This window comes from Aythya marila (assembly GCF_965140915.1).
Source record: "Aythya marila genome assembly, chromosome: 4".
Classification (NCBI taxonomy): domain Eukaryota; kingdom Metazoa; phylum Chordata; class Aves; order Anseriformes; family Anatidae; genus Aythya; species Aythya marila.
Window position 1 is genome coordinate 64937156 of NC_139045.1, and position 144179 is coordinate 65081334.

At 40.4% G+C, this 144179-nt stretch overlaps 2 protein-coding genes across 10 annotated transcripts in view; both read left to right on the top strand.

Moving 5' to 3' along the window:
* The first annotated feature begins 22436 nt into the window (after positions 1–22436).
* KIAA0232 lies at positions 22437–90141 on the top strand. Of its 7 annotated transcripts, none has more exons than XR_014317492.1 (10): positions 22437–22573; positions 39270–39773; positions 54281–54418; positions 67156–67222; positions 68556–68637; positions 69969–73266; positions 84402–84483; positions 86421–86518; positions 87509–87751; positions 87842–90141. XR_014317492.1 is itself a non-coding variant. In XM_082760371.1 (10 exons), exons 4-10 carry the CDS (start codon positions 62007–62009, stop codon positions 87686–87688), a joined length of 3828 nt encoding a protein of 1275 aa, XP_082616497.1. In that variant the 5' UTR covers positions 22437–22573; positions 39270–39311; positions 54281–54418; positions 61815–62006; the 3' UTR covers positions 87689–90141. The 7 variants fall into 7 exon arrangements, 6 of the variants coding, with proteins under 6 accessions (XP_082616497.1, XP_082616493.1, XP_082616494.1 ...); XM_082760371.1 differs by adding an exon at positions 61815–62027 and having other exon boundaries at positions 39270–39311; positions 87509–90141; XM_082760367.1 differs by having other exon boundaries at positions 87509–90141.
* Positions 90142–97531: 7390 nt separating this feature from the next.
* TBC1D14 (TBC1 domain family member 14) overlaps positions 97532–144179 on the top strand; it is a 64930-nt gene continuing 18282 nt past the window's right edge. The window contains exons 1-10 of one of the 3 annotated variants that reach the window (XM_082760373.1): positions 97532–97834; positions 102845–103580; positions 118583–118703; positions 134271–134389; positions 136403–136485; positions 138182–138299; positions 139867–139973; positions 140897–140977; positions 142238–142332; positions 143356–143427. In XM_082760373.1, coding sequence (XP_082616499.1) covers positions 97792–97834; positions 102845–103580; positions 118583–118703; positions 134271–134389; positions 136403–136485; positions 138182–138299; positions 139867–139973; positions 140897–140977; positions 142238–142332; positions 143356–143427 — 1575 coding nt within the window. In that variant the 5' untranslated portion in view covers positions 97532–97791. Of the gene's footprint in view, positions 97835–102844; positions 103581–112610; positions 112927–118582; positions 118704–130535; positions 130637–134270; positions 134390–136402; positions 136486–138181; positions 138300–139866; positions 139974–140896; positions 140978–142237; positions 142333–143355; positions 143428–144179 lie in introns of those variants that run through there. The other 2 variants (XM_082760374.1, XM_082760375.1) reach the window with 2 other exon arrangements.

A 144179-nucleotide genomic window follows, 5' to 3' on the forward strand; every position in this document is an offset into this window, starting at 1 on the left:
GTTTGGTTTCATATAGATTCGTGCCCTACATCTTTACATGTCTTTCCCTCTTTTCCCCTCTATCAGACCTCCTCATGTCTTCTCTGAGATCCCTCACATCACCTAGCCTTACTCTGTGGTGCACACACCTTCATCCCATGTGTGGTAACTCCCAGCTTGAGCAAGAGGTGGTATAGCCGTGTCTGGTTCTGAAATATATGTATTTAAATATACATCTGGTTTGTGTACACGTACTGGGTTGGCTGCCCACAGCACATGTAACAATTTGCTAGCAGCAGATCAGATACTGCTGAGCATACAGTCAAAGCTTTCTCCTAGTGGATGCCCTTCTCCCACAAGCCTTACAGGAATTTGTTGTGAGACTTTCACCTACCTGGCTAATTTCAATCAAATCTGATAAACAGAAAATTACTGGTGTGAGTGACAAGAGAGGTGAACAAGCAGACAGAAGGATTCTTACAAAACCAGAACAAAAATAAATGTATCCAGGGACTGTTCAGCTTAAAAAACATATACCCACTCATACACAAATTTGGAAAATGAAATTTTCAAAAAAGTGCAGGGACATCAGATGCCTGAGGCTTGGCTCTGGACACTTCACTGCTTTGAGATCCCCATGAAAATGCCTGATTGTACTGGAGGACAGTCAGAGAAAACTGCATGGGATGTGCTACAGATGGTTTTTATGGCTCACTTAGAGAGTGTGAATTATATAAAGAAAACAGTTATTCTGTTTACTAATTGTAAAAGGGGAGCATTAAAGACAAACAAAATACTGAGAATCAAGTAGTATTATTATATTGAACAGTCTTTTACAGTGCCTAAATCTGTCCTACACTCTCTTTTGCATCAAGACCAGTCTAGCAGTGTAAGGCCCAAAATGCATTTCCCATGAAGTCCAGAGGAAAATCCTTATGTCACACCTAATGCAAATGTGAACACTGGGGTAATGTGTTGTGCTAGATATTTTCAGGCACAATGTCTCATTTACTCTAAGTTACCACTTCATGTCTCGAGGCTGAACCATGAGTAGTGGCATATCCACTGGAGTTGATTTAGTATAATTTTCTAAAGTATGATATAAATTTTACCCTGATATCATGAATAAAAGGCTATTAATAAGTTCAAAAGTTCCCTATTAAGAACTACAAAGTTCTCATAGTTCCCAATCTACTACACGTTAATAGTATTTGGATGGTTCCTATGTGCTTCTACAAGATAAAATGATGTAGAAAACTTTCCAGCACTATTCATTGATGTATTAGAATGTTTTTAGATGGAATAATTTGTTATAAAAAGCATACCATGGAGAGACAAGGCTGCAAGGAAAGGTGTCAGAAAGCCCTGTGTGACACTTTCTTTGGGTACCCCACCAGCATCACCTTGAGATTACAGCCTTTCTTCCCAGATTAAAGATGGACTGATGGGCTGTCGGATTAGCCCTCCCCCTGAGCAGATTTGCCTTTCCCTTTTATCTCCCAGCTTTCACTGCCTGCTGCCCTTCTCCACCTGTTTACATGAACTATCAAAGCATACTTCTGGGATGAGCAGAGAACCCCATCCCAGTGCAGCAGGGATGGATTTGCAGAACCTAATCTTGGTTTTAGTCAGCCTTTTGATGAACCAAGGAGACAAAGCCTATTAGTGCATGCAGCAAGTCCAGCAGCTCTGCTGGGTGTCTCCTGCAGCCAGGGCTGGAGCCAAGCCAAGCAACCTCGGTGGAGTTTATCAGCTTGGGATCTGCTAGCGACAGGTCCTGGCCCCCACCTCTGCTGCGCGAGGCATTGCAGAACCTCAATGTCACCCAAAGGCACCAGGGACCTGCAGCACAGTTCCCTTCTGCTGCACACCACCGCGACAGGAGCCTCCAAACAAATTACTATGTCTACATATCACCACAATCAAAAATAGTAGCTTCAGTCTGGAAGCTGGTATGAGCATGGTGCTGCACCCAGATTAATGACCGCATGCACTCTTGGCAGGGTCAGTGAGCTGGGGCAGGCTGCTAGGTCAATTCAGTTCCAGAGCTGGCCTGTTTCCTAGTTCCAGAGCAACCTTGTTTGCCTCTCACTGGGGTCTCTTCACATGTTGCCACACTGCATCTTGAGACCTCACAGCATCTGTGCCGCTTCTGAAATGCAACGTAGCCATTTCATTCCCATAAGCCCTGTCAGGCTCAGCAGAGCTGTACATAAATCTGTTTTAGGTATCTGAGCACTAGTGGGCTTCTCAAGTGGATCGGGAACCCTGCCTACACAGCACTTCAATGCCAACTTGAGAGTGGCTGATTGCTATTTATTTCACGCAAAACCTGGCCTGATGCATTATTTGATATATTCATCACAAAAGTAAATCAAATTGCAATATATAACACAGAAGTTAAATGAAAATACTAGTGATCTCCCATTCTACTGTTTTGCAGGAATAAGAGACAAGCAGGATGGATACCTAAACATCTGGAAATCCACTGGAAAATATAAATTCAGTGGCAAGCCTTGAGAACGGCTTGCATTTATTTAAAGAAAAAAAAAATAGCCAGGAGAAAACACACCTTACCCATTACCCACTGTACCTGCAACAATCTGAATTACTGTACCATAGCCATACTTCAGTATTACCCAGTCATCAAGGTTGAAATACCCTGTTATTGCTATAATTCTCCAAGAAGCAATTGTACTACTACAGATATTATGAAAAAAAGAGGACATTTTCTGATTAGTATGAATGATGCAGCAGGGCAAAGCTTATATCATTTTATTCAGTATCTTTGAGGAACAGACAGAACCAAATTTCTGAAAAATAGCCTATTTCATCCCTCAGAAAATTGAGTCTGTAATTATATTCTAGATCTTGATACAGACAGTATTTATATCATTGCTATGCACTTGTTCTTTATAGGTATGTTAACATGCCATTTTTTAAGTTTACCTAATTTTTATGTATAGATGATTCATTTTTTAGCAGAAGTAAAGGAACTTTGAAAACTTTAATCTTTTTTCCACACATTTTTTTGCAAAAATCCAGGCACAGTTTCCCATAGAGGAGCTCATAACGGAGCATTTGCAGCCTCTATATTTACAGAAGGCCATCTGACATGATACAAAGCAGCCAGAGAAAGCTGAATTCTTCCTCAGGGGAGCAAAGGGGTGAGGAAATACTAAAAACACAATCCCATGAGGGATAACCTCGCCAGGCTGCACATGCAGCAGCTCCCAGCGGTGCGAGCAGGGCTTGGTAGGGCGCATGGGGGAGGCAGGCAGGTGGGGAGCTGCGATTAGCTGGGGCCTCAGCGGGGACGGACGGGGTTATCGGCAGTGGGATGCCTGCCAGGTCACGTGCAGATATTTCTCTGAAGCGGACGATCGGCAGGAGTTTAGCAATAATAAAATGGGATAAAGCGTGTTTGCGTAAACACAGAGAGGAGGCAGGCTCACGCCGTGAAAACAGCTGCAAAAACTGATGGTGTTTTGGGGTCGGCTGCTTTCAGGTTTAACTGTAAAGATATTTAATTCTTTGTAGAGTATTTAAACTGGAAACAGTGTTTGTAAATAGAAATTAAAAGTGAGGAAACAAACAAACAAACAAAAAAAGGTATTTTCAAGGGCATACAGTGTTTGGGGATTTGCTTTTACAAAGTAAGGTAAAAACAGGGAATTGGGGAGGGGGAGAAGGAAGTGATCTTTTTTTATCTGCCTGCCTTGTTTTCCCACAGAGTGATCGGTGAGACCAAAAGTTGTACAAATCTCCGGTTTAGGGAAGTACGTGAATATCACAGTGGAAGTTTCAGAATTAAAAGCTGGTCTCTTTCAGCCCCAGCTGCTGCACAGAGAAGCCAGAACAGAAATCTTGAGCTGGGCTGGCAGCTCCAAGATTGTCTCCGTAGCTGCAGAGCCCCGCTCACCTTACACTCATCGTGGGGTGGTTATTTTCCTCCGCAGCTGTAATGCTGCTGCATGGCGATAACTCAGGATGAAAGTGCGTGGGGCTCCTCTGGGTGCTTTCATCTCCGCTCCCATGCTGGGCTGATCTTTCAGACCGAGCCACACCAGCTGCACTGCTGAGGCTCTGGTATATGGGGCTCTCTCCCCATGCTATATGGCATGTATTTTATTTATTTTTTTTTTTAGAAACAAGAGTTTTCTCTCTGTCTGCATTACAATATCTCTCTATTTCACGCTATGTTGATGCCTTCTTTTTTGCTTATAAAAAGGTTTCCCTTTTTAATGCCTTAATTCCTGTTTGAGTTGTAGGGATTTGCCAAAAGATATTAAAAAAAAAAAAAAGTGCGTAGGCACCTAAATATTCAACATAACTCCGTGTCTATTATGAGATGCCTTCGGCCTCCCTCATGTACCCTTGCAGGGATCAGGGATCAGGAAGCTCGTACTCACAGATCCCTCACAGGACTAGGACCACACATCATGAGCTAAGAGCAGCTCTCCACGCTCAGCCGTCTTTGGCTTTGGCATGTTGCATATGACAAGGCCAGCTGTACTTGTAGGGCTCTGGACGTCTAATCGACTAGAAAGAGCAAGCAGCTATCTCTGGTGTCCTCCCCCGTCCCCCAGCAGAGCACATTTTTCTAGGGTCACTGATACCCTCGCAGCCGGCAGCTGATTTATGACCGGTGCCTTTCAGAGCCACTGCGCTGCACATCATTAATGTGGTAGCAACAGCAGCACGGGCTGAGAACATTTGCAGGGGATCTTTCTGCAAATGCCATCGGACAAAAAGTTGAGTTACTAATTTCCACCTGTTCAAGTACATTAAGCAATTAACAGCACTGTCTTGGGAATTAACTTCTGTATACCCTGCTGGAGGGGTCGGTGTCCTCACTTTGCTAGAGGTGCTCACTGCCGAGCTGCTGCAGGGGCTGAACCTGCAGACCCCTGCCATTTGCTGCAAAACGGTCTGCACGCAGCAGCAGGGTCTCTCCTAGTAATGGAAATATTTGCAGATGAGTGTTTTTAAGCTCTGGACACGATTTGTTTGATGCAAGGCAATATACCAAGGGGAAAAGCCGGTGTGCAGGGCCATCCCCGTGACCATAGCGCCGTGCCCCGCAGCAGCACGCAGCGGCCGCGTGGGCTTTTTGTGCCCAGGATTAGCGGGGATTGGGAATGATGCAGAAGCAGCGTGCTGAGTCCAGAGGGGGAAATTGCTTTGCAGGGCAATTTCTCTGGGAAGATTCAAAACTGGTGATGATTTCCAAGTAGAAACAAACATGTTAATATCCTATATTCACAATTTGTTTAATCTCCTGCTTATTTTTTTTACTGCAAGTGGTGCAACTCAGAGTTTGTAGTTCTGATGAGTTGGCTGCTGCATTTCGTGTCAGAAAGGTTTGCCTCCAAGTGACACAACTATCAGAAATCTTGCGAGAAGTGAATGCAAATAAGTTTGTTAAACTTTGACAGCAAATGAGAAAAAAAAAAGAGAACTTGTTTTCAGTCAGAGACATCTGTGTCATGCCCTGCTTCCCGTATCAGGAAAGGCAATGAAGCGTTTCTGCTTATGCCAGACTTACTCTTGTAGCTGTGGACATAATTAGTTTCAAATATGCATTATCTTTAAAAATCTTTACCTCCTAACTCCATACTGAACTGTGATAAAAAAAAAAAAAAAAAAAAAAAAAAAGATTCTCTGGGTCCATGCTCAGTTAGATGTTCCTCTATGTTCATTCACACTTATTTTTTTTCTCCCCTAATGTTTGTTGGAGCCTTTTTAAGGATACTGTGCCAAGGAAAGTGAAACTTTTTTTTTTTTTTTTTTTTTTTTGCAAATGCTTTCCCATGTGAAAGCAGCATGCTTCTTTTCCTAATCATCTTTGATCCTCTGTCCCTTCAGTCCATTTCTTCTCCATAGTCTTCATGCATCATAAAAGCCAAGCTCTCTTTTCCATAGGTTTCTAATAATAACCTCTTGTTTCTACAGCCTTGTTCCTATTCCCTTTAAGAAAATTGCCAGCCCCCTACAAACTGCATAATGAATAATAATGAATTATTTTATTGCACACTTAGCTGTAAGCACACTTGTTAATTATCCATGTTGCATTGTGAATGAAGATTTACACTTAACCTTGCTCCAGAAATGTAGGTGCATTAAGAATATTCGTAATATCTGTGGCAGACAGAAATGTCTCCAAGTTTCTGTAACAACGGAGACAATCATGTCTTTATTTGCTTTTCAGCAGTCTCAATAATATGTCTGTGGAATAAAAGTATTTTTTCTCTTAGCTGAAAGACAGAGCTACATAGGTCACTGTGGCAAGCTAATATATTTATGGTCCAAAGGGCTCTCCTCACCCCCAGACTTGAGGCTTACAGAGGAATCCAAGGTATGTAATGATGATGTGAACACGATACGCTTTACTGTAACCTGTGCTGCAGGCAGCTGTTAATGCCAGTCTAACTTCTGCAGTATGCAGCCAAAGGAAAGCTGTCTGCAGCATATGTATAGCTTCAGTCTGCAGCATACTTACTGTGAAGTCAATGGCATGAAGTGGATGCCGCAGAAGCAGAGAGACATTTGCTAAAATTCAAGTCTCAGATGTTAATATATATTTGGGATAATTTCTCTGCCTGTGAAAGAAATTCATTTCCTCCCTGCTAAATTACTACTGCAGTAGCTTCTACGGTGTCGTACAAGGATCCAGAGACGCATTGTGCTAAACACTGGGGAAACACAGTGAAAGATCGGCAGGCTCCAAAGAGATAAAAGTCAAAGGTGGCAAAAAGGTCAAAATACATAAAGGAGAAAACAAGAAGTACAGTGGGAAGGGAAAGAGAGAGAAACACTGACCTTAACACTACTGCTGAGTGGGTCAATAACAGAAGGATTTGCATTCAGTCTCTTGGCTCCTTGTCTAATCTCCTATTGTACGCTGTTGCCTCTGACAATCTTGGCCAGGAGAGAGATGCCTCGTTACTTCAGCATTGCCCCAATATAATCTCTTTCTAAGTTGCTCTTGCTATGGAGACCCTTAAATTTTCAGCCCCAGTTTATGCAAGGTCCGTGCTGCTTTGTGAACAGGGCAGTCATTGTATTTTTCACAAAGTGTAAATACTTTCGGTGGCATGTAAGTCAATAATATCTCACTCTCTGCTTACTTTATGACATCCAACACTTACACATATCATCTAGATCCAAAAATGTGCACAGTAAATTTCTCTGCAACATCTCAGTTTGTGGTTCTGGTCCTGATGATCAAGGGAAGGCAATGAGTCCCGTTGCTCTTCCTTGGATTCTTGGTCTCATTGAACTACAAAACCAGACACAATTAATTTTTAAGTTCAGACCTCTAACATGGTGAGTAGTGTGGAAGGATTGTTTGGTTTTACTTAAATGAAACACTCATCTAAATATCACCTCATAGGATATTTGCTTTTGTGCAGCAATATGTTGTTGACTCATCTGTGCCTTTTTTCTTCTATAATCTTCAAATACTTTTTTACCAAAGTGCTGCTAGTAAGCAGTTCCCATTTTTAAATTATTAATGTTACTTTATTAACATTAAATGATGTTTATTGGTAGTATATCTCAGCAGTGAAAACACCAAGTACTAACCTCATCATATATACATACAGTTTCTCCCTGTACTCTTATTTATGTGCATACATTAGTGAGAGCAAAGGCAACATGTATTGATTGTACTGTGGATTTAGATTTTCATTATTACAGTTTGTAAATAAAGACATAATTAGGTTCATGTAATTTACAGGTGCTGTAGGATAACTCTACCTTCTTCACAACATTTTCTAGAAAGCTGTTACTCTGTTTTTAATCACACTGCCAAAATGTAAAATTGTGTTCATAACCCAGGTGCTACACACCAAGTACATCTTCAGCGTGGAGGTCTCAGCATGTTTTTGGAGTGCATGGGCATCACCCATGCTTACGGAGAGGTGGAGCTCAGGTATGGGCCCAGCTATCACATGTGTCTGAATATCTCACCTACACAGCCAGCCATCAGGTGCCTGACTGAATTTACAGGTGCACACTGAGAGACAGGCTTAGTGGATGACAGAAGGTAAGAAGGAGATGCAAGATTTGCAGCAGATCAATTTGGACAGCACAGACATACCACTTGTCTTCCTGGAGCTCCTTGGAAAGGGCTTGAGATATCTTCAAGGGCACTCCCTCTTACAAGGAGGAAGCTGAGCACCTTTGTGGCTAAATTTTGTAGTGATCTATTACAGTTTAAGCATTAGGGGGAAACATCAAGAGCCAAAATCCTGACACTGATTTTTGGCAGAGGGGAGCACTCAACAAACCACACAGATTTTGTAGTAACAGGCAAAACTGAATCTTCGGATTTAGCACTGTACAGATGTGTTAAAAGGGTATAGAGACAGGAAAAAATGACAGCAAGACAACAGGGCAAAAACAGAGTAGGAACAGGCCACATGTTAAGAGGAGAGGAGTAAAACAGTCAAAAAAATATTTGTGTCAATTTTCTTTCCATAAAACCCTTATTTTCTACTTATTTTTTTTTCCATTTTACCTTAGCATTTGACGTCAGTGAATGGTATCTGTTCATTCTAGCAATCAATCCAACCTCCAGTTTCCAGATCCCACTATTCAACAAGATTTTGGAACAATGTAATTTATTATTTGCACTTTTATATCTGATTATTTGCACATTCCTATTGACGCATTTGCCTGTGCGATATACTGACTACTATATCCATCACAAAACACCGTGATACACCTTGGAGTAAGTGCAACAGTGGGTTTTGCTTGCCTGAGCTTTTTAAAAATTGAAATGCAATGCACTTCCAAAAGAGGAGCTAACCTGCATGTGGAGAATCATGAGACTAGCTTAGCATCCTGCAAACATGTTTGGAGAGGACAAAATTAAACATTTAAGCATGCTGATTAAGGCATTGATTCTGCAAATACTTACTACCAGGCATAATCCCTTTGAAATCAGGGGGACTATTCATGGTCATAAAAGCTGTGCCTGTGAGTAAACATTTGCCTGGTTGAGCCCTTGAAAGCAATTGCAGACAATACATTTCTTCTAGATGGACAGTGCTTACTTGCCGGCAGCCCATAGCTCTGAAATTACGTATATTGTAATTGTGGCTGTGTGGTGAGGTGAGGAGCGCCTCATCACCCTGCGAGAGGCCTACAGGAAATGCCTAGATGGGCTGTTGTAATTAGACACATATCATTATTATTTATTAAAACACAACTAGTTACACTGGTTGTGCATATTCTGTAGGCAGACCTTTTGAAAAAGTGAGCAATCTAGCCTTGGCTGTGCAATATAGGCCTTGTTTACGATAGAAAGTCGTGCTGACCTGATTATTTCTACAGCTAAAGCTGTACTTCTCCAGTTTAGGTGGCACTGTGTCATTACGTATTCTCCTATGAAGAAAGGTTGAGAGAGTTGGGGCTATTCACCCTGAGGAAGAGAAGGCTCTGGGGTGACCTTTTTGCAGCTTTTCAGTACTTAAAGAGGGCTTATAAAAAAAGATGGAGAGCAACTTTTTGCTCAGACAGACAGTGACAGGACAAGGGGGAATGGTTTTAAACTAAGGGGGGAGATTTAGATTAGAATTTAGGAGGAAATTTTTCACTCAGAGGGTGGTGAGGCACTGTAACATGTTGCCCAGAGAAGCTGCAGATGCCCCGTCCCGGGAGGTATTCAAGGCCAGGCTGGATGAGGACCTGGGCAACCTGGTCTGGTGGGAGGTGTCCCTGCCCATGGCAGGGGGTTGGAGCTGGGTGGTCTTTAATGTCCTTTCCAACCCAAGCTGTTCTATGGTTCTATGATTCCATGACTGTAGCTAATATTTTCCTTAGCAGAAGGAAAAACAGTGACAGTGTAAAACACCTTCATACCAGTATAACCACACATCAATTTAAACAGTACAATTAAATGTGTTGTAAAAGCTTACTCAGCTCAGATAGTTAAATTGCTGCATGACTTATGAAGAGATCAGATTCCCTGTTCCACAAATAAATGATAATAAGTGAATCTTACCCCTCTCACACACAGGAAGGAGGAGGAGAAAAGAGAAGCGAACATGTCCCTTGTTTAAGATACAGCTTTTCATGTCTGAGCATCTTGTGACTTAACCAGCATTTGCAGCTCAGTGAAATGCAATGTATTCGTCTGGCTGCTGCCTGTGAAAGTGCTTGAATCAGTCTCAACTGATTCTTTGAACAGGCACAAAGAGGGAATCACAAAGACTGCAGGGAAAGAAGCTGCTCATTTAAAGAAAACAGGGAAAGGTCACAGAGGGATAAACGTTCCTGCCAGCACTAATTTTACTACAATGCTCCAGTTTCTCATCTTGAAAATTGAAGGGATTTTTTTTTTTCCTTGTTCTTCCAGTCTGAGAAAGCAAGGGAATACACATGTATACGAAGGAGAAACACACTGCGTGACAGCGGTAGGTGATGCACACTGTCTAGAGAAGGATTTTATCTGCTTATGGTGACCAGCAGGCACCAGGGTACCAGCAGACAAGGCCACAGGACTAGGCTGAGAAAGCATGGGCGCTGCCTCCAGCCTGCTCCGAGGCCTCCAGGAAACCACCTTATCTCTCTGCGCCTCTTTCTTCCTCCATAAAACGAGAGAAGGCCAATTTGTAGAGCACTCTGGGGAGTAACATGACAAACAAGTGTTACATATTAGCTGGGGAATTGCTATTAGCTCCAATACCTTTTTCTTTGCTTGTGCAATAGCCACCATTAAAGGTAGAAGTTGCAGCTCTGATTGTTAGGTAATTTCCTAATTTTGGCTCCAAATCAGAATCCAGAATTCTGATGAAATTCAAAGCTCCAAATTCTTGAATGCAATTTTTCAGTTTGAGGTATTAATTTCTGTTAAAATTTCCTGTTAAAGAAAACACAAATTTTCATACAGATTACCTCAATAAAACAACTTTTTTTTTTTTTTCTTTTCTTTTTTTTTACTCTCTCAAATACCCAAATGGACACAACTGATCTGCTCGGCAGAATTACCTCTTTTTGAAGTTTCCCCTCATTATGTATTTATAGAGAGATGGCAGCGAGTAACTCCATTACCAGTTGCGACCAGTAATTCTATTAGGCTGAATCACTGAGTAACCTTGTTTCTGACACTGTAACCAGGTGTGTCGTGTGAAGCAGTGAACTGAATGCATCACGCACTGACTGGCAGCTGGGATGGACATACAGCACATTTGGAAATGAGAAAACAGTACACAGATGTGGGATCTAACAAACTGAGCCAGCATTTGGAGCCCATTGTTTCTTGCTGTCCTGTAATAATAATTTTAATACAATTAAGCTGGGGGGAAAAAAAAAAAAAAAAAAGTTTTTATTTAGATAATTATCTGGCATGTGGCACATCTTTTACGTAAATTCTCAAATACAGAAAAAAAAAAAATCATATGGGAAAATATTTTCAGGATTGGAATTGTCAAGTGTTCCCATATGTAAGTTCCAGGCAGCCTGTTGTGCCACTGCAAGGTCACATTTTGCCTCAGTTGTACTGCTTTTGTTCTGTAAGGGATCAAATGTAAGCAGCACTAAAGTGGAATAAAGGAAACGAAAGCTAGTCCTAGATTTTTGCATGGTATTTGTGGGCGACTAGCTACACTTGCTTACTTGAAATTGCTTCTATTTCTCTTTTACAATTGCTTCTGTTTTATATATACTGGCTAAAGTTGCACATATTAGTAATACTTTTCAAATATTTGAAATGTTTATATGCTATTTTTATTGGAATAGCACAGAAAAGAATCTAAAGGATGCATGTGTTTTTGTTTTCAAGTTTTTTAAAGTGTTTCATAATGGACTGCTCCTTTCCCTGTTTGTATTTTCCATACTCTTGGTATATGTAAGAAATTCTCTTAAATGGCACCGAATCTTTGAATTGTAATAACACATTATTTTCTATAAAATAGAAACTTACTTAGGTATGGAAAATGTTTATTCTGCAAGTCCAGGTAAATCCTTCCAATATTTAAGGTATAGTCTTGAATACTGATAACCATGCTCCATTGGCTTTATCGGTATCAATTCTACTAAGCTGTTTGCCAGGATGCATGTCATTAAATACATGAATAGCTTTTGTTTTATTAATTGGCTTTTGGATATCATCCCAGCGTCTTCTGGCCATTACAAATCATGTTTGCTGTAGAGATAGGTTTGAATTAATTCTCCAAATTCAATGACTTCTAAGTTCAGATGCAGGCTCTGATGTACTCCTTTCTCTCTTTTACAGATTTCTTGCCTGTATCCCTTAATCATGTCCTGTGCTATTATCTGAAAACCCTATGCAAATTATGAATTCCTTTTAAACAGCTCTAATTTTGCCCAGATTTACATGAAAACTATATTTTCAACATGTATATATGGATGACAAGAGCAGCCTAAGACCTTAACTGTCTCTGTTCCTCCTTCTCAATTAGTTATAAATTGTTTATTTTTTCCAGCCCATATTCAAGAAACTGCTTTAACCTGTGATTAAGTCCCAGAGAAATCAAGGACACCTCAGCACATATTTAAGTCTCAGTATACACTTCAGTTTTCAAAAGAGCAGCTTAACAACATGTACTCCTGAAGGAGTATTTATCATTGTAAACCGGTATTTCACTATGACTGGGCACAGTCTTCAGACAATCCACCAAAAGAGATCTAAGAGATCATGAGATGCTGAAAAATGTATTAAATGACACAGAGACAACTTAAATATTCAACTGCTGTGAGGTCTGACATATTAAATTTAGTAGCTCCACCCTTTTCATACCCTGCAGGTGACTCTCTGCATTATCTTAGTGCTCCACAACCCGCACTCCCTTATCATTCACCTTCAAGAATTCAGTCAATCTCTTGAAACACGCATGGAAATGATGTACGTGTATACTGAGAAATGCCCAGACATACCATTCAACATATCTGAAAATACCAGCATAATTTCTAGACATGTATGTATACTAACATATTAATGTACATTTATGTATATATGCTTTTATTTTTATGGACTTTGCAACAAACTTTGCAACCAGTATTTTCTTCTTCCCAGGGGAGTAATAGATTTTTTTTTTATTAACCATAGATTCACCTCATTATAACTTCATCTCTAACATTTTGCTGCATTGAAAATGTGGCTGTATCACTGTTATTCTGTGCTTTCTAGAAGCCCACAACCTAAATGGCAGAATTGTGGAGGTGGGAAACATATATATGCTATAGGCTCAGAAAGAGCTCGTATGGTCCTTCCCTCAGAGCCCTTCCAGGCATTGAGACTTACAGTGTATGTTCTCTTCTGCAAAACTAAATGCAGACCATATTTTTCACTTATCTTCAGAGCAGGTTTTTCAGTGCAAATTTTTCAATACAATATAAGCATTCTGTTATGATTTCTTGTGGACTCCCTCACATTGTAGCATACACATTGGTTTTTTCATTATATGTTGGAAAAAAGGACTGAAAGCAAAACAACCCTTAGGCAGGAAGAAAACAGCATTTATAGCAGTATGTGGTAAAACTTTCCCAACGAGATAACTTAAATTATGAAGCTTACTTCTTTTGTTGGCATTATGTTCATCTCTTCCTGAGACATTTAGCCACTGCAAACAGTAACTGATACTGTCTGCAAATATGATACACTACCGTGGGTGTTGTGCAAGCCAAATACAGCCCACAGGACAATTCCTCTCGTACCATCATTACCATCTTGTACAAGCTTGGAGTGGAGATGAAAGGAAATGACTAATTCAGAAGGTGCATGAATCTTAGCAGAAGTTGCTGCTTCCACATGAAGGAGTGGTTTGCCATCACTTGGCAAGCAGAGACTGGTGTATGTATTTGTCCTCCAGCATTAAAAAAGTGGAGAATGCAGGTGCATGAACCTCCGATGAACCCGCCCAGCTCCTTCTGAGGACAGGTTGCTGCTGCAATAGTATTAGCACAAGAGCTTGTCTGTAGAGAGTTCTGCTTCTGTCGTGAGTGCAGAAACTTGTTGGTACAGCCCTCTCTATTCAGCCCTGAGGAACTGAGAGCCTGGTGAGACCGTCGGAGACACAGAGCCTCTACTTAGTGGAGCAGTCCCATACTGCCCACTGTGCCTATGATGAAGCACACTTGGCAGGTGATGAATCACGGTAACCTCCCTAGCTGCTGTAATGTTTCCATTGCAGTTGTATCTACATCTCTATTTATTGTGATGTTTTATCTTGCAGATTTTAAATATGATGTATTAAAACACAGTGCCGTGTAATCCAAATGCAATGAGGCAAGTAACTGTAAAAGCCAAAATTAGGATACAGAGAACAATGTATTTCAAATTAAGTGGGAACAAGATTACTTGTTAGCTGAAAATAATGAGCACCTTCAGTGCCTTATGTGCATGCAAATGATAGGTGTGCCAAAGGAATATAATATCAGCTGACATTACAAAACCTACCACCACAGAAAATAAGAGAAGTGCATTGGAGAACATAATCATTACAGAATTAAAACGAAATTCCTCCAAAATCAACATGACAAGCAAAGAAGTACACTGATTTAACCTGCCACTGCATGAACTGAAAACCCGGCTACCCTCTATGAGACGTGTGTCAAGTGAACACCTGAAATGGGATGGTGAGCCAGAAAAAAGTGTGCAGATAAAATGTTCTCTGCATCTATGGGTAAAAATATAAATAAATAAAATAAATGTAACAAATCATGGAGGTTTGTTATCATCTCATGTAACAAGAGCAAGTAGAACAGTTGACAAAAAATCATGCACTCAAAATTTGAGAACAATCTAAGCACTGATCTTGACTTTGGATGAGACTGCTAACGCCAGTGAAATCAGGTAGTTGTTAAATTTCAGCTTAGCTATTGCTAATTTAATTAGCTATATATATTAGGTTTTCTTTGTAAAACAAATGGGACAGTTCTTTCTGTTACTAGCTCATGTAAGTTTTCAAAACTCCCTTGTCACAAGTAATGACAAGCAGTGACTGTCTAGAAAAGTCAGTTAATGAGTATGCTGAAAAGAAATCAGAGCTGAATGTCTTATTTTCACTGCACATGACATTATTAGTGCTAAATCTAACAAACAAGGAACATGAAGCCTACTATACTATATATGGTTAACCTCATTCACAGAAGAAATAGTGCGTGTAGGCACAGCAAATCTATCAAATATCTTAAAAGATGTGAATCTGAACTATAGGAATTTACCCCCTCACTCAAACAGTTGAGTAACAGTGTTGCCTTCCACACTTTCCCAAATGTGCATGTCTTTATAAAGAGAGGGCAAATAACATGTTTCATTTATAAAATCCTATCTCTGCTCAGTGGTCTTCCTAATAGCTCTTTCCTACTAGCTCTGGTCTGCATGGTGCCTAAATCCAAGAGAGCTAGTCAGGTCACCTATTACCCAAGGAAGAGCTTGAAACTTACTAGAATTTCCACATTGGACTAGAAAATCTATAGCGACTCTCACACTTAGATACTTACATGTATCCCAAAATGAACTCTTAAAGATGTAATTGGGAAAGAAGTGTCTAAACTCATCCCCGGAGAGCCCATTCCCATGAATAGCGCTGAATTTAGCTCAAAATCCATTTAGTGCTCCCACTTGACATTAGTAGTCTTATCCTGCCTGTGGAGAGAGCTCTTCCAGAAGACTGCTCTAACCAGCAGCTGCGAGAACAGCTTAGGATGAAGTCCACATCTGCCCTCCTGGTAACTCACAGTAACTTCTGAGATAGGGATAATATTTACATTTTCCATTATGGAGTTGAATAAACTGCAATATATAAAACTGGCAATAGAGTCTGCTTTCCAAAATGTCTCATTTCAAAGGAGTATTTTCAGCAGCATGAGATAGGGAGTTTGGGCCTGTTTTGATATTCTTTGACATTCTACTTACTCCTAAAAACTTCTTAGTGGTCAAAGACACTTCTGGCAAGGCCAAATCTGCTGACTCTTCAGATGATTTCAGTGCCATTTTCCATTGATGAGCTCCAAGTTGATCTTCACTTTAGCATAGGAGACTCCTGAATCAGCTGGTGGTCCAATGCACTTGGGGCAGAGATGCCAGTGCCTCATACAGGTGCACTGAATTCCTTTTAACAAGGGCCTACATTTTTTCATTGAGTGTGAAAGAAATCTTTTCATAGTATTTTTGGCACTGCGGTGTTTCATGACCAGATACAGAAATAACTTTTATGCACAACAGTGATGCATGGGCTTTTCAGCTTGTTTCTTAAGGAAGGATTTCATTTCCTCCCTGAAAAAAACATTGCGGTGAAATGCCATTCACTGTGCAGAAGTACATGCCTCTGTGAAAGTATGCTCCCAGGAAGAAAAATCTCAAAAATCGAAGTATTGCAACAAGCCAAACAATACTCTTGACTGCCAATTCATATTCACCCCTCTGAATATTGACATTAACATTTAGGGAGAAAATACTTGTTGTAAGAAAGAAGCCGTTCTCTTACTTAATGATACTGTGTTCACTATACCCCTTTGATAAATAAAATCTAAGCAATCATTCTTGTAGGAGTATATTCCTATCTGTGATTTGTAGTTCTGGCCCAAATCAGGCATCTAATATTCTCCTCTGGTACACCTCCACTGTGTTAGCTTAGACTATAGTGCCTCCTCCTTGTGCTACCTGATCAGTCAGCCTCAAAGGAAAAATTAAAAATAAAATGTTCCTATGTTAGGTGAAAAGACTGCCATCTTCCCTATGCCTGGGGAGGCTGGCTGGGTCTAGACATTTAACCATTCCTTTATTTCACAACCTCTTCAACTGCCAAAATGTGTGTTGTTGTTTTTTTTCACATCAAGACAGAATTTTCAATCAGCCAGTTAAAGCTATTCCTGTTTTTTCTCCCTCGAGAGTGGATATTAAAATAGTATCAAACTCAAAAGACACACCAATTTCAACATCAAATCCAGAAAACAGCAGTTTTCGTCTCAACAGAGAGAGCTTTCTTGGGAGAAAACACTTTTATAATGTAAATACCAAATCCAAAATAGCCTTGGAAAGTCAGATAGTTTTGCTCCTTTTGACAAGTGCCATCAACTAAACCTTCAAATGAGCCTCTAAATATAATTCAGTTAGAATTACAAAGCAAATTATCACAAAAGAAATTTTAGAGGGGTATCAATATAGTTGAAAAGTATCAAAACATGTTACTTCTTGACAGAAAAACATCCTTTCCTTCTCTCCTGCTGCTCAGTTCTTTCTGTTTCAGCCTGACAGCGCTGCAGTCAATCACACGAGCTAGAAAACTCCCCTTGGTGTAGTTACAGTATTGGAAATTCAGGTATTACATCTCAGCATGTATTTTGAAATGTTTTTTTTTTCCAAGATTAAAATAGTAAATGATTTTTGGTTGGGATTCACTACCCCTTTTTAAAACACTGCTTTTGTCAAAGTTGACTTTTTTTTTTTCCCTGTTCTATATGAAATCTTTATAATGGTTGCTGGCATCGATCAGCCACTCTTAATGCTTCTCCAACATATGTGAAATTAGTTATTTTAATGGCAGCACTTTTCAGATTATCAGTCAAATCTATGACCATTCTCCCTCCTGCTTCTGCACTGATAAAACAGTTAGCTCAAACAAAGAAATACACAGAATAAGAGTAAGTTTATTACAGCCTATAAATCATGCATACAGATTCACTTACCTGCCACAGATTTCAAAATATGGATTTCATTTTTGCAAGTATCTGAAAACAAGCAGTATTTTTGTTTTGCAGTTTTTTACCATAGAATAAGAATGCTTTTTTTGATCAGCTGAAACATAATGTCAAAGTACCACAAGAATAAGCCTTTAACAAAGGATCTTTGCTTTTACCAGGGTATGTGACAGAATACCATGTTAAAAAAATACCAATGTTTTGTATACAAATAATATCTTCAGTGCTTTAAGAACTTGATATATTTTCATGTGTTTATTTCACTTTTCATTTTATGTAAATCATTAATAGAGACTGAATAACTCTCTTAGTATAGTCCTCTTTTTAAAGTCTTTGTTCGAAAATGTATGGCCAGATCGGCAACTAGTATCATGCAACCAACTCTGTTCTCAGCATTTTCTCTGGCTGAAAATATGGCCAATATCTGAAAAAAAATGCTCGGTGGAATTACTGTGGAACAATAATTATACTTCTGACGAGTAAAGCAAGGATTGGATGCTGATGCTGCAGGCTACTCAAGGATGGTTAATTGTATTCATGAACTATTTGTAAGACAGCAAGCTGCCAAAACCTCAGACATTTCCAACATGGTAATTCTGGAATGCTGTAGTAAATAGGAAAAAACAGATGTCATAATGTGTTTCATCTAGTTTAAAACTTAACATGTAATTAACTTAATGGCTTGACAATAGCTGATGTAGCAACAAATATAATGCAATTGAATTAGTACCTCATTACGACTTCAAGTTTTTCTACATATGCATTACAGAAAAAAGATCAGATTTTGAGACATTGGTTTATTTTATAGTGAATGTCCTTGAATTGTAATCACATGTAATACTTGCTTTGTATTTCACCACTCGTGGAAATTGTTTCACTTTTATAACACTGTACTTTCTGTACCATGTTCATTACATCACTAGCAAAAGCTGATCCTTGCTTTAATTGTTTCAAATACTTATACCTAGGCACTTGGACTTTTACCCTCATTATGTGGTATAAAGGTTTCATTTTCTTTATCTTTTGTACTGCTTGGCTGTTTGTCCAAAGTGTAGGCGATTATCACAGTGCTTTCACATCTGTTCTTATGGTAGACTTCAGGTGGTCTGTTTTAGACGCAAAGCAGCATGTTGTGACAGAGGCCTGTGCACGTATTATTTTGGACTTCCCAAAGGCTTCTCAAGGTATTATTAGGGTTTCCCACCTGCTAGTGCTGCAGGATGAAAAACGGCAAGAGTACACCAAAGCAGGATGTTTAAAAAAAAATAAAGAAAGAAAGAAATACCAACACCAAACCCAGGCTTTCTTTTTCATTACAGAACCCAACCTAATTGCCTACCCTGCAATTCCTGAGGCTGTTTCCTACGGGCAGTTTTTGTTCAGAAAAAGTAAAAGTACATTTTGAGGTTAGAGCAATGTAGTCGAATTAAATAGGAAAAAAATATCAACTTTGAATTAGGAAACTGATTTTTCAAGTGACTCACCTGAAACCTGTTACAGCAAAGTGTAGAAGGAAAAAGGCCTAACTGGCCTAATGCAGATCCTACTGAAATTTAGCACTACTTTCCATTCATGTGTATGAGCTCCTTAATGCTAGCAAGAAAGCGAGCTTGGTTCCAGTGGCCCTCTGCTGCTGCGGGTATCAACAGCTTGCTTTTCCACCGTGCAGTGAAAGAGGTAAAAAGGAATCTGAAACCTGATCTAGTGCCGAGGAATGCCTTTTGAATGTGTCATTTGTACCTAGTAATTACTTCTGGGAGGTGTGAACGTTTTGCATGAGTCTTCACTCAAAACCTGAAACTGACCGTGAAGAGTAGTAAAAAAGTTATGCAAGCCTTCATGCAATTAAGCAAAGTAATTTCAAAAGGATAATTATATACTTCTTAAGCTGTGTATCATGATATCCAATAAAACGCCTCGCATATCTGTTGGCCAAACCTTGGACCTTACATTAAGGTCTGTCCATTTTCTGGATTTTAAAGTTATCTACAAATTTCTGTATATATTTGGATTTAGATCTTGCAAACTTGGGTGATCTTTTTTGTTCTTGGACTACATTTATTCCCTTATGGATGTTGCTCTGTCTTCATTTCTAAAATGCTGAATGGGCAGACTGTTTCTATCAAGCATTTTATACGAACAGTTTATGAAGTGTGAACAATAGGGTACTGACTGGTTTTCATGAATTTCAAAGTTAACAGATACAGAACCCCTGCTCAGGGAAAATCAGCTTTTTATTGCACCTAGCAGGAAATTTCAGAGAATATTATAAACTGACCATTTTCAAGGAAGTAAGATATATGTCTGATGGTAAAACGCTTACAAGCCACGATTATTGTAATGCTGAATTGATGTGAACTCCTCCTTTAGTACACTCCTGAATATGAAAAAAATACTTCATGGTGAACCTTATATACATTTAAAAATATATATAAAATTCATTGGAGACCCTTTCCAGCAGGGGTCAGAATGAAAAAGGGAAACAGTGGCACTTGCTGAGGCTGACGACTAAAGGCAAAAATCTGTCAGTCATTCAGCCTGTTCAACATTCTTTTCAACACAAATCATTTCGTCTTGATTTTCCAAACACATGTTGTTACCTACAGTACACACCCAACTAGTTAGTTTAGATTGTCACAGAGGGGCAACACAAAACATTCCCTTAGAGAACTTCCACCTTTGATAGCAGTTCTGAATGGAAAGGCCACTGACTGGAGTTAGCATACTCTATCCTTACAGCTTTTCAGAGAAAAAGTTCATTAGCTGCTTCACATGCCAAGGGACCATCTGTCCTTGGAGCAGGTCTGATTGACCAGGAGGACAAGTGGGAAATAAGCTCACAGCAGTGCCAGCATGGCATATGGTCATGTACCAGCTGTTTCTGAAATGCTTGCCAAAGGGAGACCAGAATCTGGTTGGCTGTTAGGAAAATAAAAACCCACAAAACCCAACAAGCAAACAAACAAACAAACAAAAAATCCACTATCAGTATTCCTTAGATCTGACCACAAAGCCAGGACTTGATTTGAAATGTCACACAGCAATTACGTGAATATTCAGAATAACCTGTCATGTGTTTGCATGCGCTGACTTCCCCCATTAGGAGGACCCTGATATTCGGAGCATCTGGCCCTTCCACAGAGTTTTTCGCAGAAGAAAACTACAGAAATTGTTAAATAAGGGAAGTGAATTTGTACTGGTGATATACATCACTAATACACTGACAATACATCCAGGAGACCACGTGGAAATTGATTTAAACTGGAGCCAATTTTTACTATAGACAAATCCCAGGTGTCCCACATTTTACTATTTTATTTCTACCTTCAAAAGGGGAATTCAGATTCTCAGCTCACAAACAAAAGCTTTGATTTGGATTGGCGCGAGTCGTATTACATTGTTGGTGAAATGCTTTTGATAAACCAGTGGAGTGACTCAGCAGAAAACACCCAGCAGGATTTTTCCCCCAAGCTTTTCCGTTTTCAGTTTCAGCTTTTCTTAACAAGAAAATAACTTAAACAGTAACTAAATAGCTCAGAGAATGACTCTGCCCTTCTAGCACGGGGTTTAAAGTACTGCTTTCTCTTTTGAGCTTTCCCTGAATACTCGCACAAGGTTCGGAGGGAACTGCGCTGATCAGCTCCACGTTCATATGACATCAATTACTGCCTCGGCAGCCCTTAGGAGAACGTCAGTAGCTGATGTAGCCACATAATCCTGCCTATTTAACTTTAAAAAACTTAGGCTAGCCAAATTTACAACTAAATTAGGTGCTTGGTAAGGGACGTTTATAAAAAGATGAAGCCTAGCTAAAAAAAAAAAAAAAAAAAAAAAGGAAAACTACTAAGAGTAATGCTGCTCTTGTGTCACGAACAGAGGCTGGGAGGCAGTGGCTACTACCTTGGCTTGCATGCATGGTTAATGAGACATAGTTTTATGTACAGGCTTAACCCATTGAAAGGCCTGCATCCGGGGCGCGGGCACCAATCTTCCAAAGTGAGCTTGGCTCCAGCGGCTGAAGGAAGGCTCTGCTCACACAAAAGGCACGGTGTTGGCCAGTTTCGATGACATACCTCGCTGGGGATCTCTGAGAACCACACGTTCAGCCGCGAATAAAAGGAAAGCAAGCCCCGGGATTACACACGGACAGAGGCCTTACTTTGACATCTTACGTAATGTTGACTTTCCTCTGACCTGGACGTGCTCATACACCCCAGAAACGCACAGACCTACCGCACACCCTAAAAGGGCGTTATTATTTTCCCAACTAACCCACGTTAACTAGCACTTGGGTGCGCCTTTTGTCGTATTTTCGGTCCTACGGTGGCCCACTTCTGCCACCATACCATACTAAAACCCTCCTCACTCCCCGGCGGCGCCTACAGCCCCGACCCGGGCGGCATTTTATCGCAGGGAACCAAAGTTTCACGGCTCCCTCACGAAACCCAGCCCACAGCAGCACCCTCCCTCCCCGGGCGGGCTTCCCTTCAGCCCCACCCTCCCCCGCCAACCCCTCCCAGCAAGCCGTGTCACGACAAACTATCGCAATCCCCCGATTCCCTCCGTGCCCCCACACAGCACACCCCCTCTCCCTTTCCCCTCCATCCCTCCTCTACACCAGCCCGCCGGCGGCGGGATCCGCGCCGCCCCGCGGGCGGAAGGATACAGGGAGGAGCCCGCGGCGCGGTCCGCCGGGGCGCTGCGGCTTGTTGCCTAGCGACGGAGCGGCCGCCCCCCCTCCTCCCCCCTCCCCGCCCGTACCGCCTCACGGGGCAGGGCCCGGCCCCGGCCCGCCCGCCTCGCTCGGGGACGGCAGCAGCGGGACGGAGCCCGCCGCCGCCTCCTCCTCCTCCCTCTCCTCCTCCTCCTTCTTCTCCGCCTGCCACAGGCCCCGGGGCCCCGCTCTGCGCCGCCACGGCAGGTAACGAGCCGCTGAGGAGGGCAGGAGGGAGCGCCGGGGCCCGGCCCCGGTGTGGGGAGGGGGGGGGGAGGAGGAGCTGTGGGGCCGGGGAGGGGAACGGGGGGGGGGGGGGAAGAGGGGGGAAAGGGGAGCAAAAAAGGGGCCGGGGAGCGGCGGCGAGGCGGGGCCGGGGGTGCCCCGCTGCGAGCGGAGCCCTGAGGGCGGCCGGCGGCAGGGGCAGGTGAGCGTGGGCCAGGAGCGGGAGGAGGAGGATGAGGAGGATGAGGATGAGGAGAGGCAGAGGAAGGCGGCTCCGGAGCCCGCCGGGGGGACACGGGGGTGGCCGGGTTTGGGGGGGAGCCCCGCGGCCGTGCCCTGCCCGGGGGCCGCTCCCCGCCGGGTGACCGCTCCCCCCCTGCCCCCCCCCTCCCCTCACCCGGTCCCTTTCCCACCCCCCCCAGCATTGTCCTTTAGGGGCCTACGGAAGGCAAAAGGCGGCCAGAAAGGCTCGGGCTGCCTCCGGAGGAGGAGGAGGAGGAGGAGGAGCCGCGCTGACGGGCGACTGATGGCAGCCGCATCCTATGGCCGCGCCGAGCTGCGCAGCCGGGGCGGGCCCGGCGGGGCCGCAGCCGCTCAGCGGCAGCGGGCGGGGCGGGGGGGGCCAAGGTTTGGCGAAGGTTACAGCTCCTCGCAGGGCTGCCACGGCCCCGAGACCCCTGCCCGCAGCCCCCCGGCCGCCTCCTCCTCCTGGGGATGGCTATTAAAGGGGTGGCGGACGGCCCGGGCGTCCTCGGAAAGTTTGGGAGAAGTGGGAGCCCGCCGCCGCTCTGCCTTTGTGTTAATTGCGCGCTGCAGTACCCGGGGCTCAGCTGAAGGGTGACAGCGGTACGGGTTGCTTGTCCTTTTAGGAGAAGACATTGCCGTGGTTCCAGTGTTTTCTGTCCGGGCGTAATTTCGGGTGTAGCTAGGAGGTCCAGGACCTGAGGACACTGTGTCACGGGCGGTTGATTTTTTTCCCCGTGTAAACCATCTAAACGTTTGGCTTTCTGCCCTTCCGTCGCACGCCGTCTATTACTTCTCTGTCCCTGCGATGAAGTGGAGATTGCCGATCAAATTTGGTGTCTTGGCTGTCAAAAGTGAGCTCGCGATGATTCAGTAGATAATTGTGTAAAACAAACTACTCCACTGCAGTGCTTAACACCCAAGTATTGCAGGCTGCTCGCAATCCGTGGCGGTCTGAAACGGCCTTCTTAAAAAATTTATTGTTCGGGACCAAAATATTCCCTATAAAAGTAAATGACATGTAACTTGATTGTTACTTGACATGTAACTCTACAGATTTTATTTTGTACTAATCCTCCATCTGCTGTTTCTTGTCAGTATGGATATGCTAAAATGGTAGCGTGCAACCCCTCCCTTCCAATCAATACAGCACATTGTGCGTGTATCAGAACCCTCAGTCCCCAACACCGAGACGTAAGAGGGCACGTAGGTAACAGATAAGATGAGTAGCACGCTGGCTGTTTGTAGTGCTCTCTGTTCAAAGGCTAAGGATTTTAGGGGACATCCTGATTTGTACGCTCCATTGAAAGCATCTGCAGTTTACGTCCCCACCATGTTCTGCCTAGCAGGTATTCCCGTACACTCCTGGAACTTTATCTCGGATCATTTGTTTTGTGCTCCATTGGCAGCAGTGATCATTTCAGACCACAGATTCTGCACCTTTGCATTAGGTACCTGACCCTGTAGCCCTTCTGCTTATCAGTAGGTGAATCAGAAGGAGGGGAAGGGGCAAACAGATTTATATGTGACCCAAGAGGAAAAATAGGAGGCCATGAACATCTGCTACCTTAATTTGCTGATTTCACAGCCTGCACTCCCCATTGCTTTCCTTCTTGTTGCTATTCATTATTCTTCCAAGTAAGAGAAATTCCATAGGGGTAAAATGATGTCAGCATTTTGCTTTGCTAGCTTGCTGGGCGTTCTAGCAGGAACAGGGACAGAGGAAGATCTAGATACTGCTCATAACTTAGCATCAACTCCATTTGTCCTTCTTGAGCATCTTGTTCCTAGGTGAATAGGGGCAACGAAGGAAGCCAAGAGGTTGGTTTTATAATTAGCACAGGTGAATTTTCTGTGGAATTTTCCGAGTTTTTAGGAATAGTGCTGTAGAGTCAGAGTGGACTTTTTCTATCTATTTAGCTAATTCCCAGCAAAATCATCTGTTGGTTTAGACTCTGCTTAAAGAAGCATACAAAATGCATAATGGTGGATGTTGAAAGTGGTACGTGCTAAATATTTCCTTAAAATCCATCTAAATGTTAATATATTCAAAGAATGTATGCATAGATGTATTTAAATCCAGGGGTATCTGTGGATTGTGAGAGAAAAAGACCCTTATTTCCTCCTATCCTTTTCTCTCCCTTAAGACATGCATTGATAGTGTATGTTTCATACATGTCCGATGGAATGATTGTGTGGAGCCCCTAAAATTGGGTAATGGTAATGACAACTAATGGCTAGTAACTGCAGGTAATAACTTCCTACCGTAAGATGATGAGTAACAACGTCTGGTGAGGCAGAATGTGATGAGGGCAGCAAGACCTGGGATTCCTGTAGGCTAAGAGAAGTAGCAGGGACTGTTCTAGTTATCTGTGCTGCTTGTGGAGCCTGGAATGCAGATCTTCTTCTGGAAGCTCTTTAACGTGCCCTGTTTCTTGGGGTACTTTGTATTGGGGGACAGAGGTTGGAGTCCTTCGCTTCAGTCCAAGACCAACGACAGGCTGCGCAGGTCATTTGGAAATGTGATTACTGAAATGAGTTGTCTTCTGTTTGCCTTGCTCTGTGTGTTGTTTTTTTTTTTCCCAAGAAATTTTCTCAGTAAAGTTAATTTCGTGATGCAAAATAAAAATGTTCAAATGAATATTTGAATGCTCGGTTGCATTTGAGTAGATAGATAAAACGAAAATTGGCTGTTATGAGGGAAAAGCATGTTTTCTTTTTAATTTGGAAACCATTTACCAGATTCTTCTAGGCAGAAATATCAGCTAACTGCAGGACTTCTCAAATGCTTTAGTAGAAAGAGATCTATACCAGCCAGTTACAACATTTTTACTGTAAGGGATCTTGGACTTTCCCCAGCAGCTGCTTGGGTGCATTTATAATGGTTGTTGAGGGGTCCAATGTGCATTTTATTGGCCATGACGGTTTTTTGTTCTTTGAACATTCAGTAAAAAAGTTCTTTCTCTAGCTATATTGGAAGCTACTGAGAATTTTGAATTTTTAATGTGCTATTTCCTTTTTAATTTCACATGCAAGTATCTGGATTTACCCCCATCAAACTATTCCTTGGTTATTTAGATTCTGCTTATAACCTAGTATCTGTATTTCCACTTGGGCACCCGTCCTTCCAAGAGCTTTATTTCCAAGGAAGCAGCGTGGATGCTCAATTATAGATTTAATTTCATTTTTAACTTTTTTTTTTTTGTTGTTGAGTGTAAATTAATTTAAATTCATTTTACTGTTATGATATTATATACAGTAGATTTAATTATATCCTGCTGAGTTTATGCATAGTCTGTATGCAGGCTTGCTGTAAAAATTTTCATTTTTAATGTAATTTGGGAATGTTTAAATTTCTCATTTCAGTGATTTAGTGCATCAAGGAGGAGGTTTCAAACATACAGTCAACGCGAGCTTTACTCATGGCTGTAACTTTCTAGGTCTTACTCGAGAAAGGATTGCAGGTGAAAACTTATTCTCTGTGCCAAAGGAGAAAAAAAAAACACATTTAGAAATAAAATTAAATTGTAGTAGGGATAAAATCTGACCATTGTTTTTTGTACTTTCTGTAACTTAAAGAAAAATCTTCCCCATGCTGTTAGTAAGTTAATGTAAGAGTACCGAGGCAATAAGGCATGCTCGGTGGGCTGGGCTGGGCTGGGCTGGACGAGACCGGCATTTTCCTATCAGCTGTGTGACGGAGTGAATCGAAGCACGTTGTTGCATCTTAACGTGCCCGTGGTTGAGATGCTGGATGGAAAGGAGGAGCTGTTCAGCCATTCATATGTTATTAAATCGGGTGTGGGTTGGGTTTTCGCTGCTGTTTTGGGGACTCGGTTAGATGAGCTAACCGGGTTGTAGGAGAGCTGTGTAGTCGTGCTGCAGGAGGGGCTTTGCGTCCTGTTAAAGAAAGTGCAGAGATAAGAGAGTAAGAGATTAGGGGCTAGCTGAAGGCCGGAGAAAATAAAGCCGTTTTCATAAGATTGTGTAGTTTTCCCATCAGAACAGCGGGGCTGAGTTGCAAGGTATGCTCTGCAAGGTTATCCCAGGTAATGTTAGCTTAGTCAAGATTTGGATTGAGATAATCTTTAACAGTAAAGTGGCAAAACATGCTCAAACATACACAGAGTGATTAAAGAAATTATTTTGGTCATTTAGGATGTGTCATATATGCTTTTTAAGAAAATCCAGTGTTTTATTAGCCTAAAGGAAAAAGGCTGCTCAAAGCATCGCTAATGAAGAAATCAGGAATACATATTGCTGCCACTGAATGAGTAATTAATTCTCACTAAATCCTTGTGACACCGTAATCTGTTATTACAAACTTGAAACAAATTTGAAGACTGTGGCTGAGTGGGAGTGCAACCTTAAAACAGGACAGGGAATTTGGGGTGCTGGAGCGTCCTGAAAGGAACAGAGCTGGCTTCCAGCGGTTTGTTGGAGCGGTGACTTTCCTTAGGAAGTTGAAGAAATAGCTTCTGCTTTTTCATGGTGGTTTAATTCAGCTGGCTGAAGGTTTTGAGCTAATGATTGTTACTAATTAGCTACAGGTTGCTGTTGAGTGACTTTCATTCTGGTGCTGTCTTCTGGGGTAGAAGTTCACTCTGCTGCTTCCCTGGCCGCTGCACTCAGCGAGGGCACAGAACAACCCAGGGGGCTTCTTGCCTTAAGTCTCCTATTGAAGTCTTTGGAACTGCTTTGCTGGAGGTCACATTGAGTTGTGTGGGGTAACATGAGTTATAAAATGATTCTGGAGGCCCAGCTGTTAGTTTAATTTTCACATTTATGTAGATGTGCTTTTTTTCACCAGCTACTCTGAACAGGATATCTTATCGGCTTGAGAAAAACCTCAGAGTTCCAGTTTTTAGTAACTTTGAACTTGAGTTGTGAAAGAAATACCTTGGTTAACAGCACAGTAACTTCCTTGAAGAGAAGTAATATAATGCTGAGCTGGTGTTTTTGTAAGAGATTTTCTGCGGTGATGGTTAAATATTCTGTGTTTCAGTAAAAATACATTTTCCAGCTGTCCTTTGAAGTAGTAAATGCTTAGTTTTGTTTTAAAAGCAACGCTAACCTGTCCTACCTGCTTAGTCTGTAAACTTTTTTTGAATAATCAGTAATATTTTTAAGGAATGTATCTAATCATATAGGTGAGATAGAATATGACAACAAATGGCAGCACCATTTTTAAGGAAGAAGAAGAATTTTTTTTTTCCCCAAGGGTGTGACAGTATAAACTGAACAAAATACATATTAACATGCAGTTGAATGCCAAAATATATATTAATTCTTTCCTTAATTGTTACTCTGTTGAAAATTGTTGAGTCTCCTGCTTCTATACTCAATTTGATAAATATATGGCATTTTATTTACTAATACTTCAGATTAAAAATCAGAGGTGATAAGGGTGCAGGGGAAAAGCCAGTGCGACAATTCCCTTTGTAGCTCTGCCATATTTTCTTCACTGCAAAGTCAATATCTTCTCTGCTGGTTAATTCATAGAGCTCGGAAATTCAGCTTTTCAGAGCTCTTCATTAGCATCGAGCTTCTTGTGCCTGAGATATTAGACATTTTTGCACAACTATTAATGAAAACCTTCTCTATATGTAGCTCCCAACTGAATTTGTGATACCATTTTTTAATGGAAAGAGATACTGAAAATATTCAGGCAAGAATATTTGTTTTTAAAACCCTTAGTGGGGCTCTTTTTAAGCTTTTCAAAAAGACAGTAATGAGTGCTTTGAATCACAGACCAAGTACAGAAAGCCTCAACCAAATATAGAGGACTTCAATAGTAAGCATTCAGAGAAGAACCACATGCAAATTAATGAAATAAAGTAAAACGTATAGCGTGGTCATTGCTGGGTACGGCTGGGTTATTGACTCTGAAGGTATAAATAGCTGGAGAAATACCTCTGCCTTTAAATGGACAGGAGCTATTGCATGTCTGGAATTCATAATTCATTCTCCTTTTCCCTCCCCAGCTGAAAGATGCAAAGTATGCCTCAGACTAAATTTCATTTTAAGTGAATTAAATGCTATATAGTTGCATGAAAAGGGTGGCTACGGGGCAGTGAAGAGCACCTGATGCTTTATTGGGGTGGCACCACTGCCACTGGGGGGTGATGCCCCATGAGTCAGTGCCTGGCAGCCGGGTAGGGCACACGGGTGGCTGTGTCTGTGCTTGGAGAGGCTCTGAATCTGGAGGCAGGTCTGCTGCGATGGATGCCAGCAGGAGTTTGTTCTCCAGGCCATTACTGCCTGCCTGGGAATGGGGTTCAGGCTCCAGCAGAGAGCTGCTCACAGGAGGTGGCTCGAACCGCTCCAGGAGTTGGACAAGGCATCAAGAAGGCAGGAAGCAGAGGGGTCAAAACAGTAGAGAGCATTTGTCTGATCTTTCCATGATACGGCTGCATCCTTCTCGGTGGCGTTGGAAAGCCCCCATGTGTTGTACGTGGCAGAAAAATTAGTAGGTCTATTGAGATGGGAATGGTAGGAAGCTCACAGGTTTTACGTGCCAAAAGTCCTGAAGATAAGTGTCTCGGTGGGTTTAAAACGTGCCTCCTTGGTGATCTTAGTTATATATTTGGATTTGTTTTTTATTAGCTCTGTTTCTTTTCTTAAACCTGAGAGAATTATCAAAGAGTGATGATAGTAATCAGTAATGTGCAGTCTGCTGCTTTTGTACATGCACGTAGGAAAAGATAGAGCTTTTGATAAATATGTCCTTGTAAAAAATTCTCAGGGGTCTGAACAAAAAAGACTAGCTGTCTCCTCCTTGAAGTTACAGCTAGACAGGGACTTCTCTCCGGCCCTGCAGCAGTCCATCCAAGCCTTCCCTGGGTGTTACAGACGTGAGGTGTGCTGCTGAGACCTGCAGTTTGAAATTGAAACGCTTAAATCATGCTGATACCCTTCACTGGGAAAAAGAAACACAGCAGAACTGTCGGAAAGCTGGTGTTGGCGTGGCACTTTGGAGGTGCGTGTATGCCTTCCTCTGAACCAGCACCCAGTGTTCCTCTTGCATTCTCCACACCTTGGTGATCTGCAATATTGCAGGCTAGCTGCAGTGCTAGAGTTAACCTCTCTGTTACCAGAACCTGCAGCAGCAGTACTGTGACATCTCCAGCTGCTGTTGCAGAGGGATTCTGCTTGTTTGAAGGCTGAATCTGCTGAGTTACACAAAGGCGGCAGTGCCACTTCCTCTCTTACACCTGATGGAGAAATTCTGTGGCAACAAGAGTTGACCGCTTACTTCTGCTTGCCACCTGCCCACCAGAAATGATTTTTCTCCCATGTACAACAAACCGCTCTCATTCATCCGTGCAGCCACGCAGTGGATAGGTTTTGTACAGGGCCAAACTGCTGAGAATCTCCTTTCCCGTTCCTTCCAGGCAAATGCTGGGACATCCTCTCACGGTAGCAGTGCACAGCTGAGGTGCCGTTTACCCTGCCTGGCTTTTGTGTCAGCAGGTTTCCCCATGAAGGTGCTGCTGCTGGTGTCGTTCTTCTCTTGAAAGTGTGTTACCGCTAGGATAAAAGCCCTCGCTTCTAGTTTTCACAAACTGGCACTGGTGCTGGTAGTAATAGTAATTGCTTCCAACTTTGTCAGTTACCTGTAGTTTCCTAAGTTCACTTTTAAAGTAGAAAATGCTTAAATTCCTTGCCTATAGATTCCAATTTGTATTTTTAAGCTTATTAAAAATTCATATTTCTAAGTTAGGTGATGTGAGTACATGTTGCTTTTTACAGATAGGATTTTAAAAAGGCTGTAGTCTTGTTTAAACAAGTAAAACTTAATTCAAGCACCACTTCTAAATTTAGTTCAAAAGCTTTAACTTTAGTTCAAAATTCAGTTTTGGACAGTAATAAACTAAACTGGAAAAAAGGCTTTCTCGTGGCAGTATACCTACATTTTTATTTTTTTTGTGAAGAGAATTATTAGGATTGTATTGATAGATGGCTAACCTCGTTTGGACAAATTCTAATTGAAATGATGTAAATGGTGCCAATGTTAATGATGGCTGGCCAGTGAGGCAGTATTTCACTCCTGTAGTTTCATACATCTACAAACATCTTTTGGTTTATTAAAGCTGATCAATATTTGAAGGTGTTCTTAATAGTCAAAAGGCATTTTTATAACAAATACAGAAACTTTTGGAGATGTGGTAGTTTTGGCAGGGATGAGGGGAGCAGTTTACAAGTTAGCTGCCCTTAAACTTGTCTGGTACGGCCACACAACGGATGTGTGGTACCAGAAATTGCTTCATTTATCAGCTGTGTGAGCTCTGTCAGAACTGCTCCAGACTCCCTGAAGTTAATGGGAATGGATGTACTGGTTATGTGCTGTAAAATGAAGTTACTGCTTTTGGATTTTTTTTTAATACATCTTTGATAGTGAGCCTTGATCTCCTGAAAGTTTCCTGAGCAATGCTCTGAGACAACCATACTCTGTCTTGAAGATAGAATTTGCTCAGTAAAATATTAAGACACTGTTAAAAGAGGTTCTGCAAAACTTGCCGACTGATAGGGCTCATGAGTTGCATCCCTACGTCCTGTTAGTGGAGAGCCACTTCCTATGTATTCACCATGTAAAGGCGCTTCTAAGAAGTGTGCTGTACATAATAGGAACCCTTTCAAAAGAGTCAGCCTGTGAAGCCACTTCCAGATCTTGTCGTTCTGGAAAGTAAAGAAGTTTTGATATGCGATGGACATAGTGTGCTGTGACTGTTTGCAGCGTCCGTAGGTTTTGCTGCTCGGTTGTGCTTTTCCCTCTATCTTGCCTCTTTTAAACTAACAAATTGTACATCTCCCAGTTTATTTTACACATTTTAAGGAAGCAGACTACATCCAGCTCACCAAGAATATCGGCATCTCAGCTGTGCAGCTGAACCTTGTGCAGGCGCCTCACCGGCTGGCTCGGCAGGCCTCCGTGACTGTTCCCCCCAGCTCCGTTAGCGCTCTGCTCTCCGGCAGGATTGATGTTCTGACATCTTGTCACAAAGTTCGTGTGTGTTAATGCGCAGCTCTGCGAGTGGATCAGCTAATTGAACTCCTCCAGCTCCTTTTCTTTGGAGTGGTGTTCTTGTATTATGGTGAACATGAATGTTTTATGAGAACAACTGTACTGGTGCAGACAAAGGCTTTGTCAAATCCAGTACTTGTCTGCAGCAGCATCTGTAAGTGAGCTGTTGCAGAAGAAAAATGAACAGGGGGAATATTTGGGATACCTCTCCCGAACAGTACCTCTGCCCCGCACTGTTCTCAGTCTTAAAGGGATTTCCTGAGCCCGATGTGGTTTGCCTAGTTGGAAACTTTTGAGGGACCTCTCCTCAATTTTGTTTGGAGCTCATCTAAATATGTATGTTTTGTGTCCTCAAAATCTGACAAGGAATTCCTCATAGTTCTTGTGTGAAGTTTTGTATGTAGTTCTTGCAGTCAGTCCCTATCCAGGGAGGGCAAGGCTGTTTTGCTATCACAGAACCGAGGCTCTGTGAGCTGCTGTGGGTTAGCTGACACCGCACAGCCACTTGCTCGCTTTTTCCCAGCAGGATGGGGAAGAGGATCAGAAGGGTAAAAGGGAGAGAACTTGTGGGCTGAGATAAGGCAATTCAATGGGTAAAGCAAAAGAAAGAATGAACTCGCTGCTTCCCCCTGAAGGCAGATGTTTTGCCATTGCCAGGAAAGCAGGGTTCCTTCATGCGTAATGGGTACGTGGGAGCGTAGATGCCCCAACTCTCAACATCTTTGTGTTGTTCCCCCATCACCACGTCTTTTCCCCAGCTTTTACTGCTGAGTGCAACACCACACGGCATGGGACATCCCTTCGGCCACCTGGGTCGGCTGTCAAGGGTCTGCCCCCTCCCAGCCCAGCCTCCTTGCTGGCCAGGCAGCCTGAGAGCCAGAGAAGGCCTTGACACGGTGTGAGCACCGCCCTGAATAGCTCCAGCACCCCAGTTATCAAGGCTGGTTTGGTCACAAAGCCAAAACATAGCAGGATACGAGCTGCCGTGAAGAAAATTAATTCTAGCCCAGGCCAAGCCAGTGCAATCTCTACTTCATGCTCCTCACTGTTCATGTATGTGTGTGTTAAGCACGGGTTGGGATAATTTAAAGGTGCATCCATCGCAGCAGTGTACAGCGAGTGGGCAAAACCTGAATGTGGTGCCAGAGATGGCTTTGGTTTTGTAATGTGGTTTGGTCTTTTGACTGCTGCTGGCTCCTCGTTTCTGGTTTCATGAAGTTTCCAACATACTACTTAGGAGCTTGTTTCTGCGGTGAGCAGTGAGCTCAAAGCTCACTGTTTTGTATAAGGAGCTTATTAGTAGTAGCACGAGGGTTTTATTCCTGCCTGGTCTCCCTTCAAGTTTATCTACGTGGAATTTTGTTTGATTTTTATTGCCGAGTTGCTCAGTTTCATAAAGTCCTGCAGTTTTTCAGTTGCTCTGTGCTCACAGTCCCTGCTAGCTTGCTGTAACTTGCTAAATTCTTCTCTATGTCACTTACCCCATCTTCCAGGTCATTTATGAATTTATTAAGCAACAGAGGTCCCAGTGCAAAATCCTACAAAACTATGCTCATGCCTTCCTTTGTGTCATCTTGGTTATATCTGCGTTCTTTCTCTTCGCTAAGAAAATGAGGCTTATGTGGTAACTCATGAATTCTTTGAGTAATTCCATTAAGCATTTACACAGGATTAGTAGCTTCAGATTTTCATTTGGATAAGCGTTATGAAAATAGGTGAGCAGATTATTCAAGGAAAAAAAATCCTGCAGTGACAGCCACTCACTGGTTTCTGTCCCGTGTGCGCTTCTCTGATTTGACTGAGGTACTCTAGAACCTATATCTGTTGTGAAAACAAAATTGTACCACTCTTGCATTTCTCAGTAATACTTTATTTATTTATTTATTAAAAAAAAAAAAAAAAGGAATTCAGTGTATATAAAAAAGTTAATCCTAAATATCTGAAAGAGCTGTGTGTATGTCTGTGACTACTTTAGCACTCCTTGCTTTGATTCCACTTGGGTGTTTTAATCTGTGCTTGTTGTGACACAAGGCTACTGAAGCTTTGTGGCAGAAATTGTCTGAAATGGGATGGAGGGAGAGATTAGTTTCCAGCACAAGCATTATCAATTTTTTTGGTTTACGATAGTGTTTCAGAGCCTTAGTCATGAATCGAGTCCCTGCTCTATTTGTTGTACAATAACATCAACCGTCGCCAACACACAAAAAGGCTGTCCTTGCTCTGAAGACAACACAGCCAAATTTCTTAGATTCACAAAGAATGTGATTAAAAAATAACAGCTTCTTCTGGATTCACATGTCTTTTAAATGCCATGTGAAATTCATTAAGGACACAGATTCCATTGTTCACTGGATTTTTAAATAGGCTTTGTTTCTGGGCTTTGACAGTGCTTTCCCCTGTGTGTGACTGTTTGGTTTGCATATTAAGGATTTGTTGAGATTTTTCACTGAAAGAAACAAAACAAATGATGGTAAAATTGATGATTCCTCCATAATGCATCAGAGAAAATGTGGACTTCTGTTACCATCATATGATGGGACAGTACTTTTGATTATCAGTCTTTTAGAGGGGGACTGAAAGTTACTTAGGTGAATTCATAACTTTTAATGTGTTACTGACCACACATGATAAAATTTTCACTTTTGATTTATACTAATTAGGATTTGCAGATTTACCCATGTGTAGTTGTCGGGGAGAGGAAGGATTGTTTGCTGGCTTTTAATAAAACTATTCTGGGGAAAAGTACTGCTAAAATTTATGTTCAAGTTAACAAGAGTGGACTTTGATATTCACATTTAAAGAAAGAACTCTGTAATAGCTTTTTCATTCCTTGAAAAATTGTCATACGTTGTCAGAGATGGAAGCAAAGAAAACCCAACTTTCAAAAACGAGAGCTTTTAATTGTAAACTATGTCGTGTGCTGGCACATTTCACCAGTTATTAGAGGAAATTTTGTGTTAACAACCCTTAGGACAACTACTGTGTGACAAGGTTTAGTCTAATTGTGAACATCGAGAATGAAGCTCTGGAGGCCCAGGTGTGATGGTTATCCCTCCTGGGAATGGAGGGAGGGAGGAAGGTGGCATCTGTAGCTTTATCTAAGAGGCTGACTTCTCTGTAGAAGGTGCACAGCAGTGTGTAAGAAAGCTTTGTTGCCTGAGAGTCTTTATTTGCAGATTATGCAAAGAAATAGATCCTATTGTAGATCCTATTATTTTTTTCCAGTTGGGTATGGACCCTGGTATTATGAACTTAACTCTGCAAATGGTTTGCCTCATTTTAAGTTATATTTTTATGATCTACAAGAAGCAGTCTTGTCCTTTAGTTTACTGAAAGGACAGTAATAAGGCACTTTTTTTTTTTTTCTATTCCAATATTTTCTGCTCCTTTAAGTCTTGATATTAGGTATATCTTTAGGAAAGCTTGTTAAAGCATGAAGTCTATTTACTTTTTTCATTTAAAGGTGTTTGTTCAGAACCTTGCCATATAAATGTAATTTTCAGGGGCCTCTTGGTGCAGATAAAATACAGATGAGGCAACCTTAGATTAATTCAGTGGGTTTTGTGGTTTGGCTTTGTTCACTGTTTTCCAAGATTAGAAACGATTGGGGGGAAAAAAGAACCAACTTTCCCTCTTAAGTTCTGTAAAATAACTGCTTTTTGTACAAAAGGGAATGATGGAGAAAAAAGTTGGTGAAGGTGTGGAAATGTCTCACCTGGCGTGATTTTGTAGAGTTTGCTCTTTCTGTTGGGATGCTAGCACTTTCTGGGTGGGCCTGCGTCAGTTTAAATGAAGAGTGATTTAATTACATCTTTATTTTATTGTACTCTTTAGTAATCTTAGTGTAATTTTGCAGAATAAAACTTATCTGTAGACACAACTGTCACGAAGGTATTTTTGTGGCTCAAGATGCTCTGAATTATTTTTATGAATTTGTCACAACAATAGCTACATCCCATTTTGCTTACAAGGAAGACTAAGATTTTATCTTCAAAAAAGACTATTTACCATAAAAGACAGCATCATAGGGACTGGCGTGGAGCGTTCAGCTTCAATTTCCATACCATTGGTCCTCCTCCTGTGTTTTTTTTTTTTTTTTTTTTTTTTTTTTCCTACAGAACACTTAGAGCTGTTGCCTTTGCTGTAACTACGTGTAAGCATACTAAAACTGAGTGACTGTCTACAGCTGTTTGTTTTTTGGGTTCAAGGAACGTTTAGTGGTTATCACACTGAGTCAAGTTTTGAGGAAGAGAATCTATTCTAAAGTAGTCGAAGTGGTGAAGTCAGTGTTTATTTACACAATATTGCAGTCTCTTTCCTGCACAGGACACTTTATAGGCTGGCTGTCACTGACCTTGTGAAGGTCATTGGTAGGTGCTACAAAAACTGAAGGCTACTGAAAAAGAAGATGTGCTAGTTAGTGGGGTAAGGGGAAACTCTTTCGAAATAATTTCATCGTGTATTTTTGACTTTGGCATTCGTAAGTAATCAATACAGTTTTCACAAACTATTGGTAGATATGTGTAGACTTATATTTAGTAATTGTCATTACAAGGCATGTCCCTCCATCATATTTTACAGCTGGAAACAGGGAATTCTTTCCAAGCTGGTAGTTAATGTAACAAGCTCTGCACTAGTTCCTAAAGCTGCATTGTCGTGTCTGTGTTCAGGTTAGCTGTGACCATCATGAGGATGGAGGCTGTATTAACGAGACAGTGTGAAAGAGATCAGAAAGGGATGCTGACTTATTTCTCAGATAATGTTACCTGTGAAGTTGAGCTTCGCATCTGTTAGCAGAAATGTTTGCTATTTGATAGACATGTGTTGATTTGATATGAAAAACCTCTGTCTAGTGCTGAGTTGGGAAAATGTTTCCCAGTTTGCACAGAATTTTGTTCTGAAACATAATGGGAATAGGTGCTTAGCACTTCTTGTAAAGCAAAGTACTCGAGACAGTTGTAACATGAGAACTCTCAAAGACTATTTCAATTTTTTTTCAATTTCCAGTTTTTATATTAGTTTTTTTTTTTTTTGAAACATAATAAAATAATGTTAAAAAGAGGACTTGAAATGTGATATTCAAAAAAGCTTGACCAGTACTTGAACATCATAGAAATTTTATTGTCTGTTTCTCAACTCCAGCGATGATCTCTGTCTCTCTTGCTGCCTCTCCCCACCCATCTAAGAAAGCCAGGCGTACTGCAGCTGGTCAGCCAAAGCGATGCTTTGTCACAATAGATCTCAGCAGCTGAAGTCCTCAAATGCCTCATGTAAATACATGTCAAGATAGGAAAGAGAGGCTGTGTTTTCACCTTATTCAGGGAAAAGCTGAAGCATGAACTGAGTCCTTACAAGATGCTAAATATGTAGCAATGTGTCTGAGTAACTCTGGGTTGAAACGACTCATTTTCCAGAAGCCCTTTGCTATGCTGTGTGTCAGGTAGTCAAAGCATTCAGTGGAAAATGTCACCACCTTAAGCAAGCCCTTCCCATGTTCTCCCCTGGACTCGTTTTGATGGTGTCTTTGCAAACCACTGACAGCTTCAGATGTGTCTTCTGCCCCCCATCCACTCTCTGCGTGCTGTAAGAGAAAAGATGAGAGGTAGATGAGAGACCTACAGGATTAGAAGCAACACGTTTCTTGGTTACTATCTCCCCCTTGCCTTTTTTTTTTTTTTTCCTATTTGTTTCCCTCTTTTCATAATTGCACGCCCCAGTGGAACTTTCTACCAGCTCTGCCCAAACAGTGCTGATTTCCTGAACGTTCAGCTAGTGCTGCTCCCTGCCCCAAAAAAGACAGCGCAGGAGGGCAGTTTCCCCAGATCTTTAAAATGTAATGTCTGGGGAGCATTGAGCATGGCAGTGTTCATCGCATGAAGAGATCCACATCTCTTCTTGTGCCAATGGGAAAAGGAAAGAAAACAAACAAACAAACAACTTTGCAAGGTGTTTCACTGTACTGTTATTTATGCTTGCCTGTGAGAGTCTGACCAATACAGAGATGTTACTGACACAGCCTGAATACTGTTGTGTTACTTCCTTACTCAAACGGAGATCTCCATCGGAGCCATGAGGTGGCTTTAACTGTAGGGTAGGCTTTTGTCAGCTCTGTAGCAACTGATCATAGAGCTTTTTTTGCCTGTTTTTTTTTTTTTTTTTTTTTTTTTTTTTTTCCCCCTGATGCTGTCACAGTTGATTCAGTAAAGCTCTGGAATATGCAGCTGTACTGGGGCAGTGATGCAAAGAAAAACCTGTAACTCCTAAAAACTGTGATCTTTTGTTTTGTAGACATAGGTGTCAGCTGTAAAGGCACCTTTTAGTTTTTGTTTGGCCCCCAAACATGTGCTACCTGCACCCTATTGTTCAGTTACCTTAGGTGATGGCTGTTGTGAGCAAGTTGCTCCCAGCATCTTGCAGGGGGTTGAAGCAAAGCAGGAGGTACTGCTTAGATGCTTCAGGCTTCTTGTTTCCTTTCCTTCAGGCTTTGTTTCCTGCAGGACCTGCCTTCCTCAGGGTTAGAGGAGAGAACGCCTCCACATGTGGGGCTTGCACGTTCTGCCCCTCACTTGGCCAGAATTGATTTGGGGTTACAGGTGTTCTCACTCTTAGACTGGATTTTCTATCTTAAAATATGGGTTAGAGTGTAAGCGTGCTAAGGCAAGGCTGGGGTATTCAGTTACATACTGAAGGTTGAATGTTAATTCTTACATGCATCAATTCTGCTCAAATTTTTTGAAGTTATTTCAGAAATTCATATATTTATGTGGACAGGTTTTGCATGATGAAATGCTCTGTTGGCCTGAGGCAAAGAAAATACTGAAACTTTTTTTTAAAAAAAAAAAAAAAAAGAAAAAGAAAAACCCCAAACCCAACGATAGCAACTATTTAGTGATAGGGTGTGAGAAACAGTTCTGTTGGTCTGATGAAACTCCTGGCCAGATGAATTTCATAATTTCAGTGTTTTATAAGCATGATGCTTGTTTTTTGTTTGTTTCATAAGTGGTTATCACATCAAAACAGTAGGATTATATTGTTTTGTAGTGATGCAAAAGATGTAGTTTGATATCAACTGAAGTGAATTTCTTTGTTCAAAGCGTCTCTTTTCAGCTGATAAAGTAGTAAAACCTCAACTTGCTTGTAAAGCTGGGCCAAACATATTTCAATCAATGCATTAGTTGTGAAGCGTTTGATGAAGGAGCCTGTCTTTCTGCATTAGAAAGTGCCTTTTCTGAAGTCACCTTTAAACTTGGAATAATGCCTGTTACTCTTGGAAAGGATGCTGAGCAGCTGTACTGCATAGGTGGAGTCAGCAGTATCTAAATGACTACTTTTGACTTTGTTTTTCTCTGTTTAATATTATTCATGTATGGATATCTAATATCACAACTTCTCATTTTTTCCTCTTTATAGGTCCTGCTGGGGACTTGCATCTGGCCTCAATGTGAAATTAAGGTAGAAAAACACATCTACATATGTGTTTGCTATTAGGATTTAGTTTATTCACTGGTCATGCCTGAAGAGTGATGTTCGTCTCTAGACGGCTAACTGCCAGGAAATATAAATGATTGTCCTAGAAGTCAAGCCTCTCTCCTATTTACTGGAGTGAAAATCACCTCCAGATACCGACGGAATATCAACTACAGAAAATGCTTCACGTTATAAGGATGCCAACCACCTAGATTCATGCGCCCTATCTGTACAGTTGTTGTGGATGGTTTGCCATCTGAAAGCTCCTCAAGCTCTTATCCAGGCCCTGTATCTGTTTCTGAAATGTCTCTGCTACATGCTTTGGGTCCAGTGCAGACCTGGCTGGGACAAGAGCTAGAGAAGTGTGGCATTGATGCCATGATTTATACTCGGTATGTCCTCAGTCTTCTGCTGCATGATAGCTATGACTACGACCTGCAGGAACAGGTATTTACATATTTTAGATGTTGTCCAGTGAAAGTGAGTTTTTGTATCAGTTCTGTTTTGTGTATTGTACTTGGGCATGGCTCCCGTGGTGGGGGGTGGTTGTCTTTCAGTGTGTGGGTGGAAGGGGGGTATAAACCCACGGGGATCAAATTCAGTGGGTGAGCTGAGGTTGGTGTAGTGAGTTTGCTTTATCAGCAATCACACTGAACAAAATTTCAGCATTACTGCAATCAGTAGTAGAGTTATTAATACTGGAATGTCATGTGTCATAAACATAGACCTTCAGTACTCATGCCTTTAAGACATATTTAATATTGGAACATGAGTAAACTTGTGTAATTTTTGTAAGCTGTGTGTCAAATTAGGCTGCTTCACAGTAGCCTGTAGACTTCCCATCACTTCTCCTTACAGATTTAATCTCATGCAATTTTCAGTAAAGAATAAAAAGGAATACGTATTTTACTATCCAAGGATCTAAAATATTTTATTGCAAATAGAGTGTTTATCTTCTAAAAGAATGTTAATGCTGAGTTCTGACAAAAGGCATGCAAAAGAGTTGTGGAACAGCAAATTGCGATACATGGCCCTGATTCAAAACGGGTTGGGGAGCAAAAGTGAAGCCATACAACAAACAACTCAGTTACAGTTCCCATGTGCCTTTATTGCTAAAGATTTTGTGTGTCCCAAGAATATTCTCTTTGCTCCTAATTTCATCTCCTTTTTTATTATTTTTAGGTGTGTATGTGTTTGTTTTTTTCTTCATTTCTCTGTATCATGAATCTATATTAAAATACTGTTAATAGAGGATTTTTTTTTTTTTTTGGATGGAGAACTTGAAGTTCCAGCATTTTCAAGGAGTGAGGGTGCTGCCTGGACTTCATTATAACATGGTTGCAATTAATATGAAAGGGGGAAGGAAGGAAAGTGTATACCACTTATTTGGTGGCTTCATTATTAGTTCTTTTTTCTTGCTGTTGTTTTGGTGATACTTTGAATATTGCAACCTAAGTCCTTCAGATTTTTTTTTTTTGTCTACCTTTTTAAAAATTAAGTAAGAGCAATGCAGGATATTGTGGAACAGATGTGAAAATAGCTGAAACGAGGAAAAAAAGTCATGTACTGCTAGTTTCTGAACTCTTAGCAACTGTTACTGTGCATGAAAGCCCTCCATGTTTCTGTTGTGCAAAACAGAAAACTTCATGTGCAAAAGTAATTTATGTGCGAAAGGTCATCTGACGACAGTGGAAGCCACCAGGAACAACCTCATGATTTATAATAATAATAAAGATAAAACAAAAAACAAAAATGCTGTAAGCACTATTCAGAAGATCTCTAAACAGTGAACTTATTTAGGTCTTGGTCAGATGTGAATGGCTGCTTTTTGGAAAGTGGAGAGAATAAAGTTCTACAACCCATTAAAAAGGAGGGCTTAGGGGGAGGAGAGAAAAACGAATCAAGTGAAACCCACCAGAATTTTAGAAGGTTTAAAAATAACCCTGTGGCTAGACTTCTCAGTCCATTTTGGAGCATAGTCATAACTGTAAATCACTACTGTGATAAACTAATTTTGGCACTTCAGTCATTTTAAATTTCTTTTTATCACACCTTGCAAGAAGCCGAATAACTGCATTACGAAAACCTCATTCATTTTATTTCTCATCTCAACGTCTTAGCTGGGTGCTTTGTGTAGTGATAGCAGAGCTTTAAGGAATGTTCCTGTTCTTTTTCCAAGTTGATTATCTGAACTTAACGAGCCAAAGAGAAGAGTAGCACATGCTGACAGCATAGCCCAAATGTGTGTTGCTGCACTGGTGCTGTAAGACACATAGAGAATGTCTTTTGAATGGCATTTAGATATTAAGCTTGAAAGTTTTTCTACCTCCTCCAATTTGATCCTTGCTTATAACACACTTATCATATTTGTTCACGTTATTTCAATAACCATTCTCGAAGGTCTGAGGTCTAGTATCAATTGTATCAATTTGGTTTTGTGATGGCACTCTGTAAAAGTGATTGGATGCATATGTTACCAAACGTGCTATCTAATTTCTTTTTTTGAACAGCTTAAGTCTTTGAAAACTGAAAATATATAGGAAGAACTGAGGAAATTTAAAACATGCTCCTCTGTATTTTTTTTTTATTATGACCTTGCATTTTAAAAAGAATTTTGGTTTAGTTAAGTCATTCAGAAACAAGAGTCTAGTTCTGAAAAACAAGTTTGCATTGAAGCAGTTTCAGTTCAATTTTGATGATAAGTACAATATTAAGACAGACAGAGGAAGAGCAAATACCAGCACTGTTTACAGGTAGGCATCAGGGAAAAGTGCAGCAATTAAATATCTAAAGGAGAGAAATATTTTACGAGTAAAATATTGAGAGATGCTGAGCTTCTGATTAATTCCAGGGGAAGAATTGGTTCTTGGCATCTCAGGAATTTTTCCCCCATGCAATTCTTTTGATTCTTGAGAAATAAGACAATTTCCAGGGGAAGAAATATCCTCAATAGTGGATTTATTTAAATTATTTTTCTTTTCTTTCTGTGGGGGCATGATTAGCCATCATTTCTTTCCAAAAACACAGCAGTGATGTCTATTTTGAACAGGTTAAAGGGAATCTCTAAGCACTGCACAGAATAACAAATAATACTGGAATCCATTCTGATGCTTGGGGTAGGAGAGTGCCGCAGGGGACAAACTATTTAGGAAATACTAATCTTAAGGATAGTGTATAATCATCTTCATTAGAGATGTTGTAAACTGTAGTTTAGATAGTCATTAAGATCTTTCCTCCTCAGGATGTTGATGACATCATTAGCACTGTTTTAATTGCTTTAGGAAGCCTCCTTCCTTGCTTTTTTTACGGTGTTTTGGTGTCATCAACTGCAGCAGGGAAAATTGATGCATGAAGTCGTGGACTGAGTTTTCATCAGGTAAGTACAGAAAGATTTAAAATTAAAAAATGAAGCAAAAAGCATCCACAACCTTACTGTGTGAACCCAGCTATTTAAGATGTCAATGTTACTGTGTTAGCAGTTGCTTCTGTTTACAGTGACAAAATAACTATTTCAGGAGGATATGGGAGTCTTAATTGACTAGCTCTTCAGGGTTTAGTGTTGAGAATAAGCAAGATGTTCCCTTCTGTTTTGTTAGTAATACATGATACGTGGTTCCCATTCTTGATTATGCTGCTGACTTCTATGCCTCTTATCACTTGATCACTTTTCCTCCAATATTACCCAGTTCTGTACAATGAGGTAGTTTGATATATGGATAGAAGATACAATGTGGTTAAGGGTTTGGGATGTGTGTTTTTTTGGTTGGTTGTTTGCTTTTTCTTATTTTTTGTTTTGTTTTCACTGTTCATTCCATGGCTTGCCCAATTAGAGTGGTTTCTGTTGGGTGTAGTTATATTTTAGCAGGTTTAATATTGCTGAATGCTAGATAAGTAAGCAGTGAGTTCTTAGAGACTTAATATTGCCTTTTTTCAAGGCTTGTGTGTAGAAGACAGTGTTTTCTGTACAGAAATGGTAGATGAAAGTGAAACCCTAATACGCTGCAACCAAGTTTTGCTGGAATGTTTGCATTTTTTGTTCTGACTCACTGGCTTGAATCTAAAAATATTGGGAAAATGGATAAGAAGGTATGTTTTGCCCGGCTGTATTCCCAAATCCTAGAGAGCCTTTAAGGAGGGGATCTCATTCATGCTGAATTGCACAGTGCCCCCAGAGCTGTTACACATTGCATGCTGCAGTTACGCGTGTATTAGACATAGCTATCAAGTATTTCTGTAACACCTTCTAAACATACGCACTGTAAATGTTATAAAGAAAAATAAATACTGAAGTTAACTTGATTATCATTGATATTTATAACATAATTTTTATTCAGGCCAGTTGCATCTGTGAACACTTGCTGCCTTTAGAAATCCAAAAACTTGAGATTTGAAAGATCTTAAGCAGTCCTTAATTCTTAGTGCTTTTGGTCTGTAAAGGAAAACCTTAGAAAAATTGGTATGGATTTAAGCAATAGACTATGATGGAAACTTAAATGCAGAATGTTTATTTTAAGTGTATAAGCTTTACCATTTGTATTTTATTTTTGTTTGTTTAGAAATAAATGATAAATAAAAGTTAAAACCCCATGGAATTGCTGAGGAATCTTTAAGTTTGGGGGACCCAAGAAATGCTGCTGGGGGATAGCTGAAAATTCAGAGGCACCCTTTTGACTGCAAATTAGACTGTCTCAAACCAGAATGCCTTGATCTTAATGTTTCCTGATATTCAACTAACTAGGTGCTTTTAAGATTTCTGACTGTAGTTTAAATGCTAATTAAAAGTATATTTATAGATACATGTGCTCTCAAACCAGTTTGTGATACAGAAATACTGCACTAAGATAGCATAGTTTGTGCAGCACTAAGCATTGCCCTAAAATATATTGTGTGAAATTGTATTTCACTGGTCTTCATTTGCTCTGTATTAGAGTCAGTGTTCTCTGCTATCTTTTATATCCTAGTTGTCAGCACAGCTCTTTCAGAATATAACAGGTTCATCTTTTTTTTTTTTTTTGCCTGCGGACAGTTCTTCCTTTGGAAGGAAACAAAACAAACAAACCAACACCCCAACACAGAAGCAAACTAACCCCCAACAGCTAGACACTGCGAGATAAAGGCTTTGTTTGTAAGCCTCTGGTCATGCAGCAGGAAGGCCTAAATGCATTTGTTATGCATCCTTTCCATATCAAGTGCTGTCTGTTTTTTTTTTTTATCTCCTTCTTTTCACTTTTTTTTTTGAAGTTGACCTTTTTTCTGACCCTCAAAAGTAAAAATCCTAGAGAATTTTTTTTAGAAAGATAACGCTTTCAGAAATCTTGGAATTAAGTAGCTGTTGTACTGCAAACCGTGCTCTTCTGTGACTGCCATGAGATTACCTCTTGATTTTGAAGTTTGGGGGAGATGGCAGGAGGCCTTTCTTGAAGATTTATTATTTACAGACTCATTTGAAATAGTTTTGTTCAGGTGATCTTTTACATATGGGGATAGAAACAGTCTTCAGAGTAACAGCTACACTTCTGCTGGATCTGATCATAGCTTCTAGTCTTACTTTTCATCATTAGCATATACTCAGAGCCCCAAAATGCAATTTCCTCCTTTATATAAAGGGAAGAACAGGGTGGTGGAAAAGAGGCCTCAGCCCACACATGATAAACTTTAGCTCCGTGCCCTGTGGCTGGATCTCCACAGCTGCTTTTGGCCTAGCTTTGTGCAATGGGCTGGGGATGCTGCCGCCAGCCGCCCTGCACTTGGTGATGTGCTGGTGACAAGAGACACTTCTTGCTGGCAGCACTGGGCCACCAGCCTGGGTTATAGGATCCAGCCCAACGTGTGGCATTGCTCTGCCAGCCATCCCATGGGAACCCAGCAGAGGGACCCGATGAGTGGATTCGTGTCAGAGTAATGGCCATTTAGGGGTTAAGGATTTATTTTAGGGAGATAGAGGTTGTGTTTTGCTGTGGTTGTTTTGTTTTGAAGTGACAATCACATCTGCAACGTAAAGGTGTAAGGGGAAAGGAGGGTTTGGTCCTCTCTACTAACCTAAGTCCGTATTAAACATTAACTGGCTAGTGTGCCTTTCTAGCAGAACACGACAATGAGGATTGCAATTGCTCTTTTGTCATCCCTAAGAAACAACTGGGTCATTGAGAAATGATTTGTTAATGAATTAAAATATGCAGAGTACAGTTCCGTTACCGTAGGGCAGCGCCTGTGACTGTTATGTGTAAGTGTTACTAAGTTTCAGAGTTCACCAGCAATTTATAAATTTGAGGTCCTTAGAGTAATTCCGTGTGTGTGTTTGCAAGATTGGAAATAAAGCTTTTTCTCATACATAAACATAGAAAGTGAAGAAAGAGCAAATCCATCGGGTATGGCAAACAGTCCTCAAGTTAATATGCCAGTATGGCTTATTTATTAATAGGAAATCATTTAACTTTTATAAACTATCACATAAGTAATTTTAAGAGTTTGTAGAGGAAAACTTAGCTGTGCATTTTGTTCAAGGGAGACTAGCTGAGGACTATCAAAGTGTCAGTCTTACTTAATCTTTTGAAAATAAGTCCTTTGTATGTACAGAACTTGGTGAGAAGCTGCTGGCAGTTTGAGCACTGCAGCTCAGGTTCTTACGGGTGCAGTGCCTCTAAGGGATTCAGCCCCCCCCTCCCATTACTTGACACTTGTCCTGTTAATTCAGACATGATTGCTCTGTCCCATATTTCTGTCTTGGTGACTGCTAGACAAGGGCTAGAGCTGGTGCACCGTGGATGGTGCATTTGTGTTCTTACTGTTTTAAGGGCAGGAATTGTGATGGCAGGGACTGGAGCTCACCAGCACACTCCTCAGGTCAGTGTCTTGTGCAGACAAGGTGTCAGGGTGGTCTGCTTCTGCTGATACCTTAGTGCAAAAGGCTGTGGGAGCTACTGGAAAGCATTTGTTCTCAGCAAGTGTGGTTACCAGATATTTTTTATTCATACAGTCTCCTGTCTTTGTACTCGTGTGTGCAATCAAGTTTAAGTACTGATGCCTTTGCAAGCATGTCTGTTCCATGGTGCGAAACATCATTTCAGGACATCAGAGTTACCTGGGCTCTTTGGTGCCTCTTGGGTGTGCTAGCCTGCTGGAGTAAGTGCATCTGTCATCTAGTTAATGATATCATCAGCTTCTCTTCTGAGTAATCAAAGCAATCTTGGAAACATGTACCATGTTACCTTTTTGTGACTTTCTAAATAGCACCTAATGCTTACTTATCCTGTATCTCTCACTCAGTCACCTAAGAATAATGGAATCACTTCTGTGTTGTTACCACTGCTGATCTGTTCTTACAAAGGCTTACAGAAGGTAGAGCAGAGGTACAAAATTAACTGCCAGGCTAGTTATTCTTCCTGCGGGTCAGGATTTATGCGCAGCCATCTCTGCACTGATATAAGTGTCCTGGTTCTGACTGTGGGGTTGGCTGAGATACCTCGTTAGTGCTCTTCATACTGCAGATCAGCGTATGGCAGTCCACTCACCATGTCTCCAAGCACAGGTGTGCACTACCTAAATTCTGTGAAATCAGATGATTACAGTAGTCTATGATGCTTGCCACACAATTTAATTCCTAAGTTCAAGAGAGCAATGATAACATGCTAAATAAATAAATGATAAATAACTTCCCAAGTCATAACATGTCCCTGTCAGACATCTGGACCATGTAGCAGCAGTTTCTGTTGAATTTCTGTCTTTATCTGCCATGTAGGTAAGGCATGTAAGTAACGTGATTTCTTAGTAGCCCTGGCTATAGCGTTACTACGTTTTCTTTTCTACGTTTACTTTAATTGGAAAACTCAAGGCAGCCTGCTCTTCAAACAGGATTTCAACAGATGCAGCATTTGCATGTTCTCTAGCTCTTGGGAGTGGGTGTGATCAAATTTCTTTTGCTTGGTTTCAGCCGAGAGTGAACAACACGTAGACTGCTCTTTCAGGTTTGTAGGATTATAAGCAAGAGTTTGTAATTGACACACACTCAATTTACAGTATTTTATACCCAGTTTGATTGGCTTTGATATGTCCAGTTCTTCCCTGCCTGCAAATTGTGGACTCATCGGTTCTGAATGCCTTGAGGACCTTGAAGTCATAGCAGCGCATGCTGTGGTCTCATGTACTGTCAGTGCTTCTCTTACAATTCAGCCACGTAGGATTGTCGTGCTCCGCTTGGAGCAGCTGGGAACGAGGTGACTGCAGTGGCTTTGCAGGTACTTTGCTATACCCAGAGCTTATCACATGGTTCTCTGCTTCTTCACAAAAAGTCCAAGGTGAATTCTTCCACTGGTAAGAATTAGATTTGGAATAATGATCTAACAATAAAGAATGCTTTTTGGTCTCCTCCATTCTTTGGCCAGCATGGCTTCCGACACGGAGAAAGCTTGTGCTGCTCTTGCTGAGTGTCTTTTGGAGAATGTAAGCTGAGCTGGTGCCCCTGTTTTCATGTATGTCTTCTGAATTCTAGCATATGCATTAACTCATTATCTTTGTCGCAGTCTGAGGCAAGGCTCAGTCGGGAATGTCAGAGCCAGTCCTCATCCATTAGACCTTTAACTTTCATTGTAATGAGATGCAGTTCTCTTAAGCTTGTCACAAAAGCCATGATGAATAGATAGATATCTAAGCAAATTCTGAAAGTTTTGTCCTCACTATTTTTAGGGGAAGTATTTTATTTTTTTTCCAGGAAAGATCACTTAAGCTGTTCATGCAGTCTGCTTCTTGAATAATTTTAAAGATGCAGTTTTCCCTTTACTCTGCGCTATGAGATCTTCCTACAGGTAGTAAGGACCTAATCTATTTTTTATATAATTTGTGGCTATTTTCTTCCATTCCTTTGCCTATCCCAACATCTCGGAGTTGACTTAGAGTTTTTTGATGAAATTTTTGGAAAAGCTTTCTTGCAGTGCACAGTAGTTCATACCCAAATATCTGAATATTGTATTTGATTATTAACTGTGAAATTAACTTAACTTTGCTGCCAGAAGAAGCCAGGATGCTGTACCCCCTAGATTTTCATTAGGTCAGATTGCATAGCCTGGGCTTTTTTATGTTTATTCTTCCCTTACAAGTCTTGATAGCTGACACTGCCTTAAAATAAACTGTTGATAGACTTAAGCAGAGAAGTTTTTATGGACAACATGTTAATAATCAAATTATTTTGGGTGTGTTTGCAGAGAAGAAACATGAGTGCCTTTGGAGAACACTGCTGCCTTGAGTTTAGGCTATTCCATCTCATAGGCAGAGTAAAGATTTGCAAATTTGGGGTTTGTAATGCCATATACAATTCATGACCTCAATGTTGCAGTTGTTTTGGGTGCTCTGTCTTTTCCTGCTTTTGGGTTTCTTTCTAAGGAAGCAAGGCTCATGCATTCATCATTCTCCATATGAGCATCTACTGTAATTTTTTTCCCTTTGGCCTCTCCAGTAAATTGGTAATGTATTTTGTTTGCATTTGGACGTTTCAAGTTTTGTAAGAGAGGTTTCTCCTGCAGCTTGGTAGAGGCTAATGCCCTGCTTTGGAACAAGCAGACAAACCTTAATTGTTCTATATGGCACTTGATAGGAACTGGCCCTTCATTCATTCAGCAGGCATACAACTCCAAACTATTTATGGCAGAAATATCTGTCAGCTGTCCTATTGAATCTTCGGCAAATGTTTGTCACTCATTAAAACTGTGTGGTTATTTATTTTCCTTTAGTTGTCTCTTAATCTGTTTTCTGAGAGTTACAAGAAGGGAAAATTGTTCATAGGTGTTTTATGTAGTCTTGCAGGACTCTGCCTACCTTAAACGTCATGGGCATTTTTTTTCACATTAAAAATTAGATAAGCGACTTTGATATTCTTTGAGTTGGAATCTTAAAGGGAGAGACTCTATATTTATTTCATATATGAGAAATTATAGAATCATAGAATCTTTTAGGTTGGAAAAGACCTCTAAGATCATCACATCGAACCGTTACCCCAGCGCTGCCAGCTCTACCACTGAACCATGTCCCTGTGCACCGTACTTACATGGCTTTTGAAGCCGTGAACCACGCCGTGCCCATTAGCCAGAGAGCCACAAGGGATTGAATCCTTCTTATTTTTTGTATGAACTTATTACCTGAGCTTGCCTGTTGAAGCAATGCTATTTGACTGGCCAGCAGTGACATTTAGGAGAGCAAAAAAAATGCTAAACCCATAATATGCTCAAATCACAAGTGGTTGGTACTGAAATTAAAATGCTGCAAAAAGAGGAGTGTTTCAGAGTTCCCTGTGTCAGCATGTTTTAACTCGGTACATTCTTCTGTCCTCTAAGACAATTATGTTTATAGCCTTAAGATCTCTTTATTCATAATTCAAAATAGGAATGTTGACCAAGTAGGTAATTGCAGTTATTCAATTCATTATGTAAAAAGTAGAAAAAGTTTGCATTTGATCATCATCTTACAGTGTGTCTAATTTAATCTGTAGTATATGCAGAGAGAATCTTAGGGAACTGGGTTCTCTGAACTTCCTTTAAGAAGAAAATTCTGATTTCTTAAACGTGGTTTTCTGCTGATTTGATTTCCCCATTTTGGGAGTATGTCGATCAGCTTACTTGCTTGTGTGTTCTGCTGATAAGGCAAAATTGAAGCTTGTTTGCTTACCTGAGTATAAACTCAAGGTCCCAGTGTTTCTGCATCCCTGATCTTGACTCCAGCTTTTATGAGTAGTTTCAGCAGGATTCTTGAGATAAGTTTTAACACTGTTTTTCCCTGTTATGCAGACCATGACTTTCAAAACAATTTTCATTCAGACTAATCACAAGGTGTCACCTTTGTTCTCTTACTGGTAGTAGTATTTCTCTACTGTCTTCAAACCAAACGAGACCAAGTAGAATCACTGCTGAAGTTGCTTTTCTTTTGCTTCCCCAAATTTTTGGTGAGTATGAAGAGAAGTGGGGGAACCACTGCAGTTGCATAGTTGAGCAGGAGAAACAATTTAGAAAGCTATTTCTAAAATTTGCATCTGTATATTAATTTAGTATTGAGTTAAGCACCAGATTTCTTGAGGCAGCATTAGCAGAAAGAGTACAGGTACTTCACTAGCACTCCTTTAGCCATCTTTATGATTCTTAAATTATTCTCAAAGTAAGATTTTGCACATATTATGTCTTTGCAAATTAAAAATCTCTACTGCGAACTCACCTAGTTATGTGGTAGGTAAAGTAGGACTCTAAAGAATGGATAATTAAATAGCAGTTTTGATATTTTTCCAATATCCAGATGGCTTTCTACTTCTGTTGATATATATTTAATATTGGGCAGCTTAGCAATATTGGGCAGTTTGTTTTAAATGTTAGGATTTTATAAGCCAGACTTCTGTTTGGTTGTAGGTTTTTTGTTTTGTTTTGTTTTTTCTTTTGTGTGCACACACTTTTTGAACCCATCAGATCGGAGTGGAGTTGCTTTTATGAAATGTTCAGAAACCACTGAACAGAATTGTGAAAATGCAAAGTTACTGTAAAGTTCTTGCACTAAAATGAGCCTTATAATGAGACCTCTAGCTCTGTTAGGAAGCAAAGGTAACTGAAGGCATCCAGCTGCTGAAGAGAACAGAAGTCCCTAGTGATTCTTTCCACGTGAAGTAACTCGTTTATTCTGCTTCGTGCATACAGCATGTTTTGTTGAGCTGCTTTCTTTACCGTTTGTCACAGAGTTAACATTTCCCAGTCTAAAGAGTAAACCTACTAATGGGCTTCTCGCAATGGAAACTTGAAAAAAAAATGGAAAAGGTTAATTTAAAATATTTGAAACTTTTGGATTGCCTTTTTATCAGTTTGGTCAGCATGACAGCAGAATAGCACTTACTTTGCGTGGCACCTCAAGTTCTAAAACGTCACTGTAAGAGTACGTGATGTTTTCTAGTTCTTTTTCCTTTTCCTCCTCCTTCCTTTTAAATTATTTCGGAGAGGTTCCAGGGCATTATAAGACAAGAACGACATGTAAGGAATTTATTTCCTTCACTGTTTGGTAGTGTTTTATGGGTATTTGAATTCTGTGCAGTAAGTGTAAGGTACTTGATAAATACTGGCTGCATCTGCTGATAAATGGTGTAACTTATCTGAGGATTTGAAACTGTAATTTATGGTGTTTTGCTAATTTTGTAAAATGTGAGGCTTAAAAAAAGGGGGGGAAAATGACAGAAAAAAAAAAGTCAAAACCTCAGGTTTTCAGTATTTTTTTTCCTATAAAAATTAAAAGGCTGATGTGGAGCACTGAGAACCCTGTGTTAAGAAACAAAGTTTTCTGTGCATTGCCTAGAGAGGTAGAAAGGAAAGAAGATTCTGCCAGAGCGCTGTCCGCAGTCACTGCACCCTACAGGATGGGTCATGTTGGTCCCAGAGTGCCCGAACGAAGTGCTGGCTCCAAAAGGAAGGATGAGGTGGTGCAAGTCCAGCTCAGCGCTGGATGCTTAAGAGAAAATTCCACTCAGCCCCCCTCTCCCCATTAGAAAGGGATATTTTTATTGCTAAGAGTAAATATTTAAAATTGCAAAATATCAAAAGTAATAGAGATTTGTCAGGTGCCTTTCAAAATTACCTGTGTGGCGAACTGAATCGAATGCTTTATGGCAATTCTTAAGCCCTGCTGACAGACCCCTAGCACGTGCGGTGAGTAACACGGCCCTTCACAGAATTGTAGGGGTTGGGAGGGACCTCAAGATGTCATTGGGTCCAATCCCCCTGCCAAAGCAGGTTCCCTATAGCAGGCTGCCCAGGTAGGCATCCAGACGGGCCTTGAATATCTCCAGAGAAGGAGACTTCACAACCTTCCTTGGCAGCCTGTCCCAGTGCTCCATCACCCTCATCATGAAGAAGTTCTTTCACATGTTGGTGCGGATCTTCCTCTGTTCCATCTTGTGGCCATTGCCCCTTGTCCTGTCCCCACAAACCACTGAAAAGAGGTTGGCCAAATCCCTCTGTCTCCCACACTTAGGGTACTTATAAACATTAATAAGATCCTCTTTGTCTTATTTTCTCCAGGCTGACCAGACCCAGGTCTCTCAGCCTTTCCCTACAGGGCAGATGCTCCAAGCCCCATATCAGGCTCTTGCTGAGACCAGCGGGGCTGCGCTTGGACAAAGCTAAGCTGCAGTATAGATAGAGCAAAGCATGCTCGTGTAAGACATTGTCTTAATCACCTTTCCACCTAAAAGCAGAATAAATGAAGTCACCTAATGCACATTTGCTTGCATGCCTGGATTTTCATTTTAAAGAACCTTTTGCAAGTGGATATATGATTTTTTTAGTAATTGTGCCTGCATGTGGATGAGCAGGACAGGCTTTGGAATCTGGTGGGGGTAATTGGGTCTCCCCAGTGTGCGTGCTTCCATGTGAACGTTGAGTTAGTTAACCTCCTCATCGTGGATGAAGAAACATATCAATGCAATTCTGGAAAACATTTATTTATTTATTTTTAAGTTGAAGTGTAGAGGTGCATAGTCTATTGAACCTATTTTGTGATATTTTAAGTGAGGGTAGGCTTTAGGCTGGGTTTCATTAGGAGCAGATGAGAGGTATGTTGAGAAGCATTGGGTTTTTGTGAATCCCTCTGAAGATGGTGATTTTGACCAGCATGCATTGAAAGGCATAAAGATGATTTTCCTGGTAGTCAAAGTATTTCTTTGATCAGATGAACACGGGAAATCATATGTATAGATCTGAACGGACAGCGAGGAATAAGCAAGTCTAATATATTTCAGGAACGAGATGAGTGCCTGAATGTGGAAGAGAGAGTAGGGGAGACAGGCAGAAGGGTTGGAAGTGCACTGTGATTGCTGCTGGTATGATTTGGCTTTTGAAAAGTGATGTAAAACAGATGCTACGTATCTTGAGATGATTACATATGATACAATAGCATTTTTCTTTATTTTTCTTAATGCAAATTTTCCCTACCCACAAGTGCCTGATTTTCTTTAAAATTAGTTTAGGTTTAATGGAAGATAGACACTATTATCTTTAGTCAAGACTGAGTTGAAGGCTTTCAGATCTAACATTGCAATTTCTTCTTTTGGCTTATTTCACTTAAGTTTGATCCTAACTCTGAACATCTTGCTTTTCATCCTTATTTCAGAGATCAGTGCAACTCTAGCACATTTTGTGTAAATTACAGTGGTGCATTCAACTGTAAGTTGGCCCTAAAATGATCCTTATGGTTATCATAGAATCATAGAAAGACTTGGATTGGTAGGGACCTTAAAGATCATCCCATTCCATCCCCCTTGCCTTAGGTAGGGACACCTCCTACCAGTCCAGGCTGCCAAAAGCCCCATCCAACCTGATCTTGAACACCTCCAGGCATGGGGCATCCACAGCTTCTCTGGGCAACCTGTTCCAGTGCCTCACCACTCTCATAGTAAAGAATTTCATCCTAATATTTAACCAAAATCTCCCCTCTTTTAGTTTAAAACCACTTCCGTGTGTCCAGGTCCCTCTGGATGGCAGCCCTTCCTTCTGGTCTATCGACTACACCACTCAGCTTAGAGTCACCTGCAGACTTGCTGAGGGTGCACTCGATCCCATTGGCTATGTCATTCATAAAGATATTAAACAGCACCAGTCCCAAGAACCATTGTGGGACACCACTCATCACTGGCCTCCGCCTGGACACAGAGCCATTGACTGTAGCTCTCTGGCTGCCTTGCAATTGGAAAACAGCGGCATTAAAGTGTGAGTAGCCTCCATGTCCAGAGAGAGTACATGCACTTTTCCAAGTAGTAAGTGTCTTGTAAATACTAGGGTCTTCTGTAGCCATTGGTTTTAATCAAATTACGTTTTAATTTGTCAAACAGCAGTTTTTAGTGGATAGGGTGAGTTTGTTTTTCTTTTTGAACACTATGTTGTTTGTAGCCTTGTGGTCTGTTTACATATCTTAAATAACGTAATTTTCTTTATTTTGATTTTTAGGAGAATGACATCTTCCTGGGCTGGGAAAAGGGAGCTTACAAAAAATGGGGAAAGAGTAAGAAAAAGTGCTCCGATCTAACACTAGAGGAAATGAAAAAACAGGCTGCTGTCCAGTGTCTTCGCTCTGCTTCTGATGAAGTAAGTTGGGATTCTTTAACAGATTCTTAAGACTTTATGCCATTCTTTGAGTTAGATATATTTAACTTGTGATGGTTGATCATCTAGTCTGTGGCTTCTTAAAATACAGTATCCCCAAGAGTTCTCTCAAGTGTTCTTGTTTTTCTTTAGGAAATTATGAAACCTTTATGTGGCAGCAGGATTTCACAAAAGATTCTGTACCATGTAGTGTCATGCCTTCCTTTCTGCAAGCCCACACCTATTATTGTTGAGGACAGTTGCAATGCACCAGTTTGTGCTGAAATTACCACAAAGCTTTGCATAAGGGTAGTTGTTAAAACTCTGGATTTACTTTGTGTTGAACTCTGTCTGAGCAGCAAGGAGTAGAGTATTTGGGCGGAAAGTCATCTTGCTTTGTGCATGGTGTATGTGCAATCCAGAATTGCTAAATAAGATGCAGTGTAAGTACCAAACATTAATTTTCTACATTGCGTCATTAAGTGGAAGTGGAGTTGAAGCATGCTGACTGGAGAAGGTAAGGAGAGGTGAAGGCAGCAATGGGAAAGTGGTGAAAGGGAGGCTGTAGAAGGAATTGTTTTTAAAAAAAAGTCTGTGGCATAGATCAATGAAAGCTCTTCAGAGAGATTTTTCAGACAACAGAAATCAGAAAGTCTCTATCTTTTAGTTACAAAACTACAAATACTTTTATCTGTCACCACTGAGGTGAAACTCTGCCCCCGTCTATGCAGCTTGGTTGCGTTATTGCTCCATACAACTTCCTGGTCACGTCTGTGATTGCACAAGCATTTGTGTGGTTGTGTGGAGAGCAGGATTGGGAAAGAGAATCAGTATCCTGAGATTAACCTGGTTGGGGCGGAGGAAATGTTAACCTAGAGAAGTTTCCCGGTCAGATTTGTATAGAGACTTGCCCCAGCAAGAAAGAGGAAGGTATGCAACTAAGAATAGTGGAGGATGTCGTATTGATTTATGTGGTTATTTCCTGCACCACCATCTTCAACAGCATTCCTATCATATATTGGCTTACTTTTATGAAGCTACTTGGGCAGAGTTACTAAAGTGTTAACTGACTAATTGGGGAGTTTTCTGAACTCCCTTTTTCCCTTTACTTACAATCTGAGCAAAGTGATGCAAAATGTAATTTTGTTGGGAATTTACTGTGCTCTTGTAGTTGCAGAGTGTTGAGGTCAGCACTCTGACTACTGTAAAACTAAAAGTAAATATGAAGCAAGTATGAAGAAATAATTGCAAGAGGTAATGCCTTTCTGATGGTATGACTGTCTTTGTGTACTTGTTTTATAAACAGCAAAACAGTAGTCTCATACATAGACTACAGGAATATTGATTGATTTTTAGCTTTAGGAATGATGCATCATCACATAAATGACAATGAAGGAGCATCACTCAGAGCTAAATTTATGTTTAGAAAAACAGTTGAAAAGAAAAAAGGAAAGAGATTGATTTATTACCAATCCCTGCTCTGCTTCCCCTTGAATGTTTGTTTAATCTAAAACAGAGTAAGAAGGGAGGAAGCCCTTCAAGTAGGCTTTTAAAAGAATGAAAAGATGCATGATCTGAAACTCTGAACAAGTAACTTCCTCTGACTCCTGCCACATTGTCAGATTTTATTGTTCAATGGGAAACTATAATCTGTAACCTGTAGACTCCTGTTGTTATATCAGGGCTATTTTGACATCTGCTACGTGCCCAGATACTTAAGCTTGCACATTTGGTGTCTTTAACGAAACTGTAGGTTATGTTCTTTTTTTCTCCCATTTTCAAACACAGGGTTTGAACATTGTTGCTTAAAGCTTTTTTGTAGGTAATTTAATGTGTATTGTAGAAGAGACAAGCATTTGCTAAACTCTAGAGTTGAGGGAGGGAGGTGATCCTGCTTTGATATGAGAGATACCTTAAAATAACTTTTAGGGAATCTTTTCTTCCTGCTTCTTGAACACACTTCCTATGTTGGCTGGTGTCAGTATGTATTTTTGTGTGCTGATTCAACAGGAGTACTTGGTGGTTCTTGTACTTTCAAACAGTATTGTAATGCCATTCAGGCTGCTCTATGCAATGTTCATGACTTAATTGCAAGATAAAAATACTCCAAGTGGTGTGTGACAAGTGTTCTTATAAACTGCTAAAATACAAATAAACAACTCTTTCCAATACCACTTGAAATTTTAACTGTTTCCTGAATCGTCTGAAAATGTTTACCTTTTTGTCAAAGCAAAAGAAAAAGTATCTAAGAGGAAGAAGTTGCACGTTTTGTTACATCTTCATAAATACACTAAGTAGCAGCTTCTCAAATTTGGTCTTGGACTAGGCTAGGCTTGCTCCTCTCAATCAGGTAGGATGCCAATTAGTGTAAATCACCCTCCCTATACGTGCTAGTTTTCCTGTTTCTTTTAATCTCAGTTATGAGTCTTACTGTAATCTGAAAGAGTACTGAAAAACACTTTTTTTTTTTTTTTTTTTTTTCTTTCTCTGTGGTCCTTTTCCAAAGTAAGTGGATACAGAAATCAGTATCCTCACCCTGACATGTAACTCTTCCAGCCTAACCTCTTCTTTCAACCTTAGCACTGGAGCAGAGCAACCAAGGTTGGGGTAGTTCTGTTATTCAGAACAATATAAAGAAGTTTAAGTGCACTTAAACTGAAGTGTATTTAATTACTATTGTATTTAAGTGAAAATGCCTAGATTTGATCTGTGTGTGTCTGTAGAGAAAGTATACAGACGTGTACATGCACCCAAAGTTTTGTTTTGTTTTAAAAAAAGAAGACAAATGAAAACATGAGGATTCTGAAACTTGATTTTTTTTTTTTAGGGGTGCAAAAGCATGCAGAGAATGAAAGCATATTGAGGGTTACTAATAACTTTTCTAACTCTTATAAGCAATGCAAGAGATCCAAGTACCATGCTTTTGATCTTCATACTATATTATTTAAACTAATAATGCATTGAGAAATTGCCGAGTATTTGCCTCCTCCCATTCAACAGTAATCAAAAGCCTGAAAGTTGAGTGATTGCTACAAGAAGATCTTGTCTGATGTGTGGTAGGGAGAGGAAATCATAAAATAGATGAAAATTCCCTTGATAAGAGTAAATGCTGTTTTGTCAGTCTTTCGTGTAAAGGCTGAAATAAATGTTCTGAAAATTTCTGTGGATTTTCATTCTTAGGGAGCGTTTTGTTTGGTAGCTTAGTTGTGTTCCTTTTAAAATTCAGTACTGTGTCTCGTTAAAAAAAAACGAGACACAGTAACAACTAATGCTGTAAAACATTAGAGACAGAAATCCAAGATTCTGGTTATAAATTTTTTTATTAAATTTATAGTGCAGAAAACAAGCATTTGACTTCAAAAAGCCTAAGTTTCTTTCTGAACCATTTCCTAAGTTATGCAGTATAACAAGCGAGGGAGGCTGACCACTTAGCATCACTTATGTCTCACCATGGCTGAGTATGTTGTGCACTAAGTACTTTTGTGAGAGAAGACCTGGTTTTGACGAGTACTCTCTGGGACACGTAAGAATGTAAACAGTTTACATATGCATATTTTGAGGACAGTATTTTTTGTGTGACAAGCATTTTGATGTCTCAAGGTGTTGATTTTTCAAGTGCTGCAGACACTCTTGATGCAGTTAGAAGCAGAAAAGATGCAAATACGTTGCAACTTACCCAAAAATGAAGACAGAAGGACAATGAGAAGAACCTTCAAGACAAGTACTTCTGTGCGGTACTTGCAAACCAGTTGCTATTTTTACTGCCAGTTCTATTTTTTTTTTCCAAAACACTTGAATGGAATATAAAGAACACTTCAAAGAGATGTGCTGAAGAATTGTTCAAATTCTAAAATGCCCATTAATTATTGACTTTGCTTAGAAATCTTATTCTCTTATCCTTCTGAAATATAGAAGTAATTTAAAAGTGATGGTTTGTAATTAACTGGCAGAGTAAGGGTATCCATTCTAATGGAATGCTGGGTTGAAAAAACAACTGCTTAGGACTGAGGAATATTTATGTAAAATTCCTTATTTTTGTCAAAGGACTTTTATAATGAAAGTACTGCCTCAAAAATTGAGTAAAAACAGCAGTTGCTGTCATTAAATGACTTTCTGTTGTTGTTCTGTCTGGTACACCTGAAACTGAGAAGGTCAGTTTGTTCATATATAGTTTCTGAGATGCTTTTACTTTTTAAGCCTCTTAATTCTGAAAGTCAGTAAATTGCTTTGGATTTGAATAATGAAACTTGTTAGTAAGAGGACAGAACACAGGATCTCTGGTACCCTGAAGTTTAGCAAGGTGGGTACTGTCTGAGCAAGGCTGGAATTCTAGGTTACTTTTTGGAAACTGATACGTGTAAGGCTTTTCAGTAGGTGCATTTCCTACTCATAATGTTGAAAACTACTTACAGGTATGTTACATGTCCCTTGGTCACAAATCCAGGCCTGATTGCCTTTTAACTGACTGCTCAATAGAGTGAGCAGGTTAGTTATTGAAGTTCCTGTGTACTTCACTCACTGAACATGTGTACTGTGACATGTGAAAGTCTACCCCAAGATGGTGCTAGAGCTTTAATTAAAGTAATCAGTGTATCATTATTCTGCTGAACTGTGTGAGGACATCTTAAGGTGTGGGCATGCTGCAGTTTGGAGCGTTGGCTTTGCTTGCTCTCAACTATGAGGGAGGATCACCCTTCTGATGGCTGGTATCGTATGGGAGTGCTTAGGGGACCAAGTCCTTTCCTGGACAAGTTATACCTGGATTGCTGTTTCTTGATGTATCCCCTAGTTTGAATTTCTTAACTCTCAATTTTCTTTGGTTTTACATGCCGACATGCAAAATGTTTGTCCTTCTTCCTGCTGTATTCTAAATGGTTAAGTAGTAAACATTTCTGTGTGTCTGACAAGGATGATTGCTGGAATCTTTTTCCAGGAAATTCATAAACACTTCACAACATCAGAGCATGTAATCTTCCTTCTGGGTCATGTAGTTGGCCTTCTGGAAAGGCGTATACTATCTGTCTTTAGAACATGTAGCATTATTTAGGAAAGGATTTTAAAATTAGTCAAGGTGCTAAGAAGGATTTTTAATGAGATGTATGTTTTGAAATTTAAAACTGAGCTAGAACTGGTATCACTTTTTTTTTTTCCCCTGTGAGAAAGTGCCGTAGGGTTTTATTATATCCAACCAGTCATTGTTTCTGTACACTAATTTCATTTGTATTGGTTTAAGAGAATTTGCATTGGCTCTGTGTTAACCAAATCTGTTGGCTTACAAAATTTATCTAATCTGTGTTGCACTGAATTTGACAAACTGTTAAACTGTATTTTATAACTTCGGGTACTATATAGAAAACTGAAGTGAATTTGTCTTGACAAGGTAATCATCACAGAATAAAATAGTTGCAATAAATCAATTCCTTTCTCCTTATCACTTTTGCAGTCCAGTAACATTCATGGTAACGTGTATCTGCTTTGTCAGGTTACTGAAACTGCTACCCTGAGAATAATAGTAATTTTCAATGAAGTTGACAAAGTTTTAATTATTCCAATGTTTATACCAGTTTTCTTGATACAGAATAAGTATATATTGAACTGGAAAAGTTCTTCGCAGGAGCTAAGTCTATATGGAAGTTACATTTAAAAGTTACTTCATTTCACGTGTGCTCCCAACAATAACGGGAGCACAGAGGGGCAAGGGGATTCTTTTGCCAGCATCTTCTCTGAGAAATCTGGGACAGAAAGAAGTTTGTATATCCATGTGAAGAGAGAAGATGGTACGCTGTTTCAGACACACAGCCATGGCTGTGAGAATGGTAGAGAGGTCAGTTATGGAATATGAACTTGGGTTTCATCATAAAATCTACTAGACTAATTTTCCTTAGTGTAGGAAACCACCATTTTCCATAAATCCATAATTGGAGCCCATTATGAATTCTTATCTTAAGAAGAAGCAGACTTCAGTGTACCTAACAGGGAATTTCCAGGTGTCCCTTCTTTAGTTTGCCCTATGCAAAAAATCACTTTTGCATGACTGTTGAAAAACTTTTAAGAGTTTCTCCCATTTCATTGGGATACATACAGATAAGAATAGTTCAGCATCTTAGAGCTGAAGTAGTGTGATTAAACAGTAAGCACTGCTTACAAGGATACTAAATCTGTTCTGGCTTCGAAGTCAGCATGTTTCTTAACAAACGATTAATAATATTCAAGAGTATTTTTTATTATTTTTTTTTTTTTCAGAGAGAAGTTATCTTTTCTTTAAGAAAGAACTTGAATCTCAATGTAGCTCACTTTAGGATTAGGAATCTATAGCGGCTAGAATGAAGTCACTGTAGAATTAAGTTATTTAACTCCTGTTTAACAGTTCAGCTGATTTGGTAACCCACATTTAGGGATAGTGCGTTCATGTTAAGTCAGTTTGAGTTTAGAACATGGTGTGTAAAGTGGAGAGTAAAATCTCTGGAACCTGAGCCTGATTCTAGATACGTGATTTACCTTTCCTAATGCTGTCTTAGTAAAGAAGACAGGACTAAGAGAGTTGCAAGGAAGTATTTTTGTCTTCTTGTTGGAGAGCTGTTGCTTAAATATTGCTTGAAGTTGGATGTTTTTTTACATTGTCTGTTTGTCTGCTAAAAGAAATCAGACATTCCAAGATCGTACATCTGTTGAAGATTATTCAGAAATAATCACTTACTCATAGCCCTAATAGAGAAGTTAATAATTGTTTTTTTTTTTTTTTTTCTGATTGTACCAATATCTTTGGTGTAAATCATTGTGTATTCAAGTAAAAAGATAAAGATTTGCATTCTTGCTACTGAAGGGACCAACAGTGTTGTTCAAATACGTTCTCTGTCATCTATCTTACTATATTGGAAGAAAATAGCAAAATGCAAACTGGAGCATTCTTTTATTCCTTAGAGCTCTACATGGATTGATCCCTCCAGGAGGGATGTTGTTTTGGTGGATTTATTTATATATTTAGTGGTGATCTTGGGGGTGTGGATTTCTTTAGTCCTTTCTATCTGTTGAGTACCTCTTTTGAGACTATTGGCAGAGATTCTTGGATTTGATTAGAAATTAGATACCTTTTCCAACAAGATTAAGTATAACAGTTACCATTTTCTATGCAACTTCAAATAATAAATTTCCTGCTGAGCCTTAAAACCAGGTCCAGGAAACAGTGACAAGGCTGGCCAGCGATCAGCTTGCTTTTGCAAGACAGCACTAAATTGACCTGATCATCTAATCTTGATATTTATGAACATAAAGATAATGCTTTTTGCTTGTTTTTCACTTGTTTTGGTTTCAGACTTTGCAAAACTACTCACCACACTATATAGAACTCAGCTTATTTTGGGTGCCTGTATTTACAGGACTGTCCTGCTTCCCCACACAGGTGTGTTGTTCTGAAGATCGGTAAAAGCTGATGCAGGACATTAAGCACAAACAAAAGGAATACATGGCTGAATTTACCTGGGAATTGTTTCTTGAGCAATAGATTTACAGACACAGCTTAAAGTGGAAATAAATGGAGCATTCCTCATATAGATGAATAGCAGATCCAGGAATTTTAACTGGAAATTCCTCCATGCAGTTAGCAAGGGAAACAGTAAGTTATTTGTCATGTATGCTTAATAAAATTTGTAACCTCAAGAAAACTTACGTACTATGGCAGTAACTGCAGGAAACTGAAGAAAATTTCAGGAGTTTGGGAAGCAGTGAAGATGGTTGTTTTTTGTTAGCTTGTGTGCTCCTGCCCCCTTGACCATTGATTGGCAAGTTACAGTCTGCTCTCATCCTGGAAGCAGTCTGAGGTGCTTATTGCAGATTCTTAAATTGATGTTCAATAAAAAGTAAGATGACCTTGTGACTCTTCTTTTAGACTTCTACAGAAAATAAAATTGTGGTACTTATAACTAGATACACTGTACTGCATCAGAATTTTAGAAAATGAAACCTAGACTTCTATCTAGCTCTCTTTATCCTACAAAATATAGAAATAGATGTGTGGTTGCAATGAATCATGTCTTGTCTTATTCAGTTCACATGGCTAAACAGCTGATTCATATGGAATAGCTACCTAATCCTTCACTTGGTGACAGGCTGCATGCCAAGAAAACAGTCCTGATGCACTACAATCAAAGTACATCTTGGTCTGGAGAGCCTGATGTCCTGTTAAAAGAATGATTTGAAACTATGGATATATTGATTAACCTTAATTTCTAGATCATTTCAACTCTTTCTGTGAAAGAAGCATCAGAATTCTGCTCCAGATGACCCTGCATGAGCAGGGTTTTGGACCAGATGAACTCCGCAGGTACTTTCAAACCTACACAATCCAGTGAGTCTGTGAAATGTGATGAAAACAGGAAAGTGAAGTGAGGACTTATTTCTAGCTTATACTTTTGAAACAACTTTTTTTTTTTTTTTTTAAAAAAAAAAAAAAAGGAAAGAAAAAAAAAAAAGGAAAGAAAAAAAGAAAACTTTTTTTTGTTGTTATACTGAAGCGTAATGCTTCTCTTCAAAAATCTTAAAAAGGAACAAGGAACTTCCCTCATAACTTACAGACCTCAAGTAACAGGCCATGTTTAGTAAATAATCCAGGGTACACAGTTCAAAGCTTCTGAAGGAAGGTATTAATTTAGGTTAAGCTAGAAAGGGGGGGGAACAATGCCACAACCTTTGCCTCATGAGTTGTGTAACCTGATGGAATTTTTCTGTTTCTGCAGATAAGTTCTGGTACATCAGATTTGGAAAGCTCATTCAAAATGAACTCTTTTTTTTTTTTTTTTCCCCTTGCCATGTTTTCTCCTTTTTTGTCCAGAATTTTTGGCTATTCCTTGTTTACAAACAATGTATGTACATGTATTTGCCCAGCATTTTTTGGATGGAAGTGTGCAAGCCATAACTAGATGACATTACTTGGGCTGCGGAGCCAGTGGAAGAGCAAAATTCTGTTATCTATGCTATCCTCAGTTCTGTAGAATGACTACATGAAATAATAGTGGTGCTCGAACATTTCTGATCAAATTTGGGGGAAAATAAAGGCATTAAATCTTTTGGACAGTGACCGTGTGGTGCTTGTTTGCAGCCTTCAGAAGTAATCTGCTAGCGGAGATAAAGGTCAGCAAGAATTAAAGTGGTAGGGCCTAATGTTCGACTGCTTCATCCTAAAAACTCTCAGAGCATTAGAAGCCAGTGGCCACTGCTACGTAGGCAACAGTTCTTAGTGGACTCTCATATTGTGCACATAATTATAGTTTGTTTCCATGGTTCACAATTAATTAAATTGATTATTTTAAATTTATAAAAGGATTTCTGAAATAAATTTACAGATTTAGTACCTTCTGGGAACGTTTTCTGCAGTTTTACAGGGATGCAAACATGTTCAAATGCAATTTGATTGCTGGAAGCTTGTGGTCTCTGACTGCTCCACTTGAAAAGCAGAGCATGTTAAAAAGATCTTGAAGTTTTGTCATTACCTCTGCATACTTTTGGATGCGTGTGTCTATACATATGTTTGTATGCAATACTGTATTGCAGTGTTACATGCAGTATGTCTAAATACTTTTATATTTACTTCTAAACAGTGAGCTTTGCTTTTTTTTTTTTTTTTTTTTTTCCACTGCTCTCATTCCTCATTATGCAGAACTACATTAATTTGCCTCTGAATGTTGGTCTGTAAGCAAGACTATTAGAGAGCGTCCTATAACTGTAGCAGTCAGATTGACTGTTCTTTTCATGCTGGGTGAGTTCAGAAGCTTAATTTATCTATTAGCACAGTCGTTCCTGTGCCAGTAATATAACACCTCTCCTTTATGTAAGCCTTCCCTTGCCTCAGCCAGCTGATGAAAAGCCAAAAAGCACAGCTTTTGGTGGAACTGGATGTAAGTTAAAGCAGAGGAAAGAAATAGGATGTTTGAAAAAGTAGAATAGAATAAAAATGTGTGGAGGAGGATTTGAGCAAAATGTAAGTATGAATTAAAAAAAAAAAAAAAAGACGCTGCCTTCTGTAGCTGGAATGAGAGCAAAGGGTTAGTGGAAATCTGGGTCAATAGTTTAAATAATCTCACAGGTGATCATGAGATTTAAGGTTTTCATGTTGGAATTACAAAAGCAATCCTAATTAAGTGCTAAGATTTCCACATTGAAAAGTACTTTCAAGATACTCTAGTATTTGTCCTGTTTGGGGACTATCTTTTAATTTAAACCTAAGCAAAGCACTCTAGGCAGATCACCTAATTTTGTGAAGGCAGCGCCTGAAATATCCTGCTTTCTGGCACTGGGGTTGCTGCAACTACAATGCATTAACTTAAACAATGAAAAATTACATTTAATAAATCACATATTCAGCCAAGAACATGGTCATATATAGAATAGTTGCTGTGGCATTTGCTTCATTGTCTGCAGCCTGTTTTACATACTGCAGCAAGAGGTTGAGTAAGTGGTCTCCAGAGACTTGGCATTCTGCACAGTGCCTTCTTTTTTTTTTTTTCCCTTTTAACCTAGCACTAGCTACATAGGAGTGCTATGCAGGACAGCATGCAGCGTGTCAGCTGACTCAAGTATTAGTTTCATGGTACGGGAGGAAATGAAGTGTTTGATTTGAAAAGTTTTCCCTTCTTCAGTGTAATGGTGAGCATATCGTTGCTGTTTTGGGTGGATTTCTTGATTTGACATGATGGTGTAGATGCGATTCCTTAACTTATTTATATTGCTTAGGTTTTGAGCATTTGCTACAAGTGTCTGCTCAGTTAGAGGCTTCTGAGAGCTAGGCGAAAACAAGGCCAGCTCCTCCTCTGCTGCCCTTTTGCGGGGAGGAAGGGGGAGTCAGAAGTGATAAAGGTATAAACTGACAATTATTACAGCTACATAGGCTTGTCCATTTTACTGTGCTGCTTAGCTCTTTCTGAATAATATGATTTCTGCTAGTAAATTTACTGATCTAGAAGATACCTTCTAATGCTTAATATTGCTAAGTCATCCTCAGTTAAGTACGTGGCATAAAGTTTTATATTTAAGGCTTCAGTGCAGCAATGCTGATGCAAAAAGAAAATTGCTTTCTCACTTGACTGCAAATAATTAAAATTTAGAGGTTAGCATTAAGTCAATGATTCAGTATATGATTTTTCAAGTGTGTGTTTCTGACAGATTTAAACAAGCTGGTTTCACTGTATAATTTAGTATTCCCTTTTCTATAAAATTTACTTGTGCTTTAAAGTCATATTTTCACATTTCTTAGCAATTTCTAGCCAGTGGGCTGGAGAAAGAAGGAACTCTGAGATCTTGGAAAAACAAATCTGCCACAACAGTGACACAGCAAATCTCAAACTTCTTTTTATGCATTTCTTTACCTTTACATGTTATTCATGTTACTTTTGGAGAGTGTGCAAATTCCCTGACTATGTGCACACAAGATCGTGCTAAATTCAAGTGAGGTAGTTCTGTAGGAGGGTTTGTAGCAGTCTCAGTCTCCAGGTGGGATGGGGACAAGATACAGGAGCTGTTATTTGGGAAAACTGTGTATAAGGTACAAGAAGCTGCCCAAGTCTCTGTAGTTAGCGCTCCCAGCTGTGAGGTAAGTGAAGGGGGCTTCCCACATCCTCTTCACCTGTTTCAGATTGCCTTTTTGCTGTGATTCCAGCCTTCTGTTTACACTGCACTTTGCCAACTGCAATCTCCAAATGTGGCCCCTGCATATCGAAATAATAGCACAGTACTCACCTCACCTGGTTTTCCTTCCGAGAGGAATTAACATTCCAGGCTGTAGGTTGGTATTCAGTGTTTCGCTGACTGGCATGTAAGTTTAATTCTATTAGAATAGCGTGGTGTTTTCTCCAGTGGGACAGTTGGCAGCCCACTGTCCTGCTTTATGCAACCGCTTATCTTTCAGTGTTTTGCTGCTCTGGTACTGCTGCTTTATCTAGAACTGCTCACAAGTCCAGGCAGATGGTAAAAGCAGAAAAATGCATGTGCAAATAGCATTGAAATTGGATTTAAAAGGAAACTTGAGGGTAAAGGCTTATGTGTGGGAATAAAGGAGGAAAACAGAAGCTGATAAGGGAAGATGAATAAGCTATTTTTCCCTCTGTTCTCCTAAGCAAACAAGACTATGTTTTAAAATAAGAAAAATTAAAAAATTGGGCATTGCAAACTGACAGAGCAACGGGATATGTTTTGCATGAAGATGCTTCAGGAACTTTTCCTCTCTGTCCTTGCTAAATACCTTTTCATAGTGTTCTACTTTTCACCTTCACTCCTGATTTTGTGTCCTTTTTAACAGTCCCTTTCTCGCAGGTATAAATTGTGCAGCAAAAAGGGTCAGGCTTAGCTTTTTGAAATGTGTCTCAGTGATGAGCTGATTCTGGGACTTTTATCCTGAGACACTCAGCTAAACCAAGTGGTACAGGGCAGTAAATGTGACTATCTAGTTTGTAAAACCTTGGATATACGGTAATTTGTGACTTGCAGTTTGAATGTATTCAGTTCTTTTGTGGAATCATTTTTATCTCTGATTAATGTATTTACAGGAATGGATTTATATTTAGGAATATTTTTTCTTGCTTTTTAATGCATAATTACCATGCAAAAATACACTGCTGCCAAGATAGGTTTACTCTATCGATGTCTTTGTATAAAATGAATATTCTTTTATTTTTGGTAAGCTATATTTTCTGTTTTTTTTTTTTTTTTTTTTTTTTTTTTTTTTTGTGGTTTTGTTTTTTGTTATTGTGCAGAGCTCTGGGATTGAAACTTTAGTGGAGGAGCTTTGCTCCAGACTGAAAGACCTTCAGAGTAAGCAAGGTAAGGAATAAATCTTGAAACTTTTGAGGCTGTATATTGTATTTACTAACCCTTCTGATATTTGGGAGAAGAGGGGATGGGCTGTTATTTCAGTAGCTCTTCCTTTTAGGCCATGGAATTTAAAAATATGCTTGAATAATTTAATTCAAATAGTTCAAACAATTGTATGCTAGTATGCTTTATTTACCTAAGAAATAGCCATTCGCAAATGGAATTCTTGTGAAAAGAAGTAACTGTCCAGCCAGGCATGCTTTTTTAGTAAATATTCCATATTCAGCATTGTCTCTTCCCGCCAAAAGAAATTAAAATGCAGTGGGCTTGATTCTTTTCCTTTTGTATATCGATATTTACAAAAAATAGCTATTCTTGTGAAAATCATCTGAGTAGCTGTCACAGAGGTGTGCTTAAAATCCCTGGTCTTTAGGGAAGTGGTAATTGAGGATATTATGTTTCCAAGTGTATGGCAGGGAGCATAATATAAAATTACGTCTCCAATGGAAGTTCATTGCACTTAAATGTTTGTTCAGGCACAAAGCAGCAGCCTTTGACACCTTACAGTAAACATAATATGGGTCCGGCGTAGTATAAATAGCAATGAAGGGTAAGTATTTGCCTGCTTAAAGCATAATTTTAACTGTTTCAATTCCCTTCTTCTGTTTTTAAGCAGTAATCACTAGTCTCTCACTATTTCATAGTGCTGTGATACTTTCCTATTGAGCTGAGGTGATGCAGACCATTTATTTAGAAAAAAGTGGAATTTGTCTGCATCTTGCAGCATTTTTTATTTTTGTACTTTCACATTTTAATAGAAAGAATTAAAAATCAGTAGAGTCACCTCTCGCATAGGAAAGATGCTTTTATATCCACACAAAACACAGCAATTACTGCCAGGGTACTTTCTTTTGGTGAAATATTTAAGAAATTAGGTGTAACTATCCATAAAAATGCTTAGTTAAAGATTTTTTTTCTTTGTTATATGTAGCAATGTAAGGAGGGGATAAGGATTTGAATATGAAATAACTAAAAAAAAAAAAAAAAAAAACCTCCATAGGAAGTCTCCTAGTGGGGGCATTGTTAACCACAAAAAGGCCTGCTGCTGCTTGCCTGACATGTTTGGTGAAATTTGTGGGGTTTAGCAATACAACTGTGGGAAACTTGAATCTTTGTTGATTTCTTGAGACTTCTGTATGCGTAATATTCAGGCCATGCTTTGTTCTGTTTATAGTGTTTTATGAAAAATAGCTGCACATCCTGGTGGTTTTTGTTAAAGACTGTTATAAAATGCATTGGATTTTTGAATTTGTTAAGCATTTGGAATTTTCTTCCAAAACAGAGGAGAAGATTCACAAAAAGTTAGAAGGCTCTTTGTCTCCTGAGACTGATTTATCTCCCACAGCAAAGGATCAAGTAGAAATGTATGTTGTTGTTGTTATTATCTTAGACCCTTCTCTCTTTCCTTTTACACCCATATTTTAAAACAGTGAAGTTAACTTAGTGGTAAATCTGGAGCTTTTTGGATATTAGGCAATATTTTTTTTCCTGCCATCTTCTTTTGTTCATTTTACATATTTAAACACAAGCATTTAATGCCATGGGCTAGCTTAATTTCTGGCAAGTCCTGACTACATTTTGCTGCATTCTTTTTGGCTATATGCAGAACTCAAACCAGATTGTATTTTGGTTTGCTTGAGACCAAGTCAGCTAGACAAATTAAAAACCCTTGAAATGGTATTAATTGACATGTTTCAGGGGGAGAATCAGTTTTCTGTCTTCAGAACTCTGTCTTCTGTTGCAGAAATGGGAAACTGCAACTCTTTATAACCAAAGTGGTCTCCTGGTTACCAAGGACCTGAGAATGGTGTTCTCGTACCCAGGAGCTTTATTGTTGTCTTTTCTTGGAGATACGACTCTGCCTGTATCTTTTACTAATGACTATTGCTAGCAACAGTCTAGTCCAAGTGTTGCTACATGGATGCTACTTCTTCAGGGAGCTGATTGTGCTGGTACTTAACTTGACTGATTTCTTGTTTTTAAAAAACAACATTGAAACACATGAGAATTGGTACAAATCTCTTTATTGTTAAATACATGCTGCTTTCATGTGGCAGAAAAACACTTTTAAGTCTTGTTCCTGTTGGACAAAGCTGTGATGCATCTTAAACTACTGTATAACTATACTTTTTTGCAATAACTAAGACTCTTTTTAAAAATTGGAGCTTACTGTTTGTCTATGCAAAACCATGATTGATTTCTGCAGTAACTTTAATAACTGGAAGAACAAACTATGTAGAAGCTAACAGTTCTTGTTTTACAAAGGAGAATTAACTAGCCACTGAAATTCAGAACTGAATTGACTGAGAATCAGAACTTCCTCATTTACACTTTAAACCAAACACACGTAAGACTGGTATAGTAAATTGCTACATTATCTAATAAATTTGGAGTCAGGCCTTCACTGTTTTAAGCATTCACAATTTCTGTCTACAGTGAAATTTAATACTTCCTAGAACTGGGATTGTTTTACTTTGCTGTGTGTTTTTTAATAATTTATAAGTACTTTTAAAGCTATCTTAATCTCCCCTTTGTTGTCATTCAAATAAACAGTGCTAAGAGTGGAATGTGTGTAAGTAGAACAAACTAGATTTTTTGACAATCGGATTGGTAGTGATTTGATGTTTTACTTTCTGGTTTTAATGCCTGTCTGAAGTTCAAAGATACGAATGTCACCTTTTTGTATTGCTTTCAGGTACTATGAAGCGTTTCCTCCTCTTTCTGAAAAGCCAGTTTGCCTGCAGGAAATTATGACTGTATGGAATAAATCCAAAGTATGCTCTTACTCTAGCTCCTCATCTTCATCCACTGCTCCACCAACTAGCACAGATACATCTTCTCCAAAGGACTGCAATAGTGAAAGTGAAGTAACTAAAGATAGAAGTAATAAAGTACCTGCCACTGTACAAGAAAGAACCCAGCAGAAGAAAAGTAAAAACGAGAAAGAAAACAAGTTTAGTAACAATGCTGTTGAAGATAAGCCTGTTTTGTACAAAAAACAAGTCCGACATAAGGCTGAGGGAAAGATGCGTCCTCGCTCCTGGTCTTCTGGGTCCAGTGAGGCTGGCTCAAGTTCTAGTGGTAATCAAGGTGAATACAAGGCATCGATGAAATGTATAAAAGTAAGACATAAAACAAGAGAGGTTCGAAACAAAAAGGGGCGTAACGGGCAAAGCAGGCTTGCAGTGAAATCTGGTGAAAAGGCTGATAGAAAAGTCCACAGCGGAAGCAGTAGCAGCAGTAGCAGCGGGTCCATCAAACAGCTGTGCAAAAGAGGTAAAAGGCCATTAAAAGAAATTGGAAGAAAAGAAGCTGGCGGTAACGATGGAAAAGATTTGTATTTAGACAGCAGAAATGAAAAGGAATATAAAGAAGAACCCTTGTGGTATACTGAGCCGATCACAGAGTACTTTGTTCCTCTTAGCAGAAAAAGCAAGCTGGAGACTACATACCGCAACCGAGAAGATATATGTGGCGTAACATCAGAGGCTGTAGAAGAGTTGTCTGAATCAGTGCATGGTCTTTGTATTAGCAACAATAATATTCATAAAACATACCTCGCAGCAGGTACTTTCATCGATGGTCACTTTGTAGAAATGCCTGCAGTTCTAAATGAGGATATTGACCTCGCTGGGACCTCAATTTGTTCTCAACCAGAGGACGACAAATATTTAGATGATGTTCATCTATCAGAACTAACGCACTTCTATGAAGTGGATATTGATCAATCCATGTTGGATCCTGGTGCCTCAGATACGATGCAAGGGGAGAGTCGGATTTTAAATATGATTCGACAAAAGAGTAAAGAAAAAACTGATTTTGAGGCAGAATGTTGCATAGTGTTAGATGGAATGGAGTTGCAAGGGGAAAGTGCAATATGGACAGATTCGACCAGCTCTGTTGGTGCTGAAGGGTGGTTCTTGCAAGACCTTAGTAATTTAGCTCAATTTTGGGAGTGCTGTTCATCTTCTAGTTCTGGTGATGCGGATGGGGAAAGTTTCGGAGGAGATTCTCCTATCAGATTCTCCCCCATCTTAGACAGCACAATGCTTAATTCACACATGCTTGCTGGCAATCAAGAGCTCTTTTCAGATATTAATGAAGGGTCTGGTATAAACTCTTGTTTTTCAGTGTTTGAAGTGCAATGCAGTAACTCTGTTTTACCATTTTCTTTTGAAACACTCAACTTGGGAAATGAAAATGCAGATTCTAGTAGCACTGCTAATATTCTTGGGAAAACACAGTCTAGATTGCTAATATGGACCAAAAATAGTGCCTTTGATGAAAATGAACACTGTTCCAATCTTTCAACAAGAACTTGTAGTCCATGGTCACACTCTGAAGAAACACGTTCAGACAATGAGACTTTAAATATTCCGTATGAAGAATCCACGCAATTTAATGCAGAAGATATTAATTATGTAGTTCCTAGAGTGTCTTCAAGTTACGTAGATGAAGAAATTCTAGACTTTTTGCCAGAAGAAACCTGCCAGCAACAAGCTAGAACTTTAGGAGAAATGCCCACTTTGATTTTCAAAAAAAAATCTAAGCTAGAATCTGTCTGTGGTATTCAGCTAGAACAAAAAGCAGAAAGTAAAGACTATGAAACTACACAAGGGTGTAGTGAAAGCAGTCCACATGGAGATGGCTACAGCTCAGGGGTTATTAAAGATATTTGGACAAATATGACAGACAGAAATTCTGCAGCAATGGTAGAAATAGAAGGAATAGAAGATGAATTGTTTTCAACTGATGTAAATAACTATTGCTGCTGTTTGGATACAGAAGCAAAAGTTGAAACCCTCCAGGAGCCCAATAAAGCAGTGCAGAGATCAGAGTATCACCTTTGGGAAGGTCAAAAAGAGAATTTAGAGAAGAGAGCCTTTGTCTCGAATGATTTATCAAAAGTAGATGGTGGTGACTATACTACACCATCGAAACCTTGGGATGTTAATCAAGATAAAGAAAACTCGTTTATACTTGGCGGTGTGTACGGGGAGCTGAAAACATTTAACAGTGATGGAGAATGGGCGGTGGTGCCACCTAGTCACTCAAAAGGGAGCTTATTACAATGTGCAGCTTCTGATGTGGTGACAATAGCTGGTACAGATGTTTTTATGACTCCAGGTAACAGCTTTGCCCCTGGTCATAGGCAATTATGGAGGCCATTTGTATCATTTGAACAGAATGAGCAATCGAAGAGTGGAGATAATGGATTAAATAAGGGTTTCTCTTTTATCTTCCATGAAGACTTATTGGGAGCTTGTGGTAACTTTCAAGTTGATGAACCAGGGCTTGAGTACTCGTTCTCTTCCTTTGACCTGAACAATCCATTTTCTCAAGTTCTTCATGTAGAGTGTTCGTTTGAGCCAGAAGGAATTGCATCTTTCAGCCCTAGTTTTAAACCTAAGTCAATTCTGTGCTCTGATTCAGACAGTGAGGTTTTACACCCCAGGATATGTGGTGTTGATCGAACGCAGTACAGGGCTATACGGATTTCTCCGAGGACTCACTTTCGCCCAATTTCTGCATCTGAACTTTCTCCAGGTGGTGGAAGTGAGTCAGAATTTGAGTCAGAAAAAGATGAGGGAAGTATTGCTGTCCCTTCTCAAGTAGATGTGTTTGAGGATCCGCAAGCCGATCTCAAACCTCTGGAAGAAGATGCAGAAAAGGAAGGGCATTATTATGGAAAATCAGAGCTTGAATCTGGAAAATTCCTTCCCAGATTAAAAAAGTCTGGAATGGAGAAGAGTGCACAAACATCATTGGATTCCCAAGAAGAATCGGCTGGGATGTTGCCAGTAGGAAGCCAAGATCCGTGTTTAGAATGCAGTATGAAAGAATCCCTAGATGGGAGGGTGATGGAGAGCTCTAAAGTAAACTGCAGAATAGTGGAGCCACGTGAGGAGACTAGCAGGTTTTGCAGTTGTAAAGCAGGGTGCCATTTCCCCACATACGAGGATAATCCTGTTTCTTCAGGAGAGCTTGAAGAGGTATGTGGATGTGTAAAATTATGGAATTTGCAGCTAACAGCTGATAACCAGCAGTTCACCATGTGACAGTTCAATTTAAATGATTGTCATTATATAGCTCTCTAGAAAAATGTAGTTCTATAGAAACACGGGAGGTTCTGCCTGAACATCAGGAAACACTTTTTTGCCGTGAGGGTGACCAAGCAATGGCACGGGTTGCCCAGAGAGGTGGTGGAGTCACCCTCCTCGGAGGTACTCGGAAGCCGTCTGGACATGGTCCTGGTCAACCTCCTCTTGGTGGCCCTGCTTCAGCAGGGGGGTTGGACACGATGGCCTCCAGAGGTCCATTTGAACCTTGGTCATTCTGTGGTTCTGTGAAAAAAATTAAGCATCTTCAGGCGTTACAGTGTCATCTTGCATAGCTTTAGAAATATATGCATGTGTACACTCGTGTGACTTTACAATCTGTTTACCTGAAGTTTTTAGTTTTTTTCTGATTTACACATGTTGAAATGTACATAAATTTTGAATAGTGAGATATTACTGAATTTGATTCAAGCCTATTTTAAAACACTGAAGAGGAAAATATGAAGTCAGTCTTTTCAATATGAATTTCAACATGATTTGTGATTACTTCCAAGTAGAAGACTATGGAGTTGAATTACTGCATGTAAACTTAAGCAAAGGAGGGTTTCTAGAAAGCTTTAATTAATCTGAAAAATAGTGTTCTCCTGTTGATGTTAGACACAAAAATAAATAAAACGTGGATGCAAAATGTACATTGCTACTGCAGCACTGTAAGGAGGCCTCAGTCTAAGACTTAAGCCCAGAATTTTGTTTCAGGTCATAGTAGTCATAGGTTAAGTAATAATCAAGAGCAAAAACTCTTCCAGACATAAATAAATGGCCAAGTCTGTCTTGCTGATCGTTCCCTTTGCTCTTGAGAGGGGGAAAAAAAAATTAAAAAAATTGACCTGCAAAATCATTTCATTGAGTGGCCAGCGCAGAGAAATTGGCTGGCTAGTTAGCAGTTGGATCTTACATTCTCTTTTTCCTCTTCAGTCTCTTCTTACGCATACTTGGCAGTTGTAGCACCTCCATTGGGAAGGCATTCTTCATGCTTTTAACTGGAGAGTTGTGCCTTGTGTTGTGCTGACTGTATGCTCCTCAATTGCAAGTTCAAATTGCTAATTCATATATGGGAAAGCTAACCATTTTCTCGCTAAAACTAAAGCTAACCTTTCAGTTGAATGAAAATTGAGTTCCTTATTTTGCTTCTTGCCCATTTGTTTCTCCTCTCATTCACCTTTAAATTGATTACTATTCCTGCTTCTCTTACCAGTGTCAGTAAGTTGTTTTCTGCTGCTTGTACAAGAAAATCAAATAATTGTGGTTCCTGTTTCCCCGGAGTTTGAGGATTTTGTTTGTTTGTGCCAGGCCTTGCAATAAAAGTCACCAAAAAAACATGAGCAAACTTAGGCTGTAAGTCAGAAGAGATTCTGGAAATTACCTCTTACCAGGCAAACAGAATCTAGCTTTATCGTACAGTAGGAGGTAATAAATGAATAAATGGTATAATGCACTTATCTGTGATAGTGAGAGACTGAAGTTCCTTCCAGCCTCTTTACAGATCTCCTTTCTGGTTGCTTAGTGATCCACAAGGACGCTCATTCTTGTCTTTTCTTCAACTACTTACCAATACAAGAAAGTAGTACATTTCTGGTATAGGATAAGAAGTTTACAGTGGTTACAGAGTTTATAGTAGCTATGAGGCTTGAAAAAAACTTACTTACTGAGTACTGAATTTCCAGTATTCTGTGTTCCTTAAGCTCTGTACAAGAAGAAGCAAGCCAACTGCTTCCCGTGTTCAGGTCAAGTAATTTTATAGAAATTTTCATAGCTTCAAAACTAAAAGCTACTGTTAAGTGCAAAGGGCCAACAACTATCTTGGCAGTTTGTACTCCAGTTTGGTTTGAAATTAAGCTCTTCCTAGGGGGCTTGAGGAGCTTCATTACAACTGAAACTCAGAAAGACTGGGTTAACCAGACATCCTATATCTAGTGTGTCTCAAGAGGATGCATACGTACGCTGAGCTTTTCCAAGAGCCATTAGTGTGCATCTGAAGTTAATTGGCTTTTTGGCTTGAGAATGGAGTTATATCTATTTGTAAAAGAGAAATTTTATAAGCATTAAAACAATACATTCTAGCGTGTTGGTTATAAAGTAAACTTTAGTCAGTAAAGATTATGGTTATTTTGTGCCCAGGAATGGGTGTCACACAATTAGATCTTCTACATGTGAACTTTGTGTAAAAGTAGCAGTATTTTCCTGGGCGTTGAATTCAATATAAAATATGTAGAATCAGAACAGTTGAGGAGGGGCATTCCTCCTTAACACCCCATACGTATATGCACGGGAAAAAGAGTTTTACCTTGATCAGATGCTTGAAGAGAATTGACTGATTAGTAGAGATGAATATTTGTAAAGTATTTTTAAATGAGGCTTTCATGCTTTGTTCTGTTGACTTCTGATAACATCTAAATGTGTTGTTTTAACTCGCTGTTACCCAACAAAAGTTTGAGTCGTGTTCTGAGATACAGGTTTCTCCAACGTTTTGCATAAGTAATGGACTTGAAAATACTAATGTAGACCATGGTGTAATAGTGGATTGAATATGTTTTGTGTCACGCTAACTTGAATTCTATACATGCTGTGCAAATACACATCCTGGAATACCTTCCATTTATAAGAATGTACGAGAATCTTACTGAGTTGCCTCCCTCATACCTTCTTTAGTAGAGTACTTCTTCAGGATTATAGCATGTTTTGCTGCAGGAATTTGGTGATAGATCCTGAAGAAGTTATTCAAAATCAAATTATATTTCTATACCTAGCCCTAAGATTTAACTTTTTTTTTTTAAAAAAAAAAAAAAAGGGGGGGGGGGGAGTGTTGGGGGACGCTGAGGTACAATCCTTTTTCTTCCAAGTAAATGCTCTTACCACTTAGCTCTGGAGCAGTGGGTAAGTATGCACTGTGGTCCAGTTGATGGCCTGTAACTAATAACACTGAAACTCTTACCAATAAATGTTGTATGGACTCTGATCTAGTAGATGTGCCTAAGAATGCTTATATGCTTATACTGCTGAGTCCTTGACATAGATAAAGGAAATTGTGGGTTCTGTTGGGATCGTTAACAAATTTCTGAGGTCTGGATATGCCAACAGTGCCTGTGGGGCTAGGAAATTTGATTGGCAAAGGCACGTAAGTGTTTATGGATCTTGTGACTAAATTGGCGTGTTAGATTTGGTGAGGTGCTGTGTTTGACTGTAGTAATGCAATGCCAGTATCTAACTTCTGTAGGAAGGACCGGTGGCAGAGGAAGGGAGGAGGGGTGCCTTGCATGTATTGGTTCTGAGAATAGTGTATGGGGTAACCTGCTCTAAGCCACTAGGGAGGTTCGCAGGAGAATCAGGTGGAAAAGCACAGAGTCATGCATATACAAAGCAGAGTACTCCTTTGTAAAAGGGGTAGTAATTGTGGGGCTACCTCAGAAAGGATTGGTCCGGATAGTTCTGATATGTGCAGATCATGGCAGATGATGAAAACAGCTACAGAGACTCCAGGCTCTAACTTTCTGATTAATAAGACAGAATTTGTTGAGATATTGAAAGATGGAAGCCTCTTATAGGAGAGGGACCTTAAAAAGACAGAGTTCACCGTGTGGGTATAAAAGTCATGATAAAATAATACGTATGAAGTAAGCCAAAAAGGTAAAGATTGGGTCTGCCTCTAAGTCCTAGAAGTAAATCAGGCGCAGAAAATTTCTGAAGAAGGATTTTTTTTGAGACACACAGTGCACGAGCTTGGAAAACTATGAAATAGTAATGACAAAAGGGTGCTGTTTCATGCTTTTTCTGGTCCTTGTTTGAATTCTTGATGAAAAGACAGTTGGCCAAGCAAAAGAGAAATACAGGTTATAAATTCCACTGGTTTTGCCAGTCATAGGAATATTCAGCTAAGTATCCCAAGGAGCAGCAACTGATATGAAAACAGTCTAGAAGAATACTTGTCTGAGAACACACAGAAGGTAGAAGATGCAGAAAAAGCAAGCACATTTCTATCTCTTGAAAAAAGGAAAATGGAACAAGGGTATTGCCAATGACTCTTAAGTTACCTGAATAAATGTTTTAACCAGCAAATGGCCTGGATGTGCCATTAAGTGTAGAAGTTTTTAAGTATTGGCTTGACAAAAAGAGATTGTGCACTCAAAGTAACTGTCGCTGGCTTACTGTTATTCTGAAAGTATTTCTAGTGGACAAGGGAGATCATTAATTTTGTGGTTTGGGGAGTAAAAAACATGTTTATGAAGATCCCTGATGATATCAAACTTGGAAAGCCTACAGTTATCCTGGAAGACAGGATTAGAATCAAAAGGCTGTTAAAATGGAGAAATGATCTGAAAAATAAAATGCAATCCAGCATGGGCACATGTGAACTTCTGAAAAAAAAAATAATCCCTTTCACAAACACAGCATGAGGAGTGACAGGCAAGGAAATGATGCCAAACAGAAAAGCACCTTCAAGTGTATCATGAGCTGAGCGTAAATCAGCAGCGACACACTTTGCAGAAGACAGCAGCAACATTGTGATCTATAAATAGGGATGCCCTTCTCTAAGAGGGGAAGTAATTGCTGCTCTGTAGCTGGAACTAGCAAGCCCTCTGCTGGAGTCCCATGCTCGGTTTTGATTATCTTCTTTCAAGAAAGATATCCTGAAGAGAGCAACACAAAGATCACTGCTGCTGGAAACAGGGTGAAGGAGCCGAGGTGGTTGTATCTCAAAGAAGAGAAACTTGAAAGAGTACCCAGGAGTCTTGCAGAAGCCATTCTCACAGTCACAGAAGACAAGGCAAAAGCTGTGCTTGTCCTGTAAGCGCTGGCAGACACGGAGGAGGTGGATGGGATGGCCTTAAAGCACAGCAAGGGAGACTGCAGGACAAGAATTGTAACAAGAAAATGAGCTCCCTGTAAGGCTTAGTTGTTTTTAGGGAAGCAGTGGTAATGCTGTCTTGAAGAGACTTAGAGTGTAGGCAGGTATCTGCTGGGCATAGTGCATTGCAGTTGATTCTGGCTTTGTGCAAGAGTAGAGACTGGGTGGCCTCCTGGCTTCCCTTGCAGATGTGTTTTTAGTGAAATTCCAAAACGAGGTGACTGCCAGATAGGCTTTAAGGATATGAAGTTTAGATCCTTTGACTGGCTTCTAGAGCCAGATATGTATTCCCTATCTGCTGCACTAAAATTCGGATCTGATCTTTGGAGTAGCACTCAGTAGGTTCACTGCTGCTGTGACTTCTAAATGATGCGTTTGTGTTCCCCCCAGTTGTAATGGCAAGCAGAGCAGCGTCAAGGAGATTTGCACTTAAGGATTTTTTCTGTACAGTTACTTACAGACTTTAATTTTTCTGTTGTTGGTTATGAAACTGACAGTCATAACACCTCCAATAACACTCAAATAATAATGAGGTTTCAGCATTTTGTTCTGTTCAGATTCTGCACCACTCTTGTCACTGCCTTGATCCTTGTCAGCATGCCTTCTGAAACGGCAGAAACGTGTCATGCTGGTGTTGTCAAATCAGTATCTAAAGAAAGTGCTATCAGTCTTGAGGTGTTTAGATGAGAGTTGGAAAGAAAGGGATTTTAAATTTGGGTAGCAAAGTTTTGCCAAAAGACAAAGATTAGTGGAAAAGCTTAAGCCTTTTTTTTTTTTTTTTTTAATCCTCTGTGTATTGATTTTGTTGTCCCAATTATTGAAGCAACTTAAATAATCTCAATTGTCCTATTTTGGCACTGTGTAAACGAGGGTCTGCGTTCAGAGTCTGCTATTTCAGAGTTTAGTCTAGTGATAAAGTATCAGTTCTGTGTACAAATTGAAAACATTTTGTGTATAGTGAGCTGTATAATGTTGATTAAAGCTACTGAAAAGATAATTTTCTTTAATGCACTGTTTTCATGTTTGGCATCTGTGCTTGTAAAATAATGCAAGCATTACAAATGGTGGCAGCTTAGATTCTTCTAAAAAAAATAAAAAATGCCATCGATATCTTGCAGAACTCTGCAGAAATAGTCAGCTAACTTGTTTCAGAGTCTACCCTTTAACATGCTGTATATGTTCATATAACTTAGTATACATATTTACATATATGAAAGTCTTAAACACGGGACAATTCATGAGCTTGGATTTCACAGTTGCTCAAATCTTCATTGCGTAGAAGTCTTAAAGAAAGAGGGTGGAAAATAGAATCAATGTAGAGGGTTGTGCTTTTGCATTGATAAATACAAACACTTGTTTACTTTGTGAAGTAGATGAGTAAAACTGCAGGGAGGGATGCAAAAATAGAGTTCAAAGGCACACAATGTTTATGTTCAGATTTGTAACAGTGGGTTGAATTATATTTATGTTTACTTATGTATTTATAGAAAAGTAAAAATCTAGCTAAGGAAATTTAAGGAAAAATTAAGGAAATTTAGCTACCTGAACCTTTCCCTCTTCTTTTACATTGTTTTTTCAAAAAGAACTTGAGTTCCTTAGCAGCAATGTTTCTGTACTTGAGCAAAACGTTTTATTTGCATGCAGCCAAACACTGAGATTTGGGGTTAGAATTGTTTTACTAACTGCAATTACAGCCTTTAACCAGCAATATGGAAACAGAATTAAATGTACACAGTGCTTGGAAAGGGCAAAGTCACACAAAAATCAAGTGTGTTCTGTCTCACCTTGGTCTCAGTCTTCCTATTTGATTTGGGAAGGCACTATATGTGCTGTTTCCTCCATTCGTAAATGGAAGAGATGGAGGAAGCAACTTTATGTGGAGAGTTGGCACTGCAGGAGAGGAATATCTCTTGAGGTAAAGGAGTGAGAGTTTTGACAGTTGTTTAAGGCTGCCAGAAACAAAGATAGAAGGGACTGAAAAATGTATCTTGTATAGAGGAAAAAAAAAAAAAAAAACATTTAAAAAAATGAGATGGACAAAACGATCTAGCAAAGCTTCTCTTTTTAAAAGCCGTGAAGCTTAAAGTGCCATTGAAGAGTAAGACAAGGCAGCTTGCCTTTGTTTCAAGGGCTTGAGCCAGATGGTCCTTTAAACTGCAAACCCCAGCTCTGAGATCAGGTTTTGATGTACAAAAAAAGGAAGGAAAAAAAAAAAAGCCCGGAAGAGTGGATCAGCAAAAGATTGATGGAAAGGCAGGTGTGGGTGGGCAGAGGGATTATTTGATGCTTTGCATAAATTTCACTCAAAGACTAAAGTTCTGTCCGTGCAGCTTCTCTAGCTAGCAGCTGACTAATCTGCCACGTGGACTTGCCAGGGAGCTTTGCCCCTAACTATAGGGAAGAGCTTGTGATGGAAGCAAGAAAATCCACACAAATTATTGCTACTTCTCGTACAAAATTAAGTGTTAGTTCAATATTTTTTTTTTCCTGTTTCTTAACTAACATTTCCCCTCCTACAGGCTGTTGGTAAGGTTTAAGTTGTTAAGCAAATCCTCAGCCAGTCCTTGGTGGAGAATGAAATGTTTCACACTCATAAATGCTAAGAAACTGGAGAAGTTGCAAAATAAAACATTTTGTATCTGTTCCTTATTCCTGGCAGAAGAATAACAAAGTAAATTCCTAATGAGCTGCTTGCATGAGCAATCAAGCTCTTACCTGAGGAGAAATATTTTGGGAAATAAAAAAGAAAAGGTGTGGGGGGGATGTATTTGGGGCTTTGTGGTTGTCTTTTAAATTTGCAACACGAACTTTTTTTGTACTTGTATGTATAAAGAGAGGGGGGGAATCCCCAACCCACGTGCCCTGGGGTTTCTCCTACACTTTGTTCCTCACCGTTTCCATCTGTACGTTTATTGTCCGTGTAGTCAGACCTCATACAGCAGGTGTGATGGAACCAGGTTTGTGGATGGACTGTCGTAGGAATGGGTCAGCTTCCTTGAATTCTGCTTTCGTACTTTTACACCTAGGCTTTCTCAGCTTTGGTAGTCACTATAGTGACACTGTAGGGAGTCATACACCTAAATGCCCCTGTCAGAGGTATCCTAAAAAGGTGGGTGTAGTGTCCTGTAGGGAGAAGAGTTTGATGCCATCAGTGTCAGCATGCCAACACCACCACTCGAATGTGCTGCTTATCAGGCTGCCTGGCGGTCACTGCTGAAAAATTCAGCGTTGGATAACGCAGTTGCTTCCTGTAGTGGATAGAGAACAAATTATATAAGCAAAACAAGTAGCATAAGAAAATGCTTCTCCTGAGATTTGTTCTGGTAGGGTCAGCTCTGCCAACAGAAGTGGTAACGGTACCAGAGTGGCTTGGCCTTCTCGCCAGGTGGATGTAAGGTGGTGTGTGGCTGTGTGCTCTCAGGGCAGCTTCATCCCCTGAGGAACTGGTTACTGCTCCCCGTGGCAGTCCTGCAAAGAAAGCAGCAGCACACTAAAGCTGTGCAGAATCTTCCTCAGCTGCCTTATTTCAAGCACATATGTGAGTGGGAGAGGTGAGGAAAAACCGCATCTGCTATAGGAAACGCCACTGATGGGGCAGGAAACAATCATTTCTCTGCCTGTTTTCCCCTTTATTCGCTTGTATCCGTAGCAGAACATTCAATTGCTATTCCACTACAATGCTAATGATCAAATACCCTGCTTAAAACAGTCATCATCCACTAAAATTAATAAAATCTCTCTTTCATGTTAGCAGCTTTAGGCTGGCTAGGTTAGAGTTGCTTCACTGTAATCAGGTCTTTGAACAGCACTGGCATTCTTAGCTGAAAAAAAATAAAACTGATTCGTGCCTTTATTGCTTTAGAAAGTAAATGTTGGATGTTTGCAATAAATAATACTTTTGTATACAGGAGGTTTCATTTGAAATCTTAGCTGAAAGACCTTAGTGGATAGCCCTGCTGTTGTATGAAGTTCTTAGGAAGATTTATTTGAGACAGATGCAAAATGATGTTGGGAGGAACAAACGTGAGCTGGTAGCCAATGAAAGGTGTATAAATACTGGTTAAAGTTTTGAGGGCATTTTACTTGTCTTGCAAATTCTTGTATAAATGATAGCAAATATTAAAATGATTTTGTTCTGCTGATGGTTTAACTGTGTGTGGAGAAGGGGACAGAAACAATACAGGCAATGAAAGAAAAGGATTGAAGTTTGAGTTTCCATGTGTAACTGCAATTCTGACCTCATTACTGAAAATCAATAGTAAATGTGGCCAAAATTAACCAGAATTCAGAGGCAAGAGAAGCTTGCGTAACTATAACAGAGGGTAGTTTGGGCAATTCTGAAGTCCTCAAGTGATTTTACATGTCCTTAACCAGAGGCTCTAAGCAAAGCCTCAGCCCATGTCCAGCTGTAACCCACAGGTAACCCACCCGTCAGCCTTCTCTCAGACCTACAGCAAGACCGGGAGTGAGGCGGTTGTTGCAGTTGGTTTGGCCTTGTTGTCTTTGAGCTCTGGGTAAGAGAAAAGTAAAATAAGTATGAACAGTTGTAGAGAGGAAAGAGTGCAACTTGCAGTTGGTAATACTGGTAAAATTTGAGAACAGCTGTTTAGATGGGTAGCTGGAAAACTTAAAACGTTTCATAAAACACTGGAGGTGTATGTGTGAGAGGAAGGAGGCATACGTTGAAAATGCAGTTTTAACAGAGAACGCCAAATTGGTATTTCGTATTTACTAGTTAAGGGTGCTTCAGATCACAGAAATGTTGGTGATGACAGCTGAGCAATTGTAGTAAACATCTCAGCAGCAGTAGGGAAAAATGGTGTTCTTCAGTGATCATATAGAGTAGACGGCAGCTCCTGCCCCCTGTCCCCTCCCAAACAAAAAGGGTTTGGTATTGGCTTTCTTTTTGTCTATGGTTTAATTTCCTGGGAAATTTTTCTCTCTGGAGCTAGGGTTTGAGCTTTTGGATGGTGGTTCCAAACGGAGAGTATCACGGTAGGAAACCAGCATGGGGAATGTCGATATTCTTTATAGAAGAATTTCATGGGGGAAAAAAAGCTACATCTGGCAGGCATTTCTGAATACAGCACTCTGGAGTTGCTCGTTTGGTTTGAGAGGGACATCTGTCTGTTAAAAATGTGTAAGCTCAGGTTCTGTAGGTTCATAGTTCTGCGGTAGCTTAAAGGGGAGCAAAAGGAGGCTCCTCGGTTTCCCGTGCTTAAATGTCCATGGTTTTACAGAGGAGGAAGCTGGGTAGAGAGAGACTGTGTTGAAACTCCTTTGTCAACACTTTAGAATAGCTAGTAGCAGTGTAGTTTGTATGAATTGTTCCACCTAGCATCTGTAGGGGATGCCACAAGCTGGCATAGTCTTTTGAAGGTCAATGGGGTTACCCCAGATGCAGTCAGAAAACCAGGGACGTGTCTATTGCAACGAGACCAGTATTTTAGCTATGTCCATTAATTTCACAAGGAAAAGGATCTGGTAAACTTAAATTAGCATTAAAATACAGCATGGGGAGACTACTTAGGCATAAAAATGTAGATTAAAATAGATAAAAATGTGAGATGAAAATGTAAATAATTGTAAATAAAAGTGTGAGCAGATTGAGACAATGTTTTAGTATAAATACAGATCATCAACTAGTTTTTCCTCATGTTGCCATATTAATTCTCTAGACGAAACTTTTCTTATTGCTTATGGTGATGGTACGGCTAACTCACCCTTCCAGAATGTAAGCTTTAAGTTTTGCTGCTTTCTGTTTACTTCCTTCCCTGTGTTGTTTTACACTGAACTATTTCTCATGTTGGCTAATGCTGTTTCATTATGTCACTGTAATTTTCACCTCTTGGTACCTGTGTGTTCTCACTAGGATTATAAAGCGTAGTGCTGGAAATCACGTTTTTGTTCTGGGTTTGTACAACCCTGTATCGGGACAGTACGAGCCCTTGAGTGGGATTCATACTGGCAGTAATAGTTCAGGTAATGGCTGTAGCCTGACAGTCCTTTCCCATTAGTGTTAGAAATTGAACAGTGTGACCTATGCTACCTAGCAAATTGGTTGTAACACCAGAGTTCCCTCCTTTACGTGTAAGTATATTATTTATGGCATAATGAAGCATGATTATTGTCTAAACCGTTTCCTATATTGAATACTGATCTGCAGAGAATGAGTGGCAGCCAGGAAAAGCAATGCTGGTGGGAAAAGGCGCTCTATTCTCCCCTTTTTCCTGCATCGCAGTGTGAAGGTAAGAAGCTGTGCATGTTCAAACTAACTTGCTCTTGCAACCATGCTAGAATTTGTTAGTGGTCTTTGTTATGGGTTCGAATTGTTGCAGATGAATTAGAACTGTCATTTGTATTAATAAATAAATAAATAAATTTTAATAGTAATCTGAGAGAGAGCTGGGATGCTTAATTTGCATTTGTCATCTCTAACATGCTTTAAATAGTTCTTGAATGAACGTGCTTTTAAAATGGCCTTACCATTTTTGCAAATTCACTCAATTCCAGAGCTTGGCTTTGGGCAGGACATTAACCTCTGACTCTGAAAATACTTCATTGCATTTTTGAGTATCTTTCAACCTGTGTAACATTTTTTAGGCAGCTAATTTTACCAGAATGTGGAAATATGATAACTGTGTTTCCTGGGTTCGCATGAACACCATGCCAGCTATTCAGTGAATGTGTGGAATTTCTCTCAAGCCAGGAAGCAGAGGGATCTGCCTTGTGGCCACTCCTTTCCAGTGACAGTCTGGGAGCCTTTCTGTCCTGTCTTGGTAGGCAGGCTGCTTGTAAGCAAAAGCAGGTGTGCTTCCAGCACTCTCTGTTGCCTCCCAAGAATTTGTAGCATCTGACAGCTGGCCCAAGGCCAGTTTTTTCTGTGGACACAGGCAAGAATCCAGAGCTTTCTTTTTTTTTTTTTTTTTCCTCTGGGTTTTGCTGCATAACAATTTATCTGTTCGGGGGAGAAGGCAAGAAGATAAACAAAAGCTTTCTGCATGCTGAATTGATGGATATCTGGTGGCTACTGTTTGGCAGAGGCTCAGTGCAAGAAGCTTTTGATCAGAGACCTGGTTCTGTAATAATTTGGAAGCAGATTAGCAAGCAGCTACTGCTGAATTATTTTTAAAGTGCAGCCAGCTTTGTGAGTGCCCTCACTTTGGTGTTCAGGGCAGTGTAGGTTACTTTCAAAACCATCTTTGTTTCCTGAGCTCCCAGCCATAGAGATGTTTGCTCTGTGAAAGGGATCATGCCTACACGACTTTGATTTGCCTCCTGGCCTCCCATATTAGAAAAATACTTGGTAACTTGGAGTAAAATTATTTGGTGTCCTCTGAAAGCTTGTTTTCCACGTCGGTAATTGCAGAGATGCCATTGGTGTAATAGCAAATGCAGTGACTCGCAACCTTGAGTATGCATTTTATGCAGAGTAATCCTTTAATTTCTGTCAGTGACTTGTGTCATCTTTTTGCTGACATCTACTGGTGAATTTGCAAACTATCTAGTGTTTCCCCACCTTACTTCAGCAGGGGAAAACAATATATATAGTGAAGTCCAGAACTTGTTTAATATGGTCACAGAATTCCTGTGAAGCTGAGGAATTCCAGGATTTCATCTTTTAGACAAAGTTGACCAAAGCTAATGTTGTTCTTCCATAAATCTTTAGTTTTCTGTTTGGACAGTTTTATATATGGGCATTGCATGTGACCCATATATATTGATACAATACATGCCGTTATGCATGGAAGTTTACTCTGGTAAATAGAAACTACAGCCATTTACACCAAATGTTTGTTTGGTTTTGAGTTTTTTGGTATCAGGCTGCACTATACTTTGTGTGGGTATAGAAATGTGATCTAAAACACCATGCAGTATCAGAACTGAAAAATGTACGGAACCATTTATGATAAATTCATCTTTGTTCGTTATTATTTAAAGTATTTTCTTTAAATAGCTTGTTCTGTTTTTATTTGCTTACTCAGGTAAGGCTTGATGAAGTCTCAGTAAGTTATTCTGCTTAGCTCCTTAAGGAATTCCAGCTAGAATCCCCCCACAAGCACAGAGTTTAAATGACAGTGTAAATTTAAAGCGTACTTCTGTAGGTGCATTTATTTTGGCTAAATGTAAATAAGTGTTCCTCAAATCTGTTTTTTCTTCCTCTTTTCCTCACGCGCACTGTAAGAATGTTATACAAATGCCAAGGGAGAGAATGGTGTAGGAGAATTTGCAGATGTAAAGGAAATATCCAATGATGATGAACATCTTTTAGATTTTAATATGGTAAGTTTGCCATTGGTTTGGGGGACGTATATTTGATTTTATAAGGATGTGCCACTGTGTCTTTCTGTTCAGAGTTCTCAGTCTGATCTCAAGTGAAATTCCTACAAAAACTTTCAAAAGCTTTTCTACCCTTACTTTGTTTTTTAATCTCTTCTGTGTCTTAAGCTTTCTTCTGAAAACTCTACAGAGTGCTGAGCATTGTACTTCTAATAATTCAGCATATTCAGTTTTCTTTGGGAACACTTGGCTTCTGTGATCTCTGTGTGCTAAACGTACGAGTCTTTTTCCTCAACTTCAAATTTCACCAACCATGGGCTGGCTGATACGTGCTATGAAGCCAGAAGGGACCAGTAATTAAAGGAGTAAGCATGATGTATGCTGAATTCTGTCCTCCTTAAAAGCAAAAACTGATGCACTTTAGTCATTTTTGCTGTAGGGAAAAATCTTCATGTACACATGCGCTTACTGATGTACTTTCCAACTGATGTGCTTTCAAACTTGATAGTGATGATAGCAGTTAAATTTAATACTGTGACATGCTTGCTGTAACTTCACTGATTCAGATGAAAATATACTGCCTTTGCTTGAAATACAATTGGATTTATGCTGTTTTTGTGATACTTGATACTTAGTACCAAAATTTGGAGACAGCACTTACAGCAATTTTCTGTTTAAAAAAAAAAAAAAGTGTCAATGACACACTGAGTTCACTTTTGATTCTCTTGCTGTTCTGTGCAAGTCCTAAAGCTAAAGGGCCCTAAAATACTAAGGCCCTACAATTAAAAAATAAAAATCTCACCTTTTTTTCCTGCTGCTCTGTAATCCTTTGTACATAATGGACAAGAGGACGTACATAATAGAAAGAGGATAATTTGCCCATGATTATGCGGTTTTTCTTGACCATGTATAGAACAATACAACTGACCAGCCTAGAAAAAAGCAAGCATGTTTTTATTGTTCCCCATCAACACTGTCAGTTTAAATCCTTAGGTTTCTTCTGTTTATGAAGCAAGATGTGCAGATGATATAGATGCTGAGGCAAAACCAAATGGCTTCAGGAAGAAGATCTACTCCAGTGATAGCTCCAGCCCTGAAGACACCGCTTCAGAAGGTGGAAGTGAATGGGCAGATCCGTGTGAGGAGGAGCTTTTTTCTCGAACTCAACTCTAAAAACGGCAGAGTAGAACAGATGGTTTAAAAGTAACATGAGATGGAAAACTATCCTTCCTGAGGGTCTGTAGCTCTAAAACAACAACTTGAGTTTCCTCTTCAGTTAATGGATTCAGATGTGTATTTATCTTTCTCTTCTTGCTTATTTTATAGATGGGGACACAGCTGTCCTGTTGAAGATTTTTTTTTCACCCCCAAACTGTTAAATTCTTGGCTATTTGAACTAGACTAGATTGTGTTGTCAAATCAAGAATGGATGTGCATGTGCTTGTCTTAGTAGTACCACTGCTTCTTTGCATCTTAATTGCAGTTATTTTCATTCGTAACTGTAGCCCTACCACTACGACTATCTTCTTAGCATCGCAGTGTCTACAACTACTTCTGCTATTCAGAGACTTTAGCTTTTGGCACATTAGGCTTTGTTCTTTAAGAACTGGGAGATAAATACTTAACACTGTAATCTATCAGTGCCTTTCTGAATGCAGGAGAAAAGCATGAATGACTTGTCCAGTCTTCATTCAGTAAATCTCATAACTTTGAAGTAGGAACAACAGGGTTGTGCTTTAGAGACTTACAGAAACTGTGTTTTCTATCCTATGATTCCCCCTCTCTCCCCTTCCCGCAAACCAACACTGAGGATACCATGGTTTGTATTTTTGCTAACTGGAGAAGCCAAGGATTTTTTGTAGGTATGGAGGCAATGTGGATTTTTTTTTCTTTTTTTCTTTTTTTTTGTCCTTTTTAGCAACTTGCCAACGTATGGCAAGACTTGAAAGAGAAGTAACACCAAAAATAATAAACCACTGGGGTGATGTGTGGATTGTTGTGAATTCTGTAACAAGTAATGAGAATGTTGTCTTGTTGCAAATGATGGCATTCGTGTAAGCTGCAGAAGCATCCGTTACTGAATTTGAGCCTGAATGACTGAAATTATCTAAAATGCTCAGAGTGTTCGATGTTTTAAATGCGAAGGGTCAGTGCTTCACTTGAAAGAAATCCTGTGGCTGCTGCAGTTAGCTGCTGTTGTGGCTGTAATTTAGTAAATCTCGTAGTTCATTTTGTGTTTCTGAGAGAATGTGTGGGGCAAGCTATGTGTGTGGTGGGTGGGGGTCGGGAAAGTGATGACTTCAAACATACATGTGTGATTGCAGTAGTGATTGTTGCTTTATGTGACTTGCTTTTAAATTTTATTTTGTTAACTTAGAAAGTCAATACATTGTCAAGTTGCATCTGTACAAGACTATCAACTCCTTGTGCTTTTAACACATTATGCAAAACGTATAAGCCAGGAGGAGCAATATTTGCAAAACTAAACGTTCTAAGTTTTTACCAACTCATAGTTTAAAGAACAACAAACAACTAATTATACAGTAGCAGCATGTCTATAACATCAGGAAGTGCAGAAAGTCCAATACTGACTTGAAAAGCTTAACCATTAATTTTGACAGGCAATAAACCTCATGAGAACTAGAGCTGTTTGAAATGTGAGCTGAACTGGCTTTGAAATATGTTCTGTGCGAGAAGGGTTTTTTGAATAACTGGGTTTGGTTGCCTTTATTCAAATGATAGTTTAAGAATTGAAAGATGTGGTTAGAGAACCATGCCATTCTTTGTGCAACATCTTTGTTGAGATCTCTACCTAAAATTGGCTTGGTTTGTCCTTACCCAGGGACTTTCTTTTGGTCCTCCTATTGAACTATGCTTTAGGGTTTGTATTCATACAACGAGTCTTTTGACACTTTACAGTTTCTTTTCTTAATTTATTTGCAGACTTTGGGTAGATTTTTATATATTTTACTTTCTTCTGGAGCTTCCTTGAGAGGTTGTTTAGCACCTGCACTGAGAACTAGTTAACTGTAACATGAAAGTAAAAAAGAACTTTATACATAAATTCTTCAAATCACTACATTGAAGAACGGAAAAGAACTTCATTCAAGAACAAGAAATGACCAAATGGACATATTTCAAACACAAACTTCAGCTCAGTTAATTCTGGCTAGAGCTGCTTTTTTGGTAAGAAAGGGCTCAAAAAGAACAAAGGTGTTGCTTATAGTTACATTGGGGCATGTAATAATTCCAGCACCTTTGGGGAAAATAAAATCGTATTTTGAGCTTGGGCAATAACAAATTGTCTTTATTTGTTTTCATAGTTTAATGGCTAAAGCTCTAAAGCTTTCAGTGAGAGTTGAAGTGTGGTTTTTAGTTTTTCTGTATGGATAGAAACACAAACGAAACAACAACAAAAGCATTAAAGGTTGGCATACGCTGAACCGCACTGTGGTATGAAGCGCATTGCATATCCATAGCACTGAAGTATCAGTTTTCCATTCCTGGGCTGAAATTTGTTTCTACTTTTTGCTTCAAGTGGTTGTATTGTTCTGATTTCACGTACACCAGAGTAACTGATTTTGTTTTCTTGTGGAGTTACTTAACACCAAATAAAAAATATAAAAGGACAATTGGATGGTGTGTGCGTGTCTTCATTTTCTTTGGCTGCTGTATATAACTTAGATACAACATGCCACTTAGGAATTAAATGTTCTGAAGAGAGAGCTTGAGGTATCTAATCTGGGAGTCCTTCTCATTGCAGTATTTTTTCCTGTTTTGTATTGGAAAAAGCATTAAAAAATACTGTATGTGTATTTTTAAACAAAAGAACACATAAGACAGCCAAAGCGAATCTAACAAGTTTAGCCCCCCCTTTTATTTCTGTAGAAAGTGTCATGATCTCAGTCCAGAAATCAATTTGTAATGACAACTTCGTGTTTGGACCGTTATAAGACCGGGTTTTATATAGCATGTACTAGGAGACGTGGACTAGCAGACTTCCTGCTTTGAACTTGTGCTCAGCCATCAACTGGTCTGTGGCTGACTTCTGCTTTTAGAAAAACTGTTTGTGGCACGCAGCTCCGTAGGTGGACATATGTGAGAGCAATACAAACATACGTATTTGAGAAAATAGGGGGAAATAGTTGCTCTGAAAGGAACTTGGGTGAATACTTTCATTCACATGTGTGTGCCAAGCTTTGCCTTCTTTAAACTTCACAATTGGAATATTCAAACTCATCTTGATAACAAATTATTTTGAATTCTTTTAAGTAGTACAGCGAAAGGAGTTTCATTGTGTTCATTGATGATTGATGAAAGAGTTAAATATGATCAACGAGGCCTATAAGTTTTTGTATCTAACTTAGCATTAACTCTGCCTATCTTAAGGAATTTGTTTCCAATATAAATAATGCTTCTATCATGCCAACAACACTGAATATTGTAGGCAGCAGTTGCTGCTGTCCGTGGCAGGGCAGGCTTTAAATGCATGAGCTGTGCCTGCAGAGGAGCGCAGGTGCTGTCCGCAGTGCAGATGGAAAGGTCCCGTGCCTCCCAGAGAGCCGGTCTTGCCAGGATTCCTCATCAGTAACTCACTCTTTTCCTGCTAGCAGCTGCATATTTAAATATCACCAATGAATTCATCATCATGTTTAGCATCTCCATTTTTCTCATGACCCATGAAACCAGCAGCAACAAAATGGTAAGGTTTTGGGTAAATTAAACTTACCTGATAGCTGCAGCTTCATACAAAAAGATCCCCTTTCCAGCGTTCAAATTGCTCTCAATACGTATGTTAATATGCAAGTGCTAATAAACTTTTAAGCTACCTATAGGCTCAATACGATTGTAATAGGACTTAAAGGAAAGACAAAGCTGTCAGAGTTGGCTGTGGAGATAAAGTGAGTGGCAAAACTTTGGTTTCCCTGCCCTACTTCATCATTCCCTCCCTATAGCATCACCTGCAAAGAACGCGCTGTGGACGTGGACTGAGAGCAGAGACTTCCATGCACGCTGCCTTTTCCTACCTGACAGCTTTCTTGCAGAAGTGTTTCTGGAAGACCTCTTGCTGTCATTTCTTTGCTACTGTAGAACCCAGTCAATCCTAGACCACGAGGAGGTGTGAAAGCTGTAGAAAGTCTCTTTAATTGTCACCATGCAGCAGGGTCACTTTTATTAACATTAGGAATGTCTGTGTAATATTGCAACGATTCATATTCACATAAAGGTTTTAGGAATCATCATAGTTGTTAATGAAGAAGGCTTCTCTGCCCATCATTTCTGCGTAGACATTTTTCCCACTACAAGAAAGCAGAGACACAGCGACATGTAGCTGCTTCCCTTACTGCACAGAACTGAGTATTCTCCAAATCCTATTTTTCTGAAATCCTATTTTTCTGCTTTCTTCTATACTCGATCTAAACAATTAAGCATGCTAAAAAGTAGAGGTGATAATGTTTTCGTTTCATCTCGGTGCTTTTCTTTATTGTAGACAAAGAAACACTCTGGCAAATGGCACTACAGTGTAGTCAGGGTACTGAGAGCAAGTACATAAGCACTGGAATAGACTGCCTAAAAAATTAGCACTACCTCCCCCATTAGAGACTTTTAGGAACAGATTAGACAAATGTGTCAGAAATTTTGCAGGTATGTATGCATACATCTTGCCTTAGGGGAAAAAGGAGGAACAAAATAAGCTCTAGAGCTCTGTGAATCCTCTTTCCATAGACACAGCTTATATCCAGAGGGGCTTTAAAATTGACTCATAAAGAAACAAACAAACAAACCCACACATTAGATTGTCTGTGGGACATTAAATCTTGTGCAGTTTTTCCTTTATTCATACCAGTAGCTTGCATTTGAAAAAAGTACAACTTGTAAGTGTTTAAAACCCAACTTCCAAGGAATAACTTGCCTCATAATCCCTACTATGGTAGGCTACCCTGATCCCTTCTACATGCAGGACAGAAATAAGTGAACATCTGAACATCTCCTTTATTGGTATTGCATGTTTCTTTTTCACTCCTAGTGCTCATCAGTAGGATTTTACTCTTTCTCTCTTACACTTTTTTTTTTCTGTTCTGTAACTTCCAATTTCTGTACTGATGTTTGGCTTTTAACTGTCTTCACTTTGAGATGGGATTTTAGCCCTTACTCTATTGATTCTGGAACCTTTATCTATTTGACAACGAAGTCATCTTCTCATTCATGCTGTTAAAATATTTTTCTTCCCTTTTCCCTACAATCCTATTCAAGACAGAAATATCAAGTCTTTTGAAGCACTACAGTTCCATAGAGGATATTAATTGGATCTATCTGCCTAAATTGAGTATTACTTTATTGCATTCAACATTACTAACCCTAGACAACAACTGATTTTTGTTCAGTACTCACTTCTTTCCTAGCAAGTTCCAATAGAAAGTTACCATACGCTGGGTGCAATGCCTTTTGTGTTACAGAATTAATCTATTTGCTTTTAGAAACACAATTTAAATTGTGCTGAGAAACTTAATACAAGAAGCAGCATTTTTAGTATGTATAGTCTTCTTCCTTCACACCTTTTTACTCATTTTGTCTTTCCTAAATAGCTTGTTGACAACAATAGAAACATTCTGGTCACGTACACATGATTTCAGTAATATCAATCCAAAAGTGCTGCAAAGTCTCACAGTACCTTCTCCTAGTTTTCTTTTTCTTGTTGTCTCATGGATGGAAGCTTTAAACCATAAAAGTCTGTTTTTACCCAGTGGTAACAAAAGGATGAACGTTAATGGCAGTTACAGACCTGGTTTCACTTTCCTCATCCTTTTGCATTTATCAGAGTTAAATTCCTATAGAAGGAGTCATCCTTTGGGGAGAATAACACGGCAGCTTCTCAAGCTGTTCCCAACTCATCCCAAACCTATTGAACTGTTTTGGTGGACAGACTTGCCTCTGCTAGTAGGAAAGCCCATACAGGTGGTGGTTGTGCTGGAAATGGACTGCTGCCAAGCACAGATGTACAAAAACCAGGCAAATATTAGTTTGGTGAGAGCAAAATTAATTTGTGATGACTTTGAAGGAGAACAGCATAATTATTCTCCATTTGTCAAAAACATCACCATTTGCTTGTCAGGTGATAATTTTTGATCAAATCATCTTAGCTACAAGTCAGTGTAGGAAACGTGAATTCGCTGTTCCCTTTTCCTGTGCCACAAAACAGGCATTAGTTACTTACCCATACGTACAAGCAGTTCTGTAAAGCAAGGAGGAAAAAGATCAATGTCTCATTTTCCGTTCTGACACTCACCTTCAAGAGTGACCTTCTCTGTCTCTGTGCCCGATGGACCGTATGTATCAGAGATTATCCATCTCTTGTTATACTCAGCATGCTTGCTCTCTTGCTTGCATGAGCTAAAAAAAAAAAAACTACGTTAAATGACGGTGATGGGAAATCCAGGCAGAGGTTGCTGATCAGCTGGTACACAATGCTGTGTGAATGCTGGATCTTCACAACATGTAAATCTTCGGTTAACTGGAGAAGAAATATTATGGTGGGATTTCTACTAGTTTATGACAGAGAATTGCTGACCTCATGCTCATGACCATGAAGCTGGCCGTCTGAAACCCGCTTGCATCATACTTGGCTTGCGATGAATGAAAATACAATCTCGACGGTTCCCCCTAGTTCTTTAAAAGTTTTCTCAATTGCAAAATTGTTGAAGCTTCAAAACAGAACTGAAAGAGTAAGCAGAGAATGATTTCCCACCATCTATAGGCTAAAGAAGCACGAGGGGAGCTTGCACTTCCGTTCCTTAACTCTAAAAAAACAAGGTAAGGACTGTTACTTTGCATACTTTTTCCATAGCCATGTATATTTTGGAGAAATTGTTGAGACAGAACAGAGCACACGAAACCCTTCCTGCTTTCTTGCAGAGTAACCATAAAACTGGTGCATCTAACTGATGGTCTGGATATGGCAGGGCTTTTGAAACACGTTTTCTAGAAACTAAATTCTAAATTCTAGCACTAAGCTATTATTAGACCACTTCGATGTTTTTTGCCTGCTAGGTGAACATCAGTTACCAGTCCCAGGCTGCTCTGTCCAGTGCTTCATTTCTACCCAGCAGCTGCAGGCAAAACACTCTTGAACTTTAAAACATTTTGTCCCAGAATTTTTACAAACCTAAATATTTATTTTACAGGTTTACCTGACTCTAAGTCAATGCCAGAGCACTGATGATAACCATCGTGACTGGTCAGTGTGAATGCTTCTCAGGGATTTTTTATTTTTGCCCTTCTCAGTGTGCCAGGCTACTCAAAATTATGGTGAAGGCTGAACATATTTGTACTTGGGTTTATTTTTCAGTTCACATTTCACTGTTTTAAGAAGTATTTAGTAGGTTCCAAATAATTCAGGAAGGATACAGCTCATCTAGTACAAAAAAAACTCAAGCTACTGCAAACATTTTTCCTGTATCCTCTGTGGTCATGTCACTTTATGCAAATTTCTGTTTTTCAAACTACTTAAGCAGTCGAGCAGGTTTAGACACAAAAAACACTAACAAGCACATGACATGTTAGCAAAAAATACAGCACCAAAGCTGACTTTTTATCATGCTTTTGGGGGTTTACTTACAGTCCAACTAATAAAATGAACAGGCCATTTCTCAGTCTGCCCTTCAGGATGAAGTCCTTTAAATGTTGCACAGCAGAAAAACAAAGGTTGCTAAAGCACTCCTTTGATCTTAGTTATGCATTTATGCTTCCTGTACCTGGTAGTACCTGTTCAGCTTCCTTTTAGCAATTAGGACACCCCACACTTCCATGAAGGCTAACAAAGCTGTATTTAGTCACATAATTTCAGCCCTTCATCCATACAGAATAATAATACACAATACTTGCAGAGAGAAACTACATTACCTCTGATGGGGGCAGCCTTAACAGAACTAATGCTAACTGTTGCTGGAAAAAGTAGACTTTTGCTAGTAGCTCACAACAACCAAAATGCTGCTACTCATTTCAACTCAGTATATGGTCATTCACAAATACTAAAGAGTATATATTTTACACTGACTAGGCTGTGGTTTTCTGCAAGCATTTTAAGGCTGACCCTGGTATTTTTATGCTGCCTAGCAGAGTGGGATCCTGGTTGTTCTAACACGTGTCTTCAGTGCAGAGAACAATATGATTTTTGTTGTGAGTAGGTGTCAAGAAGTACACCAGCTGAACAGGAGGAGTCATCAGTGGGTTGGAAATGGAAAAATTCACTAAAATAAATCAGTTTAGAATGGGCATTTCAAGGCAAGATTTCAAGGCATTATGACTGTTAGGGCACAACTCTGCTCTTAAATAAGTACTGACACTAAAAGACTTTACGTACCTTGGTTACTTTCAGCTACTGCTGAAAGATTTCTTATGGCAGACTTTTTTAAAGTTTCTTCATCCTAAATAAAATTGCAAAGATAGGAGTGTAAGTAATTAGTGCCTTTGGAGACACTTCACAGATACAGAATTCATGACTACGTACTCTCATTCTGTTATTTACCATAGGACCTAACAACTTTGACCAAAGATAGATGATACCATGGTGACGGTACAATCTTCTAGCTGCTACAAAAAGAGAGATTGATTTCCATTCTCAAAAACAAAAGGAAAATATTAATACTGAAAAAGGAATTGGTGTATCTTCCAACATAGTATCTCTTGCATAAACTATATACATATAACATTATACTATAACTCTATATTATAGTGTTTCAAAGGAGTTTTTCTTTTATTTACTCTGTTATAAAGGTAATACAAAAGCTGTCTTACAGAGGTTGGTATGATTTTCTAAGATAAGGAAAAATGTGACATTTTAATTGTTTCATATTCTTTCTGATATTCATCTTACAAATCCAGCAGAACAGAGCCTCAAATTTATCTCTCTCTGAACCATGCAGAAGTATAATTTTTGGTTGTTGATGATAAGTGCCTTCTTCTCATCTTGATAATGTGCTAATTCTCATCTTGATACCATGCGATTGCTGTCAATGGGGTCACAGTGGCAAGTACTTCAGTACAAGTTCACCTCAGACTGACAATTTATTCAGGTGTAACTTGCCCACATCAAAGCTCAAATAATCGTGGCTTTGCTCTTGTTATTTAACTAATTACATTAATACAAGTTCATATATTCCTGCATTTGCTCCATACACGTGAGTGAGATCATGAGAAGTTCGTATTTACATACGCTCTTAAGGTGGATGACTGCTTTGCTACCTTAATGTATCTTAACATAATCGATAGACATGATCACCTAGAACCTTTTTTTCTGGGAAAAAAAAAAAAAAAGAAAAAAAAAAAAAGGATGGGTTTCAAACATGAGAAGGAAACACGAGCTCTACTCCTGTGAGGTACTGAGTGCTTCTGACCCCTTTGATTCAGTGTGTGGGTGCACTGAGAGTTGTGTTGGTGATGCAAGCATCTGAGCACTTTGAGATGGGGTAAAAGGCGGCAAATAAAGCCAAGAGAATGGAAACATAAATATACACATGCTGGAATACCATCCATCATCCTAGAGCCTCAACTTCTGGCATTATGGCCCGGTTCCACAGAAATACGGATGCACCCCCAGACCGACACTTCCCACAGTACCAAACTAGTGTAAAACACCAAATTTTGTTTCCCTCTGAAATCCAGCCCGCTGGCATCTTCTCCCCGGGGGCCATCCCACCACCACCTCACAGCCCCCTGCCTCGGGGAAGCCTTCGGTACAAGAGAACCCTCTCCAGGGGAACCCCTCCTCGTTGCCCCCTCAGGTCGACCCCACAACCCGGCGCGGCCGGGGCTGCGCCTGAGGCGAGCCCCCGCCATGCCTCCCCGGGTCCCCCCCTTCCCCATGGCTGGAGGCGCCTCAAAATGGCGGCCAGCGGCCGCCTCCCCCGGGTGCCAGCCCGCCTCCCACCGCGCAGGCGTTCCCTCGGCCGGCGGGCGGTGCTGGGGCTGGAGGAGGAGGAGGAGGAGGAGGAGGAGGAGGAGGAGGAGGAAGAAGCGAAGGAGGAGGAGGAGGAGGCAGGGAGAGCGGGGAGTCCCGTCAGGAGCTCGGCACCTGTCCCGCCGGCGCAGCCAGGTGCCGTGCCCGCCGCCGGGGCGGGCGCCATGGGAGGCTCGGCGCTGCCCGCGGAGGGGACCCGGCGGGCGAGGGCTGCGCCGCTTCCCCTCCGCTGAAGCCGCCGCTCCTCCTCGGGGGCCGGCGAGGGGCGATGGAGCAGCCGCCGGCCGCCTCCTAGTGCCGCAGCGGGGAAGGGGCGGGCATGGCCCAGCAGGAGCAGAGCGACGGAGGGCAGCGCCGCACCGGTGAGGCGTCCAAGTTTCTGCACGGCTCTGCCCGGGGCTGGCGTGAGGCAGGGCACGGAGCGGGGACGGCTGCGGGGACAAGGGGACGTGGGGGGGGTCCTAATGGGGGACGGGGTCCCTGTGGCACCTGGCCCCGGGTGACCGGGCCAGGGTCTCCGGGGCGGCTTCTCGGGCCCTTAAAAAGTTGGAGGAGCTGCACGGCCCCGTGGGGTGGGCTGGAGGCCTTAGGGGAAAGGCGGAGGTTGGTTGGCTGGTGCTGTGTTTTTTTTTTTTCTTTTTTTACCTTTTTTTTTTTTTTTTTTCATTATTATTATTTCATCAAGGCCACCGGCTAGGAGCCATTCGCAGCGCCGAGGCAGACCTAAGGCTTGTGGAAAGGGAACAACTTTCATCTCTCCAACCCAAGCCTCTTAGGCGATTCCCGGAGACCAAACACTGAGGGACCTCGCAGCGGGGCTTGAAGTTCTTGCTGCCAACTTAACGCTGGCCTCGCATTTTTGACTAATACTGGGGGTGTTAAAAAAAAAAAAAAAAAAAAAAAAAAGGCCCTGTAAACTGCTTCTGGAGCGGAGGCTTCGGTAAAACACTGTGACTCAGTTGTGCTGCCTGCCTGCTGCAGCAGCAAGGTGGGAAAGCCCTCAGCAGTTTGCCCCTGAGGTGCTCCGCTCAGCAGCACAGCTCGCCCTTCCTGAGGGGAGCCGGCTGGGAGAGGGATAAACGCCCGCTCAGTGCAAAACCCCAAGTCGTTTCTCGTCTTTTTGCCGTCACGGTCTTGGCAGCGATCGCGTGTGTAGCCGTAATCGCTGTCTGTCCTGGCGGTGTGGGAAGCCGAGCTGTTTTGTAGCCTCAGGAGTGCTTCGCTGCTGGCAGCGCTGGGGCTGCTAACGTGTGAGCACAGCCTGAGCCGGGGAGAGCTCCGGCAAGCACGGCTGGGGCTGGTGCTCCCCAGCCCTTGGTAGCAGTCATGTACAGCCTGTTTCTTTTTGATACATCAAGAAATGCTGCATGAAGAGTTTAAACCTTTCACTTAAAAAAAAAAAAAAAAATCATTTTAAGAAGAAAAAAGCAGTTGTGAGTTTCTGCAATTGAGGAAGTTCCTCACCCTAAAAATTAAAAAAAAAAAAAAAAAAAAAACAACTGGCAGAGAGATGTGCTGAGGAGACGAGGTGATAAAAATGTTAACCCTTTTATAACTGAGCAGTATATGTAAACCATTCTTCTCCTTCCTGCGAGGCAAGGAGATACAAAGGCAGGTTCTTGGGCTGCTGTCATACCGTACCTTCTAAACAAGTTCTTTGTCGAAGGCACGTTGCAAGTCCCTGCAAGTTTAAAAGAACTTGACTTGTGTTGGCTTCTTTCTGAGCTTTGCATTATTCTAACAGTTTGATGGTGTTAACATTTTTATTAAGAATTTACAATAAAACAGGTCAAAAAAACTATGGTATGTGTTTTAGAAGTTACAATCAATTGTGACTTCCTCCTACAGCATGGCTGGGTGACGTGGAAAGTCACAATCCGTTGCAGAGCTCTGCTGTTGTCAGGACATGCTTTCTTACGTGCCTTGAGCAGAATCTCAGTGACGTAGGGCCATATGGACAGCCTTACAGGCTCGGACCAAAACCCACCTACCAGACAGAAAAAGTTACCTGTGAGAGAAGCCAGTAAGCAGGGCTAATGTTTAATGATGTTTTCCTGAGGCCCTGACACTTGCAGTTCAAGGATTTCCTGAGCTTCTTTGCATGTAGGAATCTTTAGTGATTTTTTTTTTCTTTTGTGAACTTACATGTAAACTCCTAGGATCAGACAGGGTGCTGTAGCAAGGAGTTGTGCAGCTCACGTACCCATTGCAAGAATCCTGATCTTAATTCTGGGCCTGGCTACAACCCTGACTTTCTTTGGTGCCCCATAGCTCTTAATGCAGGAGAAGTTAATGTGTAAACGACCCCTACCTACCTTGTCCTTGCTACTTGTGGCCTCTGTTGTGTTCTTTTATCTCCCTTTCTCTCATTATCTGCCTTCTGGGAGGTTAACACTAATGAGATCATGGCTCCTGTAAGATACAGGATGTTAAGGAAGACTTTACATACATTAATTTTATGCAGATATATTACCACCTAAATAAGTCATGGGGATTGTGGATGTTGTGCAGATGAAATGGCTTATTGTTTTTCAGTAATTTATTATACTAATAATACTTCATGACCGTGTTTATCATGGTAATAATGTTACAATAATGTGACAGTACAAGATGATTCACGGCAAGAAGTTAGTACTGGAGCACACGACACTCCAAATGTTTGGCATCAGTTGTCAATTTTCGCGCTTGCCAGCGGAGCAGCTAAAATAAGGAATATAAATACCGCTACATCCTTAAAAGCAATCCTACAACAGCCTAGTGCAAAATGAATCAGGGAGTCCTCGTGTATGTCTCTGCCAGCTGATCGCATCTCAAGTTTTCAGTCAGAGCCCTTGATGAGTACTTCAAAGCTTCTCACGGTTTCGCTGAACAGTGTAAAATCTTTGTAGCTTGTTGCATAATTTGCTCCAGCGAGCTACGGCTGTTATGTACTTCTGCATTTGCTGTTTGCCTGTTTAAAGAATCTCTTCCTGTTAAATTTCCTCCTTAAAAAATTATCAAGCCAAGTCAAAACAGCTTCAGCACCCTGCATGGGAGTTTATTTTCACTTCCCTTTGAACTCTCGTTTCCAGAGTTGTTCTGCCTCTTGAGCTGCTGCATGTCCCAGCTCTTGCCAAGGCTGCTGGAATGCTTACGGTTTGTAAGCTTAGTCAAGAAGAGCCGTGCAAATAAACGAAGGACCGGCTCCTGCTTATGCAAGTTACTGAGCAGAAGTGAAGGCAGTCAGTGGAGGAATTTGTTATGGGAACGTGTTTGTACCATTTACCCAAACGTCGTCAGTGTTGTTCCTGGCTCATTGCATTCCTTAACTTTATTTTCTGGATGTGTTAATGAGTTGTGGGAAAGCAAACATCTGCATCCCTGCTTGTCAAATTCTGTCTGTGTGTGCAGAAGTGCCGGGCTGGGTGAGCTCTTGGTTTAAAGAGCCGTGTAATGTCTCTGAAGGGATGGGTGAGCACGGGGAAGAGAAAACAGTCAAGTGAACTTAAGAAAAATAACCCAAGCAGAAAGGTCTAAGAGCAGAAGATTCAAGTGTATGCAATAGTAATTGTATCTAATTTATGTCATATTTGTATGCTTTCAATACCATAGTTGACTTCAAGAGAGAGAATAGTTGGCCTGCTGTATTCAGGAATTGTTATTTAAGGTTTTTGTTTGCTGACCCTTGCAATTTTAACTTACTGACCAGAGAGGTTCATAATGTATGCATCTTTATGCTAGCTAGCTGAAGGCATTACTTCTTAAAATTGCAGAGGATGTAAACTTCTCCAACTGTGGAAATGTGAAAAAATAAAAGTTGCTATAGCAACTCTATCAGCAAAGTGTACATCTGCCCAAGCTTTTCAGTCAAAACAGTAAGTTTGAAACCTTGCTTATCCAAAAGCTTAGACGATTGCTGCAGTAATTGATTTGCATGGATGGTACGTAGTTGGCTGTTAGAAAGTTCTGGAAATGCCCAAAAGGTGGGATAACCAGAGGGGTTTTTACTTGGCTTCTTCCTTAATTTTAGGAGTGAATGGAGTGATGGATCCCGTAGTGAATAGTGTCTGGAGCTCAGTTAAGGAGTTGGTATAACCTGAGAGTTAGGTTTGGATTCACAAACTTTTAATGTGACTAAATGCTTAGGGGAAAATCTTTACAGTTTGTAGAAATGGAATATGTTTGAGAAGTGATCCTGCTCACTGCCTGCCTGCAGCACAACTCCAGAGTGCCTCGCTGGGCTCAGATCTAAGGCCAAACGATGCCTCAGACCCTGGCGTTTGGCAGGGCTGAGGGGCTGCGAGCCAAAGGTTGGGAACTGCTCGGAGGAAGCAGTTTTCCTGAATGAGTTATTTGTTGAACGGGGGGAACCTCTTAGAGGACAACTGGCACCTTTAATTAAGTGCTGTGCTTCGGAGAGAACAGAGACCTGCAGCAGGAGGCCCGGCTTCAGGAGCTGGAGAAAAATCTGCTTAGAAAGAGCCGTTTGCAAGATGGGAGGGAGGAGTGTTCACTGCTTCACACCTCGCACAGAAAGTGTTTCGGAGGGAAGAAACTGCAGCAATATGTGCACACTTCTTCTGCCAGCTGATGTAATTACCTTGCAAACTTCGGCAGAGCTGGACATAATTTAGCTGTTTGTACAGAACCACGTGTGTGATGCCATTGTCACAACCACCTGGTGTGTTAAAGGGTCAGTAGTGGCGCAGATGGGGAGTGCAGCGGTCCCTGCGTGCAGTAAATACAATAGATGTGCAAGTGTCAGTTCGACTGTACGTGCACTGATGAAGTGCATCATGTGCGTTGTCAAAACGTTGTCTGCATGAATAACTTCATAGCTGTTCAGGTTCTGCATCTTTTGCTTAGTGCAGAGCTTGTATAGTATGGGTTCTGTTTGAGTGACAAATCTATTGGAAGTTTTATGGTTTCCAGAAGAAAGCTGAGAAATTCTGTTTAAATGCACACTTTGTAATTTTGGTCTAAGTTGTAAAGTGTGTGAAAAAAATGTTTATAGGTCCTACACATCAGTAAATATGCATTTCTGACTATGTAAAAACCAATCTCCAATTTCTGAATTAATATTGACGTGGAACATTCAAGTACTGCAATTTTCGTAGCGTGTAATTTCACTCTCAGGAGATGGATGTGGAGCGATCACTGGCACACAAACTGTTGAAGAAAAGCTTTTCATGCTTGACATTTTCTAGGAGCCTAAATTAAGTTGCCATTGTCCTGCTTGTTCAGGCAGGGGGAAGGGACATTAATTATCTGCAGGAGATGAATAACTTTTAATTACAGAGCCTAATCTATGACAGGACTGAGTGTAATTAAAAAAAAATAAAAAAAATCTCCCTGCAAACTCATAATCTTGTCTTTTCTTCCTTTTTAACCAGTTACAACTTGGCCCAAGACAACTGACGTAAATTTATCCAACTCCTTAAATGGTTTGAGCTTGATGGGAATTCTGGACGCAAAAGTTGGCAGCGGTATCCAGGGTCTTCAAAGCTTGAATTCAAGGGCCCCAAGATCTCTCTCGTTGCCTGAGTACGGACCTGGTCAGCCCTCCAGTGCTTTAGAAGATTGCCATAGCCTTAAATCCGTGGATTCCGGCATTCCAACTCTAGAAATTGGAAATCCAGAGCCCGTTCACTGCAGTGTGTTAAATGTGAAGAGAAAGCAGTCAGAACCTGAGATTGTGCCTGACAGAGCTTTTCAGAGCGCGTGCACGCTGCCGTCTTATGTGCCTCCACCTTCTCTGACTTCTGAACACGATCACGCTGTGCGAAAATCCTCTACTTTTCCAAGAACTGGGTATGACACCGTCAAACTTTACAGCCCAACTTCAAAAACTCTGAATCGAAGCGATGATATCTCTGTCTGCAGCGTTTCCAGTCTTAGCACAGAACTGTCAACGACTTTATCTGTTAGCAACGAAGACATTTTGGACTTCGTGGTCACAAGCAGTTCAAGTGCGATTGTGACTCTTGAGACTGACGAGGCGCACTTCTCGGATGTTACCCTGAACTCCACGAAGGAGAGCAACGATCAGAGTCAGCAGGAGTGCTGCCAAGAGACAGACGGGGACAGTAAGCGAAAAATACTGGGCCCTTTCACTAACTTCTTCGCCAGGTAATGCTTCTGTAAAATACATTTCTCTGAACAATGAGAGTAAACGAGACCATAGGAGGAATGTCTGGGATATTTTACTCTGACAGAGAAAACAGCTTGCTGTTCTACTGTAAAATGGCATTATGAACATAATCGGTATGGTCTGAATAAGTAGGCCAATATTGATTACTAAGGCTTTGAATCCTGCTCTGTATTACTTCTAGGATATACAGAGGCATTTTAAATCTTCCTAAAAGATTCCTTCTGTGTTACAGGAAAAGGAGATCTCAAAAAGGGTTTTCTTCCAGGCTTCTCCAGTGATGCCTTCAGAGTTCTGGCCAAGATCCTTAACCTCATGTTCCATAAATAGATAAATATAGGTAGGATACATACCTGTATGGAAGAGCTCTGACATCTGGGGATTTATAGGTGGTCTGGTCGTGGTGGAGCGTTTTACTGATTGGTGCATGAAGTTTAAAACACAAATGCTCGTCAAACATCCTGACTGCTGTGATTCTTCCCAACCTCAGTGGCAGTTTTGTTAATACCTTGTTTCCTTTGGTCTGGTGTGGAGTGGGAACACCTGATGGGGAATTCTGGCACTCAGTTGTTGAAATGAGATCACTGACCGCTCAAAGCAGGTACGTGACCTGCTAAACATGGCTTTAGTATGAATGATAGCGTGTTAAATGCAGATGCTCCTTAGGTAAGTCAAAATGGTGATTGAGGAAAAGGGCTGTTCTGCTTTTGTTTGTTTGTTTAAGGCCTTGCAAATGCCTCTTATTTTTAGGACATAACATCTGAAGTATGTTATATTTCAGAGGAATGATTCCAGAAGTAAACCGAAGACATTAAGCAGTGTTGGCTGTGTCTAACCTGTTTTGAACACATTTTCCTCAGTTAATCTCTTTTTCCTCAAACTTGTGTTTTGCATGAGACGAAGAGGCGATAAAATGCTTACAGAATTGGCAAACGTCACTCTTTGAAAGGCTGCCTTAATTGCAAAGCTCAAGAAAAGCAGTTCCTGTAGATTCACTAAAACTGGCTGAAGCTGTCATTGATTTTCGTGCTTAGGTTGAAGTTACAGTAGAAAACCCTGCAGCGAGCTCCACTTATCAGTCCTGTTTGAGGTGTTAAAGCTCTTGCGGACCTCTGTCTGTGTGTTGCCATGGGACCAGACTCAATTCTGAAGCAAGAGGTTTCTTGGCACTTCAAAGTGTGAACTTTTGTTACCCGTTCTGGTAGCACAGCTGCTAACTCTAACAAATGCTGTCCTTCAGCCTGGAGGGAGCGCCGTGGAACAGCAACACTTAGGCCCTGCATGAAGGAGGGCATTTAACCGCTCCCCAACTCTTCCCATCCAAGAAACTAAAACCATCTGTCCAAATTCTGTTCTGCTGTGCTCTCCAGTGGTGTTACAGAAGCAGTGGCACTCAACTAGACAGCTTTTTAACCTGAATGTTTTCAGGTGCATTGAATTCCAGAGAACAAAGGACATCCTTATTACCTTATAAATGGGGGACAGGTCATCTTGGCCACCAGGTGATGTCAGCAGGAGAATATGAGGCTTAAATTCAAACTAGGTTATCAGCTTTGAAGTTCCAGCTGCTCTCTGTGTAACCTGACCTTTAATATCCATCCCTTTAACACCTGCTTTCTGCTCTGTTTTCAAAACAGGCCTGCTCGCTGTCTGTACTTGTACTCTGCATACCTGGATACTGTGCATCTGTTATCTTAGGTGATGCAAACTGGTGGTGTTTCACAGGTGTTGAACACACAGGGGACTCCTGAGTGTCCTCCTGCCCCACAGGGAATACTAAATACAGCTTATGTTGCCTACATAGTTAAGGACTAAAGCGTGCTGTTGCTAGTTTTTCTGGTATTTGCAACCTGCCGTCCCCATGATTCTACTTGCACCCTCTAATGATCTTTGCAGCATTTGGAGTGGTATCTGGAACGAGCGCTTTGCTGAGAAAGGAGCTGCTTGGAGTAGTTCGTTAAAATAAATAAATAAATAAAACAAAATAAAATAAATGCTGAGGTGACCAGTATAAACCAAGTCCCTGAGAGGAGCATGGTTTCAGCACTTGGCTTTGTGCTGAAAGGACAAAGTGAGTGTTAAACATCTAAGCCTTCCCTTTCAGAAACCAAGGATGAACTTATGGCAGGAGAAAGCCAGACTTTTGGCCTTGCTCAGTGCACACTTGTGTGCAGGGTGGATGAATGGGCACCAGGGGCTCAGATGCAGCCTTTCCACCTTCCAGCAGCCTGATGGCAAGGCACAAGGGAGGCATTTTTAGCCTTCCTCGGGTCTCTGGAGGTTTTCCTGCGCGATGGGATGTGGATTTCAACTGCTGTGGGCTGCGATGAGTCAGCTGAGGTTTTGCCCAAGTTGTTGACATTTGGTAAAAGGAGCAACCTCGCTTCTTGAAGCAGCAGCTGTGCTTGTGTTGAGCTCTGTCTGTCAGCGGAGCACGTGTTAGGTTCTCCGAACTTGTCGAGACTGAAGTTGTGCTGGATATGTCAGTTAAGATTTGCTGCTGCCAGTAGACATAATAGTGAAAAAAAGAGAGGCCTCCAGTGCTTGGTCACATGTATGGAAGGAGCTTAGATATCACTGAAGGTAAATCTTCGACAGGGTCAAGAAAATGCATAGGGGAGCATCTGCTTTAGGATGTAATGTTCTCTCTTAGCACTCCGTAGATCTGTTTTTCCCTGTATATGTGTGTTTGCACATGCAGTGCATGTGAGGTGGTGTGCTCCCCGCCAGCTGGGGCAATATGGGTCCTGTTAGCAAGCTGAGGCAGTGATAGGAACTAAGTTAGAGTGGAGATGGAGGCCAGGAGAGCCCCGCTGGCTGCCCATCGATCCTGGCACTGGGGATGGAGCTCACCTGCCCTACCTTAAGCACTGCGATGGAGAAAGTTTCCTGGACTTCTGATCCTCAGTGCTGTCTCTTCAGCAGCTGGAGACTTTGACAGGTCTGGCGGTTTCCTCGGGTTGTTACATGCCCCCTTGGGTGGGGCAGGGAGGTGCAATGAAAGAGAGGCCGCGTTCCTGCGTGTCCACACACAGCCCTCCCGAGAGAGCCTACGGCATCCCAGGTACCAGCTGGGCGCGCTGGTAGCGGCTGTCATTAGGCTCCAGGTTAGTACATGAGGAAGCATTACAGCAGCTTTCCGAAGCAATAATCCTGCCTGCTGACAGAGAAACCTGACGTCTTGGTGGTTTTCAGGTCATGGGTGCTTGGATCAGCCCTGTAAGGCCAGGGGTCCTTTGCATAAAGCATGAGTTTGAATTCATTTCCTACCTACATTCAAATTAAGGAACCTGGTTTGAGAAACAGCGTTAAGAAATAATTGGCTGGGGGACTGAGGAGTCAGTGCCTTGTCTGTGCCTTTGCCCAGGTGACCCCCGGGAGCACGGGTTAATGAATTCCACCTTTGGACTTGGCTGCGGTACAGTACTGCTGAAACGGGCTTTTAAGAGGCTCGCTTTTAAAGCAGCTTTGAGTCAGGACCATTGTGATTGTACTGCACAAGCTGTGTGTTTCATTCCTCATTTTGGACAGCGAGGGTGAGGCTCTTTATAGTTACACACGGAGTTTTTCTAGGACTCTGTTTGGTTAACTGACAAGCCATGCAGCTCCTTTTTAACAGAATACAGGAATCCTAAACACTGTGCTTAGTCTGCTGCTGTGAATATTCTCTGTGATTCCTGGAACTTGGATCCTCTTTCAGGCTGCTCCTAGAAGTTTTTGATCCAAACATTCCAAGAAGCAAGATCTCAGGAAACTTTTTGCAGAGAACAGGGGCTATACAAAATAGAAAGCTTTGAGGAATATTATGTTTTACTGTTTTCGAAGAATTTCTGTGAGAGAATTTCTGAAGCAGTATTGGCATTATATCCCATACACAGAAGCATAAACTTGTGGCCTTACTTGTAGTCTGCGATGAAAAAGGGCTTAAGTTTCAAAAGAGTAAGTACTGGTTTCAGCATTAAGTCTAAAATCATGTGAATTTTATACATCTCATACGCACACGTGTTTTGAGGTGGCTGGTCATGTAATTGGGAGCTCTAAACCTGAGGAACTGGGTCTGTCAATACCAGTCCCTTGTGTTAATGAGTAGGACCCTTTCATAATGCCATTTTTTTTTTTTTTAATGAGAGCACAGCATATGGTACAGCTACAATTTCAATGTTAAAAGGAAGGTAGAACAACAAGGACCATTATAGTGGTGGTTACCCACTTTCATCTTTCAAAAAAAAAAATAATAATATTCACTGACCACAGAAGGTAAGAGAAAGTATGAAAATGATTTTGATTGAGTAATCTGAACTTGTAAACTTTATATGTGGTGTTGTCTCCTCTTCTGGACACGTTTTGTGTTAAATGAAGACTATTAGACTAGAGGCTGCTCAGGAGGAGACCATCTGAGGAGCAGGACTGAAGTGCGTAGGAGGAGGAACAAAAGGAGCTGGCGGGGAAGGGTGTGTGTACACAGCTTTTAAATACAAATGCACAGAAAATCGCTGAGCTGCAGGTAGAGCTGCCCAGAAGTTGCAAGGAAAAGCTGCAGAAACCTGGCTCGGGATGGAGGGAGCCTGCGTGGGCAGGCTGGGGCTCACTGGTGCTGAGATCTGCCTGGCCCTGGAGGCTTGCCCTTCTGCTGGAGGCAGCAGAGGACTTTGGTGGCAGTTCTGTCCCTCCCCACTGCTTTATCTGGGTGCCTTCTGAGCTAACTGGTGTCAGCAATGGGGATCTGAAAAGGCCGAGAAGTGATTGTCCGGGGAGAGGTGTCAGCCTTCACAATCGGTGTTGGGTGCCCTTACTTGGAAGCTGCTTTGTCTGCATGACACAAAATGATAGTGGTCGACCCCTAGCCTGCATTTACTGTTGTATCTCTGTAGGACAAACAAGTTACAGAATTGTCCTGAAATAAACACCCTTAAAGTGAATCTTTTGTAGGTGCGAAGTTGGAGTTCTGCAACAGTGACCTTTATTTCTGATAAAGAAAGATGAACGTTGTTAAAAACTGTGGTATAGTTTTCAGAGCTCCTGTCCTCTAATGCACTGCGTGCAGTAAGGAGCTTTGTCATGTGGCCTGTTTTCCACAAGGCGTTGAACTGTCCACATTAATTTTAATCCCTTTTTTCCCTCTTTATGCATGCAATAACGTAACTTCCATTTAGACTTACTGTTGTGTTACTCCTCCTTTAAACTTTGCATTAAACCTGACCTGAGGGGCTGTTCTTCAGAATAAATGCAAGTTGCTTTTGGAGATAACATCTTCTTTATTTGAACTCCTGGTTGTGGGAAAGTTTTCAGATACTCAGCAGCAAAACTAAGAGGCTTGTTGGTACTCTTTGTTCATTATGGAAGTTAAATGAAAATTTGCACAGCGGTCCTTTGGGTTGTTGTTCTTATTTCTCACTAATGGCACAATAAGCGAGGACTTAATGCGATCCAATTATTATTTAAGATAAAGTCAAATGTAGATATTTCTTTTTTAGTGACTGGTGGGAAGAATTGCACAAATCTCACACAAGCTAGCGATTTGTAGCACGTGGGAGTGTTTCATGTCGCTTGTAGTGTTCAGATATAATGTTTTTTACTCCTTATCCTCTGTGTAAGGCTGCCTTTCTGAACGCTTCCAGTTGTACAACTCTACACGTTTGTTTTTGAAGAGAAAGAGTGAGAATTAAGTTGATTTTGATAGGTGTATACAAGACCTCAGGAACATACTCGGATGGAATAAGCCTGCTTTCATTTTGATTCTTCGTCTATGGGAATGGTTTGTGAATTAGTGGGTTGGGCAGACTTTGTATCCTCAAGCTGCTCTGCATGAACTTTCGTCATCTTTCCCGGTGTTAAAGGAGCTGCAAGGACTGGAAGTGACGCTTCGGGGAAGGAGACTATCAGCACAGTCACTGCCATGTGACGCTCCCAGCTATAATCAAAACAACGTTTAATGTTCAGCTGACTTTTTGTTTCCTCACTTCCTTATCGGTAATGTCAACTGTTGTAAGTTACCACAAATTTAGAAATCATTAAAGAAAAAACAAACAGCAACATTACCTTGAACTTAAGGAGTACTTAATTTAGGGACAACATTGCAAGGGAATGTTACGTGTATGCTTAGGGATTCTGAAAAATGCGGTAAGTGAGGTAAAATTAGATGGAATAGGTGTCTGCTGAGAACTTTCCTCTCAAAATAGTTAAGGAGGGATAATTGAGTAACTAGTTTTTGAATACAGTTTCCCTTCCATTACCAGTGCTATATATTCTGTGGGAAACTTGGAGTTGGCATTTGCATTTAAACATCTCAAAGTTCAAACAAGAAATGGTCTTTTAACAAAATTCTGTGGATGGATGGAGGCTTTTTTGGACAGAAATAGTATATGGAGACCGTGGGCTTTCTGGAGCAGAGGTAGGTGGTGTTATGGCTCACTCTGGGTAGTCTGAGTTCTGTTAAATACTGAGTTTGCTGACATGGCAAGCCAAAAAAAAAAAAAAAAATTCTTATTTGTGAACTGTCGGTCTCAATTCAGGCATTATTACATTGATGCTTTATGGAGGTATCTGTACTAAGCATCTTTCCATTGTTATTCAGGAAAGTACCTCAAAAGTTTTCAAGCCATCCTGTAAGAATACTATTTAAAAACTACAGTAGATAAATTGTAATTCACACCTTGCCCTGACAGCTGGCAGGATAAATGCAAGACCTGGTACCAACTGTGAGGTAAGACAGTGTATTTACATAGTGCTCAGACTTCTCTTCCTGAGCTGTAGCATTTCCAAAACAGAATCACAGAGCAGTTTAGGTCCGAAGGGACTTCTGGAGCCCTCTGGTGTAACCTCCTGCTCAGCACAGGGCTGACTTCTGCAGCAGCTCGTGCTGCTCAGAGCCTTGTCCTGTCAGCTCTGAGTACATTCAACCCTCAAGTTACCACAGCCTGTTGGAATATGTGGGCCAGGATTTAGCCACTACAATGATGCTTTTTCCTTCCTTTTATCCAGATGGAGTTGACCTTGCAGTGTCTTGCTACGTTGCCTCTGTGCATCTCAGAGAAGGGTCATCCACGCTGAACCTCTCAGCATCCCTGTAGCCTTCATCACTCAGCCACCAAAGTGGTCATCTGCTAGACTTTCTCCAGATATTGATCTGTATTTTAGTCCAGGCCCCCAGACTGGATGCGGATAACAAGCAGAGCTTTTAAATCATTTTTCTTCTTGATCTGCTAGCAGAACCTGGTCTGTGCTCAGTCTTTGCTGCTGAGAGGTCTTACTGCTGACTCAGGTTCAGTTCTTGCTCAGGGTGGCATTTCATGCATTCACTCAGGTTTTGATTTGTGTGCTAATAGTACTTTAGCTCAGTGATGCAATCTGCTTTCAGTCTCAGGGAATAGAAGTTTGGGTTGTTCTGATAACACTGGAATATCTGGGAATTTTGCCAACTAGAAAAGAACCATTATGCAGAGTTGATTGAATCGAATGGCTTGAACTTGGACCCAAGTGTTGCTTTTCTGTATGGCAGTCCCAACTTGCAGGAGCTCCTGTTTCTGAGAAGTCCCTAGAATTTGCCTGGTAAATTAGCACTGCACATCATCCACGTGCAAAATAGTTCTTGGTTTGCTCCAGCCGGTCTTTACTGCTAAACACTCAGGATTAGCCTCACTTATCCCTTCTTGTCTTTGACACTTGAGTACGGGCAGCTCTGCTGTGTGTTCTTCTGAACTGAGGGTACCCTCTAAGATAAAAAGATAAACGTAGGGCATTGTAGTCCTCTAGATAAATAGTTTAAACCCTGCTTTTTCTTTTTCCCCTGGAAATCTAATGAGAGATTTCCAAATTACCCCGTTGCAAGCTTTCAGCTCTCCTGTAGTGCAAACTTGAATTGTATTAGTGTCTCCCTCAATTTTTTTTTTTTCAGACCTGCAGGTATCTGTTGCCTTATGAAAGGTGAAGTGCTGTTATTCTTGGTTCTTACAGAACAGACCAAGTGTGCTAGAGGGTTGATGGTTGGAAAATTTCATTTATAAAATTGATAGGGATTTATAAAAACATTTGTCAGGGAGGCCTACTTCTAGACTGCTTGGCTCTACTTCTGTTGGGTTGTTTTTATCCATAAACCAAGCATTGTTCTTCCTTCACCTTGACCTTTGGTATCTCTGAGGTAAATTTCTTCAAATCTGGCTTTTTTTATGTGATTTTGGAATCTTACACAAGGCCTGACTTTTAACTTGTCAGAGATTCTTTGCTGTAGCCAAAATACTGGGATATTTTGGGATGATGCTTTATTTTTTGAATAGTTCAGGTTTGCAAAACCTACCATGACAGAGAGGCGATCTGTGGTGGGGAAGGTTGAATGTGAGAGCCAACAGTGACTGCCTCGAGTGAAGTATTTCCAGAAACCAGTGTTACCTGGTCATGGGTACCAGCTGCTGACATACATGCTCCTAAGAAAATAGATTTAGGGTCACTTAGGGCCTTTTGAGTAGTTTCTTTATAAGATCTTTTTCTCCTGTCCTTCAGTTCCCTAATCGTCATGAGCTATGTGTGTAAGAGTCTTGTTCCTTGCTGACCAGGTAACCAAAATTGTGATTACAATGTGTTGCTGATTTTTCAGAGTAGTTTTTTTATTTTCTCTGCCTCTGGAAGCTATTGAAGTGGCTAGAATGCGAACTTCTAGAGGTGAGAATCTTTTTTTCTCCAATTAATTGAGGGTGAATTACGTAGGATATAAGTGCAAGAATACAAAAGTTTACTGAGAGATGAGAAGAAAACAAATATTAAACCTATTGCCTGAATTCCGTAATGGTGTGAGTGTTTCCCAAACAGCATTAATTGAGTTTGTGCCGTGCCTGGAAAGATGGCTGAGCACTTTTCCTCACTCTGCAACAAATAGTTAATAAAATTTCTGTTAATATACTTTTTGCTTCATAGGTGCTGTGCATTACTTAAAATGCCCTGTTTCAATGTAGGTTTCTGGATGCCTTGCGGAATAACCTCTCTGGAGACATCTCTTTTTACACTGTGCTTATGTGCTCAACATGTGGGTTTACCTAGCTCTCACGGCCGGTATCTCCTTACTGCCCAGCTCTTTAGAAAGCCCGTTACGCGCTCTGGTTTGACTGCCTTTGCATAGACCGAGGGGCTCAAGTTATCAGGAAATTTCAGGATCTTCCTCCAAAATAAGCTGAAGGAACTCTGGTTTGCCTCTGTTTCTTTCCTGCCTCTTAAGAATCCGTGCAAGCCCGATACTGATTTGAAATTGTTTTTGAAGATAATTTTGTCCTACAAAGTCTGAACCTTCTGAACTGTCTTCACTGCCCTTATCTCTCATCTGCTCTCCTGGAGAGGCTGGTAAGTTCTTCCAGTTGTTCATTCACATGGCTACTCTAATTGCTTTGTCTTCTGAAAATAACCTTCTTAATGGGAAGACTAATTGACATCTGAATGCGAGCATGTTTTGTGAGAGCAGGAAATGCTGTATGCTTTTTTAACACTCATAACAAGAAGTTACTTGCTATTACAATCATTTTGGGTAAAAGCTGGTAACAAATAGCATCGGGGTGTGCGTGGGTTGGGTCAGTGTCTGCCTCTAGGTGATTCTCAGGCTGGTTTCTTTACAGCATCAGTCTTTTTAAGAGTAAACAACCCATTAAAACACAAGTATACATGCAAAAGTAACTGCTGTCCTAGGTCAGTGTTCAAGAAATCTGCCACGGAGCAGCACATGCCATCTTCCTTTCCTTTTGCTCCTATCGTTCTGTGCTGTGTGCCAGTGCTTCACCTAGTGTGGTCTTTAAAAGTTTGTCTGAGGAGCCGTGTGAAAATATCACCAGCAAAACAGTTAAAAATGATCAATGCTAGATTTCCTGGAGACCCCAAATACTCTAATCAGGAAACTCCTAAGCCCTACGTTCCTCTACCCTTTTATTTCAGGCAACTGGTGTGTCTTGGAGATCTGGGGAAAACACCTGTGTGTGTGCCTGGCAGGTGGCAGTGGGTTTCTGTGCCCACCTTGCTGGCTGCCCTCTGACTGCTGCCCTGCGGGAGCCCAGCCCTTTCTTCTGTTGTTTCGGTGATCAGAGCATCACTAAGGTTGGAAAATACCTCCAAGGTCATTGGGTCCAGCCATCCCCCTCCCACCAGTATCACCCACTGAACCATTTCCCTAAGCACCACATCCAACAGTTCCTTGACTCTGGCAGCACTGAACCTCAGAGGTATTTCAGGGGGCCCAGTGCAGAGTTTGCCTGGCTAGAGGGGACTTCACGGAGGAGGCTTACAGCAGAGTCTGAGATCTGGACCAGATCAGGAGCACAAACCATGCCAGCACTGTCTGTGCTCCTCTTGGTGGATAAATTCAGGGGGAGAGGTGGGGAGGGATGAATTTTTGGGAGGAGCATAAGTTATATAAGTTACTGCTGACTTTGAGAGGGATGAACCATGGCTGAAACAGAGAAAATGGAAGACCTGAAAGCTTGTGAAACAGTGCTATGGACTCTGTGTGGCAGTAGCTGCTGGCAGTTACATGTGCAGACCTTGCAGACCTCCAGACCTCCTGTCCTTTTGGAAAGGATTGGACAGAAATAGATAAACTGTGCTTTGGTAGTGCTGTTTAGAAACATAAACTTTAAAAAGCCTTAATAGGCCATTAAGTAACTTTATTTCAACGGTGCTTATAGAACCCAAGTGAAGTGGTTCTCAGGTTTTACTCAAAAGTAAGGTTTTTGTGACACTGCTGAACGCAGCTATAAGTATCGCCTTCCACCCTTCCCCAAGAAAGAAGCAGCTGGGCAGGTCAGTCAGTACACAGCAGCGGTGCAGTCTGGTCACAGGGAAGAATTTTCTGTCTCGTATCGCAGGATGCTCCTTGTAGGTATATAAACACTTACTCAGAAGTTAGAATTAAAATCTCCCGTCATCTCAGCAGAGCTCAATTAAAACAAGGTTAAACACTTATTTGGTGCCAAATGGTGCTTTTAAGGGAATGGTGCAAAAGTAATTTTGTATTTGAAACGTGACCTGTGCTTGGCTTTCCTAAAGTAAGCAGCTGCAGACACTTAGTGTAAAATAGTTCACACGTTGAATGGGAATGCAAATGAAGCCCATGGCTCCACGCTAACCATGCAGCAGGTGTGATGCATCCTGTCAGATATTCCTGTTAATGTCCCAGCTGTAAATCAGGACGGGGTGCTCTAGTGGTTGTGAAGAAGACAGCGAGACTGAGATAATCATCAGCATGTGATATTCTTTCCAGGCATGTCAACCCTTTGTACATTTAAGATAGCTAAGTAATTTGTGTCTTAGAACAATTGCAATTAGTTTTTGAGATGTAAGAACACTGGGATTTCTGATTTTTTTTTTTTTCTTTGGAGTGAAAATGGGGTTTCTATTTTTACTAATAAAAAATTTTTGTGACTTTGTCAATCTGCGTTTTCCATTAGCTAGAATCTCATTACACATATTACCTTTGGAGCTGAAGTTTTTGGTGAATTATATTTGTTCAGGGTTGAGGCTGCTTGGGACTTTAAAATCTTAGGAAGCTAAGCACAGGAGGAAAAAAAATCCTTTTTGTGTTACAGTAGCAGACAAATGAAAGTTTTTGCTGTGAAATATTTGTGCCAATATGTATGGCAAAAATCATCCCTTCCTTGCACTCAGGGTCGTGATAAAACCACTACTTATGGTGATGTTCTGCATACACTGGACTAAAGAACATTTTACATTATTTCTTTTTTCTCTAAGTCTTCTAAAATGATCTGCAAACGGGGCAGCATCCCTTCTGCTCCTCTCACCCCAGCTCAGCCGCATTGTGGCTTACCTTTACCTTGTTCTTGTCTGGGACAGATCAGGGTTTACCAATGCTGGGTGTGCTCCGTCAAAAGAAGAACAGGTTGTAGGTTACAGTTCTACATCTGATTGGGACAGTTTGCTGCTCCTGATAATGCTCTGTTTTTTGGAAGTTTGGGTGCTGCTTGGAGCATGTGGAGAGTACATGAAGAGCATGGACACCAGCAAAACATCAGGACTTAGGTGTAGGCAGAGAGAAGGAAAAGACAAAAAGGTGGAGTCAAGTGTGAGTTGCTCTGTTCAGAGTGGGGAATGTCTGTTGACTGTGCACGGTCCTTTCATTTCAATTTTTAAAAATTAAAACAACAACTTGGAAATCACTGATGGTGCAAAGAGAGGAAGAGATGCCTGGTGCCCTGGAAATCATGCAGACAGAGGGAACAGTGAGCTGAACAAGCACTGTGCCATCTGCTAGATAAGCAGGAGAAGAGATTACTTAGTAAGATGCTCCCTCTAAAGGGAAGAGAGATTGTATTAATGAATTGATTCAAAGCAAGGATGTGAGATCAACTCAGGCTTAGAGCAGCACTTCCAGCTGAGGGTTATTATACTTTATCATCCCAATTCATCTTTATTTTGCTCTGAAGATAAAGATGTATTGTGGCTTGCTGCCCTTCTTAAAATCCTTCAAAGGAGAATGGGAGGATTGGTGCCTGCATAGACATTTGCTAGAAACCTCTAGTGTGAGTAGATAGGGAAAGAAAGTTGCCTCCTAGTCTTCTAATTGTCTTCTTTTTGCACTTCTAATGAGCTGTGCTGAAAGCCTTTTCCTTGCAAAAGGGCATTTAAATGTGCACAGAGCTGGCACACAGGTGTGGCTCTCAGCTGTGCCTGGTGCTGGAAGTTCGAGTTCTCTCTGCAGATGGGTTGTAGGTTTGTAGTCCTGGATTTAGCTTGTTTGCTTTGTAAGTAGTGACAACCTCTCAGCAAGAGCAACCAACCTGTCTTGTGTTGCCTATCATTTCTTGCCTGCAGTGGTTTTGGTGATGTTATTTGTCATGTTTTCCTTCAAAACCTTTTAAATTTCAGATATATTTTAGAACTTGCTTGAAATTTCTTCATTTGAAGTTAAAAGAAACAAAAAATATGCACAACCTTGCATCTGTCTCTTCTTACACTTTACTTCTGTGGCAGCTGTCTCAAACGATCCTGTAAGGTCATCATCTCAGGCTGTCACATATGAACTTGGGGTGGGATGAGGAGAGAGCTTTCTTTCAAGCTGTTGTTATGCCAGTCTCTTTTTCCCAGCACTGACACTTGTAGCAGTAGCAGTGTAGCTGAATTTGCTGATTAACGCTTTAATTAGCTTATAAATCCTTAAGTAGCATTAGAACTTCAGCGATGAACTGGAGAGCTTCATAACTGTATTGGAGTGAGTGAGTTGTGGAGACAAAGTAAATCTTTGGTGTTGATCCAGTAATCTACCCCACAGAATTATGATTTCTTGCTTTGGGAAAAAAAAAAAAAAAAGAGGGTGGGATGTCAGTAGGTTTGTGTTTCCCTTCCTGTTTCCCCTACATCTTTATCTGATTTTATTTTATGTCACAGGGTGGGGGAAGATACATTGGGTTTGTAGAAGTGTAGTTACTCTTACTCCTTAGCTTTGACATCAGCTGTTACTGCATTGTGTGATTTCTGTACCTAAACACCTTGGTCTTATCTTTTAATATGATAATCTGTTCCTGCTGTGGGTTTCAAGGTAACCGTACCCTTGTGATATTGAAGCACGTGATAACTTGTGTAAATACAGGCGTACTGAAGGATGGCAGCGCACCCTACCAGCTTTATAAAATACATTCCAGTACACTCTTGATGCTTGTGCCTCGATTGCTTTCCTCCTATTAAACATTTCTCCTGTATTCCCAACTACATTCTATCTGGTGGGGTATTTATGATACTGTTCATGTTAGCTGATCCAAGGTGGCCAAGAAAAATAACTTTTTGTGTCTGTATCTTTCCTATTGCAGACTTGTGTTCAGCCCATTTACAACATGATGTTCAATACAGTTTTATTTCCCAAACTGCCACACTTTATGAATAAGAAACAATCTGTACTATCAGGGGTCAGCCCGTTGGGCATCAAGGTGGTAATTGGAAGCGAGGAGAAACAACAGTGCTAGACTGGAAGCATCTGTGCTAGGAAGGTGCTGTAGCTGTGTGTGGATGGGAAAAAAAAAAAAAAAAGCTTTTGTCTCATCAGAATAGTTTTATTTTCTGTTTAAATGGAGGAATGAAAGCCTACACAGATTGTCCGGGGGAAAAAAAACCTCCCACACCTTCTGGTACTAAACTTAACTAGCCTGGACATCACTGAATATTCACTGGACTAGCTGGTGGGACAAAAGGGAATCCTTTTAATAACCCCATGGGTGTGCAGTGCCTGTTGTGCTCCTGGGGGAGCCGGGAGGGCTGCTCCCCACCAGCTGCCCTGTTTTGGAAGAACATAGCCATGGTGAGGAGACACCAGTTTGGCACATCGACATCGCTTTGTGATTTAAGAACTAACAGCCTTAATAAAAACAAGTTAACTTGCAGTGGCTTCTCGTTTTGTTTCATCTAAAACCTAGCCAATTTCCCTTTGCTCCTTTGCGTCAGCAGTTCGTGCTGTCTGGCTTTAAGACGGTACGTACGGTGCAGAAGCGCTCTCAGACATTTCAGAGAGACTTCAGAATTAATGTGTTTTGATAGCTGCTTTTAATTTTATTCAGGAAAAACAATGTGAGCAGTCTTTTATAAGAGCAGATCAAATACAGTAACAGGCTGCTATGTTTGCAACCTTTTTTGTGATTTTTGGGTAATAATCTGTTGTAACAGGTGGGTAGAGAATGTTTACACAGCAAGAGATTTAGCTGCTTAGTCTTACTTTAAAACACTGAGGTTGAATGATGTAGAGGGAGGCTAAACAAGAAGACTGCTTTCAGAAAGTTACAAATAAACTTATTTATCTACTAAAAATTCTTATTTAACCAAGTCGGTTGCCATATGGTGGTAATGCTGTATAATGTATCCCTTGGGGATAAGAATCAGTCCCTGCCACCACTAACACAAGAGGGGCTTGTGTGGTTGGGATAAATGAGGTTGGCAAATCATATGTCCTTCTGTTTGTTGTAATTAATCAAACCTTTTTCTTAATCAAACTTTTTTTTTTTTTTTTTTGTAGGAATTTGTTTACCAGAAAGCAAAGTGCAAGACTTGAAAAACAAAATGATGTGGGATGGAAGTTGTTTGGAAAAGTACCCATCAGAGAAACCTCACAGAAAGATCCCAAAAAAATGCAAAAGGTATTTGTTTCACTCTATGTTAGGATTAGCAGTGAATGTAGAATCCAGCTAAGTTCATGGTGTGTGTATGACTGTGAAGCCTGTTTGCTCAAGGAGTTGCACCTAATTTATAGTAATCTGACAATATAAAAGATGGATTTTGTTAGATTTTTTTAAAATTTCCATGGTAACACAGAGTGCCATTCAAGAGAATATGTTCTGCATAGTTTAAAAACTCAGTACCCCGTGTAAATCATGCTATTTTGGTATAAAACATTTCATGTGAAGATTATAATCAAGCTTGGTAGGTATTTTGAATATCTTTTGGTTTTCCTTACCTTGTTCAAGTTTTCACTGGTTTGTAGCCTTTGTGTCATACACCTGTCTATATATAACACGGTGTTTGGAGAGAAATTGTGTTTTGTTGATAAGCCTTGGCTTATTTGTGCTTAAAATCTAATTAAAATTCATGAACTCAGGGTAGCGTCATTGTGGTCGAGTGCCAGAAAAGTCCCGTTGGAATGCTAGTTTCACCCATTGCTTTCTGGAGTGTTTGCTATTTACAGTTGAAACTTTTTATGTATGGGCTTTGCTGAAAACCCAGTTACTGACTTAAAATGCTGCAGTTCAGGAGAAATGAGTGGAATAAAACTTTCTTTCCTAGCACAGTATAGTTCAGAAGAACACATGTATTGAAATTGTTTATTGAAGTGATTCCTTGGAGAGAGAAGTCTTTAAAAGCTTCAGAAACCCCCAAAAATTCAGTTTTTTTGTTATCTTCATTGCTGCTTAACTAGTTGTAGCATTGATTTGTATGTGTACGTGAAGCTTGTGTTTGCCAGCAGTAAGTTTTTAGATCAATCTTTTGTCTAATTTTAGACAGATGTGGGTGGAGTCGAGAGATTAAAAAAATAATAATCTTTTCAGGTCATCCTTAGTGAATGAAAAATAGTGAAAGCCCTTTTCTCCTTCTTGGCATATTCCTTTTAAGCTACAGTAATGTTTTTGAAAATATAACAACGCATAAGAGGGTTGGTTTGACTGCAGATAATGCAGGCACATAGAAAATCAACCAACCTGCCTTCCCTGTGGGGAAGGATCTGATGAAATCCAGCAGTGTGGCCCATAGTTCATGAGCTGCTCCTTCTGTAAGAAGAAAATATCCTCCTTTTATCTTTCTTGCTTCATCTGGGATTTTCAGAGTGCAAGTAGGTTAATATTGTATGTGCTTGGGTGTTTTGTTTTTTTTTTTTTTTTTGTATTTCATTGGTATTGGAAGCTTCCTGTTCTCACTTGTTCAGACCACTGAGGCAATGAGGAGGTTTACACAGAGACCGTGTAGCTAGAACTTCAAAACCAGCTGCTGTGTATGAAAAGAGAGTGCTTATTTCAATGACTGTGCTGCTTAATTTAGGATGAAGTGCTCTGGAAATCTGGAAGTCTCATGTGACTGTTGTTAGCTGTGTTTAGGCTTTTAGTTGAAGTGAAGCAATAGCGTGTTTTTGAAGGTTTCACTGTGATCAACCATTCTGACCTTGTCTACAGACTGTCCTGATGCAATTAGCAGTTCCAGAGCATTCACCAGAGGTTTTTGATGACACCTATAAGAGCTGTACTCCGACAGTAAGTGCAGTACTCTAACACTGAGGTGTCCTCAAGTTTGGGAAGGGTGCCATGTGCCTTTTTCTCCTTCCTGTTCCAGTTCTCACCTCTGTTGGACATTAACAGGGTACTTGAAATACTCGTTTATTGAGTAAAAGCCTTCTGTTCTTTGGCCGCTCCGACTTGACTTACTGATTTGTTTAAGGAAAAAAAAGTAAATATTAATTTTTACTTTTTCATCTTTACTTGAAGACTCATATGAGTTTTCCTGCATGTTGTTTGCTCAGTGATGTTACTGTCTAGGTGGTGAAATACTTGTTAACCCACAGATTTGGGGCTCAATCTGTGCAGCTATGGAGGCTATTGACTAGAGTTCCTATTAGCAAAATCTTGGTCTAAGGGAATTCTGAAAGGCAACATAAAGGAAAAGTGATATGTTCTTCATTCTTCACTGTGATTTTCCCATCTCAAAACAAAAAAACAAACCCTCAAGTTGTATGTAACCCTAAACTATTGAAAGTCCTTTGATTATTTAAGATGCCACAACATTGCCTGACTGTAGTAGTAACTAGCTATCAATGTACAGTTACCGGTCCTCAAATGTAACGTATCTAGGGAAATCAATCTGATCACACTTGCTTGGTATGAAGCTCTTTGTGCGCAGGACCCAAGGTGACTGAGTCATCGAGCAGCAGTTTCTCAAGTCAGCTTCTTCTGCTTCTGGACAGGCATCAAAGAAACCCTTTGTGCCAGGTCAGCTGGTCAGAGCCCTGTGACTTCGCTGCTATGGTTGTGGTTCCATCCTCTCATACCTTTACTATATGGATGAAATGTGATTTTTTTTCTCCCAGAGTGAGATGAATGAAGTTAACTGCAAAGGTAATCTTCTGAAAAATAGCATGGTCCATTTATGTGTACATTTTTTGAACTTACACATGAAGGGAGCAAGCTTTAAAAACACTCATATTGTACATTTTTTTCCTGATATTTTCCCCATAATCTCACCTGGGAGTGAAAGAAACTTGCAAGGATTTCCATGAAGCACTTAAACATTGTTGATAGAATTACCAGGTCTCATTGCCTTCTATTTGCAAAATAATTGGTGACAACTCCAGACCCTCAAACTTGCAGTTCCCAAGTTGGATGTTGTTATCCTACAACTACAGGAGGCTGTCTGCCTACGGCTGAGCTATGAACCACTTGTAAGAAGTAACATTCTTTCTCTATGACCAAGAGAACTGTCAGACAGGTTTTGAGCACACAAAGCTTTTCTTCAGTCCTATAAAAACTCCTTTAACAGCGCTCGCTTGTTTGACTAGTGCATGTAAGGCACAGGATCACTCTCCATTTTGATGATAGGGGAATGAAAATCAGTCCAGCAATGTTGGTGTTTGCCCTACTTTTGACTGCAGACAACAAACACGAATGTTACAGTTTGGGTACAGAACCTTTCTGGTGGTAGGCTAAGGCTGGCTTCCTTTGCAATCTCGCTGAGAAGCGTTGTACGTTTTTTACCCAGGTAAATGTTTTAAAGCTTAAAAACTGTCGGAACAAGTAGTAGCATCTGAGAAGCTGTAAATGCATTTACAGTGGAGGCTTGCATGATTAATTTTTTGTATCAATTAGCTTCAGGAATCCTGCCTGAGCAGAACTGGTTAAGCCAGTTGCATTTATAAGAGATGTGTCAAAAGGCCCGGGAAGTCAGATGACAGTACTTCACTGAGAGCAGTAACCGAAGGCAAATCATCTTCCCAGCTATACGGACCGTAAGGCTGACCTTGGCTTTGTGGCCATTGCTCAAAAGGAGCACTTCTCAGGGTTGGTGCATAAAGCAGATGTAAACACCCTGTGTTTGCAACTTTTTTTTTTTCATTTCTCAAGATGGTTCACTCTCAAACTCTTTTAAAAAACTTGACATAAGGAAAGATTGCATCTTCTTTAAGTATCCTTGTCTCCTCCTGTGATCAGTCTTCAGCTGGTCACTCAAAACCTTGCCTATTAAGACTAATGCACACAGAGGAGTCAGCCCCATTGTAGCTGTATCCTAAGATGCATTGCAGTTGTCTTGCCCAAGGAGGAGCCTGAATTAAATTATTTATCTCTGTTGTGTCTCATCCTTTGTCTCAAAACCCATTTTTGAATCAGTGTGTAACCTTTTTTCCCCCTTTCAAATGTGCTGGGTGCATCAATGGAAACAGTTCAATTTAACTTTAACCATATCAATTCCCCTAAGAGCTCAATGGAATTTCGGCATTTTCTTTGAGTACCAATACCACTTAAATCCAGCACATAACAACATGTGAGGCCTTTCAGTTAACAATCTTCACTCACAAATGCAGCTATAAATATTTCTTGAACTCACTTGATGCCCAGAAGTGTTCTGTATTCGGATTTCTAATGGTAGTTCCTTAACATTAAAAAGTAGCTATAGATATTAACCTAGGGATCATCATCTTTCCAAACTTACAAGAGTTTCTGTTCTGAAAGCTATAGTACTTCTTTTCATGGGGAGGGGAGGCTTTTTTTCCTCCCATATGTGTAAGGATTCAAATAAATGAATACTGGGGAGTGACTCTTGCTGTGACACCACCGATGATGAAAACTGTGCCTGCCTTAGACACAGTGGAAAACTACAGTGGTTCATGGATATAAATGTGTGGATAACAAGTTTGTCAGTGCAACGCTTGAAGAGGAGATTGCAGCTGTGCTGTAGGTACAGCAGCAGCATAAGAGCTTTACAGCCAGGCCTTTCAGCACACTTCATTTGTTTTGCCCTTCCTGCTCCAACAAAGTCATTTGAGTCGGGTTGTTCAGCCTTGATGATCACATCATTCCTATCGTACAGATTGGTGTCGGCACATTCCCACCGCCTCCTACCAAAATGTGTTTTTTTGTTGTTGTTGTTGTTTTGGTCACTTTTTTTTTTTTTTTCCTTTTGGGGGCGGGGAATAGGTCTTTTTTGGTACCAGTAATGAAATTTCCCAACTGGGGACACAACAACTTTCTTTTAAGAGTGATGTACTAAAAGAGAGTAAATTGACATGATTTACCAGCTGTGTTTGCCTTTAATTAGATCGTGACTCTAAGTGGGATCAATATTCCTGTCAATCAAAATCAGTTGTACTTAAGAGGCTCACTATGCAGTATATGATAAAGTGAAAATAATCTGGTGAAACAGCTAAATACAGTGCTTGGTGTGTAGGTGATTATATATATGTATTGATTGGACCAACAGTTAAGCTTGTAACAGTACTGGACAAAAAACTCTTACAAACTGATTTGGGTCAGGTGTCATTTAAGTCGATCTTGTTTTGCTTTTTTTTTTTTTTTTTTAAACTGATCTTAACTTTCCTGAATCATTTTTTTGGCTTTAATTTATTAGGTGGAAAAGAGTTGCAGAGCAATGGCACCTAGCAGGAATTACTGAAAGGAATTACTGCAACCTATTCTTGAGCCAGCCAGAGCTCCTGTTGAGAGTAGCGTGCTTTATCCAGACAAAACAAAAGAAAGAAAGAAACAAAACAAACAAACCCACCAGAGAAGTGTGCAGAGATCACTGACTCGTGATATGTGTGGGTTCTCGTGCAGCTCTCGTGCAGGAGCTTTCCAGATGCGTGCAGTGCCATCACGTGCCCAGCTTCCTCTTGCCCTCTGCTGATGGGTGACAGTTGTCTAAAAATACTGAACTTTTCTGAATGTTTATCTTAACTTCTTTTCCCTGTGCTCAGATGGTTTGTTTGAGGCCTTTTGAACAGGAAGTGGTTGGCTCAAGCTGGCTGCTGATTCCTGCAGGAGCTAGATCACAGCTTTGGATAGAGCATTGCCTTCGGCTCACACTGAGTTTGTCTGGGAAGGGATCACTGGAGAAATCACTGGGACTGATGCCTACAGCTGCTAGTGGTGCAGGGCTTGCATTTAGACCTGATTCACACTTTAAAGTGCTCTTTTCTACAAACTGTCTACTGCATTTTTTCCTGTTCCATGGTAGAAGTCCGGGAGTGTGAGTGAGTCACTTCCTGTGCTCTCCTCCTCTGGGCTCGTTCCTACTTGTCAGCTGTCAGAAAGGCAGGATTTAGATCTGTCACGATGTGACTGAGTTCCTTGTTTTTTTTTTTTTTTTTTTTTTTTAAACAAGGAAACAAATGCAATTGTATTGGAAGAAGGCATAGCTCTCCTTGTTAGTCTGAAACTAACCTATGCTCCTCTTGTTGCAGTCTCTAGAAATAGAGGTGTAACTCTAATTTTCCTGCTAAAGGATTATACCCCAAAACTTGCATGCTGCCTTTAACGCAGTGCTATTTTATGTTTTTCTTTCTCATCTAGTTCAAAACATTGTTTGTATTGTAATCATATGTAAAGGGAATCTAGTTTTTGTGGAATTAAATAAAAATAAGTAAAGGGAGCCCTTGGCCATGTTGCTGTATACAGAGCGTGTTGTTGCTCTTGTCCTGACTTGAAAATTACCTGCCTCAAACAAATCTAATATTAAACAGAGTAATAGCTTCCATCCATAGTAAATGAAAGGGTAATTTAATCCTACAGAAGAATGATTGTTCCAGAGTATTTTAATAATAAAAGAACGTAACATGACCTACCCTAGCATCATAATCTAGCAAACAGTCTAGCTGCCAAAGTGCTGCTTTTGATGCTCCTGGAACCTCCTCCCTTATGTTGTTGAAATGTGAAAGGACAGAAAAATTGTTAAGATCATGAGGCTAATAGAAAATAATAGGCCTTGAGAAACAGTTGAACAGTTATGACAAGATCCAAAGTGTTTTTTGAAAGGAAGTGAGTTTTTATTTTTTTTCCCTTTGCAGTTTTAAAACCTTTGTTTTAGTTTTATCAGTATTTAGAGTTCCTTAGAAACTGTATTGGTCAAAAGCCCAGGAAGCTTGAGAGATCCTAAATAAGTGTAACATGGTCTGTGAGGATAGGTATTGGAATAAAGATACTAAATAGATAGAAATACAAGCTTTGTTGGTTATTGCAGTGGAAATGCCCACTGCTAGTCTCTACCAAAAGGTCTATTTTAACTCTAGCGTTGAGTTTTAAGGGAAATACAGTAAGCTTTAAATTGGCCTGTGAGATCATAAAATGTGTCTGTCTTAATTGAAACAGTTATTTTGTAGCCCAAATTGATGCTTAGCAGTAGATGGAATAAATTCACATGGCACAAGATTATTTTTAAATATAAGAAGCATTTCGTGGAAAAATGTCTGCGTTTTGAAGACGAAGTACGTAGCTCTTCGTACCTTCCAGAAAGTCTGTTACATAGGTGGAAGTTCATTCTCCTTTGTTACTAAATGAGAATCCAACATGTAGCTGGCATCTGTGAGTCTGATAGAGCTTAAACACATGTAACCACTAAAGTTTTTTTCAGCATAGTAACCCTGGAACAAAAGCAGAGTTATGTAAAGGAAGAGCCTGGAAATACTGGCACGTTTTTGAACATTGCATCAGAGATGCATTTGGCAAGACATGACTGTGAAGCAAAGTTGGAGATAAATCCTTAAAAGCAGGTGTGTTAGCCTCTCAATATTGTGGGAAAACTGTCTGTCCTAACAGGAGACTGGAACTTGCATTGCTAAAATGTAAAATTAATTGGGAAAGCTTTAGTAGACTTCAATATGTTTTTTCTCTGTTAAACAGAAGCAAGCTCCCAAGAAACCTAATCCAAAGGCTTTCTTTGTTTCTGTTCCCATTTACACACTTAAAGCTTCATCTAAAATTAAAGAATGGGGGTGGGGAGAGATGAAGGTTTTGAAAAGTTTAAGTCTTTCCATGCTCACTAGCAAAAACAAATAAAGCTGATGTTCTCTGGCTGTGCAAAGTGAATGGAGATACTGTATGGGTGTTACTGGAAACCTGGAAGGTACACGTCAGGATTTAAAAACAAAACAACAAAAAAGTACTTTTTCCTTAATTGTCTTTCTGAAGGAAGGTTGGGAGAGTATTTCCTCAAATTTTACATTCTTATTCCCCCTCTCTCTCTGAGGACACTTACCTAATTTTATTTTTATCTATCTGATTCTATTTTTTTCTATGTCGTTCCTTTACATGTATTTTGTACCTCTTAGTAACTTCCACATCAGATTTTTTTTTTTTTTTTTTTTGCTGTATTGTGAAGCTCTCTTTAGCATGACAACGTTCAGTGGAAATAGTCATGAATACTGAAGACTGCAAATAGCCAATGATTTAAGATAGGTTAGAAAGTATGTTGCCTTCCTTCATGTACTTTATTTATACTAGGGGTATACTCTTAAAAATCTCTTCTCATCAAAACTAAACCTTAAGTTATAAACAAACAACAAAGAGGAAAATTTACATGTTAATATTTTCTGTAGAGTTGAATGAAGAAGGTGTAGGAGTCTTCCAATCCAAATGGATGATGAAAGATATTATGAAGCATGCAATCAATGTGAGTGCAAAAGAAGTTTTTATTAAGCGTGTAAGAAATTGGCACCAGGAACTGCTTCCAGGGTAATTTCAGGGATTAGATAGCAAGGATGTACAAAAACCACCTGAAGTGGCTTTAGTGCCTTCCTTTTCTGCCCTTTCTTAAGGACAGGCAAGTATAAAACTCAAAAAGATTAGAGATCCCTTTAGAGATGCACAAATCCTGATGAGGAAGCAGAATAGAAATTAGTGAGAGGATTTGAAAAGAGGGGCAGGGGGCGGAGTATGGTTAAAAGTATAAAGTGAAGTGCCATTTTTCACACTAATTTGGTGTATATACTGAAGTCATACACTGAACTAGGACCTGCACATACTCAGCTGCGTAGACAGCTGGCTGTGAGGATAAATAGTAATTGCGTGCTGATGTGGATATTAGAACAGCATAGCAATGTGAGTTGCTGTGCATCACGAAGTAGATGGCATTCTTGGGTCACTTTTATGCTGCCTTGAAGACTGCAAGTATTTGAGGCCATATTAAAGAACTTGAAAAATGTCATGCTCCTCTGTCTCCTTTCCTGCATTCTAGAGTTAACCTGGTGCTTTGGCCATTTCAGAATTGTCAGCATTGTCAGCATAAAAATGACACAGGTTGAAGAATACCTCTTTTTTTTTTTTCCCCTGTTTTGTTCAGATAGTTCCTAAATAGTCACTCTGAAGAGTGTGTAATTTGAAACGAGATAGGAAAGATAAATTTTCTTCTGCAACACCAGCACATCAGCACTAATGTGAAATGTCAGAGGAAAAAGTTGCTGACGGATGACTGGCAAGGGCATGGTGCTGAGGCTATACAGAAAATTGAGCTGGAGAGATTAGTGAGCAGATATAGTTTATGTAAAATTATGGTTTTACATAAATTCCATATTCAGTGTAATCCCAATCCCTAGAAGTGAAATTTAAGGGATATACTAAAAAGATGCTGGTAGGGTTTTATTTTGGCAGCTGTTCATCCAGGAAAAAAAAAATAACCCAAAAACACTTAGCTTGTGTGCTCTTGCTCAAGCATTTATCAGATGCTTGCGCTGCTGGAAGACCTTCTAGGAGATGTTTCCACTTGTTTAGTACTGTAGGGTATCAGATGGTATCAGTATGCAGGGAAACTGTGCATGTTTGTATATGCAAATTGAATTACATCCTTTTCCATGTTCTAAGTACTAGGGGTTTTTTGGTTACTGTGACTCATTGGAGTCGCTTGTAAGAGTGTGCCTCACAATCTGATTACAGATACCACATTTGACAACAAGGAGCTGTTGTTAAACCACATGGTTTGTCAGTATGCTTTGTCTCTTCTAGATAGTCCTTCACATATAGGTAACTGTTCTAGATTCCTTCCCCATTTTTTATTACAAGGCATGTGACTCTGTATGATCAAAAAAGTACTTATTCACATTTAGCACAAATGAAATGTGAACCCTGAGGGTGAAAACCATCTGATACATACAGCGTGTTGCATGATTAGAGGTGACAGACTCCTAAACAGTGAACTGTTACTCTTTCTTGGAAGACCTAAACTGGCCTGTCTAGACTTAAATGTTCTTTAACCCAACGCGTCTGTTGCTCAAAATATGATACTATGAAAATACATATACATAAAAATTGTAGAAGTGGTCCAGTGGATGGAGCATGGGACTGCAGTGTAGGGCACGTAGCTTCTAGTAGAGTGAAACTCTCTTTACTGTTAACCTGTTCGAAGATGTGTGCGTTACTTCATTCATTTTACTTCAGTGTGATTTTTGTGGGACTAAAGCTGCAAGCCCAAATTCTCTATCATCTGTAGTAAGTAGAGAGAAGCTTTTCCAGGGGATAAGGGGGTAATTTCAGAGCACTTAAAATGATGCCTAAAAATAGGTAGTGTGAGCGTCTCCTCATGTGAACTGGCTGTAGTCTCTTACCCTTACTTCACTTAAGCATTCCTAATGTGTTAAGTATAGAAGAGGAAAATACTGTGGTACTGAAGATGAGAAGGATACCCTGGTAGAAAATCAATTCTTTTTCAGTTAAGCTCCATCATATTGTTATCTTCTGCTCCGGTATTCTTTCTATAACTTAAGAGGATTAAAAATGTGTACAGATAGGTAAAGCAAGTAGACCTGATGGCGCTTGAACCATTAATGAATTGTACAACTTGCCAGATCACTTTGGTAAAATCTGCAGGTTGGGTGTGAAACTTGAATATCTCTGTCAGACCCATAACTAATAAACTGATTGCATTTCAAACCAGTTCTGTACTCTTTTGGAGTTATATAATAATCTCTGAGATTATATATATATATATATAATTATATATATAATTATATAACATATTATATATATATATATATTATATCCTTTAAATATTAAACTTTCAAATAATTCCTTGATCTCAACAATCTGTATTCCTTCTCTTGAATTCTGAAGGATGTTCTCAATCAGATCTTTGCCTGAGGTGTTGGTGTCCTTAAGATCCCTTTGATTCCTGGAGTTGTATTACGTACATAGGAGCCTCCATTAAAATAGACGTTTTATGGTTTAGTATCATGTCAAGAATCTAATCTTAGTTTCCGGCCCCAAGATTGTCGCAGGTTTCATGATCTGCTACTTTCAGCTGATCTTCTGAAAGAGGTCCTGTTGCTTGCTCCTCTTCCTGGACAAGGTTTCTGTTTGTGCCAGTACGCACAGTCACGTTGCCCCGCAGCAACAAAGACCCAGAATTTACCAGAGTAGCCAAACTAATCCAGCAAAAGATGAGTTTTTAGCAGTGTAATTTCCCTAAGTTAATTTAGTGTGCAGTCACACATCTGCCTACAGTGACACAAAGAGATGGTGAGAGAGGCCAGAAGGGCAGGGAGGGCAGTTATGTGCTGTGCGCGTACCATCTTAGATCGATCTGGTAAACACGCTGTAAGTAACAGGCAAGAGATTGCAGATGGACCTGCAGTAGAAAGCTGTGAAGCAACAGATGGGGAGCGCTGAAGCGGTATTTTGGTACCAATCAGACTTGAAAGCCAGGAAAAAACAATTTTCTGTTTGCTTCTGCAATCCTGGTCTGGTTCCTATCATGTCAACTGGAAGAGGCAGGAATTCCAGTGGAAAACACATGTAATTAAAGCTTGTGCATAAGTTGTCTGAGTAGCCTCAGGGACTCTTTTAATGGTGGCACCCTAAAAATAAAGACTGCTCCCGAACATCAGTGTCATCTGTGGTAACTGATTGGAGTTACCGTGTACTTTGTTTTCCACCATACAGAAGTGCCTTCCAATCTCACCAGGCTTCACTTTCTCCCTATATATATATATTTATTTAATTTTAATTTTTTTTTTTTTTTGGAAGCAGAGCTGTTGGAGCTCCTGTTTGTGGACTGACAGATGGCTCTTCCCTTGGTCTAGGAGATGTGTGGTATTGATCCATTTTCAGCATGTGGGAAGAGAAGGATTTACCACAGGAATAGTGTTGGTAGTACGTTACGGTACTTCTCACGGTCTGAAGTTGTTTCTCGTTTAATAGTTTTAACTTTACACAAATGCCTTCTGATAGGGGTGACGAGCTAGCTTGGGACAAAAAGCATGAGGACTGGGGCTGTGGTGCTTGGTGCTCTGCCACCCTTGTGGCACTGACGCAAATGCCTGGGGCAGGAACGAAGCCGAGGTTCCTCGCTCGGGCGGGGCGTTCCTGGGGCAGCATTAGGGCATCATTCCTGCTGAATAACACCCTAATGAATTAGAGGACGAGGCTTCTCCCCGTCCCCGCGCCGCAGGCCTGGCCGGGCGAGGCGGAGCGAAGCGCCGGGGCTCGGGGCGGAGCGGGGCGGCCCACGGGGCCGTGCGGGCCCGGGCGGCGCCGCGGCGGGGAGCCAGGGCCCGCCGAGCTCCCCGGGCATGGGGCTGCGGCGGCGCTGCCGGTGAAGGAGGGCGGCTTTCATGGTGAGCGGGGCCGGGGGGCTGCGGTCGGGCAACGCGCGGCTGCCGGCGCCGGGGAACCGCCTGGTGGAGGCGGCGAGCCCCGGAGCCGGGCTGCGCCCCTCCGGCCTCGGCTTCCCCGCTCGCCCCCTGCCCCGCGGCCAAAAGGCGGCCACGGAACCGGGGGGACCCGCGGCCGAGCAGGCCCAGCGCGGCCCGGCGGGGGCGGCCCGGGGACCCGCGGCGGGCAGCGAAATGGCGGGGCCGGCGTCCCGGCTGCTCGGGGCCGAGCCGCGGGGGGGGTCGCTGGGTTTGTGCTCGTGGCGGGGCTTCTGCCCGCCGGGAGAGCCCCCGGAGCCCGGCTGGGGAGGAGCAGGCCTGGCAGGCAAGCCCCGGTGAGCACGGAGGTAAGGATGTGCTCCGCATCGGAGGTGTGAGCGCTGCTTCCTGAAGGGAGCCTGAAGTTAATGTAGGTAAGCGAGCCCTAGCTGTAGTTTAGGATGTAAATATCTGCTGTGTTATTTGTCATCGTAGGGGATTCGAGTCTGGTTTAAAGACAAAAAGCTTCAAATGAGCTATTGTGTGCCCATTGCGGTATGCTGAGCCGTGCAAATAGTTCTGTGTGCTCCATCAGCAGATACTTGCGAGTTTGGGGAGGCTTCAGTCCCTTTCAGAGCTGTAGCACACAATGCGATGCTCAAATTGGCATTCCCTTCCTACCGAAATAAGATCATTTTGAAGTGCTTTTGTTCCCTCTGAGTCTTTTCTTTTTTTTTTCCCCTTCCTAATTCATACACAGCCTTGTCACCGATCTGTCACCAAAGGACATTTTTATTATGTTTAGCTACTACTGAAAATACTACAAAGGACTCATATGGCTAATCTGATCGAAGTGCCACTCCCATTTTGTGTGCCGGTCTGGCTGCTTTGCTGTAGGGTGATGCTGAGTAAAGCGCATCAGTGAATGCTTGCTGAAACGTGGGATTGGCTTCTGCTACTTTAAGAGCTCTGAATAACTGCACTAATACCTCACTGTTGTAACTGGCCGCCCATGCTCTGAAATATTCTAAAATAAAACATTCTTTGGTCAAGAAATTCCTGAAGGGATGATATTCGTAATGCTGGGCTGGGAAAGTTTGTGCCTAGGCGAATGAGATTTCCAAATTCTACTGAATGAAATGAAATCCCCATTGCAGTTTTTTTTGCACCTTCCAAAAGCAGTTCTGCTCTGTAGTTGGCTTTCAGCGAAATAGGACCCTGAGAATAATTTTCTTAAGCAAAAATCAAGCAGCTTTTGTGGAACTTCTGTAATAAGCGTTGGGTGCTTGCGCTTTAATGTCAAGCTCTATGATGCTCTATGGTGATCAATATGGGATGATTTCTGTGTAGTTGCAGTTTCTTGTGGATGTCAGCTGTTTTTTCTGTCACTAGTAGCGTCTCAAAGGAGTAAAACCATTAGATTTGAGAACAAGGTTCACCTCGTGTCGGGAAGCAGTAATGTAGGTTAATATTTGACTAGGTTAATTCGTGAAAAATAGCTACATCCTAATAGAAACTAGGAGAAAAATAGGCATTTGCTTCATTGCCCTAAGTGCAGTGGATGTGCTCTGTGGTTCGTGGGTCAGCAGAGGCACGTAATGAGGGTACACTCATGAGCTGGTCACCATCAGCTGCCTTCAAGGAGCTATTAAAGCAGGGACAGTGCCTTAGCGTTCGGAATATGCTGTCACAAAAGCTTTTCTGCTATATCTCTTCGCTTATTTTCTCAATAGATTTTTTAATAGCTTCATCAGTATGAGCTCTCTCCCTTTAATGGTCAAAGCTAAACGCTATTCGGTAGTTTAAATACATTTTTCTTGGTTCTTTTCCTGGTTTTCAAGCTGATGTCATGCATTACCTGGTATTAACGAGCGAGGCATTCCAAATTCATGACAGTGTTTCCCGTCACAGCAATGCAGGCATCACAGGATTGATTGCTGGGACAGAACCCTGGTAGCAAACAAGGGAAAAGTGTTTCTGTGTCCCAGGAGCTTCACTCAACTGCTCCTTTGAATCCCTCAGAACTAGCTAGATCAGGAATTGAATGGGGCAGCATTACCATGGAATAATTTGAGTGGCTCTGTGTTCATGTGTGTGTTTTTTGTGTGTCCTTTAAGGAGGAGAAGGCCTTTATATTAGTGGTAGGCATCCTGTTTTGGTTTGAGTAATCCAGGCTGTTCTGGTTTTTGTTAGCGGGTTGGATCTTTTGCCCAAAGATTTTTTTAAATTATTTTTTACATCTTTGGTAGGCTAGGTTGACAAAGAAATCAGTACTGTTTGAGGAACTGTTTGCGCTAACAGGAAAAAGGGGAGGAAGAGACCGTGTTTGGGACACTGTGCATAGTGCTCAGTTGCAGTGCTGAGTTTTCAGAGTATTGTGCATGTGTTTTCTTTTTTATGTAATATGGTATAAACAAGCTGTACAGCAAAGCAGGCATTTTTTGGAAGTGACAGAACTAATGATAAAGTTTAAAGTATCTATGATACACATTTTATTTTTCTGTAGGACTCTTTGGCCATCTTTGTTCCTGTACTTAGTGCTTGCTGTAGTGTTTCACACTTTGGGATAGAAGGGAGCTGTGTAAAGGTTGTTTCATTCCATTAGATCGTGGGTTTTCTGCATTTTCTTCCAAAACGGTGTTTGCAGGAAAAAATTGTATGGTATGTGTTACCCTAGTCCTCAAATGTTGATTGCAGTGACATTGATTCAGCGTGGAGGGACCTCTTGGAGGTCTGAGGCCCCTCTCAGACCAGAGCCTGCTTAGATCAGGACCCCAGGGCCCTCATCCACCTGAATTTTGAATGCCTTCTAGGTTGGAGGTTCTACCTCATTTCTGGGAACTTGTAGCAGTTGTTGTCTTCATGTTGTAAATCCAAACACCTCAGAGACCTTGTAACATCTTTACCACCCTGCTGTTTCTGCCTGGAAATCCCTGTGAAGAAGGGATTTCCAGGCAGAAACTCTGAAGGCTGCACAAGACCAGTTCCTTCAGCTTCAATTCAGGTGTTGTCCTAGCATCAGGGTGCCTCTTTGCTAGACTTGCTGTGGTGTGCCAGTGTCTGTATTATAAACACAAGTTAGTGTTATGCTCTGTTATGATTTAGGGTTGTCATACTTCAGGGCATTATAAGAGGGCTCTTTTTGACCATAATTTTAACCATTTTTGCTGTCACCGACCTTTTGCATCTGAAAATAGCGTGGGTAGGAGAAATCTTACAATGAGACTTTAAAACTCCAGCAGTTTTGGCTTCAATTTCAAAACCACGTAAATAAAAATATTTTAGATAGGTCTTATTTTATACCTCAGATGGTTCGTGCTATTTCAAAAGCTCATACTTAGCAGTATTTTATTAGTGCAGGCTTCCAGCCAGAGGAATGTGAGATGCTTGTATGAGTAGAAGTAATGAAAGAAAACATGGAAACTCATTCCTACACTTAAATTTTACCATTGTTTTCAGTTCTGAGGTGATGCTAGCTGAAAAGCTTAAAAGGGACTGCAGTTGGGCAGAAATTTGAAAGCAATATCTTGATGACTCTTACAGACCCTGTGTAAAATCTCCTGTGCCGCACTGTGGTGTCCTCCACTCTTGTAACTTGTCTCCTCTTTTGCTTCTATAGGAATATGAAGAAAAAACTGGTCGAGCTCACAGACCACTCTCTCCTAAGCAGAATGTGAGGAAGAATCTTGATTTTGAACCACTCTCCACTACAGCACTTATTTTAGAGGACAGACCAGCGTAAGTTTTGGGAAGCACCTCAGTGAGGGTCCCTTTAAAATGAGGCTAGCAAAGCTTTTCTTACTGTATTTGATCACTTTAATTCACACAAGTGATTTTAATTTTAAAAACATTTTTTTTTTCAGGCTAGTGTATGTGCAAGTGGAGTAATTATGAGGAAAATTATTCAAACAAAAGTAGTGTTATTTTGTAGTAAAAGCTGTGCCATTTAGTGGAAGATGATAATTAGGAGAGCAGAGCTTTAGTTTTGAGTAATTCTAGCTTCCGAACATGAGTAAGGGATTTTTCTTTTCCCTGAGAGAACATAAAGATAAAAATGAAGCTGGTATATGCTAAAGAAATTTAGAAGCAAGGATATGGTGTCCTGTTTGCACAGAGAAAGACCAAACCCGCATAAATAATGAAAGAATATAATGATTGTTCTGCAGTGGGATCAGCATCATGTTATAAAGGTTGACAAGTACCTGAGAAGTTGCTTGCTGCTGTTACTGCAAAGAGACTCTGGTCTTTGCAGACCAAACCCCAGAAGATTAGTTTACCGTGGTTTACTAAATTTCACAAGTTCAGTCATATTTAGACAATTCATGAACGATACACATTTTTCCAGACGTGTTGTCTGCATTTTTAACATTGCTGTGCATTGGTAGAAAGAACTGTGCTATGCCAGTTCTTTGTACCAATTTTTGCTTTCATCAACAAATGTGTATGAAGAATGCTCATATCAAACTAGTTTAGTGTAGGGTCATTTAAGACCTTTTTTGGCTGGTAGGCTACATGCCAAGACTTCTTGGAACATCTAGAACAACCTAAGTGATTATTTGTTATAGCAGGTTTTCTTGTGTACAGCTGGAAACAATATGTACTAGCTTACTTGTTTTATTTAAAACCTGTCTCTTAAAATCATTCTCTATGTGCGATGCTTTGAGACATACAGCGTTCAGCTAGACTGAATTAATGCTATGTGACAGGACAGCATTCAGATTCTGTGTTTTTTCCCCAGTGTTGTTAAGCTGAGGAGCTTCTAGCAAAAAAGTTTTAAAAGATTCTAGACAGTTGAATCATCATTCTTTTGTCTAGTGGGGGAAACTGTTCTGAGCAACAGTCATGTCCTTTAATGAATCTGTCTAAAAAAAAAAAAATCTCTCTGAATTGTTTACTTAGTTTACGTTTTTTTTTTTTTTTTTTTTTTTCCAAACCTGTTAGGATTTAAGTAATTTATTGTTGATCTTCTGCAACAAAAGAAAATTTAAGATTTCCAAAAGAAATGCAGCGAGATATTTTGCAAAATGGCTGCTCCTGGTTTCCTACTCACCTGTAGGGTTTAGGTAAAACTTCCAGGGAAAAATCGGTTAATATTATATGGTCTCTCTAGCTTTAACTGGAAAAGGTTGCATCTTAACGGAATCTTAACAGATACATCATCTCACATATATGACAATGTCATTAAGAAATGGAGAATATATGGAATGACTCCAGCTCCGCTTACTGCTGTACAAGTGAGGGCGAGGAGCTAAACCTTCCGGAAAAAAAATGGGGTCTCTGAGATCAGGGAGGAAAAGGAAGCTGGTGTGGCAAGTGATTACTGCATGAGTAAAGAAAATTATGGATGTAGTTCTTAAGCGAGGTACACAGTGAGTGAATAAAGTTTTCTGCTTTTATCTGTAGAGATCAGTTTAAAAATAAAACCACCAGCTTGATACGACTGTTTTCCCTTTATTTATGAAGATTAGTCTGTGGGCTCAGTTGGTTTAATAATAAAAATGCTGAAATTACCAAACAAAAGGAAATTAGTCAGCATATTTTGTGTATAAAAGGAGTCAGTCATAGCTGGTCAGTGTTCTTTCCTTTTCTTCTGCTGACTCTGGCAAAAAAGATATTTCCAAGAATCTGTTGGACTACTTTTTGATCACATATTTTGACATGAGACAGCATTATGCCTTTCTATTAGAAGTGTCTAGAATTATCTTTAGACAGGCATGCCAACTTTAAACGCTGTTTTTTTATTAATTTAAGGAACCTCCCAGCAAAACCAGCAGAAGAAGCTCAGAAACACAGACAACAGTACGAAGAAATGGTGGTTCAAGCAAAAAAAAGAGGTGATGGAATTTCTTGTCTTCAGAGGAGAGCAATGAAGTTGAGGGGTTTTTCTAAACCTGAAATACACTTGTGTCATTCAGTTTTTCTGTAACATGAGAGAAAATCAATCCAGGGAAGAGGGAAAGATAAAAGTAGTTTCATCAAAAAGCCCCTCCTTCATCTGAAAAACATTCCAAGAACCTACCAGGAAAGAATTATTTTTTAAAAGAATTTCTAACTGAAATAATTGCGTAGCATCTGTCTGTAGGTTTAAAAAAATACTAATATATTGAATTAGCCTATCAGTCAAATTAAGAGTAGATTTTTTTAGAGAACTAAAAATCTTTGATAGTTTTGTGTCAGGAACAGTTTGTTGAGGCTGTAGTATGTAATTACATACATTTTGCAGATAGGAAATGTCTTTATTTTATTTGATATTCTGTCTCCCACTTCAGATTTACAACCTTCCTAAGGTTCTTATCTGTCATTGTTTACAAAAGTGTCTAAGTAACATTGTACTGTGCACATCAGGTGGAGCTGACAGTAGTGGTTTCCTGCAGGTATTTTTGACCATCTGAGTTTTCTAATAAAACCAAGCATTGCAATAATGGGAAATTGGAACTCCTGGAAGTTGTGTGTCCAGGGAGAGCTTCTGGAAATATTTTTTTTGCTGCCGGCCAAACCCCTGAGCCGTATGAAACGGTGGGAAGATGATAGGAACTTAAAACTTCCTTGCTTTCTGCAGTTGACATTTTAATAAAAATAGGCCATTTGAACATCATAGATCTACCAGGGAAATTCATCCTCTTCTGTTGTGTGACTCCCATGTCAGTATATCCATATAATGGTTAGTAGCCCAAGGGAGATTATCTGTTCTTTTGTTGCATATATGATAGTTGGTTTGGAAAAAAAAATGGAGTAATGCTCAGGTTAGGCATTGGGCCAAACCTCTGTGCTGTCTTTACTGGATGGGAGTACGTCATTCTGCCCATATAAATACCCAGTAAAACATTTTCCCTATGGCCACTCCTCAGATGAACAACTTGGCAGAGTGATGTGTTGTGTAGAGGTCAGCAAATCAAAGTGTGGAAGCGTTGTTCTCATACAGAGAAAAATGCAAGCCCCCATTTAGACAGACTTAAAAAGAGCTGGTATCAAAGCTGAACGTATTGGGAGACGGTTAGCATGGTCCAGGCACAGCTTCTGTTGGGCTTTAAAGCGGACCCGTCGGGTTGTATGTGTTTTTTCCAAAGACCTTGGTACATGGTGTTCTTCCGTTAGTTTTCCTTGCCACGTCAGTACTTTCCCATATTGTTGATGGTGTGTGCACGTGCACACATTCTGTATTTCCACTGTGATGCTATAAAGAGCGCCTGCCTGCATTTGTTAAATTGCTTGTCTAACAAATTTGCTTGTGGGAAAAAAACAGTAACTGATGATTCAGGAAGAAATACTGAATGGGAATAGGAAAATATAAAATGCATTTAAACTGAACATGAAAAATGTACGGTCTTATTCTGAAAGTTTCCAGTATGTAGATCTGTGATGTAGGACACCAAGATAAACCATATGTTAAAGTTTTAGAATCAGAACAGTCTGCTGTAAATTTGCGTGTATATCAGGTGACTGTACATGGCAATGTAGTCCCGTGTAGCTAACTCTGAATTATTTGTTTCCTGGCTTTATTAAATTGAAAAGGAAATTGTTTTCCCGCAGAGCTTAAAGAAGCCCAGAAGAGAAAGAAACAACTGGAGGAGCGCTGTAAGCTGGAGGACAGCATAGGCAATGCTGTTTTAACTTGGAACAATGAAATCTTGCCCAACTGGGAAACTATGTAAGACAGTATGTTATACTGAGTTTTAATTAAAGCTGTCAAGTCTGTGTCGTAGAAAGAAGTTGTATAATTGTAAATAGAGTCGGAAGCTTTTGTTTGAAAGTCACCTTTGGGCAACTACAAAGAAAATGAACAACATCAGCTGCCTTATTTTGATAAGGTGGCTAAAAGCAATGCAGTTCTAATTAATTGCAATTACTTGTCTTTAATGGAGGTTGAGAGTATTCAGAAACTGACACACTGAGAAGTGGTCTGTGGTAGAAAATGTAAGAGCAGAAAGTGTAATGCTTAAACGCCGTGGGTTTATCAGAAATGAGCTTTCCTTGACTACTTGAGCTTGATGTTTCAGTATCAGATGTGGATTGAAGTATGTGTACGGTACTATTAAGCATCTAATTAGTGGCATACCTACAGAGATAATCAAGTGATGGAAAAGAAGAGTAGTGAAAAAGTTACTGAAAAAAATTGATTACTGAAAGATTTTCTACTAAGACACAGCACATGCAACTGGAAAGTTACTTTCACTCCCCAGGTTTTTCATGGATTTTGCTATTTTGCTAGTCATTTCCAAAAAAAAAAAAAAAAGAAAAGACAAAAGCAACAACAACCCCCCCCATCCCACGTGAGAAAAAACAGCCTAACAACTGAAAACTCCATGTCTTTTATAACTGCAGTTTGCTGGATCGTGGGATTCAGTTGTCCTGAGAACGTGTTAAAAGTATTGATGGAAATCATTGGAAAATTTAATCGAACTGAAACAGTAGATTCCCTGTAAGGAAACTGTAGATTAAAAGCCCATCTATTTGCTGTTTGAAGATGCTTGTTTTTATTGTAAAACTAAGCACACCTTTTCCTGTTACCAGTTTACAAATACAGAAATTACCCAGTGTATTCCACATTTTACATTTTAATTCAGAGTCTGCATTTAGGTAAAAGCATTACTGTGTTCTTTGTCACTCCCAGAAACTTTAATTGGTGCTTCAGTGATAACCTTTTCCTCCTTTGACCTTCTCAGATTGGAAAATGTCAGCCCTAGCCTGTGTTCTGCTAAAATGCCTCTCATGCTCCCTCCTACTGTTGCATCTTGTTATGTTTTGCTGGCGGGTTAAAGCTGCACAGCCGGATAGAAAACTGCACGTCTCATTTGCGCAAGGGGGTGATGAGTGAGGGGAGAGGATAGACCTCTGTAGCTTGTTTCTGTATTTACCTTTACATGGAGCTTTAGGCCTCTCCAGACTTAAGGCTATGCAGTGGCAGAGGTGTGGATCTCTTTTTCGCTCATTTCTGTCCCTTCTGATTCTGGCTTGATCGTGTTGGTGGCAGATTGCAGTTACTGTGACTGTAGTGCTCCTGTCAAAATAAGTCATTGTCTTGGAAGGAATGAAGCTTTCCTTTACAGTTCAAAGCAAAATAGTCCTAAAGAATCGATACACGAGGATCTTGTTTGACTTTTTGGCCCACTGATGTTCGTTTTGGTCTGTATCCCTTCAGCCATGCTAGGAGGGCACACTGATGATTCATCTGACAATGAAATATTTCTTAGGAGAATACATTTTCTTTTAAACAGGTGTTGTTCCCGTAAAGTTCGAGAGTTGTGGTGGCAGGGCATTCCACCGAGCGTGAGAGGCAAAGTCTGGAGCTTGGCAATTGGCAACGAGTTAAACATCACCCATGGTGAGACTGTTGTTTTGACCACTTTGTGCTGTCAAGGGAAATAACAAGGGGATAGTCTTGTATATACTATGAGGTATCAGAACGTGATTTCTGAGCATGAGGTATTAGTTAATTAGGTTTTATTGGTGGTGCTTTTACATGGTTTGTTCAAAAATACTGTATCTTTTAATCTCCTAGTTGTCATAGGGCTGCTGCTGTGAATTGCTTATGATCATTACCATCTCTGTGTCTTGCTTTGATGTTAGGTGGAGATGGTTGGAATTAATGACTCAAGATTTTTTTTTCCTAATTTAGGATTGCTGTTCATTTTGTAATGGCTATGACTATGCATTCTCTTGAATTAGATCAAGATGTTAGGCTTGTGTGAGATTAAAAAACCTCTGGGAAAATCTGTGCTTTTGTTCATGTGTATGTTTGTGAAAACAAATAGCGTGCTGCTTTGGACTACAGGAAAACAGGTCTGAAAGAGCAATTAATTCCATTTGCTTCCAATTAATTATAATATGGAAATGCTGTGGACTGCCTGTCCTCTTGCTGTATTGTGCTGCTTTTCTGTGTTTGTTTTAGTTACCGTAGCTTTAGTTCTTGCATTGAATTTGCTAGGCTTATCCTAGTTATCCATTCAGACTGTAACTTTGAATGTCAGAGCTCTGTAAGTGCTTGAACACAGAACATAATTGGTGCCTAGATTGCCTTTACTTTCCTCTGGCTCGTAAATTACAGGTCAGTGGAACAAGTCTTTCAGAACCATAATCTACTTAAAAATTCAATTAGTGTGTTAGAGGTACTGCTGGTTGTAATGACTGCAGCAACGTTGCTCGTATGGTTACATATGGTACCACGTATGGTAAGTGGATAGAACCCAACAGTGGGCATGCGTGTATGCAAATAGCAGCTTTGGTTTTCTGGTTTTCTTTTTCCAGAACTGTATGATATTTGCCTGGCTCGTGCCAAAGAAAAATGGCGATCACTTAGCACAGGAACGGCTGAAGTAGAATGTGAAGGTATGTTTTTCGTTTTAATAATTTAATAATTTATGCTGTGTTACAAAATACAAGACTTGGTAAAATTGTTCCGTAAATAACAGATTTTAAACAACAAAAAAATTCATCTATAAAGATGAGTCTGGAAAAAAAAAATAAAGCTTTTTGTGGAAGCAAAATGAGCTGTATTCTTAATACATCAAACTTGTTCATTTTTCTTTAAAAACTATCTCCAGATACAGTTCTGGTATTACAGATATTAATTTGTAGGAAAACTAGGAAGGTTTGGGGGCTTATAAATTGGATTGCAACACTAAAATATTTTGCTGCATCTGCAGTTTTGGAATTGAGACTCAAATAGCAGTGGAAAGTTACAGTTTGGTCCCATAGTGCATCTTGGAGTCTGTCTCTGGGGCATGTTTCAGAGAGCAGCAATTTATTTTTGCACATGAAGTGGTTTGAGATTTACTAATTGATTAAAAGAGTTGTATTTTTTGAGTGAGTGTTAAACTGTATATGTAGATGCTTGAAATTTGCCTTTGGTGAGTAATTACACTCTGAGCAGAAAAAGGAGAACTGGTATTTATCAACAGAAAAAAAAATGTTTTTAATTGGAACCCCCCTGCTTTGTTCTCTTGAGATTTGGTTTCCTGCATCTTAAGTGCAACAACATCTAGTACATTTCCAGCTTTATCTTGCACTTTATTTTCTGGGATGTATATCCTCATTGTTATCCTGATTGTTATATGCTAATACTATTTGCAAGTAACAATTCTTTGTTTTTTTGATTCTTCATTGTGTAGCAGTAGGTAGCTCCTTAACATATTTAACCAGGACAGCCAAAGTAGAAATGAAACTTTTGGATCTCTAATGCTTTAGAAATTTACTTTGTGTGAGATCCATTTCAGTTAGAGTGTATTGTGGTGACATTAACTTTAACAACACATACGAAGAGTAAATAAACATGATTTTGGAAAGAGAGCTGATAGTAATAAAGATAGCTGACATCCATCCTATAGATCCCTGTAGATCTTCTGCCCATCATGACCTACCCACAGAGGCATCTACTTCAATAAGCATTAGGAAGCCTCTTTGAAGGCTAAGGGTCATAGGTCAACAGGCTTGCATATGTCTTTTCATATGTCAAAGGATACAAGTGACATCCCTGGCATGTCTTGCCTTGTCTCTTTCTCTTTTCCCTCCTTGCTTTATAATACGGTGTGGGGGGAGAATAGCGTGCAGTGACCTATGTAATAAATGCTGTAATTTTGGCTTTTGTAGATGCTGGATTTTCTGCAGCTGACAGAGAAGCAAGTTTGGAGTTAATAAAACTGGATATCTCAAGAACGTTTCCTAATCTCTGTATATTCCAGCAGGTAAGTAATGTTAACTTTTATCATGAATACTCAGAGAAATTAAGTTTACAAAATCTTGTTCATCCCTGGGTTGAAACAGCCCACTGTGATCAAATCTGAAGGAACAGACCTCTTGAGAGAACAAGTTCCTAGAGCTTTTGGAAGTTTAGAAGAGACTAACTCTAAGGTACTCATTGGGAGGAAGGAAAAAGCAATCTGCTGGCTTATCATTATGTCTTGATTCATCTAATTAAGTTCACACTGGTTTCTGTCTAGGTGATACAGGTTAGTATTTCCTAGTCAGTGAACCAACACTGTTAGGTTGCAAATAAATGGTAAGTGAGAGAGAACACAGCTCAAGCAAGCAAAATTTGGTCACCCTTTTTTTGCTGTTGTTCCATGAAAGGCCAATGTAATTTGTGTGTTTTTGGTGTGCTTTAATTACGCATTTTAAGCAAATATTTTGTCTTTCTATACACAAATTTCAGCATGCTTATTAAAAAATGTAGATTTTGATGAATCAGCATTTTTGGGTTGAAAACTTCTCCCTTTGGAAATTCTCAGCCAGTTATCATACTTCGTGTAAGATATGGCAGCTGTTAATAGTCTACAACATAAAATTCTTTCTGGCTATAGATGTCATGCTGGATACGATCTGTGTGTGTATGTTAGAGCATATTGTTGTTTTAACCATTCTCTTCATGATTGCATTCTGCCTCTAGTCTAATAGACAATGAAGTAGTTCTCATTAGTGCTCTGCCTTCTTGGCACAATTGTCAAAAAGCTACTAAGCTATACTGAGGCTCTTAGGCTTACATGCCTCTTGTACAAGAATATAATGCGTAACTGATGGATTGAATGAACTGTATGCATCTGTAACGTAAAGCTAAAGATTTTTTTTGAAGGAGATGGGGGTGTTCAGAGCTCTAGAGGGAAACAACGCATCTTTAATTGAAAGTAATAGATACTGTCTGTAGCACTGAAGGGTTTTGAACATGTTTGTTACATACTTAGACATATTGTCTTGTTTTTGTTTAATTACAGGGGGGTCCTTACCATGACACGTTGCACAGTATTTTAGGAGCCTATACTTGTTACAGACCTGATGTAGGCTATGTAAGTGAATCATTTTTTCGTGTGGGGTGGGGAGGGAGAACAAGGAGGAGGGAAGAGTGTGTTAATCAGCTGTAGACCAGCATTAAATTATTCTGTGAATAATTATGGGGTTTCTGTGTGCTTATATGCCAATACATGCTTGGGAGGTGTGTGTCATATATAATGGTTCTGCTGCTAAATTTAAACTTTTTAATAGGTTAAGTCATTGGAAAGCTCAAAAGTACATATCTTTAGTGCTTGAAAATTGGTGTTGAAAGAGAAGATGTAGTTAAATTGGTCCTTTGAAGTACACACTGTTCTTAATGGCAGTGTTACTGAGGCTGTTCTGTTGAATTGTGTTTCTTACTCCTCTTGATACGCATTTCTGTGCCTTAGGGTTATGAGCTTCTGGAACTGTCTGTAAAGCAGCATCCATCACAGCCACACGAGCTTCCTCAAAGTATTCAAAGTAGTGATTATGAAAGGACCAAGTGGATTTCAGATACTTTATTTAGTCTGGGGGAGAAAAAAACAAAACAACAACAACAGAAAACTACAGAGCAGGGATGTGTTTAAGAGCTCGTTTATTTGGGAGCTATTGTTTTATAGAAGGCAAATGTAGAAAAATACCATTCCTGTTCTGTGAGTAGCACTGGCTACTTGGCAACATCTGAACGTGACTGCCTGGAAACTAGAAGAAGAGCAGATGAGGTGGTGTGCTTCATTTGGCGTGGAACCTGTTGTTGTGTTAGGAAGGAGCTCGTTCCTCAGGT

Excerpts from the sequence above, each read along its gene's own strand:
- KIAA0232 (XM_082760367.1), top strand. The coding sequence starts at position 39,543 with ATGCGCCCTATCTGTACAGTTGTTGTGGATGGTTTGCCATCTGAAAGC. Across the intron at positions 39,774-54,280 it reads ACTACGACCTGCAGGAACAG|GAGAATGACATCTTCCTGGG; the intron begins GTATTTACATAT and ends TTTGATTTTTAG. Across the intron at positions 86,519-87,508 it reads ATCTTTTAGATTTTAATATG|GTTTCTTCTGTTTATGAAGC; the intron begins GTAAGTTTGCCA and ends TTAAATCCTTAG.